Below are 130,002 nucleotides of genomic sequence, written 5' to 3' on the forward strand. Positions count from 1 at the left end.
TTGGAGTTCCAGGTTAGAACAGAGTTTGTGGGTTAACAATTTTAATGGTTGTGTGTCAACAGTTAAGGTATATACCTGATGCCACCAACTATGTGCTCCTTAAAAAGGACAATAGAATTTTACAATACTTACAGTTTACATTTACAAATATTATTAATAGGAAAAATGGGGTTTACCAACGACAGCATGTTATTGTATGTTATCTGTTTGTTTAGTCCTATGCTATTTAACAGTGAGCTCTTGAATGGTGTAACAGCCATTTTGCTGTGAAGTGGAATAAGCACAATGTTTAAAAGATTTAGTTCCAGTTTTTACTCCTATCATCTCTGTTGATAAACTCGCTGGTGATCAACAGAGATGAAGCTATTCTAGAATTTGCACTGCCTCAGCACGTGGAATCAGCAGATTCTTCAGTCTCTAAAGGGAACTGAAATAAAGCTCTTTAGTCTTTATTATTGAAATTAGTTAAGTCTATTTTGCAAGTACCTGTTTCAGGCAATCAACAAATATTTACTAACTGCTTAGGATATTCCTAAAGTCCTGTGGGAGAAAAAAAGAACTGTGAGATATGGTTGGAGAGATAACATATTCACATAACAACATTGAATGATAATACAAAACTTCTGTCTCGAAAGTGTGCATGATTAATTGCCACATGACAGCTATAGACAACAAATGTTTCAGGATTCATTGTGGGTTGATGAGATGTGGAAAGGCTTCATGGAGGAGGTGTTATCAAATTAGACCACGAAGTTTGGAGAGAAGCTATAAAGCTAGTTTAGCTGGAAGGAACAGTATAAGACTAGTGTAAGGATAGGAAAGTCCATTATATGTTTAGTGATGACTCAGTATTTTCATAAGGTTTCTAGAGTGGGATTTTATGGATATAGGTCAGTTAGGTTCAGTTGGGACACAGTGGTTTTTGAACGTTATGCAACCCAGTGCCATTTTCTTTCTTTCTTTTTTTTTTTGGCCAAGCTCTGGGGCTTGTGGGAGCTTAGTTCCCCAACCAGGGATTGAACCCAAGGCCTTGGCAGTGAAAGCCAAGACTGCTAACCACTGGACTGCTAGGGAATTCCCCATTGCCATTTTCTAATAACAAATATTTTGTTTGTTCTCTTTACTGCACATTATTTTCTTTAAATTGATGTAATGTTCTGACTATAAAGGATAAACAAAAGGTGAATAATTTTTAATAAAATACATGTACTTGATTCCACTTAGATAAGGTATCCAAAGTAGTAGAAAGAAAGTAGAATGGTGGTTCCCAGGAGCTGGGAGAGCAGGAAAAGAGGAGTTGTTCAGTGGGTATAGAATTTCAGTTTAGCAGGATGCAAAAGTTCTAGAAATCTGTTGCACAACAATGCGCATGTAATTAACACTACTATACACTTAAAAATGGTTAAAATGGTTATATAACAAATTATATGTTGTATATTTTTAATACAATAAAAATGTGAACTTGAATATGTAAGTATGTCTAAGAGTGGATTTCTTTTCATTTGGTTTGCTCAGGATTCACTGTATCTGAGGATTCATGCCTTACATTAGTTCTGGGAAAAAATGCCTCTCACGTTCTATGTATTCTCTTTTTACTGAATTCTTTTTTTTTTTTTTTTTTGCCTGAGTCAGGTCTTAGTTATGGCATGCGGTCTCTCTCGTTGAGGCATTCAGACTCAGTAGTTGTGGTGCATGGGCTTAGTTGCTCCGTGGAATGTGGGATCTTAGTTCCCCGACTAGGGATCAAATCCGCGTCCCCTGCATTGGAAGGCGGGTTCTTTACCACCGGACCACCAGGGAAGTCCCTGAATTCATATTAAATAGAATTAGACCTGCTCATTCTGTCCACCATGACTCTTAACCACATTTTCATATTTTCCATATCTTTGTCTCTTTGTACTGTGTGCTTTTTATTGAAGTAAAATACACATACAAAGTAATACATACACAACTATATGAATATTGCAAAGTGAGCACATCATGGAACCATCAGGAAACAGAATAGTACCAGCACTCCAGAGCTACCCCTCATGGCCACTTCCAATCCTAGCACTCTCAAGGATTGTCATTATCGTCGTTCCCTTAGTTTTGAAGTTGATGGTCTCCATGGGATGTGGTTTTGTTAGGGGGGTCTGTTTTTTCTTATAACACTTTTATTGAGGTATAATTCACATACCATATAATTCACCAATTTGCAGTGTACAATACAATGATTTTTTAGTATGTTCACTAAGTTGTGCAACCATCAACACAATCAATTTTAGAACATTTTCATCACCCCATAAAGAAACCCCACATCATTAGCAGTCACTCTGCATTTCCCCTAGCCCCAGGCAACCACTATTCTACTTTCTGTTTCTATAGGTTTGCCCACTCTGGCTATTTCTATAAATGGAATCACACAACATGTGGTCTTTTGTGACTGGCTTCTTTCACTTAGCATTTGAGATAATTTTTGTATGTTGTATGAGGTAGGGGTCCACCTTCATTCTTTCGCATGTGGATATCCAGTTGTCCTGGAACTACTGGTTAAATTTGCTCCTTGGATTCTCTTGGTGCCCTTGTCAAAATTCAATTGGTCATAAGTGTGAGGAGTTACTTCTGGATCTCACTTCTATTCCATTGATCTATATATATATATTCTTATGCCAGTATCACACTGTCTTGACTACTGAGGTTTTGTAGTAATCTTTGAAATCAAGAACTATGAGTCCTTTAACTTTGTTTTTTTAAAGATTGTTTTATCTATAACGGGTCGCTTGAATTTCCATATGAATTTTAAGATCAGCTTATTAATTTCTACAGATAAACCAACTGGAATTTTGATGGGGTTTTGTGCTGAATTTGTAGATCAAATTGGGGAATATTGCCATTTTAACAATATTAAGTCTTCTGATCCATGAGCATGGGGTATCTCTCCATTTATTTTGGTCTTCTTCAGTGTCCTTCAATAATGTTATGTAGTGTTCAGAGTATAAATTTTCACTTATTTTGCTAAATTTATTCCTAAATATTTTGTTCTTTTTGGTGCTATTTTTAATTAATTAATTAATTTGGCCACAGCTGTGGGGCTTGCAGACTCTCAGTTCCCTGACCTGGGATTGAACCTGGGCCAGAGTAGTGAAAGTGCTGAATCCTAACCACTAGACCATCAGGGAACTCCCCTTTTTGGTGCTATTTTAAATGAAATTGTTTCATTAATTTCTTCTTCACATTGTTCATTGCAAGTGTATTGAAATACAGTTGACTTTTTGATCTTGTGTCTTGCAAACTTTCTGAACTCATCTATTAGTTCTAATAGTATTTCTTTAGTGTATTCATTAAGATTTTCTGTATTCAAAATCCTGTCATCTGTAACAGAGATAGTTTTACTTTTTTTGCAGTCTGGATGCCTTTAAAGTTTTTTTCTTGCCTTATTTTCCCGGATAGAGCCTCCAATACAATGTTGAATAGAAGTGGCAAGAATGGCCATCCTTGTCTTGTTCCTGATCTTAGGGAGAAAAGCATTGTCTCTCATCATTAAGCATAATGTTAACTGCAGGTGACTTTTATTGTGTTGAGTAAGTTCCCTTCTTTTTTTCTAATTTCTTTTATGTTTTTTTTAAATTTATTTATTCATTTATTTTTGGCTGCGTTGGGTCTTCGTTGCTGCGCGCGGGCTTTCTCTAGTTGCGGCAAGAGGGTGCTGCTCTTTATCGTGGTGCGCGGGCTTCTCATTGCGGTGGCTTCCCTTGTTGCGGAGCACAGGCTCTAGGCGTGAGGGCTTCAGTAGTTGTGGCGCGAGGGCTCAGTAGTTGTGGCACTCAGGCTCCGTAGTTGTGGCTCGTGGGCTCTAGAGCGCAGGCTCAGTAGTTGTGGTGCACGGGCTTACTTGCTCCGCGGCATGTGGGATCTTCCCGGACCAGGGCTTTAACCCGCGTCCCCTGCATTGGCAGGCGGATTCTTAACCACTGCGCCACCAGGGAAGTCCCTGTTTTTTTGGCTGTGCCTTGCAACATGTAGGTGGGATCTTAGTTCCCTGATGAGGGATTGAACCCCGTGCCCCCTGCAGTGATAGCGCAGAGTCTTAACCACTGTACCGCCAGGGAAGTTCCTCTTTTTATGTTTTTGTTATGGAAGGGTGTTTAACTTTGTCAAATGCCTTATCTTTTTCTACTTGAGATGGTGATGTGATTTTTGTCCTTTACTCTATTGATATGGTGTATTGCATTAATTGATTTTTGGATGTTAAACTAACCTTATTTCTTGGGATAAATCACTTGTGGTCAGGGTGTATACTCCTTTTTTATGTTGCTGGATTCCATTTGCTAGTGTTTTGTTGAGGATTTTTGCATCTATATCCATAAGAGATATTGATATTCTTTTTTCCTAAGGGAAATTTAGGAAGTTTCAAAAAGTGTGCAGCCACTTCTGCCGTCTTTTGAGAATTGTCCATGTGTGCTGTCAAAAAATTCATTATTAAAAAAGATTTTTGAGGAGAAGAAACCCACAAGTTATTGTTTAATCCAAGCTCCCTTCTTTGTTTATTCAAGAAACATTTTTTTGAGCACTTAACAGTCAATTTTCAAAAAGCAAATTAATGACTATGACCCTTTGGCCTCAAAGATCTCAATTAACAATACAACTAGTTAAATCTTTTTGTGTGAATAGAAGGCCTAACACAGTCTCATATATAGCAGCTTGTTGTTTATCAATGTAAGACCTGGTAATTTCATTTTTATTCAGTATTAGTTTGTTTTGTGGAACAGAATAATGCAGCTTTGGAAAAATCAATACTTCTGGTAAGATCTACAGCACTTTTGCTACGAATGTCAACTTCTATTTGCATGGTTCTTTACTGTGCTGGTTGTTCCTGCTTGTTAAGCAAATTTTGTCAAAGAAAATAAGTTAAGCAATAACTAGGAAGTAATAAGGCCTGAATTGAATTTGTTCACCTCTTAAAAGAGTCCAGGGAAATCTCAGGTATATAACAACCATTTATTTCAAGCAAATTCTATTGGGCAAAAAGTTTCTTTGTAAGGACTGTTTAGCCTTGAAATAGGTTTTCTAAATATTGTCAAGGAAAAATAAATTTTTAGTTTATTTGTGTTTTATGTGGAGACAATATATCCAGTATTTTCTTGGATAATACAGTTTGATAAGCAATTTTACATTGGGCATACAAATAAAAAGGAGTGAAGGCTTCCTGGTGCATGGGGTATTTCTAAAAATCTGTATGTTTCTATATGTGCGGACACTTGTACCTCTAGTTCCTGACAAAGTCTCTCAGTATGTTTTTGTGCATGTTTACTACTGTCTGCCCGAAGCCTAACTAGGTCATTTTTCCTCCCTAGAGACTAGGAATAGGGGCTGTGCTCGAAGCTCTACTTCTGGAAGGATTTATTTTATGGAAATTTCAAAGCAATTGGATTGACTTCTCCTAAAGAAAAAACTGCACTGATTATAGTTCCTGCCCCCTCAGCCTTCCTTCTTTTAAAATAACATTTCTTGTTGTTAGCTTTTTTGTGTCGTTTGCAAAAGTAGTACAGACTCGATGAAGAAAATTGGGAAAATTCAGTAAAGCACAAACAACATTTTGCTCCCACCGCTTAGAGCTAGCTATGGACATTTTTTCTTTAAATGCTAATGGATTGTTGTGAACTGTTCTGTCAGCTGCTTTTTTCCCCACTTCTACCATTTTCTACTTTTTTTACAACAACTACTGTCCGCTCTTGCTCTACGGGCGGTAGCAGCCCTGGGGGACCTATTCCTCCCTCCGCTGTCCTGGGCAGCAGAGTGCCGCCCCGCCCACCGCGAGGCTACGAGGCCTGCGAAGGCGCGGCCTCTTTAAGAGGCAGGCACCGGGGGCGGTCCCTGCGCGGATTGGCTGAGCTCGCAGTCACGTGGCTGTCGTAGCAGCCGCGGTGGAGGTGGACGGGCTCGCGCGGCGGCCGTGGGGCTTCTGCGGGGTCCCCGGGAAGGGGCGCAAATTAACAGATGTGCATGAGGAGGTGCCTGGTCGGCCTCACGTTTTGTACCTGCTACCTGGCTTCTTACCTCACGAACAAGGTGAGGAGGGCGGGCTTCTTACCTCACGAACAAGGTGAGGAAGGCGGGCGCGGGGTGCTGATGATTGCCCGTGGGCGATCTTAGTCCCCAAATCGTGTGTAGAACAAATGCTGCCTCCAGCTTTTTATCTGATTTGTTCCTGATGACGATGGAGAAGAAGACGACTCTGTGTTCCATGCTCTTTTAGAAATAAGATTTGTTGGACGGTACTGTCCCCATTTCTCGTCCTGTAATGCATTCTTTACATCTCCTGGGAAACTGGATTTTTTTGACTGGTGAATTCCCAGGAACTTAATTTTTGGATATGTGGACCACTTTTTAGGGAAAGAAAAAGCAATTGGCTCCTGTTCCCTCGAGGAGGAAGAGTAGGCGAAGAAATCATTCACATCCTGCTTTCTCTTCTAAACATAACCCCTGCCCCAGAACCCCACAAGGTTCCAGAAACCTTTAAATAGAAGATATCAATCCATCTCCATCTCTGCCTCACACCACTGATTCTCAAACCTATTTTTTCTATGTCTCCATCCCAGGCACTTCCAGTATATTCAAGATTTTTTCATGGAATTATTTTAAAAAATAAGATGTAAACTTAATTTTGTTTAATGTCGTAGAACTCTTTTGACGAAGAGGCAGAAAAGCAGTGGTACCATGTTTTTGTTTTGTTAGGAGGGAGAAGCTGGCCTTGGATTTGGTACCATGCAGGGAAATGTTGGATCCCTGTGGGCTAGGGTGGGGCATCACCCCCTGTCCTGGACTCCAGGGTGGACACCAAGCCAAAGTGGCAATAGGGAGCTCAGGACCTCCTTCCCCCACTGTAGGGTCTTGACTGCTCTCTCCTCACTCCCTCTTGAGAATAAAACCCTCTTGCTCTCTGGAAAAGAACTATTAGCAAATAGCGATAAATGAGCATTTGTTATCGTCATGAACATTGTTGAGGATGATGTAGGTCATGGCCCACATGCTCAATCCTTTCTCTGTCTCAGTTTTACAAAGAAAATATCATGGAAAAGTGGAGGGGAACAAACTGAATTGTGTGAGTAAATAGACTTTAGAGAAGAATGAAGGTCCATTTCTAGGAAACACAGACCAGAGCACAGGTAGTTAACCATAATTGTGGCATTTAGGAGCTCATACAAGGGGAATTACATGTTGATTAATCCATGGGGAAAAAAAGTATAAATGTAAACTTGCCCAACACCAGTCTATTGCACTTTTCAGATCATGTGAAGTATCAGTAGAACCCTTGCTTAAAGCCATTTAATGGTTTTTAGGCTTTTAAAAAATTCTTAAAGTGTTCAGTCATAGAAAACAATAGAAAAAGATACCCAGAAAGATAAAATACAGTTCTTCCATTCATAATGTGCTGTAAATTTGGTTAAAAGACATAATAGAAATACAAGTTGACCTTAGCTGAGTTAGCTTTAAACAAATCCTTAAAAAACACACCTAAAAATGTAATATACCTAAGAAGAATTAGTTAGGAAAAAAATCCTAAGAATGCAAAAACCAAACAAAACCCTAAAAATGGAAGGAAAACAAAGGAAAGAATGAACAGGATGCAGTTCTTACTTGAAGAGAAACACAGAAGGCGGTGGATTTTTAGGTAAACTGGGCAGTAGTTAAAGTGGATACCTCGAGAAAACAAACAGTGTCCAGGGGTTTGTCTGGTTTTCTCTGGTGTTACCGCAGTTATAACATGGCACTTCCGGGGTCTGGGACGATGCTGAGGGGTCAGATGTCCACAATATCTGGCCCAGCTGCTGTGTGTTCCACTTTGTTGCGTCCCCAACTGAGAGATTGTCAGGTTTCTGGTGACCCTGGGGAAAGCAAGTCCCCCCTCTCTTTTTTTTTTTTAATTGTATTGGAGTATAGTTAATTTACAATGTTGTGTTAGTTCAAGTGTACGGCAAAGTGACTCAGTTATACATATACATATATTCATTCTTTTTCAGATTTTTTTCTTGTATAGGTTATCACAGAATATTGAGTAGAGTTCCCTGTGCTATACAGTAGGTCCTTGCTGGTTATCTATCTTATGTATAGTAGGGTATGTATGTTAATACGAAGCCCCTGATTTATCCCTCCCCCCAACATTCCCTTTTGGTAACCATAAGTTTGTTTTCGATGTCTGTAAGTCTGTTTCTGTTTTGTAAGTAAGTTCATTTGTATCACTTAAAAAAAAAACTTAGATTCCACATGTGAGTGAGAGCATATGATATTTGTCTTTCTCTGACTTACTTCACTTAGTCCCTCTCTTTAGTATGAATTGGAAGGTCATTTTTTTTCCCAGTGTGTGATTTTTTGGGGAGGAATAAAAAAAGCCTTTTTGAAACTTGAGTATACTTATGTTTCTTTAGTAGGGATTTCTTTGATTATATGATCTATCAATTCTCTATAATTTGAAAATGTCCATTAATTTGGTATTTGTTTTTCAGTATGTCCTGTCTGTCTTGAAATTTACCTACCCTACATTATTCCAAGGGTGAGTATCTTTTATGCACTTTATATACATTTGTAGGAAATGTCCAACCAGCATCATTAAATGTTGTTCAAAATATATTTAATGACTGCATAGATTTTTTCATTAGATAGACATCCTGTAATTTATTTAGTCATTCTATTAATGGCATTTGAATGGTGTCCCATTTTGGGGGTATAAACACAACAATGTTCTCAGACATTTTTTGCATTCAAATCTGCTAAATTTCTAACTATTTCTTTGGAATAGATTCCTATATAAGAAATTTAGATTAAAGAACATGAACTTCTTTAGTAGTCTGCTTGAATATTAAAAAATTCTTTTCCAGTATCTTTTTACCAATTTACATTGTAACCCAGCCTGTGTATGAAAGTTTCTATGTATTATGCTCAAACCATGACTGTTACTTTTTCCCTCTCTGCTGATTTCATGGGCAAAAAATGGTATCATATTATTTTGTCTTATCATTTCTTAGATTATTCATGAAATTGGACAGTTTTCTTATGTTATCCACTTGTATCTCTTTTTTTAGTGTCTATTTGTGCCTTTTACCCTTTTATTTTATTTTTTTCTTTTTTTAACCCTTTTATTTTTACTAGGGTTTTAGTATTTTTTTATTATTTAATGAATTCTTCATATTTAAAGGATGCCAACCACTTTTCTATCATATTTATTGGAATTTCTTTTTTTTTCAATTTTTTCTTTGCCATTTCATTTTGTTTATAATTACCTTGATTATTTAGTTTTTTTAAGTGACATCATAGAGAATTCATCGTTTGAATGTAGGAATGAAGCAGCAGAGAGAAACATAGATGAATCCAGTGTGTGATCTTGTGACTGAGAGATGCTATTATTAGGAAGAAGATAGAAAATGGTGTAGAGTCGGGTCAACAGTCTAGAGAAATGGTAGAGGCAGCATGGAGTGCTCTGGTGTTCACATTTCCCCTTCTCACCTCAAACTTCCAGCCCTGCCCCCATCTTTTAAAAAAATATATTTTAGTTTTAAATTGATCGTTTCTTTTGTGATAGCTACCGTTGCTTTTATGTTTATTCTTCTCTATCACAAGATCATATAGATATTCACCTATAAGTCATTAAAGCTTTTTTCAATTCTTAATTATGATCCGTTTATTTTAGTGTATGGTGCAATGTGAAGAAATCATTCCTCCCCTAATGGTTTTTTATTTATACTAGCCCCATTTATTATATTTTATTGTATGATCCTTCCTTTTGCCTTTGGGTCATTAGTATCATATGTAAAGTCATTTTTCTAGGGTCTGTTTTTGAGCACTTATTTGTCAGTTTTTATGGAAAGGGGCTAGTGGTAAATTGTTTTCATTATTATAGCATTTAAATACGTGGCACAGCACGCCATCCCTCTTCTCTTTTTCCTTTTTTTTTTTTTTAAGTGTCACACAATTGCACACAGAAAAGCAGGGATAGAGATCTTAATATCAATCAAGATTGAATTCAGGACAAAAACATTAAGCAAATGAAGAAAGCTGTGTTAACAATGTTAAAGCAATGCAGTTCAAAATGAAAAGACACATTATAATGCCGGAGCATGCAGTTCAAAGTGAAAATAAAATAGTGATGAATATCTATCAACCAAACAACAGGGCATCGTCATTTGTCAAATAAAAACAGCAGGAATACCAGGGCTAAATAGGAACATACTAGTGATAGGAGACAAATTTACTACTATTTTTCCATGACAGATCAATTGGACCAACAAAACACTAGAACATATGTATATATTTGATAAATAATACAATTAATAGATAAATATCAAACTCTGTATCTTGAAAATAGAGATTATGCCCCCCTTTCGAATGCCCATGGAATATTCACCATGAATAAAACATCAGTTATTTTTAAAAAATATAAAGCAATTATACAATCCCAGTGCACTAAAACCAGATCTTTATATCAAAAACAAAAATCCCTACCTACAAAGGGCTCTTGAACATATAAAAAGATATTCTTCATTCATAAGAAAATATAATTTTAAACTGTATTGAGGTATATTTTTACCAACAAGATTTGCAAAATGAAACTTCAAAATTTGATAGCGTAGCATTGATGAGAATGAAAGAAAGCAGGTGCCCTCATATATTGATCATGGGTGGCAAACTGGTACAATATCTATGATTGGCACTTTGGCAGAATATAGCAATGGTTTGAATCCTTCAATCCAGCAATTCCACTTCCAGTAATTTACTTGAGAGGTTTACTTGCCTTTATGTAAATGAAATATGTACAAAGATATACATGTGAAACATTGCAGCTGTTTGTGACAGCATTTTTATTTTTTGAATTTTATTTTATTTATTTTTTATACAGCAGGTTCTTATTAGGTATCCATTTTATACATATCAGTGTATACATGTCAATCCCAATCTCCCAATTCATCCCCCCCTCCCCTGCCGCTTTCCTCCCTTGGTGGCCATACGTTTGTTCTCTACATCTGTGTCTCTATTTCTGCCTTACAAACTGGTTCATCTGTACCATTTTTCTAGATTCCACATATATGCATTAATATATGATATTTGTTTATCTCTTTCTGACTTACTTCATTCTGTATGACAGTCTCTAGGTCCATCCACGAGACAGCATTTTTTTTAATAATGACTTTTTTTTTTTAATATTTATTTATTTGGCTGTGTCAGGTCTTAGCTGCGGGTCTTAGTTCCCCCTCGGCATGTGGGATCTTAGTTCCCCAACCAGGGATTGAGCCCTTGTCCCCTGCATTGGAAGGCGGATTCTTAACCACTGACCACCAGGGACGTCCCAGAGAGCATTTTTAAACAACCTAATTTTCATCTATACAGAACCAATTAAATAAATCATATTGTATTCCTAATGGAATACTATTCAAATGTTAAAAAATAAGGAAACTCTTGTGTATTGACAAGGAAAGGTCTTCAAGATTCATTTAATGGAGAACAAAACCAAGTCCATAACAGTATAGTACATTACCATCAAGTAGAAATGTGTGTATGTTTTCCTTATTTAAAAAAAAGATGACACTAGTAAGAGTGGTTACATTAGGGAACTACTAAGGTGGTGGACAGGGAAGTGCAGATAGTGGACAGGGAAGAGAAGACTTTTCACCACTTTTTTATGCTTTTGAATTTTTGTTCTGTATATTATCACCGATATGTTATTTCAGATGAACTTTAGAATTACTTCGTCGTTTCTCCATAATATTTCACAGCAAAACTTAAAAAAAATATCATCTATGATTGTGTATATTTCAGTCAATAAAGCTGAGATATTGTTTTCTCATTTTCTTTTCTTTTAATTTAATTTTATTATTTTTGGCTGCACTGGGTCTTCATTGCTGCACGCGGGCTTTCTCTAGTTGCCGTGAGCGGGGGCTACTCTTCGTTGTGGTGTGCGGGCTTCTCATGGCAGTGACTTCTCTTGTTGCGGAGCTTGGACTCTAGGCATGTAGGCTTCAGTAGTTGTGGTATGTGGGCTTCAGTAGTTGTGGCTCGCAGGCTCTAGAGTGCAGGCTCAGTAGTTGTAGCGCATGGGCTTAGTTGCTTCGCGACACGTGGGATCTTCCCAGACCAGGGCTTGAACCTGTGTCCCCTGCATTAGCAGGCGGATTCTTAACCACTGCGCCACCAGGGAAGCCCCTGTTTTCCCATTTTCTGATCCTGATTGTCCTTTCACTTCTCTCCGGGTAGAGGGACTTAGGGAAGTTAGTGGGAAAAGGTGATGTTTTCACCTGAATTGCCTTTTCCCCTCCTTCTCTGTAGATGTCAGACTGAATGCACCTCCCCCGATAGAATGTAAGGTCTACAAATGCAAGAATTAAGCAACAAAACCAATCCATTTTGTCACTGACGTATCCCTGATGCCTAGAACCGTGCCAGGTACACAGGAGGCACGTAGTAGGGCAGAATAACTCATTCTAAGAAAATTGATCGCATGCATATGCCAGTCACTGTTTTAGACACTTGGACTACTTCAGTGAAGGAAGGAAAAATCCCTGCCCTCCTAGAGCCTGCTCATTTCTTCTGCAGTTTACCTGTGGTGAATGGTACCTTGTATCCAGTCGCCCTACTCAGAAACCTGTGTTATTCTTGATTTCTTTGTCCCCTTCACCCCAACGTCTAATCAACAGCTAGGACCTCTAAACATCTTTAGAACCCGTCCACCTTCTTCATCGCCTCTTCCTGGGCCACTGTCATCTCTCAAATCACCCTAACAACTCCTAACTTGCTTCCTGGCCCCTGGTCTTGCTTTTCTCAGCAAACATTCTCTCCCTTGTAAAGAGACAGAGCTTTCCCCAAGGTAAACGTGGCAGTGTCGCTCCCGTGCTGCAGACCCTTCAGTGGGTCCCCAGTTTGAAGCCCCAGCTCGTTGACGATTGATATGGCCCTTCGTGACCAGCCCCCGCCTCGCGTACTCACATGCTGAGGTCAGGCCAATTGAACCTCTGTAAGAAGCTTTGCTGGAGCCATTGTCTCTCTTACCTGTGGGCCCTGGTCCATTCTGGGTCTCCTGCTTTGAACAGGCTTCAGGCTTTTGCTTGAATTTACTTCCTCTAGGAAGAGTCACCCAACCCCCTAGACTGGATTAACTGCCTCTGCTAGGGTGTTTTGTGCTACCTGGTACCCTCCCATTAGGACTGCATCACACTTCATTGTAATTATTGGTTAATTAGCTTACTTCCCTCTAGACCAGAGTTTCTCGGCCTCAGCACCATTGGTATTTTGCACTAGATAACTCCGTTGTGGAGGGCTGTCCGGCACGTTGTAAGGTGTGGGGCAGCATCCTGGCTTCTACTCATCAGGTGCCAGTAGCAACCCTTCCCCCATCCCCAATTGTGACAACCAAAAATGTCTCCAAATGTCCCCTGGGGGGGAAGATCCACATGATTGAGATCCACTGCTCTAGACCGAGCTGTTGGAAGACACGGCCCATATCTGTCCACTCCGCCTGGCGGTGTCATTGAAGTCTTCACAAGGGAGACGTAACACCTGGATCTTACAGGATGAGCAGGTGTCCACCAACACGGAGGAGAAGGGAAGACGTTATGGGTCACGAGGGCCGCACGTGCAAACTCTAAAAAGTATGAAATGGCCTGGCACATTACCGAGGCTATGGCCTGTTCGGTGTGGCTGGAATGTGGCTGCCACTGACAGATGGACAGGAACTGACCTTGGAGAGGGGCAGCTGCAAGTCCTGGAAGGCTTCTATGTCACATGCAAGTGACTTTGTTCTGTAGACCAGGGGTTCTCCAGTGTCGTGTCCCAACACACGGGTGTGCTGTAATAACCTCCGAGGTAGGTGTCTCAAGTCATAACTAAAAATAAGGTTTTGAAATTTATGAATGACTCACCAAAAATAGAGTAAAAGCAATTAATGTGGAATAGGATACAGTTATGCCTGTAGTACTGGTCACTCATTTGGCATTTTGCTGTGCTTTCTGCAGTGGGAGAGGGAGGGGTGTTTATCTTGTCACCTGTGCTCCCCCTAAACTCTGCACGTGCGGAAATGTGTCTCACGTGAGCTTCATGACCCCAAGTGTGTTGCAGCAGAAAAGAGGCTGAGGGCTGCTGCCTACAGCACCAGAAGAATCAGCCATTTTTAAAACAAGTGAGGGGCACAATTAGGTTTGCATTTTAGAACAAACCCTCTGGCTGCAGGATGGAGAATGGATGGTGCAGGGCAGCCCTGGAGAGAAGGGGACCGGTTAGGGAACTGATGCTATGGTCCAGGTGTGGGATGATGAGAGTCTGAATTAAGCAGATGGATGGAGGGGAAGGCTTCGGGTTTCAGAGAGGTTATGGGGATAAAGTCAATAGGAATTTGTAAGTTGTTGAGGGAGGTGATGACAGAGGAGGGCTGGGATGACATCTAGTTTCTGGTTTGGCTGATTAGGGATAGTAGGAGAATGACCAGGATGGGGAGAGGGAAGTTCAAGGTAATGTTTTAGGCATGTTATCATCGGGAGCTTGTGGGGTATCAGGGTGGCCATATCCTCGTGAGAAGGGGGATATGGGAACCATTAGTGCAGAGGTCATAGAGAAGTGGTGGCTGTGGGTGAGATTGTTCGGGAAAAGTCTAGAATAAGAAGAGGAGAACATCAGTGTCAGCACTGAATAGTACAGCTGGACTCAGGGAATAGTAGAGATTGAGAAGGATGGGTCTGAGAATTGGGATGATAATTTGGAGAAAGTGGGAGAAAGGAGTTGTAAGAAGGATCACATGTGTATATTTGTGTCACTCGACAGATCTGCTGGAGGTGGATGGCATTTGAGACCATGGCACTCTGTTAAATTCACATTGGCCCTTATCCTTTTCAGGTGGCAGACATTAATTGGTGGACTTTTGCTTCATGTGTCATGGAAACTGGGCTGGGCGGAGATCAACAGCAATTCAAGGTAGGACCGCCTCTTCTGTGATTGATTCATGACTCATACCAGCTTCCTTGTGTATTATTTAACTTCTTGTGGTGTTACATTGGGAAACACGGGTGTTTATTTGAGTTGTATGATCTCTTAATTCCCTTCTAATCTTAAGATTAAATGATGTTGTAATCAAATAGAGCTCAAGTAGTGTTTTCCTGGTTAATAATGCCACTCTTATAATATTAAAATAAATTGAGATATACAATTTATAATACCATATTAATTTGGCTTTGTTGTAGATCATAGGACTGCTATGAATAAGTTATTAAATCAGCTTTAAATTTTTTGGGTAAATTTTTAATTTTGAAATTATTTCCTGCTTACAGAAAAGTTAGAAATAGTACAAAGAAGTCCCATATCCCTTACTCAGATTCCCCAATTATTATTTCACCTTGCTTCTCTTATCCATTTCACTTGATATATACATACATATTTGTATACATGTAATTTTTTTCTGAATTATTTGAAGGTAAGTTGCATATTTTTTTAAATTTCTGAATTGTTGAGCATGTATCTCCTAAGAGCAAGGATGTTCTCCTACAGGACTACAGCAGTTATCAAAGTGAGGAAGTTAACATTGATGCAATACTATTATCTCACGTATAGACTGATTCATGTTTTGCCAGTTTTCTCAGTAACATTCTTTCTGGCCCTCTCCACAAAAATTTGATCCAGGGTCTGATTCAGATCACACATGGTTGTTATGATCCTATTAAGACCGCTTTTCAAATAGATTTGAAAGAAATGTCAAAGACAATGACATTTTTCAACCAAAATTGTAATCCGAATCGGCTATTCAGTCCTGCCTCACCCAAATAAATTCTCATGATTCTTTGAGAACATCATGCCTTGCCTGAAATGATGCACAAAATGAAAAGAAAATGAAGTCAAGGTTTACATGAATAAGGTAAACAACCCAACCGAATGATCAGGCCAAATCATTTGCCTCGTGGTCCAAGTTATCTGCCCAACTTCTCCATGAATTAGATTAACTGCTTCGTTGCTAAGTCATCCCTTGGCCTGGCGCTCTGGAGAAGCTTTGAGAATGAGTCCAGTATAAATATTAATAATTTTGGCTTCTTCTGAAAATATTTAACTGGAGAGCAAAACACTGGTATGAAGAAGTTTGACAAGGGAGAGGCCCTGGGAACTGAGGTGTGGATTAATTTCCCTGACCCTATTACATCACAATGCATATTCTGAAAGACTGTCACACACAAGATGCTTAACTAATCCAAAGGAGTAGTTCATTAAGCCGTAATTTTACATTTCCATGGTAGAACATCCTCCACTTGATTAAACCCCAAAATATAAAATTTGGGGATTTTATATGTGTTACTAAGCACAGGTCTTACTTTATACTCCATTGTTATGGTGGATAGTTCAAAGAGAATGGGTCTTCATTTAAACGAATAGGAGCCCTGAATTCACAAGGACTGTGGTAGTTCTAAGATTTAGTTCTAAGATTTAGTTAAATGATGAAGCATTTTGACTCCGAATAGTTGAATGTATTCCTCCACAGAAGCAAGAGATTGGACTCGAATCAGGGAATTGGCCGTCAGATTTTGCACTGGGGTCCACCGGTGCTGATCAACTTGGATCTTCCTCTTTTTTTTTTTTTTTTTTTTGTGGTACGCGGGCCTCTCACTGTTGTGGCCTCTCCCGTTGCGGAGCACAGGCTCCGGACGCCCAGGCTCAGCGGCCATGGCTCAAGGGCCCAGCCGTTCTGCGGCATGTGGGATCTTCCCAGACCGGGGCACGAACCCGTGTCCCCTGCATCGGCAGGCAGACTCTCAACCACTGCGCCACCAGGGAAGCCCCGGATCTTCCTCTTTTACAGTGTTCCTGACTATGATTATCTTATAATTTCTGATGTGAATTATTTACTTGTTCATAATGGTCATTTAAACATCACCTTAGAGAATTCCCTGGTGGTGCAGTGGTTGGGACTCCGTGCTTTCCCTGCCCAGGGCTTGGGTTTGATCCCTGCTCGGGGAACTAGGATCCCACAGGCTGTGCGGTGCGGCCAAAAAAAAAAAAAAAAAAAAATTAAAATTAAATAAACATTACCTTAGTCATATTTCCTTAAAAGTGATGCCATTGTTCATACTCAAACATTTTTTTGTATGTAAAATATACATAACATAAATTTTACCATTTTTAAACATTTTTTAAGTGTACGATTCAGTGGCATTAGGTACATTCACAATGTTATGCAACCATTACCACCATCCATTTCCAGACCTTTTCACCATTCTAAACAGAAACTCTGTACCCATTAAACAATAGCTCCCCCTTTCTCCTTCCACCCCCCACCCAGGCCCCTGGTAAAGCTCTGTTCCACGTTGTCTCTATGAATTTACCTATTCTAGGTACCTCCTTTAAATGGAATCATACAGTATTTGTCCTTTTGTGACTGGTTTATTTCACTTGGCATAATGTCTGCAAGCTTCATCTATGTTGAAGCATGCGTGAGGATTTCCTTCCTTTTTAAGGCTGAATAATATTGCATTGTGTGTATAGAGCACATTTTGTTTATATACTGCATTTTGTTTATCCATTCATCCCTTGATGGAATTCTTCATATTTTTATTGCTTTTTTTGGAGGTGGGTAGAGGGGATGACTAGTAGAACTGGGTGAAGTCAAAGATTCTCAAGATGCTTTTCCTGGAAGAAGTGGTCCTTGACAGAGAAGGATCCGCTAGACACTGTTGTCCCTTTAACTTGCATGACGCTAGGCGCCACCCATCTCAGAAGAGCCATAATCATATCCCTTTTTGGTCCCCTTGCTAAATCTTCCGGAGACTTTTTCACCTCTGTCCCCTGGACTTCCTTAGGTGGTTTCACAGCCACGCACACGTGATGTCAGCTCAGTTAAGCTTCTCGTCAAAGATTCTAGTGTCTTAGTTTGTAGTGGGTCTTGTGGTTAATAACTGCTGTCACAGCTCAGGATTTCCAGTTACGATGGGCCCTGGGCAAAGAGGTGTTAGCAGGTAGCAAGCAGCAAGGACCCAACTCCAGTGCTCCTGTGTGTGCCCGGGCTGGGTTTGTGTTCGCTGTGGCTGCTGTTTCCTACTGGGCTTGGTTTTCCAGTGATGTCATCAGAGAACCAAAGCCCAGCTTTGCTGTGTGACCGTGTACTTGTGCAGAGATAGCAGAGGTTGGGCTCTACTAAAAATGGAAACAACAGCTGGAAGACAGTTTGGAGTCCCTGATGGCATGATAGAATGTCATCATGGAGTTATAGTGATGGGGCTGGAGGGTGGGCTCCAAACTGGTCCTTAATAGCATATGCCATAGAGAGCTCATTTAGACTGTCCTTGCAGCCTGGAGCACAGCAGCAGAATCCCAGATTCCCTTGCAAACAAGTCGCAGACCCTGGCACCATGTTTCTTACATTGCAAAGAGGCCATACCTGCTGTGTTTGTCAGCCTCTGGCCACATCATGTATTGATTGACTCCACCCAGTGATCTGATGGAGTCATTCTTCTCCCAGGATGTTTGCCTGGCAGCCAGTTGTTATCAGTGGGTGTTGGACGATGCCCTGGAAGCCTCTGTCTTGGAAAGGATAGCACTGGTTTTCAGTCACAAGCTTGTCATTATGTGGTGGCAACTGTTGTAGCCAAGACTTTGCAGAGCGTTGAAGTGATTTTTCTAGCAGATGTTGGAAGTCCTGTGCTGAAAGCTTTTTGCATTTCTAAAACATGATCCTAAACGAACACTGTGACCTGTTTCAGCTGACTGGAAGCCTGGTAGCACAGTGAGACCGTGTCACTCTGTTAGATTCTAGAACCATCTCTGAGGACCGACTCAGGCATGATTTCACTGGAGACTGTAGATGCCATCTCCTGGCTCCTATATTACCAGGCTGCATGTTTAAATAAAAACATTTGAAAGTAATCTTTAACCTACATGCCACTTTTTGTCCACTCTGCATGTGAGAGTAAAATTTTGATTCTCAAGGTTTTCAAGTATGAGAAATTCTAAGTTAAAAAACCTATGCCATGATACCTTTGTGACCAGAGATTTCTAATAGATGAAGACGCCCTCACACCATAATTTTACATTAAGAGTCTTTGCTGGGGAAGCATAACGAATATCTTTGTTAAAACCTCCAAATTAACTCAGCCTTCTCCCTAAAGAAATGAATAGTGAGACAATCAGGGTCGAGATTGTACTTCTTTTTAATTATTGATTATTTATTGTTTTTTAAGTGAGCTAGCCCACCTTTATGAAAGCTACTGGTGGTTGGAATTTCCCAAATCATGTTGTAATGTATTGATATTTCATTTTGAGTGACTCTTATACCTTTCTAAAAAGTCATCTCTGCTCACAGAGGAAAGTTAGCACTTAAATTCATGTATTTTTGATATTCTTCCCAGTTGTTTTCTCTCCAGAGGAATGCTTTACATATATACATATGTTGAAATTACTTTTTGGGGATAATACAGTGAACTTTCAAAACTTCCTCAGGAAACAAGTTTAGAGCCACGAAAAGGATAAAATATCAAATAAAAGTTGATTGGTGTTGGTGTGGTGATTGGGCTGGTACCTGGAGGGAGTCCAGGAGGCCAGCGATGGCAAAAGGACAGGAGTTTCTGAAGTATCAGCTTTATTGAAGTGTCATTTGCAAATAAAATTTTAAGATGTTTAAAGTGTACAATGTGGTGATTTACTATACGTATACATTGTGAAAGATTCTCACCATCTAGTTAATGAACACATCCAGCACCTCACATATTTATCTTTTTTTTTTTTTTTGCGGTACGTGGGCCTCTCACTGTTGTGGCCTCTCCCGTTGCGGAGCACAGGCTCCAGATGCGCAGGCTTAGCAGCCATGACTCATGGGCCCAGCAGCTCCGCGGCATGTGGGATCTTCCCGGACCGGGACACGAACCCGTGTCCCCTGCATCGGCAGGCAGACTCTCAACCACTGCGCCACCAGGGAAGCCCTTTTTTTTTTTTTTTCTTTTTTTTGGTGAGAACATTTAAGTTCTATTCTCTTAGCAAATTTCAGTTATACAGTACAATGTGATCAACTGTAGTCAACGTGTTATACATTAGATCCTCATAGGATATGTTATTCATCATTCGTGAGTAATCAATATACATTATTCATCTTGCAGCGGAAAGTTTGTGCACTTTTACCAAACTCTCCCTGTTCCCCTCACCCCCCAGTCCCTGACAATCACTTTTCTACTCTCTATTTCTCTAAGTTTGACTTTTTAAAAAAAGATTCCATGTAATAAGTGATGCCATGCAGTGTTTGTCTTTCTCGGGATGGGATATTTTGACCTTTGACACCTGCAGGTCATGCCCACGCCGCTCAGTGCATAGGAATCTGCTGAACTCACGATTTGTCATAGATACACCACGTGTGGAAGTCACTCTGAGTCCATATAACCCTTTCTGGCCTCTTAAGTCCATGGTGTGAAACGTAAACCTCCCCAGACTGAGATCAAAGGAGTTATGTCTTGCACATTAGCTTGGATTTGCAGTCCCTCGTGGACTGTGCACGGGCAAGGTGCTTGTACTGGGTTTTCTTTCTTCCTCACATCTATTAGAGATGAGATATGTGCCTCTTCTATCCTGCCTCACTTATTATTCGGGGACCTGGGTGGCCTATATTTCTTTTTCTTTTTTGGACTATATTTCTTAGTACTGACTTCTCTGTTCTGTGCCATGCCTGCCATCTGTCTGCTAAGGCTCACTTAACTGCACATCCAGCCTTGGTCCTCCCAGGGGAGGGGTGAGGCGCCCAAGGGTACCACCACTCGAAAGTTCCAGACGTTGGGACCCAAGCTGCCTTATTCTAAATCAGGGGTCAGCAAACAAGAGCCAGAAAGTAAATGTTTTAGGCTTTGTGGGCCATGCAGTCTCTGTCACAACTACTCAAAATCTGCTGTTGTAGCGGGAAAGCAGCCATGACAACGTAAACGGATGGGTGTGTCTGTGTGCCAATAAAATGCTATTTTCAGCAACAGGCAGCAGGCGGGATTTGGCCCGTGGGCCCTTGTTTGCTGCCTCCCGGCTCTAAGCTATCCTCTTTGAGAAACAGTGTCATCACAGGGTTCTTGGGTCCAAGTAATATTAGGGCTGGACAAGGGAGTGTGGCCCTCTGTGAGTCAGGGAGAGAGTAAGGAATGAAGGAGAAAGGTCTGAGAATAGGAGGAAGCAGCGAGAAAAGGGAGTAAGCCACTTTGAGGACCATATTCACCAGGAATGGACCAAAAAGATGAAATTAGGTGTCTTCTATAAGTAGGACGTTAATGTATGCAGAAATCCTTTTGAATTGTAAAGCAAATACTGATTTTACAGTTATAAGGTGTGTTACTGTTTTAGGCAGTGTCAATCAATAGTCAACACATCAACTCTGGTATCTTGGTCAGGTGTTATTTTCATGTTTGGAAACTGCTTTGAGGTCACTAGGTGTCAGTATAATGCAGAGAACTTTTAAGACTCAAGGATCGCTCCAGGCTCCCATGAACAGATAAACTAAGTGTTTTCAGGGAGCAGATGTTCCCTCAATAATGCATGCTCTATTTGAAAAACAAATGATTTAATTTAATTAGCCTTCATCTCAATAACAACAGTTTTATGATTCATGCCAACAGACTATTGTTAGCTTCTTGTAAAATGCTTTATTCGTCAGGGTTCTTAGGGACAGTAGAGCGTGCACAAGCAGAAAAGAAAAAGTACACGATGCAAACAAGATGCAGCATTTGTGCTTATAACTCACGTAGGAATAATTGCGTATCACCACTATTTTCAAAGCAGACCCTGTAGCAAATAGTCCTTCAATAGAGTACAGCCTGCAGTCTTTCCCCCAAGGAGTTCCTGTGAGATCCCTCCTACACACACACACACACACACACACACACACACACACACACACACACACACACACACACACACACACACACACCCCTGGCTCAGCTCTCACACCACAGAGACTCGAGATTCTGTCAGGACCTCCTCAGGATTTAATCCCATCTTGCCTCCTTTGATGGCACGTAGAACAATGTAAGAATAAACCAGCACAGAAGGCCCAGATGGTGCCACCTTATGAATTAAAGGTGGAGAGGAGGTGCCTTAATAGATGTGCCTCGTTTGTTCCTAATGTGCAGGCTGTTGGGTGTCTCAGAATCATGCAGTGTTAGAGCTGCCAAAGAGCGTCTCAGTCAGCTCAGGCTGCTGTCACAAAAGACCACGGACTGGGTAGCTTAAACAGCAGACATTTATTTCTCACAGTTCTGGAGGCTGGGAAGTCCAAGATCAGGGTGTCAGTGTGGTTGGTTTCTGTTGAGGGTTTCTTGTGGGTTTACAGATGTCTGCTTTGTTCCTGTATCTTTACATGGTGGTAGTGTGTGTGTGTGGGAGAGAGAGAGGGGGAGAGAGAGAGAGAGAGAGAGAGATGGAGAAAGGAGGCATGCTCTCTGTGTCTCTTCTTACAAGGGCACTAATCCCATCATGAGGGCTCCATCCTCATGACCTGATTACCTCCCAAGGGCCCCACCTCCAAATACCGTCATACTAGGGATTAGGGTTTCAACATATGAATCTTGGGAGTACATAAACATGCAGATCATAGCAGAGAATGAGTCAGTATAACGTCTCTGGAAGGCAATTTTGTAACCAGTTACAAACTTTAACGTGTGTATCTTTGAACAGCAATTCCACTTCAGGAAATGTGTTCTGAATATTGTGAAAACATCATAAATATGAGCAGAGAATATATTCAAGGATAATCATTACTGTGTTAGAATAGTAAAAACCTAGGATAAGCTTAAATGTCAAGCAGTAGCCTGGTATTCAAGTATTAATAAATTGGGGATGACTTTTTTGACATGGAAAGATGTTAAGCAGGTTATAAAACACCCTGTGCAATTGGATCCCATTTTTGTTAAAATGTTCATATACATGCATATGGATGCTGTTTGGAAGGAGATGTAACAAGGTATTAACTGTGGTTATCTTTGGGTAGTAGGATTGTAATTATAATGTTTTTCTTGATAATCTGTGTTTTCAAAATTTTCTAACAGGGAAGGTACCACTTTTTAATAAGAAAAAGAGATAAATTATTATAGGAAACAAAATAACTGCCTCCATTTCAAGTTTCTAAATTCACGTCTATTGAAGAAAAACATGTTTGTTTTTTAATGCAGTTGGTTTTTTGTTGTCACAGTTATAGGCTACAACATGATCATTACAAATGTTTATTGAATTTGAAATTCTTAGGATTCTCACATTGGGGCCATTTCAGACAGGCAGATGGCAGGATGTGGAACCTTTTGCTTGCATCCCTACCTTTGACAACTGAGTAGCTGTAAGCGCCAGCAATTCTGTTCAGGGCAGAGTCTCTGAAGCACTTGAGAAAAGCAGAGGAAGAAATGTGAATTAGAGTCATGACTGCAGTTTCCTGTTGTATCTTGCTGCTTTGTACCAAACTAGCAAGAGAAGGGAAAACTCTTTTTTTTAAGTTACAAAAATAATACATGGTGATTCATTCAGCAAGTATTTGAGTGCCTACTGTATATGCCAGGTATTGTGTTAGGTGTAAGGGGTGCATAATGAACAAAACAGACAAAAATCCTTGCCCTCATAGAGCTACATTCTAATTGATGCAGACAGACAAGAAACAACTAAAAATGAAAGTGGATGATGTAATAGGTGTAGAGAAAAATAGAGCTGGGTAAGTGGATAATGTGTATGTGTGTGTGCCTGAGTATGGGCCAGTGGATGGGGGGGGGTTGTTATTTTATATAGGGTGGATAAGAAGGACTCATGGATAAGAAGCTGTGACAAAGCGAGAGAGAGGCATGGACATATATACACTACCAAACGTAAGGTAGATAGCTAGTGGGAAGCAGCCGCATAGCACAGGGAGATCAGCTTGGTGCTTTGTGACCGCCTGGAGGGGTGGGATAGGGAGGGTGGGAGGGAGCCGCAAGAGGGAGGAGATATGGGAACCTATGTATATGTATAACTGATTCACTTTGTTATAAAGCAGGAACTAACACACCATTGTAAAGCAATTATACTCCAATAAAGATGTAAAAAAAAAAAAAGATGACTTTTGAGCAGAGATTTGAATACGTGAAGGAGTGAACCATGCAGGTATCCAGAGGGGGAGGGCTCCAGGCTGAAGAATGTTTGATGATCAACAATGAGGTCAAAAGCAGTTTTTTCCACTTGTAAATGGAAACATCACTGTAGATATCTTTAAATACCTCAACAACAATAATAATAAATAATAAAGTATAGTCAAGTAGTACATATGTAGCCTCCGAAAGATACCAATTTATATCCCACAGCAGTATATGAAGGCATTAATTTTATGACCCCCTGTATAAGATACCATCTTTTAAAAATTGCTAGTTTCTTGGGCAAAACTTGATATATCATTGTTTTATTTTAAAGTTCTTTTTAGTATTAGGGCGGTTGAATAACTTTTCACATGTTTATTGGCCATTTGTGTTTCTTGTGTGTGTGTGTATGTGTATGAGAGAGAGACGCACACGTACACATACACAGACAGACAGGAAAAGGAGAGAGAAAATTACCTATTTCTGTCCTTTGAATGTTTTTCTTTTTTCTTTCGGGGAGTTGGTTTTTTTCTTATTGATTTGTAAACACTCATTATACATCAAGGATATTAAACTCCAACCTGTTTTATATGTTGCCAGTGTTTTTCCTGGTTTGCTAATCATCTTTTCATTTTCTTTATGGTGTTTTGGCCATCTTATGGCCATCTTAGGTGGATCTGTCAGTCTTTCCTAGTGGCATCTGAACTTGGAGTTATGTGTGGAAAAGCCAGAAGGAGAACATTTATTGAGCGTTGTTTTCAATGTGCCACGTGCTACCTCAAGTGCTGCGTATTCATTCTTTTAGCTAATTGTCTCAATAGCCTTCTGAGCATTATTGTCGCCATTTTATAAATGTAAAACGGAGCTCTCACTGCAAACTAGCTTTAGAGTTGGGATATAAATCAACTAGCTTTAGAGTTGGATACAAATCTTCTAAATAGGAAGGTTTGCCTGACCACATTCTTTCTACTACACAGAGCCTCCTGCTCTATACTTGTGCATCCTTCCTACTCCCGCCTCTAGATAACCTAGATGACCCCTAGATGATCCCAGCCCTAGATGCCCTGACCTAGAAGAAAGGGCACAGCCCAGGGACATGTGTGAAGTGTGTCCATCCCTTAGAGCTGTTGGTTAAAGTTTTCAGTAACTGCTGGAACATTCCTTGGGAGTGAAGAGAGCTAATTATAATTTCCGAAGATTTGAGCAACCATGTGAATAAGATTATACTCTCCAGTGCCCAGAACCAGGTACAGTTTCCATCACTTATTGCTGTATCTCCTGAGGAAAGAATCCTCAGTTTTAGCAGACCTACCTAGGATGTAAAAGTTAGTTTCCTTTCTTTCTGAAGAAAGGATTTTAAAGAAATCCTTCAAGAGATGGCAAAAACACAAAGAAGCACCGCCCTTGTAGCTGGTACTCACCTGTTTCCACACTGCCTGGAAGAGTATGGAAAATTCAGTCATCATGAATTTTATCTGCCCCGGTAGCTGTTGAAAGGTCTGACCCTTCCATGTTGTAAGATCACACCTACAGTCGTGGAAACCCTGGAAGCCAGAGGTCCAAATTCTAATTCCTGGAGCAGCCTGTGTATATTTTTTCTGGTTGAAGTTCTTCCTTTTTTTTTTTTTTTTTTTTTAACAACAAAAAGAAACTTATGCTTTATGGAGAGAAAAATTCTAGTCTAGTAGTAAGATATAGAGGAAAATTTAGTCAGACCTTGTGCTATGCTCTGTACTTACAGTACTTACAGAGATGGAATTTTTTGTTTTTTGGCTTAAAATAGCACAGGTTTGTTATCTTACAGTTCTGGAATTCAGAAGTCCAAAATGGTTTCACTGGGATAAAAAGTCTTTGGCTGTAAAGAATTTGTTACCATTAGGAAATTTTTCCCGCATTTTTTATGTTACAAAACTTTGCAGTACATCTTAAGTTTTCAAAGGTCCCAATTCCTTTTCAGAAATTTTTCCCCAGAAAATTTATATTTATACATATCTTCTAATTTTGCCTAAACTTTCGTTTTGAAGTTATTTCTTTGTATTTTAGGGCGGAGGGGTTAAAATACAAGAGGTTCCCTAGCGCTGTTTTATTTCCCTCACGTCCAGATACCCTGACGTCTCCTGAAGTATGTATGAGAGTAGGCGGGAGTTTTCTTTGTTTAGGAGTGGGTGGGGCACGCATGTCTGGGGCCTCACTGGCCTTCCATTCTGAAGTGTCGGGCTTGCCGCAGCTGGGCCAGCCGCTATTCCCCCCCCCCGCGCACACGCCTTCCTTCCTTCGTCATCATGCTCCCCACAGTACATGCTCTGGGCTTCCTTCTAGGGCACAGCATGTCATGGGACTTGGCCCTTAATGTCTAATGGGAAAGCCTTTTCCTAGAAAAGTAGCAATTGGTCGGTATTAGCTTGGCCCTTTAGGATGGAGGCTGGCATTTCCATTCTTTGTTCACCTTTTGGTTGGAAGTACAGATGTCTGTGATGGCAGCAGGACTAGTAATAGCAGAATATTTCTCAGATAACTAGCTGCTTGAGCTGCTGCCAGGGCAAAATCATGTTGTGTTTGCAACTTATTTATTTATATATCATTGTCTCACATTAGATTATTATGAGATCCTTGAGGGTGAAGTATGAGAGGCGGTTAAAAGCAAGGTTTTAAGTCAGACAGGCCTGAATTCAAATTGTGGCTTTGCCATTACCAGCTTTTCTGACCATAGACAAATTACTTAAACTCTTTGTGCCTCGGTTTCCTCATCTGCACAGTGGGGGTAATAATGATAATAATAATGATACTTTCCTCATGAGATTGTTGTGCAGATTTTATTATTTTTTTTATTTATCTATTTTTAGATAAATATTTTTTGGCCACGCTGCACAGCTTGCAGAATCTCAGTTCCCCCACCAGGGATTGAACCCAGGCCACAGCAGTGAAAGCCTGGAATCCTAACCACTAGGCAACCGGGGAACTCCCACAGATTTTAAAAAGATTACAGTGTAGAAAACATTTAGCACAGTGCCTGGTTTGCAGCAAGGGCTCAAAAAATGTCATTGGTGATGCTGCTGTTTTTTTTTTGTGGTTTGTTTGTTTTTTAAATTTATTTTTGGCTGCTTTGGGTCTTTGTTGCTGCGAGCGGGCTTTCTCTAGTTGCGGAGAGCGGGGGCTACTCTTCGTTGTGGTGCGAGGGCTTCTCGTGATGCGTGGGCTTCTCATTGTGGTGGCTTCTCTTGTTGTGGAGCACCGGCTCTAGGTGTGCGGGCTTCAGTAGTTGTGGCACGTGGGCTTCAGTAGTTGTGGCTCGTGGGCTCTAGCGCGCAGGCTCAGTAGTTGTGGTGCACAGGTTTAGTTGCTCTGTGGCATGTGGGATCTTCCCGGACCAGGGCTTGAACTCGTGTCCCCTGCATTGGCAGGTGGATTCTTAACCACTGTGCCACCAGGGAAGTCCCTGATGCTGCTGTTAATATTAACTCTGGCGCTGTGAGCACCTTGCAAGTTGCTGTGAGTTTGGCTGAATGACTATATACAGGAAGTAGGGTTCGAAGGCCTTATCTGAGACTAGAAACGTTTTCATGCCCTGTTCCCTGGGAAGTTGTACAAAAGCAGGTCTGATGATAGAGTGCCTGCCCATGTTAATAAAATTAACAAAGAACACTTCTTGAACAGGCTCCATCCCAGGAGAGCAGTTCATTGAGTTACTTGGGATTATTATGTTGTATCCTGCTGGAATGTCTCCATTAATTTATATTTATTTTAGAATAACTCTGGGAACTTGAATTAGTGAACCGAATGCATTTGTAACTGATGAGGGAAGCAAATTGCACCCTCAGTGATGTGTACTCTATGGAAAGACTGGGATTTTGCTTTGTAAAACTTTATTTCAACATAACTATACTTACAGAAATACACTCATATTGGTTATTAGAATGCAATTTAACTTATCCTACACAATTTGGACCAAAAAACTTGGTACATGGTTTGCTTTAAAAAAGAAAGAAAAAGTATTTGCAATCTGGTTTATTTTTCATCTATTACAAATGTGTATAAAAGATCCACCATCAAATGCTGCTACAGCAAACAGCATGAACCTTGAGAAATTAAACTTTGGTTTGTCTCTGAAAAATAACATGTATTGCACTGTAAAAGTTTATAAAATTGGTGCAACGAAACATTGTTGTAACGTTTCAATGCCAGTTCACAAAGTTCAATAACTAATGGATGTTGATGATGAGGGTGGGGAGAGCCTATGTGTACGTATGAAAATATAAAAGCTCTCCGATCTAGTTAATATTGCATGCAGATCACAAGTTTACTCAAACCAAGATTCAGATCATTTCTTAAATGTGAATTAACACTACCGGTCCAGTTCATCTGCTGTCAACAAGGAAACTGCACAGTAGCTGTTTTTCTGATTTGTGCAAAAAAGAAAATGAAGTGTTTTCCCCCAGGTTTTCAGTGTAGAACTGAAACTACAGGAATGGTATTCTGAGGAGAGCAAGATTCTAAACTGTGTTGAAAAAGCAGTTCTTGGGACTGGCGGTCCAGTGGTTAGGACTCCATGCTTTCACTGCCAGGGGCCCGAGTTTGGTCCCTGGTCAGGGAACTAAGATCCTGCAAGCCATGCAGTGTGGCCAAAAAAAAGAAGAAAAAGAAAAAGCAGTTCTTGGTGTGGCCACAAGGGAATCAAAGAAATGTGCCCTTGAGAAGTCCTTGGAGATTCCCTGAACTGGCATCCCAGGTAAACGGTTGAGGCTCAGCAATTGGCCACCCAGCTCAAGTTCAGGCACTCTTTTCAATTCCATCCTTTCACACTGTGGTTCCTTTTGTTGTGGTTCCCTGGAGCTGTTTGGTACCTTGCCTAGGTAAATAGCCTTTAAAATTTTTAAAAAATAATTTGGCATGTATTCAAAGCCTCCGGCTACTTAAATTCCAAAGAATAACATTCACTGCTCCTTTTAAAAAAAATCAGATCTGTTCTTTCTCCCAACCTGCAGGAAACCTTTTCCATCTCCAGCTCGTCTGCGCCCGACTGTGGGATCAGTAACGCCACATCGTTGGCTGAGTGATGGACTGTAGGCAGGATGGCTTGGTCAGCTTCCGTCTCTCTCGATGATACAGAGCAAATCATGCTTCACAAGTCACCTGGGGATGTTTAGACAACCATGAGTGCTGTATTTGGTGTATGGGAGCGTCATACCTTCCAGCGAGGTCTTTTGGACATAAAGTGACAGAAATCTATGGCCTCTTTCCCTTTTACAGATCTGATGTTTTGACATGGCTTCCTGCTTCAGTGCTGTTTGTGGGTATCATCTATGCTGGTTCCAGAGCACTGTCCAGACTGGTAAGTGTTAGAGGCTTTGGGGGGGACAGTCCCTTTCCCTTCTTCCCCTTTACCTTTAACTTGTTGCGCCTTGGATCAATCGGGGGCAAAGCAACAGCTTTAATGATGGCACAGTAGATTGAAGAACAAGTCTTGGGGCTGAGGCCAATGTGGAGTGGTCCCACTCCCTGAATTGAAGGTAACCAGATAACAGGGAAGGACTGACTTGTTTTACAAGATGGAGAGCTGCAGATGGAGACGCAGGAAGCCGGAGTAGTGATATCTGTGGAGCCTGCTCTGCGTGGATACACCCCGTCCTTGGGAGCAGGGAGGGTGGGCTCAGTCTGCTCCTTGCTTCCGGGGACCGTGACCCTGCCCATCAATAACACGGCCTGGGCGGGCTGGGCTTAGTCGTGGGTTCGCATGCTTGGCACGGAATTGATGCCCAGTACACAGGGACACTAGTGAAACAAGTGTTCATTCTGTCCTCCCACCCAGACCCCGGGACTGAGCTCCTCAAAGGAGGGTACTGTGAGGAACAGACTTCTTCCAGCTATGTTATATATGATATGGAGCTCCAAAAATCTAGTTATTTTGCCACCAAAGGAGAAGCCGTAAATATCAGCATTGACCAGAGTCTCAGAACGTGGCTTAAAACTCAGGAACTTTTTGTTTTCATATAGTTAAGGTTTTGTTTTGTTTTTTTAATTGGGGTATAGTTGCTTTACAATGTTGTATTACTTTCTGCGGTACAACGAAGTGAATCAGCTATATGTATACATATATCCTCTCCCTCTTAGACCTCCCTCCCACGCCACCCCCCATCCCACCCACCTAGGTCACCACAGAGCACCAAACTGAGCTCCCTGTGCTCTACAGCAGATTCCCACTAGCTAGCTATTTTACACACGGTAGTGTGTATATGTCAATCCCAATCTCCCTATTCATCCCACTTCCCCCTCCCCCACCGAGTCCACATGTCCATTCTCTACATCTGCATCTCTATTCCTGCCCTGCAGATAGGTTCATCTGTACCATTTTTCTAGATTCCACATATACGCGTTAATACACGATGTTTGTTTTTCCCTTTCTGATTTACTTCAATCCGTATGCCAGACTCTAGGTCCAGCCAAGTCTCTGCAAATGACCCAATTTCGTTCCTTTTTATGGCTGAGTAATATTCCATTGTATATATGTGCCACATCTTCTTTATCCATTTGTCTGTTGATGGAACTTTAGGTTGCTTCCATGTCCTGGCTATTGTAAATAGTGCTGCAATGAACATTGGGGTGCATGTCTCTTTTTGAATTATGGTTTTCTCAGGGTATATGCCCAGTAGTGGGATTGCTGGGTCATATGGTAGTTCTATTTTTAGTTTTTTAAGGAACCTCCATACTGTTCTCCATAGTGGCTGTATCAATTTACATTCCCATCAATAGTGCAAGAGGGTTCCCTTTTCTCCACACCCTCTCCAGCATTTACTGTTTGTAGATTTTTTGATGATGGCCATTCTGACTGGTATGAGGTGATACCTCATTGTAGTTTTGATTTGCATTTCTCTAATGATTAGTGATGTTGAGCATCTTTTCATGTGTTTGTTGGCCATCTGTGTGTCTTTTTTGGAGAAACGTCTATTTAGGTCTTCAGGAATGGTTTTATACTCTAATTGCTGTTTTTAATCTATCAGAAAATGATTGTATTCTAATGTTTGAAAACATGAGAAATTTTCAAACAATTCAGTCTTTTAATGTAAAGTTTGTTGTTATGTTGGCCCCTTAGGCCTCAGATATGAAAACAGTAAAAACAAAATGTGCCTCTCTGGATAATAATAGTATTGTTAGGACAACTCCAAAGCTGCAAAGTAGTGGCTGAGAATTAACTGCGATAATTTCTAAATTAAATCGATAATTTCTAAATTAAATCATCATTTTCCTTTCATGATTCATAAGCTTGAGTAGATGGGATGAGGTGTGTGATGGGGGAGAAAATAACCTAGGTGACCTAAGAAGTGAGACACAGGGCACGTTGGTGCTGAGCCCAGAACAGGGGGCCAGGCTGGCTCTCAGCTGCCGCTCCTGATGCTGTCAGGCTCCTCCAAGTCCATGACCTCTCTTTACGGCCTCTGGCCTGCAGGGGGAGGTTCCTCTTCTATAGCAGAGTATAGGATTTGACTGGAAAACAAAAAACAATCTTTCGTTGTACAAAAGTTTTTGAAATTTTTTGTAGGCTCTGGATAGTTATGGATGCCAGAGTTTTGAAGTTTGAATAACTAAGGTGTTGTGCTAATAATGATAATAATTTTTTGTTTGTATAGTGCTTTTCTTTGTTTGTTTGTTTTTTTGGTTTTTGCGGTACGCGGGCCTCTCCCGTTGCGGAGCACAGGCTCCGGATGCGCAGGCTCAGCGGCCATGGCTCACGGGCCCAGCCGCTCCGCGGCATGTGGGATCTTCCCGGACCGGGGCACGAACCCGTGTCCCCTGCATCAGCAGGCGGACTCTCAACCACTGTGCCACCAGGGAAGCCCTGTATAGTGCTTTTTCATGTGTTCTCCGGAGTGATTTCCTTTGTATCTTTTCATGTGAGTCTCACAGTCACCTGATATGTGAGGCAGATGTTAATAACCTGGCAGAGGAAAACACGTAGGTGTGGGAAGTCTCGGTAAGCTGACTCTAGTCCCAGGTAGTGGCAGCTCTTCTGACGCCCCACCTTTTGCCTTTTCAGATTTGTCTCTTTAGGATCAAGGTATGTGGATTTTAGAATGAGCCCAGGGTACAGTAGACATGCATAAACTTGAGACTCTTGGTTGCAAGTGTTAGAAAGCTCACCAACTGGTCTAAGTAAAGGGAAATCTCCTGGTTCACATTAATGAAAAGTCATAGTGTAGAAACTGCTTCAGGCATGGCTTGACCCAGAGGTTCCAATGACCTACTCAGAATCCAGCTTCTGTCTCTCGTTCAGTTCTGCTCTCTGTCTTTGCTTCATTTCACAGCCAGGCTCTCGCCTCATGGCTGTTGTTGACTTCAGGCTGACATCCTCACAATTTTAAGTCTAATGGAAAGACTGTCTTCCTTGTAGCTTCTGTTTGAGTCTCACAATTCACTCTGATTGCATCAGTCAGGACCACTGCCCATCCCAGGTCTAAAAGCCGGATGGATTTACATTGATTGACCAGTCCTGGATCATGACTTTTGTGAACCATTCACTGTGACTGGAGAGACTCAGAGCACTGTTTGGTCATACAGGATCCCCAGCTGGACCCACAGACTGAGAAAGGGTGAGGCAGATGCTTTATATTGGAGTGCTTTACCAAGGACGGGATAAGGAGGCTAGGTGGCAAAAAAACCCTCAAAAGTCCATTGTAAATGTCAGTCTAGTACGTCTCAGGCAGATGGAGATTTCTGTAACCTGGAACAATGCTTCTCAGAGTGTGGTCCACAGAAGGTGATCGCCTGTGAGCTCTTTGTTACCTGTCTGTAAGGAGATTGTGCCAGAATGAGCATCACGCTTGGCACTAAACACCCTGATTAGTTTGAGCTGACATTTTTTTTTCATAGCAGGACTTTTTGAGGAAGGAAGCAGTGCACTGACTTATATTCTGTGCGAGGTCCTTATCTTTTGGAGGGACCGCATTGGAGTGCCCCTGGCCTAGAGCACAGACTTCTCTCATTGGCAGGAGGAAGCTGCTGCGATTCAAACTCTGAGCAAAGGGAAACAACCCCAAACCAAATATATCCAGTTAGAGTGGGAGGAGGACAGAAAGGAGACACTTATTATTGTTTTTTTTAGTGAAATAACTCAACCCAGCATCTGTTCTTTGTTTTCTGAGTTTTTTGTTTTTACATAGTTGCCTAAAAATTTAGAGTGGATGAAACACGAGGCACTCGTACAGCTTGTGTTAGATGGAAAACCCGTGTCAGTGTACTGGAGCCAGGCTGGCAGTTTCATGAATCCACGAGGACCTGGGGGAAACATGCTCAGTTAACATCCGTGGGTGTGGTGTTATGCAAAACACTTAGGAAGTTGCTGTGCTCCATAAAGGCCTCCTTCATCTGACAAGACTTTGAAGCTATCCTTCTGATGTGCAACTCCTGAGAGTAAGCTGATGTAACTCTTCAAAGGCGAGGTGGGGACAGTTCTTTATTGATTTTTCTACCTGGAACTCACAACCGAATGATAGAATTAAGGGAAGGAGATTATTCTTGCGGCTGTCGATTCAGCAAATATTTATTGGGGAATCTACTTCTGGGGGCTTAATGAGGAAGAAGACCTGCTTCCTGACCTTGAAGAACTTCCAGGGGAATCCGTGAGAGACACACAACTCACCATGGGAACAGGCATCGTGAATAGTCAGTGTTATATATGTGTGCCGGGCCCTTCGTATTGTTAACCCTCATGACATATGAAGTTGGACTTAATTACTCCCATTTACAGTTCAGGAAACTGAGATGCAAATTATTTGACCAAGGTCACCAACTAGTAAATGTTAAAGCGGAGATGCAAACTCAAGCGTGTCCGACGATAGTGGTTCATCTGCAACGCTTACCCTCTTTCCTCCCTAAATCACAATAAGCAAAGGAGATGAGCCCATCAGGATGGAGCTGGGAGGAGGGGAGAGGAGCCTCCTTTCTACAGGGGCTAATTTAGCTCTGCTTCGCCAGCGTTCCTGCCCTGAATAAGGTCACAGTGATGAGGGCTGATGGCATGAATGTCAGTCTTTGGAGGGACAGGACAACGTCAACCAGTCGTTATTACTCTTATTATAATTTCCCTGCCGCAGCCCTTCTCAGCTGGACAGGATTGCCTCAAAGCCTGTGCTGGTGAGTGTTTAGAACAGATGTGCAGATTCTCACACTCAGGAGCTTCAGGGAGAAGCCATCCCAGTGCTGGTGATCTGGGTGCTCAAACCATGCTCTTTTCTTGCTTAGGGTCAGCAGTTGGAAGACTCTGCAAATCTAAACTGAGGCATCTTGACAGGACTGGCCTTGGTTTCCTACCCAGCACTTTGATCTTGAGCCTTCCCTAACTGCTTGTCAGGGTTTCTGTCTTCACTCAACACAATGGAATAGAGATTGGCTGGGGGTGTCGGTGAGGAAACACACATGGATAATCAGACTCGCGTGGAGTGAAATCACTCAGTTAAGCAAACTGGAGCCTGTGGGTTCCCTCCCGCTTGGTTTGGCTCCAGTATCACGTAAGGGATCTTGGATCCACAGGGAAAAGGACGTAAATGTTGATCTGTCAGTAGAATGGAGACCCTTCCCCTAAGGTTCCCTGTAACTGTGGTTAGAGGCAGTTCTCTTTCACATGGTTTTCTCATCAGAGGTGATCAGAGTCCGATTGCAAGAATTACTTAAGATGTGGGCACAGTGACAAAATAATAACCCTCTCCTCTGCATTTTAGTTATGTTCCTGCCCCATCTAAAGATGTTTTCCATAACCCTTATAAAATGGCTTATTAAAACTGGGCTCCAAGCGGAAAACTTCATGACACTGGACTTAGCAGTGATTTATTGGCTGTAACAGCAAGACACATGCAACAAAAGAAAAAAATAGGCAAATTGGACTTCATCAAAATGAAAAACTTCGGTGTGTCAAAGCACGCTGTCAACAGAGTAAAATGGCAATTCACAGAATGGGAGAAAATATTTGAAAATCATCTATCTGATAAGGGATTAATATCCAGAACACATAGAAAACTCCTAAAATTCAACAACAAAAACCAAACAACCTGATTGAAAACTGGGCAAAGGACTTGAATAGACATTTCTCCAAAGAAGATATGCAAATGGCCACTGAGCCCATGATGAGGTACTCAACATCATTACGCATTAGGGAAATACAAATCAAAATCATGAGATACCACTTCGTGCCCATTAGGATGACTATTATCAAAAAAATAGAAAATAACAAGTGTTGGTGAGGGTGTGGAGAAATTGGAACTCTTGTGCGCTGCTTTTGGGAATGCAAAAATGGTACAGCTGCAATGAAAAACAGTATGGTGATTCCTCAAAAAATTGAAAATAGAGTTACCCTATGAGCCAACAAAAAAATTGAAAGCAGGGACTTGAGCAGGTATTTTGTATACCTGTGTTCACAGCAGCATTACTCACAGTAGCCAAAAGTTGGAAACAATCCAAGTATCTGTTGACAGATGAATGGATAAACAAAATAGTATATCAGTACAATGGAATATTATTCAGGCTTAAAAAGGAAGAAAATTCTGACACATGCTACAACATGGATGAACCTTGAAGACATTATGTTAAATGAAATAAGTCAGTCACAAAAGGACAAGTCCTGTATGATTCTACTAATATGAGTTACTTAGAAGAGTCACATTTATAGAGACAGAAAGTATTGGTGCTTACCAGGAGCTGTGGGCTGGGGAGAATGGGGAATTATTGTTTAATGGGGACAGAATTTCAGATGAAAAGAGTTCTGTGAAAGGATGGTGGTGATGGTCGCACAACAATGTGAATGTACTTAATGCCACTGAACTATACACGTAAAAATGGTTAAAATGGTAAATTTTATATGTCGATTTTACCACAATTAAAAAGATATGTTTATAACTCCCCTCCCCAGGCTACAACAGAGATTTTCTTGAGGATTATATGGGGGAGGGGGATATGTTCTCACTCACCTCACTCAGAGCCCTTTCCGGTGCTGTAGGAGGTGCATATTTAATTTAACTGAATTCATTCCTACGCACTCGTGTAAAAAAAGGGTGAGAAAAATAGCAGTTCACTGAGAGCAGGCCAACCTGCCCTCTGTAGTAGCATGTGCATTTATGGCCCCAAGTGAGGTTCTTATTCCCATGCATCTTACAAGCTGGCGTTCTAAGCTGCCTATTTTTCAAACAAAAAGGCCCCTAAACACAGGTCAGCTACTTTATGTGATGAACAGATGAAGGAGGGAGGTGGCCTCCAAGCTGGTGCTGGAGATACTCTGGCAAAGAGGGAGTCTGGCCCTCTGCCCTCAAGGAGTTGACCCGGGAGTTCCCTGGAGGTCCAGTGGTTAGGACTCCACGCTTTCATTGCCAAGGGCCCGGGTTCGATCCCTGGTCGGGGAACTAAGATCCCAAAAGCCGCTTGGTGCGGCCAAAAAAAAAAAAAAAAAAAAAAAAGGTGTTGGCCAGTTAATGACAGAATGATAAAACTAATGTAAATAAACACTCAAATTTATCTCATGCCAATCAATTTGTGAATATATTCATTTATATGTACACATAAACATATTCAAACACCTCAACTGTCTTCCCAAAAGGATGTGTTGTGGCTTAAAAGAATAATGATGATGAAAATAAGATAAGCATTTCTTATGAATAGAATTTAAGAGAAATCTAGGTCAAGGGTAATTGAAGAAGAACTAGATGAGACCACAGAGAGACTTAATACATATCTTATGAAATAAATACAGTTGGGCCTTGGAAAGATGAGAAAGCTCTCATCTTTTTGCAGCCGAATAAAGAAGTTACGAGACTCTCAGTGCTGTAAGAGAAAAGCGGGTTGTTGCCGCAGACATGCTTCTTCCTTGCTGTCAGGTCCTGAGTCCTCATAAAGGGTAAACTGGGCTACTTAGGGTCTTCAATCGCATCCTTAAAACAAACACAATGGTAACCTGATTTCTGGGATTCTTAGTGCATTTTGGAGGCCTAATGACAGCACAGTTCAGTAGGAGCGATTCTCTGGGGCTAAAATCTCTGCTCTCCAATTATCCGGCTCCCTTCCTGTAGGAACAGTTATTTCTGGCATGCATGATTTTAATGAAAACTAGGCAGCCAACAGTTCAAAGGTACATTCTATGGCAAGGGCCTGGCGAGCAATTATTGTATATTGCAGATTAAGGCCGTGTCCACATATTTAAAAATCACCCAAATTGAAGGTAGGATTGATGTTTTTCTATAAAAACTTAGAAGTCGACCCAGGACTTGGCTAAGGGAGTCATCCCCACTCCTACAGCATGACCCGAGGCCATGCCTGTGGGCAGGGCCAGGATTTTCCATAGAACACTGTTTTAAGTCAGTTCCAACACCTGAACAAATAACAATCAAGGCTTGAAAATTCCACTCTGGGAAGCATGGGAATAATGAAAAATCTTAAGTAATAGTTACCAATTTCTCTTTACATCCAGAGAAAAATTTCCAATGGTACATGGATGCAATGTAAAATTATAAGTGAATGTTAAAATTTTAAGAATAAATTAGTTGCAAACTGTGCCCCTAAGTAATGAAATGAACTGGACTGTAGGGTAGTTGAATTCGGTCAATTACATTTTGTGTCAAAATTGATAACTTGGGCTTCATGGTAGTTGATCTTGAGCCATTTTTCCTGATGAAATATGGTGGGGACCTTTTGTTATTGAGCCCATTCCTAGAGTCTATGTGAAAGAACAGACTTGTTTTTCTGTTCTCTTTAGCAGCAAGCTAGTGTCTAGATCGTCTAAAGTGATTTCAAATTATTAAGAGGCAGGTTAAAAAGGAGAACCAAAATACATCCTTTCTTTTTTCTCATCCGTATAACTGGAATGTTAATAGTATCTCCCTCATAGATTTATTATGATGATTCAATATGTAAAAGCAATTAAAACAGAGTCTGGGGGCTTCCCTGGTGGCACAGTGGTTAAGAATCTGCCTGCCAGTGCAGGAGACATGGGTTTGAGCCCTGCTCTGGGAAGATCCCACATGCCGCAGAGCAACTAAGCCCGTGTGCCATAACTACTGAGCCTATGCTCTAGAGCCTGCAAGCCACAACTACTGAGCCCGTGCGCTGCAACAACTGAAGCCCGTGCACCCTAGAGCCCACAACAAGAGAAGCCACCACAATAAGAAACCCATGCACTGCAACAGAGAGTAGCCCCGGCTCCCCGCAACTAGAGAAAGCCCACGTGCAGCAAGGAAGACCCAACACAGCCAAAAATAAATAAATAAATAAATTTATTAAAAAAAAAAAAAAGTACAGTGACAGCAGTAACATTTAAAAAAAACAACAGAGGCTGGTACATAGTAAGTATTCAATATATCTTAGCTATTATTGTTATCATATCTCAGAACTTTTTATTTTGTTTTTTTGCCTGCACCGTGTGGCTTGTGGGATCTTATTTCCCCAACCAGGGATCGAACCTGTGCCCCCTGCAGTGGAAGCACAGAGTCTTAACCACTGGATTGCCAGGGAAGTCCTCATTTCTCAGAACTTCTGTCTGATTTCACAAAAATAAGTCCTGCTGAACCTCACTCCATAAAGATAAAAGGCAGGTTTTCTGAAATAATCAGTCACTGGAGTCTCTTGAACTAATAACGTAGTTCAGACTGGGGCTTCGTGCACAGAGGTAGAGGCCAAGGGAAAATCAGTAATCATAAATTGTAGACTGCCTTAATACTGTTTTTGATAGATCTCTATGGAGGCTGATAAAATCAGTCGTAGAATTACTGTTTCTAAAGCCTGTTAGCTCCTCAGTCGAAAAAATGGCTTGAGAAATTCAGATTAAAAAATTTTTAAATGGAAATGGAAGATATCCCTTTAAAAAATGGCATAGAGTTTACTCCGAGGTCATCTGTTTTAGATCATACCAGTTATATTGCTGGAGGAAGCAGACTGGCAGGATTTGGAACACAATGGTATTGGACATTGCACAGTTGTAGGTCCAGGAAGTTTATACTGGGGGCTTGCTGTAACTTGGCTCCATAACATCGAGACTGGGAGCGTGGGCGTTGCCGTTACTGGGTTGGAGTCATGGAGTCATACCCAGAACTAGTTGTGAGCTCGCCAGCAAGCTGCCCCATCACTCTAAGCTTCAGTTTCCTTGTCTGTAAATCAGGGCAACAGGCATCCGTGGATACAGTTGTTGAGATATGGTTTAAATAAGAGAATGCAATTAAAATAATTAGCACTGTGCTGAACACATAGTATCTATTATTAGAGAACTTTAATATCAGTTCTGGGGACTTCCCTGGTGGTCCAGTGGTTAAGACTCCGCGCTCCCAATGCAGGGAGCCTGGGTTCCATCCGTGGTTGGGGAAATAGATCCTGCATGCATGACTCAACTAAGAGTTCGCATGCCACAACTAAGGAACCCACATGCTGCAACTAAAGATCTTGTATGCTGCAACTAAGACCTGGTGCAGCCAAAAATAAATAATTAATAAATAAATATTAAAAAAAAATTTTAATTTAAAAAATTAAAAGCAACTTTCTTTTAAAAAATTAAAAATAAAATAGAATAAAAAATAAAGTAAAATCAGTTCTGTATGTGTAGATAGATCCTTTTCCAGAATCTGATCAGAATCTCCTAGGCAGATGGAGAAACCTGTCCACAGTTTATAAAATTGAGAAAATTAAGCCTCCTTGAAGTCTAGAGTTAGCGTCTAGAGTCACCCTAAATCTCGTTTCCTTACTGATTTTATAGTCAAGGAGGCAAAAGCATTTTAAATCAGGGCTTAATTTTAAATAAATAAGATCCAGATTGCCCTTTCGTTTTCATGTCATGTACCACAGGGTTAACCTCTCTAAGATTTTCTGTGCTATCTTCTTAGGCTCAGACCTAGAAGGCCAGGGCCCACGTTTTCCAAACATGAGCCCAATGGATAAAGCCAATTAAAAAAAAAATCTCTTTAATAATCTTAAAATGCATAAAGAATAATTGAAAATATAAAAGTTTAAGAGGGATAAAAAGAAACACAAAAGATGAAAAACATAGAAAATAATTAAAATAAAGGATGATTTTAAAAGGAAAAAAGTTTCAGCTGCACTTTTAAAGGAGTAGAGAACGTTAAAAAGGCAAGAAAAATGTAAGGTGAGAGCTCAGAATGAAATGAAACAGTGCGAGTTAGAACAAAATACCAAAATAGGGCAGAGCTATACAGTTATAAAAGTCTTAAAGACAAGGTAAAAATATATACTCCCAGGGACTTCCCTGGTGGCACAGTGGTTAAGAATCCACCTGCCAATGCAGGGGACCCGGGTTCAAGCCCTCATCCGGGAAGATCCCACATGCCGCGGAGCAACTAAGCCCGTGCGCCACAACTACTGAGCCTGCGCTCTAGAGCCCGCGAGCCACAACTACTGAGCCCACGTGCCACAACTACTGAAGCCCGCGCCTAGAGCCTGTGGTCCACAACAAGAGAAGCCACCACAATGAGAAGCCCGTGCACCGCAACGAAGAGTAGCCCCCGCTCATCGCAACTAGAGAAAAGCCTGCACGCAGTAATAAAGACCCAACGCAGCCAAAAGATAAAGAATAAATCCATCTGGAAGTGGTTGGGCAGCAACATCTGCTTAAAGACCCACTTAAGAGTCCTCGAAGCTGGAATAATTTCCCAGCTCAGGGTCCTCCATCGAGGCCACCAAGCGTGGGCTTGGTACCTCTTAATACTGACAGCCTTCATGCAGTGCTCCTGCATTACTTCCATCATTCCTCCCTATAGCTCCAGGTCGTAGATATTGTTATCCGCATACTACAGAGGAGCAAACTGTTTGGATACGTGCCCTGCTCCACTAGCAGATGGTGGAGCTGGAGCCTGAAGCCCAGCTGATGCCAAAACCCATGCATTATTCTTGATCTTTTTCTGCTTTCCAGGAGACATTATCATCAGCAGCAGCAACAAAGACAATAGCACAATCCCTCACCCCTTAATCCCTCCCCTTTACCTTGTCAAAATTATCTATCAAATTAGGAAAGACTGCTGTTCTTAGCAAACAGCCCAGCGATAGTCAATGTGCAGTGGGTACTCTGTGTATCTTGATAACCCACTGGAGTGTTACTTTTTTTATATCTTCTCCCTCCCCCCCCTTTTTGGGGTACAAAGTTGATCCCAGTTATCCCATCATTTACTGCAGTTCAGTCTCCTAAATATTTCCCTCATGTGGCCACTTTTCTCCATCTTCGCTGCCACTACCAAGTTCAGGCCACCGTCTTGTCATTCCTTGTATTAGTTTCCTGTAGCTGCTGTAACAACTTACCACCTACCTAGGTGGCTTAAAACAACAGAAATTTATTCTCTCCCAGTTCTGGAGGCCAGGGGTCTGAAGTGAGTACCAAGGTGTGTCAGCAGAGCTGCGCTCCCTCCAGAGGCTCTAGGGGAGAATCTGCTCCTTGCGTCTCTCTTCCAGTTTCTGGTGGCTGCTGGCACTCCTTGGCTGGTGGCTGCATCATTCCAGTCTCTGCCTCTGGGGTCACATCGCCTCCTCCTCTGTGTGTGTCAAGTCTCTCCTGTCTCTTAGGAGGAGATCTGTGTTTGCATTTGGGACCCACCCAGATAATCCAGAGTAATCTCCCCACCTCCAGATTCTCACCTTAATCCCATTTGCAAAGGCGCTTTTTTCACCCTATGAGGTGGCATTCATGGGCTCCAGGGACTAGGATGCAGCTATAGTTTGGAGGGCCATTTTTCCGTCTACCGTACCACTGAACTTTCGCAACCATCTCTGCCTCCTTTGCCCCACCCAGCAGTCCAAGGTCCCCTAAACACGCAGATCAAATCATGCACGGTGGGCTTTAAACTCTTCAGTATCTTGTGGTCCTTGGGACGGTCCTGATTCCCTGATAGGGCCCGTGATTACCTCTCCACCTTCCTCTCCCCCACTTTTCCCTTCCACACTATATTCCACCCCACTCAACTCCCCCTGGTTCCCCGAGGAGGTGGGCTTCCTCGCTCCTCTGGGCCCTTGTGTGTGCCTCCAGCCCTCTCCCGCCTTGTCTCTTTTTGCTGGGCTCATTCTTTTTTTTTTCATTTTCCCTTTGGCCGTGCCATGCGTCATGCAGGATCTCAGTTCCCCAACCAGATATCGAACCCATGTCCCCTGCGTTGGGAGTGCGGAGTATTAACCAGTGGACCACCAGGGAAGTCCCTGGGCTCATTCTAGTCCATCATTCTGTTCCCGTTTAGACTTTGGACTTCACTTCCTCCGAGAAGGCGTGCTCTGCCCACACTGGGTTGGTCATGCCTTTCTGTGCATTTGGTCAGAGCTCTTACCTCAATAGGGACAGCCTCTCTAACATGTGTCCACCTGTTCACAGGATGTGTCCCCTGCACCTGGCATGGCACCTGACACACAGTAGGTGCTTAATAAATGATGAGAATACCCATAAGAGGGGAACCTGTACATCCACCCTACTGAGCATAGTGCTGTAAGCAAGAACACTGATCCACGCGGAAGAGTTTTTGCTGGAGAGCAGTATCAATGTGAATGCCAACAGTGCCCACAGATCTTTATTTTTAAGCGTAAATCAAGAATTATGTAATTATGAGATCCAAGAAAATATTTTCATGCTTATTCCTTTGTTTTCTTTCAGGCCATTCCTGTGTTTCTCACTTTGCATAATGTAGCCGAAGTTATAATCTGTGGGCACCAGAAGTGTTTTCAGAAAGAGGTAAATGATTACGCAAAAGGCTAGTTTCACTTCCCTTGCTTGAAATTCAAAGACGTGCTTTTTATGTATGGTCCAGATTAGTGTCTGCCTTTTCCTGCCATCTGTTTCCAGTCAAGCCTGCCTGACGGTGGTCACTAATTTCAAGGATCACGGTTTTGACATCCCTTCAGTTCACCAAACATACGTGGGGATGCTTGTGGGTCTGAATGGACCTCAACCCCAGGCCAGCGCTGAGCCAGGGCCTGGGGGGCCGAGGTAGAGATGACTGTGGGCCTGGATGGTGGGGGGGGGCATTCCCCCCCTCCCCCCACCACATCCCATCACCATGAGGAAATATTTGGCGAGCTTCCCACAGGGTGCTGGGAGCTTTAGCCCACCCTGTGGACATTCTCTTTTCCTCCCGACCCCAGCTCTGCCTTCCACCAGTTGGAACATGTTTCCTCACCTTCCGGGCCTCCATCCATGAAAAGGGGAGAGAAATGTCACCCACTCAAAGTAGTCGTTGGGAGGACACCATGCAGCACAGGTGCTAGTAGGTGCTCCCAGCACTTTCCGGCACATAGTAGGTGCTTTGTACCTACTATGTAGTTTAGCTATGATTTTTTTGTTTTTGCTGTACGCGGGCCTCTCACTGTTGTGGCCTCTCCCGTTGCGGAGCACAGGCTCCGGACGCGCAGGCTCAGCGGCCATGGCTCACGGGCCCAGCCACTCCGCGGCATGTGGGATCTTCCCGGACCGGGGCACGAACCCGTGTCCCCTGCATCGGCAGGCGGACTGTCAACCACTGTGCCACCAGGGAAGCCCTTAGCTATGATTTTTAACGTGATTGGTGGTTTTAGTTTGGTACCTGTTTTGAGAGTTCCTTTTTTCTAACATCTGCCTGTTTCAAATGACTTCACATCAAAATTTTGGAACTTTTAAGCTCGAGAGAGGCTAGTGGGCCATGCAGGCAGCACACTTCTTACAGGTGTGCCAGGGACAGAGAGACACCTTTCCTGTGGCCAAGGCCACTCCACGCACCAACACTCCCGAGGGACCTTTCTGATACATGGATCTGATCATGTCCCCCTACATACAGCCCTTCAGGACCACCCGGAAGCTACCTGGAGGCCTGCAAAGCCCTTCACCACCTGGGCCCCATCCACCTCTCTGGCTTCAGAAATTCCAGCCACAACCAAACTTCTCATTTTCCCCAGACCATGTCGTAGTGTTTCTCTCCTCTGATCTGTCAGCAAACCTCTTCGTGCACCCCTGTCCCGTTCACTCTATGGATATTTCTACATCCCTGTGTACGTGGCCACCCCGCCAGGCCTGGGTCTACAGTCGTAAGCAAGAGGCATGACTGCTGCTCTTCACAGAGCATCAGCCCAGAAGGGGAGACAGACATTAAACTAAGAATTAGACCCACCTGCTCGATTGTGTGGCCAGAGCAGGCCACTCTGGGGAAGTGACATTAAACACAGACAAAGGATGAACAGGAGTTAGACATGGTGGGGAGGGGAGGGCTCCCTGGAAGAGGAAGCAGCAGATGCAAAGGACCAGACGTAGGAAGGGACTTGGTAGAAGTCATTCTGGGCTGTGTGGCTGGGACTTGATGAGAAAGAGAGGGGGCGCTCAGGACGAGGCTGGAGACGGGCCTGTGGGGCTGAGCTAGGAATTTGGGATTTATGCTGAGTGCACTGGGAGGAACCGGTTGGGTTATAAGGCCCACAGACACTGTGCAGCTTCCCAGTGTTGAAAGCTCCCCCAGTTTCTGCGGAGGAGAATGGATTACGGGAGGCGAGGGAAGCCTGTAGTGACTCCAGCGAGGCTCCGTACCTTAGGCTAATCTGCCTGCCGTGGGAACCTTCCCTGACACCTCAGGCAGCTTGGGCACCTTCAGCTGACATTTTACTTATCACACCAGCTTGCAATTTCCATATTTCATCAATTCTAACATGGGCTTCTTTTTCTCACATCTAACATTTTCACTATCGGGACTTCCCTGGCGGTCCAGTGGTTAAGTGCTTCCACTGCAGGGGGCACAGGTTCGATCCCTGGTCAGGGAACTAAGATCCCACATGCTGCGTAGTGTGGTCAAAATAATAAATAAGTAAAAATAAAATAATTCTTTAAAAAATAAAAAATAAGTTTTCACGATCTAAAATCAGGGTGGTTTTATAGTCAATGGTATGTCCTGGTCTAATGTTTGTTGGTTTTTTTTTTCTTAGTAGTATAAAAAATACTAATTTTACAATCAGTGGCATCTTAAATTCAGTGAAATACAGTATGATTTTCCCTGTGTCTCTGCCTGCTTCCAGCCCTCTCCTTGCAGTGACCCTGGGGTTGGGTGTTTTTTGGAGCCCCAGGTCTCAGCCCAAGGACTGGAGCTGAGCTGAAATATTCACTAACCGGTCACTTAGGTTCCAGGAGCTGCTCAGGTTCTGGGAGACTAGTCAGACCCTGACTCAATTCCACTCAAATTCCAAAGAAGACTTCTTATTCACAAAATGGATACCTTTTGTGTGAATTAAAAATGAAGATTTACCTGGTCTAGGGATGAGATCCAGCCATCTTCATGGGATACTGCTTCTTTCTTTTTTGGGGGGGCCACACCATGTGGCATGTGGGTTCTTAATGCCCTGACCAGGGATAGAACCTGCACCCCCTGCATTGGAAGTGCACTGTCTTAACCACTGGACCGCCAGGGAAGTCCCTCCATGGGGTATTGCTTCTTGATGGACAAGTCAGATCAGGTAGGTGAAGGTGAGGGTGGGACATGGGGCTGGAGGGTCCTCAGTGTATTTCCACCAAGCAGAGCGCAAGGGTCAGACTCCCAGGCCAAGAGGACCTTTCCTCGGAAGCAATTGGGTGAATACCAAAATACTGTGAATCTTCAACTCATTTCATTACTGACACAAAACAACATCATTAGGAAACAATTGAGTGGGTTACATACCTATTTAGTTATTTTTTAAAAAATCCCTTTCTTTCCTTTACGAATATCATAAGATGTAATAAGTCGTAGAAAATGCAGAGAAAAAAATGTCAGAAATCAACTGTGATCTTACTTCCTAGAGGAAACGACTTCATTCATTCAGTTCAGACATATGTAGAATATTTACAGAAATGATAAAATACGTCCTGTTTTTCCATTGATCGATTTGTCGGAATCCCTAAATGCCTCATTTCTCTCCACATGGAATGCAGTGTGTTGGCCGGTCCCTGTTTGTAGATTTGTAGGTGGTTTCTAGTAGTTTGGCATTAAAATCTGCTCTGTGATGAAGATGACCGTGATATGTTCTTCATATGATTTACATTCCTGATCATTCAGCCTGGAGCCATGACCAAGCGACCGGGTGTCATGAGGAACATGGTTGGACGCCACCTCTCAGACTTGACCTGTGACTCCGGACGTAGGCTCTTTGGTCCATTACGTGTCAGGTTTCCCTAGAATGGCCTTGGGAGAGTAGAGTTGACCTCTTCATGACCTCGCTCCCAGATGAGGAGAATAAGCTCTATCTGGGCTGTGGTTCATTGTCACCAGCCATAACTAGTTCTTTGTGTATGTGCACACACACGCACACAGTTTGACTCTAAGTTAGCGTGTGGCTTGTGGAATTAGTCTCGATAACTTGGCAGATATATTTGCCACGGTTTAACCTTAGAATACTGCTATTCATCCATTGGTTCGCTCAACATTTATGAAGTATATGCTACATGTCAAACATCTGGCTAGCTCTACAGCTACAGATGTGGAGAGACACATTTATCACCCTCACAGAACTCAGGCTGAATGGGGAGCTGACATGTAAACAGGTGCTGGGATGCCCAGAGAATGTCCTATGGGCTGAAACAGGCGTGTGGGTGCACTGGGGGGCAACCGCGGGTAAGTCTGCTTGCCAGGGCCAGATATGAGCCCAGTCACACAAATGGGTAGGAATTTTCTGGGCACTCCAGGCAGAGAGGAAGCAGCCAATGAAGGCCAGTGGCCTGAAAGGGCCGGTGGGTGTCACTGCAGGACTGGCTGTGACAGAATGGAGTCCAAAAGGGTCAGACTCTGGAGCTCGATCGCCTGGGCGCACACCCTGTGATCCCAAGCAACTTACCTGATTTCTCTGTGCCTCAGAATCCTCATCTGTAGCACGTAACCCAGGACTGTACATTAACCCGTAGTGACACGAGTCAACATGTGTTGAGCACCTAGGACAGCACCAGCAGTCCTCAGAGCGCGTTAGCTTACCCAGAGCGGCGTCAGCTACTTACTGTGACTTTGGCAACGTGACTCTGGAGGAGTTGTAGTGACCCACGCAGAGCTGAGATGTCGTTGGGACTTATCACTGGGTGATTTGGGGACCGAGGGGCTTGCGGAGGGGAATCCCGGACACAGACTCCTCGGTTGCTCTCTGAGCCTCGGGGGCTGGAGCTCCGTAATGAATTTCTTGCTGGTGTTCACTCTCCATGTCTCAGGTTCTGGGCTCCTGTAGTCAGAGGCGGTCAAAATAAAAAGGACTCTCCTCTGTGGGATGGGCAAACTCCTTCAGGCACTAGAGTTGATTTGCTGCCCTGTAACAGAAGCCCCCGAGCACCTGCTGGTGAACATGTCACTCATGGAAGAGTTGAGCATCCTATTTGTTTCCATCCTCTCCATTCCTTCTCTTCCTCCGAACTCTGGAGATGTCGGCTTTATTTAGCTCAGAATCTTTTAGTGACACGTTTTCCCATGTTGGGGGCAGTTATCCAGGTGGGAGCCAGGTCACCTCTGCGTGTGTCATCCTTTCTGTACTGAAGGGATAAGTGTCCCCACTGGGGGGCAGTGGAGTCAAGGTTGGCTTTGCCTTTGGTCTCTGCTGAGGCCGGTTCCACAAAGATGAAAGATAACGTATAAGAGATAACAAAGGATCTAAAGATGGGAGCCACTGCTTTGTACACACACATCGTGTGTTTATTAAAACAATGCAATGTGGATTATTTAGTCACACATGAAAGCTTAAGATAGCCTTCATAGCAAACCACATGTTTCTCTTGCCAGTGCTTTACTTTTTTAAAAAATTGAGATATAATTGACAGATAAAATTATATTTGTTTCAGGTGTTCAATATAATGATTCAATGTTTGTATATATTTCGAAATGATCGCCACAATAAGTCTAGTTAACATCCATCACCATGCATTTGTTTTTCTTGTGATGAGAAGTTTTAAGATCTACTCTCTTAGCAACTTTCGAATATATTCAATACAATACGCTGCTGTTAACTATAGTCACCGCGCTGTATGTTACGTCCCCAGGCTTTGCTTATTTTATAATAACTGAAATTTTGTACCTTTTGAGTGCTTCATTTTTAAACAATATGTTCATAGTTCACACTTTATCTGAGCTGGAGTAAAAGAAAATTGCAGTTTGTCCTCAACTAGCAAAATAATCCTTCTGAAATGTCCAGAATTAATCTATTATCTTGCCTGACCATTTCCCCTGTCAAATATGAAAAAAATCTATGCTTCTTCCTGCTAGAGCTTTCTTCCCAAGTGCCAAGGACTAATTCCCTTAAACTGACCAATAAAAAGGAGGTAACAAAGGTAGAGTATGCATTAGAATTTCTTCATTTCAGGGAGCTCTAAACGGCAACTTTAGATTTCCCCAATCTGCCCTTTTTTCCTTCTCTCTAGGGATGGAGTCAAATGTCCCTTCTCCTTTTTTCTGTTTCCTAATTTACACATCATACCAGAGAATTTATAGCACTGCTCAGGGTCAGAGCTGGATTAATGAAAGGAAAATTTAAAGAGACAGACCGGAAGAGAAGTTGAACAAGAGCTTAATTTCTTTTCCTACACAGGGTACATTGATTTCTCTCTCCTTTTCATGGTGTGTAAGATATTCGAAGGCTTGGGCGTGGCGTCATTTTGCTTTTTTGTGGGTAAACATAGTTCTAATGGTGAGAGCGGTAAAACTACTCATCCAGAGTGCTTTGCCGAAGTGACTCAACTCTGGACCTCTGAGTCATCTTTCGTTTGGTCCAAGCACAAAAAGCCTCAATAAATACTGAAGTGCAGCAAGTTGTTAAGCCCCCAATAAACTTACTCATAATTTATGTGCCTCTTGATCTAAATATTTACTTTTAAGGGGAACAAAAAAGAGTTTTCAAAGACTAATTGTACGTCTCTATATTTTCATACAGAAAACATCTCCTGCGAAGATCTGTAGGTAAGTTTAAAAAAAACAAAAAACAACTTCACAAACATCTAAAATAGAAGATTTAACCTGATATTAACTTCAATGAGAAACCGTCTGTTGACAATTCATACTTGAGAGGTGACAGAGGAATTTATTACAGACACTCACATATCCCTATTTTGTGTCTTATTCTCAAATTTGCTCTTTTTTTTTTCTGAAATATTTTATCCCTAAGGGGAAAACAACTCATGCTAGATTTCAGCCATTGATGCCCAGAATTTCACTAAGAGTTGTGCAGTACTGATGAAGAATGAAAATGGAAAAATGGAAGTGACTTAAAGTTTTAAAAATAATGTTTGATCCTCATTGGGTTTTTAAGAATTCCCATGGTGGAAAAGTACTGGCCTGCGAATCCACGGATCTGAGTCGTGGTCTTGGGCCACACAGCGCCGTGACCGTGGGCAGGTTTTATACCTCTCTGTGCCTCAGTTTCCCCAGCTGAAACGTGAGTTGGGCTGGACGTTCTGGCAGGTCCCTGTGCTCCTGTTGTGCTAATTCTGACCTGGATGCCTTGTCCTCTGGTGGCTTCCTGCTTCCTCGGCAGTAGCTGCGAAGCTCGGTCCTGAAGATAGAAAACCAGCAGAATGTTTTGATACGTGGATTTAGGACTTCTTGTTTCATATATTTCTGGGCTTTCATCCAATCTCCTTTTTTTGCCTTTATTACAGGCTGCTACTTGAAGAAAAAAAAATCCCACTGTCAGGAAGCATCCTCTTGTTTAAAAGATTAGCGGGTGTTAAAGAGAGGCATTAAAACCCATTTATGCCTGATGTAATCAGGTGTTGCTCAAGGCCAAGTTCGGTGGGAAACCAGGGGCTGCCTCACACCTGGCACTTCTCCCCTCAGCCCTGAGGGCTTGTCTGCTTGAGGGGATCTAACGCTCATTGCCTGTGGATGGGGAAGCATCCTGCATCCTCTAAAGCCTCTGTCCACTGCAGGCAGACACCAAAGCCATGAGGGTTCTCCTCTCCCCACAGCCTACAGCCTGCCTATTCCTGTGCAGTCCCAGAAACCCTCCTGGACAACCTCCCTCCTCTCACCCCACCCTGACCTCCGAATCCCTCAGCAGTCGGGTGCCAGGGAATTGTCTCAAGGCTGTTTGAGTGTGTGCCTTTAAAGTTGGCGAGGCTATAGGAGTGGGTGGACTGGAGTGGTTAGAACCTGTCCCGTGTTGTCCTGCCCTTCCTGAGGCCCTGAGGCCCCAGCTCTGAGGATTCCTCTGTACCCATCCTCCTGCCTCAGGCCCAGCAGCCATGCTAGTCTTTCAAGGGTTACACACTATGTGTGATGACAACAGTGAGGACTGTGTGTGGTGGGGGGTGTGGACAGAATTGATTAGCGTCACTATTGCCAGTGTACTTAGGTTATGAGTATCAGGCTGTTGTGTATTCCGTATATATATGTAAGTAATACAGAATTTGATATGTATGTAGACCATATACTGGTGTGAGATGTCATATGATAAAGTTCCCTAACAGTGAAAATGCTGTATTCACTGCCCCCATTTATGTCTTTGATCCTTTGCTGTTCGCCGCGTAATGCAATGGTCAGAAGGGACCCAACCCTGAATATGTTGTTGCATCACAAAATGGAAAGAGGGGGAAAGAGCATGTGGTCCTTTGGGTTTTGTGTTTTCTGGTGCCTTTCTTTAGGAGGAGAGAATGATTGGCAAATGCTATAGGCCAAGATATTTTGGTATATGAAGCCCATATACCATCTAAAAACCACTGATTTCTAAGCCAAAAAGGATCTCCAAATCGACTTTCTAATGAATGAGAAAATGTGAAAATATCGTGATCGGCAATGTTACTTTTTTGTGCAAGAATTATAAAAAGAACCTTTTATTATGGAAATTTCTAAACAGATATAAAAGTAGACAGAACAGTATAATGAAGCTCTGTAGACTCATCCCCCAGATTCAACAGTTTTCAACTTAAGCCTCTACCCAGCACCTCATTTCAGCAAATCCCAGGCACTGTAGCGTTTCAGCCATAAATATTTTGGTATGTATAAGAGATTTTTTTCTAATGAAACTTTTTTTTGTTTGTTTTATTTTATTATTATTTTTTTTGGCCACGCTTCGTGGCTTGCAGGATCTTCGTTCCCCAACCAGGGACTGAACCCCTGCCCTTGGCAGTGAAAGCGCCGAGTCCTAACTACTGGACCGCCAGGGAATTCCCTTATTTGGGAAAAAGTTAAAACCGATAGAAAAGCTCCAAGAATATTACAATGAACTCCCATATACCTTTTATCTAGATTCACCCACTGATAACGTTTTTTGTACTTGCTTTCTCTCTCCATATATACATATGTGCATATATATCACATAAAATATGTAAGAATATATACATAATTATTCTTACTCTTATTTTTTTCTGAACCATTTGAGAATAAGTTGCAGGGGTTATGACTCTACCCCTAAATACTGCAAAGCGTATCTCCTAAAAATAAGAAGCTCTTTTATAACCACAGTGCAATGTTTAAGTTTAGAAAATTAACATCGGATACAATGCTGTTATGTAATATGGAGTTGATGTTCAAATTTGGCCAATGATCCCGATATTGTCTTTTATAGTAATTTCTTCCCCCAAAGATGTCACGTCTCTTTCATATCCTTTAATCTGGAACAGTTTCTCGACTTTTTATTGCCTTTCATTGGCTTTGACTAGTGTAAGCCCATTGTTTTGTGGACTATCCCTGAATTTGGGTTTGTCTCAGTGTTTCCTTGTGATTCAGTCCAGGTTATACATATTTGGCAGGAATACCACATGAGTGACGTTGTGCCCTTCTCAGTACATCGTATCAGGAGGCACATGGTGTAGCACTGTCCCACTATTGGAGATGTTAAGTTTGATCATTTGGGTAAGACGATAAGTTTGTAATGTGCTTTCCGTGGTGTTTTCTTATTGGTAAGCGGAATAACTGTAGTCTGCTTGCCCACTTTTCCACTAGTGTATTTTTGGGGATCGGTAGTTTAAAGAAGCCTCCTTTTACATATACTGTTTTTCTCAAGTGAGCCAGCTGTGGTTTTGCACATGTCTTGCAAATGCCTGTCTCTGGGAAGATGGCTAGCCGAGCCCCAGAGAAGAAACTGGTGTCAGCAAAGCACGTAATTGAAAACTACATGGGTAGTGAGGTTCTCAGAGGATGAACGGGGGAATTGGGTGTGGTCTCACGAGATCTTTGCCTCATCCGAGCTCCAGTCCGTGTATTTCAACCTCCACACTCTCCGGGACTCACCCTTGATGTTGACAAGTGAAGCTGCGTGTTTACCCCCTCTCCACAGTGCCCTCTTCCTCCTGGCTGCCGCAGGGTGCCTGCCCTTCAATGACTCCCAGGTGAGTTCAGGCAGACTCACTTTGCCTTCCAGGTATCTCTGAAGCCTGCGTGGATGAGCAGAATTTCCGAATCCTTCCCTTGAGAAGCAGGATAACCTTGGCCTATACAAAGGCATGTAAAAGCAAACTTTCGGGGCCCTAGGGCACTTTTTGGCCAGGCCAACACCTCTCCTCAGGTCTCTGCCTTCTCCCAGGCTGCAGCAGGGGAGCCCGCAGACCTCGGGCCTCTGGGTGCCGCGATGGGGGCGGTCCACCCTCTGCACGTGCTGGGAGGATCTGCACATCCAAATGACTCCAGCCCCACACACTGAGGTGAAGTTGATTTTCTTTTCCTCTCATCCCAAGGGCCTCGTCTGCACAGTGATTTTCACTTTGTCAGACTGAGTTTTTCTTTCTTAGGCACTGAGAACCCACCCCCACCTCCAGGAGTCATCCCATTTCGGGCTCTTTTTTTTCTTTCTTTTCTTCCCCAGCATTTATTCAGTTCCCATCAAGTGTTAGGCACCGAGCCAGGCTCTGGGGGCACAAGGAGGAATTGCCATCCTCCAGGCAGAAGTCGGAGTCCAGTCAGAGCAAAGGGGAAGGGGCAGACGATGAACCGATAATTATAACACAGGGAGGCCAGGGCTCAGTCCGGGGAGGTGTGGGATCCTTCGAGGCTCAGAGCAGGAATAGGGAGCAATTATAGGGAGCTTACTGTGTGCCAGGCTCTGTGCCAGTGCTTTAGGGCCTCACTCTATTTAATCTCACAGCAATTCCGCAAGGGTATTATTATCTCCATTTCATATTATCTCCATTTCATATTATCTCCATTTCATAGCTGAAGAATAGCGAGGCCCAAAAGGCCACCAGCTAACACATAAGTGGGTATTTTAGAATTTAACCCAGATCTTTCTATTTTCTTTCTTTCTTTCTTTTTAAGTCACTGATCCTTTATTTTGTTCCAGTTAATATATCAAGTTTTAGTAACATGAAAGCCATCATATATTGAACACTTGTGTGCCAGGCGCTGTGCTGAGATCTCTATACTCGGTTTCATTTAATTCTCACAACAAACCTTGAATGGTTAGGATTACTATTTTACAGAAGAAGAAACAGACTTAGAGTAAAATAAGTTTTTCAGCTGCTTGGTATAGTGAGTGTATAGATGGTGGCACAACCAGTCTTCAAACCTAGACTTGTCTGCCTCCAAAAGACATGTTTTTTTTTTTTTGCGGTACGTGGTCCTCTCACCGCTGTGGCCTCTCCCGTTGCGGAGCACAGGCTCCGGACGCGCAGGCTCAGCGGCCATGGCTCACGGGCCCAGCCGCTCCGCGGCATGTGGGATCCTCCCGGACCGGGGCACGAACCCGTGTCCCCTGCCTCGGCAGGCGGACTCTCAACCACTGCGCCACCAGGGAAGCCCCAAAAGACATGTTTTTAGTTACCATGCTAGTTTATAGCAGTTGGGCATTAGTCTTTTGGATGTGGGGAAGGGAAGGGGGCAAGAGAATTGACCCGGATCTTTCTGATGCTGGAGCCAGGCTCTGCTTACTGTACCTAAATCTTGAAGGGTGAGGAGGAGCAACCCAGGAGAAGAAGGCAGGTACGGACAGAGCCCTAGAGGCGTCCTGAGTGGCCTGTGATTCAGCTTTATTGAGCACCTACTATGTGTGCGTCCCTGGGCAAATTCCTGCCCTCTTGGAATTAATCATCTAGTGCGGGGTGGAGACAGAGACAGGTCACAAGTAAAACAGAGTGTGTCAGGTGAGATAAATGGAAAACGGAAGGGAAGAAGAGGCGGGAGTGCCCCTCAGCTGAGTTGGCCAGGGACGTGCAAGTTCTCTTTCTCTGGAGGGGGATGGGCAGTGGATGGGACTGGTTGGGTTGATAGGAGCTTGTCATAGGATTCTTGGGTGTCCTGAGTTTGCATTTCATCCTGAAGTCACTGGGGGATGGCTGGATGATTTTAAGCAATAGGCGGCACCATCAGGTCTACTTTTTAGAGATGCAGTGCTGGGGAGTTGGGGGGATGGGGAAAGAGATGCTGGAGGCAGGGAGCCCTGTTAGGAAATGTTGTAGGCAACTGGGTGAGAAATAAGGAGGGACTGGCCCAAGGCCCCAGAGTCCTGTCTGGCACCATGCCTGGCACTGTGCATTGACTTTTAGTGTTTCTGATCATCATGCTGGATCCCGTTTGTCTGTACTTACAGCCAATTTTTTTTTTTTAATCTTGTGTTACAGTTTGATCCAGATGGTTATTTCTGGGCTATAATTCACTTATTCTGCATAGGTAAGGGTTTTTAAATAAATTTATTTATTCATTTTTGGCTGTGTTGGGTCTTTGTTGCTGTGTGGGTTTTCCTCTAGTTCCGGCGCGTGGGGGCTACTCTTCGTGCGGTGCATGGGCTTCTCACTGCGGTGGCTTCTCTTATTGCGGAGCATGGGCTCTAGGTGTGTGGGCTTCAGTAGCTGTGGCTCGTGGGCTCTAGAGCGCAGGCTCAGTAGTGTGGCACACGGGCTTAGTTGCTCCGCGACATGTGGGATTGTCCTGGACCAGGGCTTGAACCCGTGTCCCCTGCATCGACAGGTGGATTCTCAACCACTGTGCCACCAGGGAAGCCCCGTCGGTAAGTTTTTAAAGAAGTCTTACTGAAACAATTGAGACTTATTATTCCTTATCATGTATCCACTTTTTAGTGATCCTGGACAATAGGAAGATGAAATCCAAGGTGTCAAGGTTAAAATTAAATGGGCATTTTTCTGGTTTGAATTTTCTGTTTTGGAGTTTTCCTGAAATGTTTGCAGTTTCCATAGAGTCTCGCCTTTCTCATGACAAACATTAATTAACTCGCCAGGGCCCAGGCTTTGCGTGCTCAAATCCACTTGTGCAGTGCTGGTTGGTCTTCTCTAAAAATGGTGAGAAGAGATCCAGATCCAGAGGTTTGTGTCAGAAACACTCTCTTTCAGCAGTATACAAAAAAAAAAAAAAAAAAAAAAAAAAAAAAAAATTAAGTGAGTGAAATAAAAGGACCATCTACTTTATTTCAAACCAGTGTTTCCTATCTGTAGTCTTAGAGGGAAAAACAGTGCCCTGACTTTGTGACACATGGGTCAGAAGTCCTGCGGTGTTTCTCATGTGCACCATCAAAGGAAATCCAGGCTTAACAATCCTGTTAATTGTGTCCTTCTGGGGACCACGAGCCTTTCCAGCCCAGCACTCTCTCTATGAACTGCATCATCTGGGGGATTATCGAATGTGCATCCTTGAAATTCTCCGAAGTGCTCTTGGTCGCCCCCTATTGGCTGTGGGTGACCCTTGCAGGGAAGAGGGGCCCTTCTCCCTGCGGGTTTCATGCTTCCCAGGAAGCACCAGCCGGCCCCCTCCACAGAATGCCGCGTGCCAGTGACTTGTGTTGCTTCCTTTCCAGGGGCTTATAAGATACTACAGAAATCCCAGAAGTCCAACGCATTAAGGTAAACTTTTAAAGTTTGGTGAGTCGTCCTTTGGTTAAAGGAAAGGGGTGAGACCCATGGGGTCGTGAGCTTCTTCCATCAGCCAGAGACTCCATGAGTCCAGGATGGGGAGAGGGCAGCAGGCCGGGTCCATCAGTACCTGAACCATTGCCAGCGATGTGCAAAGAGCCTGGAAGTCTCTCTCCTCTTCCTTCAGGGTGGCCCTTTAGATGACATTTTGACAAAAATTGCGTGACCGGCTGCCTTGGGCCCCAGTTCACTTCCTCCAGCTCAGAGGCACAAGTCTTTTTTCTTGTTTCTCCAACCCCTTCCTAACTTTAGACCCAGAAGCCTCCCCCGTCACCAGCTCTGTTCTGGGGTAAAATGAGGCCTTTGTTGAGGGCAGTCAGTGGAACAGAGTTGCTGAATGTAAATGAAAAAGATGAGAATTCAGGCCTTGGTTGGGCTGGAGCCGCCGGGTCAGAGCCCGCCACTGACCAGCTGGCCACTGGGTTTCGGGGCCGTCTGAGGCCCACAAAGAAAGGTCTGAAGGGACTGACTCCTGGGAGAAGGTTATACATGCTGAGGGTATGTGATGGGTCCTTAGAGCACCACTTTTTCTTTGAAAGTGTTTTTTCAGCAAGAAGCCAGCAGAGTTGTTAGATAAAATACAGGATACCCAGGTAAATTTGAATTTCAGAGAAGCAAAGAATAATTTTTTTAGTTTAAGTATGTTTCATGCAATATTTGGATCATACTTATACTAAAACATTATTCTTTATGTGAATTTCAGATTTATTTGGGTGTCCTGTATTTTTATTTGTCAAGTATGGTAGCCCTAGAAACCAGTCCAGTGACCTGAGAGAGCTGACACTCCTTTTAAAATGGCAAATGTACACATAATCGGCCACAAGTGAAAATGCATGTGATAGTACTAAATTGAAAACGTTTTTAAAAAATGAGCCAGGAAATGGTTTTGAATATAAAGTACTTTTCTTAGTGTTTATTAATGATTTATAAATCTAGGAACTTATACATAGATCTAATTTATTAATGGAAGAAAATGACTATTTTGTGTATGTTAAACACATGTTATTTTACCTTTTATGTTTTGTTTTGTTTTCTCATTTCTTAGTGACATTGACCAGCAGTACTTAAACTATCTATTCAGGTAAAATATAATTTAAATTTTCAAAGAATAACTCATATTCTTCTAGAGCTAATGGATTTTTATTTTCCAATAATGTATATATTTTCTATTAATTTTTTTATTGGAGTATAGTTTATTTACGACGTTGTGTTAGTTTCTGCTGTACAGCAAAGTGAGTCAGTTATATCCAGTAATATTTTGATAAGGGAGATCTGAGCCAGTGTGCCTGCCTACCAGGAAGGCAAGCTAAATAATTGGTGAGATGGTCAGAACTGCAGAAACTAAATAGTGGTCCTGTCGTTAGGCCAGGCAAGAAGGGCTTCCATCCAGCCCCACACTTCAGAGAGCCATGCCTCTCCCCAAGGCATATGGAGTCTGTAAGGCTAAGAGCCCACACCCTTCCTTCTAGACTGGGCCTTGGAATTTCCGACCCAAGTGGATTCCAAGGCCTCCCTGGGTCTGTCTTCTTAACTCATTCCGAGACCCAGTGGATGTCCAAAGAGAGGCTGTTAGTATGAGGGATGTGCATGGAGGGTGGGCTTGCAGACTGAGGTGTCCACACACACATGTTTGAGGTCTTTGGGTGCAGGACGGAGTCTGGTGTCGGGAGACAAGAGGGTGCACTGGGAGCTGGGAGCCAGAGGCAGGATGTCCCCACACTAACACCTTCTGAGAAGAAGCTCCAAGGACTCCAAGAATTCTGAATTTTAATCTGGACTTTCAGGTTGCTTTGAAGGTGCATTTGTTAAGGTAGGATGAAGTTTGAGGCTTGATTTATAATACGTAAGTGTAGTATGTGGATTTCCATTTGTACCGTTGCCCCAAGCCAAGTAAAGAATAGGGGTTGGCTGCTAAGTAGAATAGCTGGGAAGTATTCCTGCATTCTGAGAGTCCCACACGGTGCACTGAGGGACCTAATTGAGAAAGTGAGGTTTTGCTGCCTAGAACTCAAGTTTGCCTAATGCAACAACATTCAGTCCAGAGGACCAAGGTCAGAGAGGTTCCTCTCAGCCTTTGGCCACATGGATTTCTGCAGGAAGTTGGCTTAAAACGTTCAAGATCTGTGTTCTCTACCTACAGGTAAAGTTCCTAAATATCTTAGTATTTATGAAAATGCCTTTTTGAAGACAGGATTCAACCCAAACATAGCTGGGGCCTCTTTTGTACTCAGTGGAACAGTCATTAGTTCCACTCTGCCCAGACCCACCAGCTGCCTTTTCAAGAGATGTTTCTGAAAATGCAGAAGTCTCTTGGTGTTTGAAATGTTTCCATGACATCGGACTACGTTAGACAGTTCTTTTTCCCCACAGAGCTTATAGCCAAGGCGAGCAGCAGAGGGTTTTGGGGGTGGAAAAAAACAGCCGCTGTGACCCCCAGCTAGTTCTCCTGCCCTCCCCCCTCTCCGCCCTCCCCCGTGTGAGGGTTTCACTACCTGGGAGCCAGGTGCTCAAGGCTTCCTGCCTCAGCCCGCTGCACACCCCGCCAACGCCACACTGCTGTTTCCACGTCTTCTTTCAGTACAAGTGATGAAGATGAGCCAGGACTGAGATTCGATTTCCCACAGGCCCTGGGTATCAGCCTCCAGAGATCTGCATTCACTCAGCTCTGTAGGGTAGCTGCGCCTGTAGGTGCCAGCCCGGAGCTCTGCCTGCTGGTTTGATCTCTCTCTGCTGGTTTGAAAACATAGGGAGAACCTGCTATGTATCTGGCCCTGCTAAACACTTGAGCTCCAAAGTTAAATAAAATATGGTTCTTGCTCCCCAGGTCATCACAGTGTAGGAATTAGAAGGGCGTAACTCTATATTTACAAAATTCAGACATGGACTAGAGAGCCAACTCTTTTATTTAATTATCTCTTATTTTTAACTCCCTAGTGTTTTCTTTTAGAGTCACCCTTTGGGGTGATTCCGATGGTGGCATTTGGGATACCGTGTCAGGCCCTGGGACATGTTTTGGGATGGAAAGGGGCCCCTCACATCCAGCATTAGGAGCAATAACGTCTGCTGCTGAAGTTGAAGCCGAGAGGGGATCCAGCGAGATAGAATAATGGAGAATGTCCAGGGTATGTGTTTTCCGGAGAGAGATAGAGTAATGGAGTATGTCCAGGGTATGTGTTTTCCGGAGAAAGAAGAGACAGCAAGCAGACGCCTGTGAGAAGGACAGGGAATCTCCAGTCTTGTCTGTAGTGTGTGTATTTTTTTACAGCTAGCTACCTGTAAACCCTTGTCTCACAAACCTACAACTTCCGAATGACCAGAACGTGACTATTCTTATGGCCGTTGTCACAACCCTCCTCTCCTCCTGCCTCTTTCTGTGATGCTGCTCCTCTGAAAACCATCAGAAAAACAGAAATGATGCTGGGAGATAACCCAAGAGCAGGGCTGAGGAGCTAACATTGGTTTCCCCGGCTGTCATGTCACCAACTGGAGATTCGTGGCAGTGGTTCCTGATCGTGGTACTTTGTAGCTTCCGGGAGCCATAACAAATAAAAACAATGGATGCCCGGACCGTAACTTAGAGATTCTAGCCAGGATGTTACACTATTTGGATGTATATCCAGGGTTGAGAACCAGAGCAGGCCATCCAGCGCTTTAAGAAAACTTTCCTTCTTATATTTGAATTAAAAGTTTCATTCCTAACCTCCAACTGAATCAGCTGCCTGCGTGGCATGAGTTTTGATGGAAGAGGGTACGGAAGGTGGGCTTAGGACCGCACAAAGGCACTTGTAGACAGGCGCCGGGAGATGGGACAGGCTTCCAGAGATAAAGATGGGAGACAGCCAAGCACAGGTATGGCCTGCATCATCCCATACAGCATCAACTGCAAACTGGTCCGGGTAGTTTTCAGACACAGGGTGGATGGCATGGGTCATGTTGTGGGCTAGCTTCCTGGAAATTTACCTATTCTTCTGTGTAGTTAATTTTGTGATTTAGCTCACATTCAACAGCTGACTTTTAGGCTGTGGCCTGTTTGTAATTTAGACTCTGTTTAGCTGACAAATACTCTCTGTGGATTAGGTGAATATGATAATCATTAGTGGCAGGGCTGACCCTCCAAGAGGGGCACGGACCCTCAGAGTCCATCCCAGGGGAGATCCAGCCCTCTTGCCCAAACCTGAGGCATTTCAGGAGATTCTCACTCTCTCCCTGACAAGCTGGATTTAGGCAGAACGAGACCATTCAGTGCAGATAGTTTGCTTTTAGGCAAATCTCACTGTTTCCAAGTAGAATGGGCGAAAATGGATGTTGTTTTCTCAGTGCTGGGGAAGCTAGCTTCACGAGTCTGCTGTTTCTTTTTCAGCGTGGTGCTCCTGGCGTTTGCATCTCACCCCACAGGTAAACGTGATTTTGTTTGTTTGTTTGTGTATCTTACACTGCCCATTCAACCCAGTGCTCTGACTCCGGTTATATCTCTGAGGGAAATTTTGTAAGAGAATGTGGCTGCCTTCCAGGGTGTCAAACTTAAGGGTTAGGAATGGCCCACATACTTGAAACTGTTCTTAGTATCCCGTTGTGGATTTATGGCCCATGAATTGAACCTTTTTCCATGTTTTATTGTTGATGTTTTCATCTGGTGCAATCTCAGATGTACAGACGGGTTTATAATCTGCCAGATAAACTAGTGCTTGCTTTGTCCTTTTCTAAAATTCTCCCTTCAAGTACCCAGAATTGCTCTTCAATCCTAGGGCTAAAGATTTGCTGGAGAAGTTCAAATTGCACCTATTTCTCAGTGACATCCTTTTATACATTTTTATCATATATTGTCATCCAGTTTTCATAATTCCAGATTAAAGAAGTCATTTTAAAACTTACCTTCACCCATATATACACTGATATGTATAAAATAGATAACTTATAAGAACCTGCTGTATAAAAAATAAATAAATAGAATTAAATTTAAAACAAAGAAAACTTACCTTTACCCTGTTGCTGCCTCAGTTACCCTAGAGTTGTTTTCCAAATTCAGGAATTTTCCGTAGTACTCTATTTCATTGTGTTTTTTTACTTTGAAAGGTTTTGAAGTTGATGCAAAGATAAAGCAAAAGTATCTGTGTGCAGCGTGGCTGGAAATACACATTTTTTTGGTCACACTCCTTAAACTAATGTTTATTGACCTCTGCTATGCATGAGGCATTACCCAAGCCCTCAGAGTCTCAGTCTTTTATCCGGAAATTAAGAAAGGTGGACTGGATTATTTCTGAAGCCCCTTCTAACTCCCTACTGTGCCCCAAACAGCAACCCCTTTCTGTTTGTGTTTTTAGCTGCTTCAGACTGTTTGAACTAATATCCTCAGGGAACTGCTGATGGTGACTCGGGTCATGTTTCTAGATTGGACATGACCTATCCCAACTGCTGTCTCATTAGCATAATTTGAATTATGTTTTCTCCATGAGTGCTTCTATGCTTGCCCATACTGAAGCACATCCACTGTTTTCTGCCCACTCCCATAGCCTGAAAACCTATCCTTTGTAAAATTGCAAGTCATATGAAACCCTGGTGTTGACCCTAAACACCTACCTGTACCGCTGAATGTCCGCCTCCAAATCCTGCCTCTCAGCATTCCTTCGTGCAGCCAGAGGGTTGCCACCCAACGGATATTTCAGAGCCCACTAAGTGTCTTCTGCCTTTCAAATAGGTTTTTAATCAAAGACCTTGGGAGAGTTATGCTTGCTGGTTCTTCTTGGTTTACATGTTCATTTTCCCCCTGAGTGATTTCTAGTGGATTTGGGTGAATGATATTCACTTAAAGAAGCCACTCTGCCTTTCACTAAGAGGTTATGCTAGTTCATTTGTTACACTCACGCTTAGCAGAACTGGAAGGGACCTTAGTGATTATCCAAGGTGCCACCACATTTTACAAATGAGGAAATTGAAACCCAGAGGAGTTAAGTGATGTGACCAAGATGAGGAAGTGAGTAGCAGAGGGAGACTGGAGTTTAGCTAAAGCTTCCCTGCGAGGGGATGCCCCACAGCCGTAGGGGTCAGGAGTCCTGTGGGCCTCAGTAGCCATCGTAGCAGGGCTCAGGCAAAGGCCCCAGGGAAGGTAGGTGTGCGGCTACCTACGAACTGGCGGCAGCCTTCCAGAAGAAGCCGGAGATGTTCATCTATACCAATACCAAGTTGGGTATCTAATCCGTGAACATCGCAGGGAAACACTGCGGAACCACACCTACTTTTACGTGAATGAAGTAACAAATACAGTTGTGGTCTTTATAAACAGTGCAGTTTGTTTATACTGAAGTTGTGTAATGCGCAACCATGTGCAGCTCTAAGCAGTGGCCCATTGTTTCAAAAAGCACACAGGTTTGCTCAAGTAGGTAATTAAGGCAGGTGGATACGAAGGTAGGGATTTGGTGTGTGAGATTATGGAAGCTGAGAATCTAGAAGACCCCGTGGGGATCCGTTTTTCCCAGCTTTATAAAGCCAGGTCAGTTGCCCTAAACCCTTTGATGGGTCCTGGTGATGTCTTCTCATAGGAGCATAAGGTTGATTACAAAACTTAAGCAAATAAAACCGCTGAGGAGAATCTCTTTCCTCCGGAAGTATTCGAGGACTGCTCTGATTGGGCGGCTGCAATTCCTGCCAATTCGTTAGCTTCCTCATTGGACCCGTGGGTGGTCCAGCCCATTTTTAAGGTGGAACAGCACTTCGTTCTTTCCCACTTGCTAATTATACTTTCCGTCTGGAGTGTCCACTTCAAGGCCTGGGTGTGGGTCAGGGAGTGCAGCTTCCTGATTCTCCCACATCGGCACCAATTAAGACACAGTAAGAGCCAGGACCCACGGGTGCAGCCTTTTTTTTTTTTTTTTTTTTAAGGCTCTGTTAATTTCTGATGTTTTAAAACAGGCCTTTATTCTTTTTGGTTTCTTCTTACCTCTTCTTTTTTGACTTGTATCTTCATTATTTAGTAGTACTCTCAAAACATTTTAAAATTGAGATATGATTTACACATAGGAAATGCACCTATCTTAAATGTGCAGCTTGATCAATTGTGACAAGTGTATATGCCCATGTAAGTCACACCTCTGTCAAGATATAGAAAACTTCTGTCACTCCAGAGAGTTTCCTCACGTCCCTTCTCAGTCGCTCCCTCTCACCGACCACCAGAAGCCCCTGTTGATCTGATTTCTGTCACCATACATAAGTTCTGTCTATTCTAGAGCCTCATATAAATGGAAACACACAGGAAGTATTCTTTTGTGCCTAGCTCTTTCATTCAGCATAGCATTTGGAGATTCATCCAGGTTGTTGGGTGTCTCACTAGTCCGTTCTCTTTTATTGCTGACTAGTGTGCCAGTGTGCGAACCCTTTGTTTATCCATTCACCTGTTGGTGCTCACCTGGGATGTCTCCAGTTTGGGGCTGTTATGAATAAAGCTGCTATCAAGATTCTCATACAGTGCTTTTGGTGGACTTATGTTTTAATGTCTCTTGGATAGATATCTAGGAGTAGAATTTCTGGGTCTTACAGTAGACATATGTTTAACTTTGAAAGTGCCAGTTTTCTAAAGCATTTGTACCATTTTACCCTCCCACCCAACAATGCGTTAGAGTTCCGGTTTCTCCATGTCTTCACCAACATTTGGTGTTGTCTGTCTTACGTTAGCTATACTACTAGGTGGGTGATGGTCTCTCAGTAGTGCTTTTGACTGAGCCGCCCTTCTCACTCACTCCCGAGTGACTAGAAAGATAAGCTTTCTTGCAATGCAGATGATGTGGCTTTGGGTCACCACCTTTGGGGTGCATTGGGATGTAGTGGTAGGTAGGGACCAGGTAGATAGTTCTCCATGTCCTAGGTGCAGACCCTGACACTTTTCCTATTTCAGGCACTGGGTTTGCTTCTTGATGGGTGGGATCTAGTTCTCCTTCTAATCTTTCAAGGTCACAGTTCATGCAGAAGCTCCAAGAATCTGAGAAACTTGCACCCCCAGGACTGCTTTAAGTAATAGCAGAGAAAAGAAATTCTTCCTCTGTTTGAAAGTTTGCGTTTCATCTTTGTATGGGGTCCCTCTGCTGTGGCATTTTCAAGAGAGAAAATTTCAAGGAACCGGAAGGGCAGGAAGACTTTCGGGAATCTGACCAGAAATGACCTTGTTCTGTGGTGTGTCTACTGCTCGTATTGAGATAAAGCAATCAGTACGAACTGCATCCTGGAACTGACCTTCCACTTTTCCACTCATTCTGAGGACTAAAATGTGGTGAGAGGAAACTTCCTTGATGTCCAAGTCTCCATTATTCTTGATGTGGTAAAATTGTGCCACACTTTTCACCGTGGCGATTTCATGCTCCATTATCTTCGGAGAGATGGAACTCACTCCCTCACTCAGAGAGTCAGCAGAATTTTAACTGTGGAGCACAGGCATGAAGGCTTAACTCCGACTTCTGTGCATAAGCTCCATGTTGATGCCACAAAGCATGTGTACAGAGCTTGAACCACTTACTTGGTGCTTAAAGTGTGCGTTCTGCACTAGGTGGTGCAGAAGTGTTGTCTTTTGAGCACCTTTACACAGTTTTTAGTTCCTGGGTCTAGTTCTCATGTGGTTGGGGCCAGCTAGCCACATACTGCAGCATTTTCGGGGCTATTTTTGTAGCACAGTCATTAACCTTTGCTGTGTAGAGGTTAGCGTGCACCCTCTCTGTTGAAGTAAAAGATGAGGCCGGCTGAAGGCATCAAGGGGGACGTACTGGGCGCCAGTTGGAGATTGAGGACCAGCAGAGCCAAGTGGAAAGTGTTCGGAACATTCTCTCCAGGGAAAGCAAGAGGGGTTGAAGTCTTCCAGATACTCTTGGCGCAGGGGTGCTTGTTATTTGTCAGAGATGGTCCTCACACCGTGGATACCAGTGTTGAGTATAATAGAATCCTTGCTCCCGAGGACTCGATGGCTCTAGAAGGAGAGACAGTCATGGACTCAACTACGTGAGAAATGTGTGGAGGATTTAGACATGGCTCAAAGACAAGAGCGAGCTCTTCTCTCTCTTGCTCTCAATAATCGACAGGATCAATTTTTAGGATTTGAGGGAGGATTATTATGCAGCTGGTCAGTTCCCTAGGATGGTGATTTTTTTTCTTTATCTTCCTTCCTCCCAGTCTACCTCTGCCCACTCCACTGCCCTTCAGACCCCTCCGTAGCCTGGGCCGCACCGGGAGTCCAGGTCACCTCCCCTGAATCCTGAGGTCCTGCGTTTAATTTATTCTTCTCTGCTCAGTCCTCCTGATCACACTGACTGCGCTGCAGTTTCTCTCACGCTGAGAGGGCGGTTGGGAAACAGCCAAGAACCAGGAGCTGCCAGAGACAGAGCAAATCCTCCACGAACCTGCCTTCGCCCACCTTACAGGGGGCTGGGGCCGCCTGCCAGCATCGGGGTGCTCAGGGTTTCCTCGGCTGTCACTTCTGTGCGAAAAGGGGCTACAGAAGCAGTGGAGCTCCTCATGCACTGGATGTCTGGGCCTGATGTCAGTTACAAAGTCCCTCCACCAGTATAGGTCCCTGGTAAATGACAAGGGTGTCCAGTGGAGCCGTAGCAGAAAGAGAACAAAAACTCTTAGCCTTTGGTTGGGCTGCACGAAACCAGATCCTAGGGGACCTCTCCTTTTAGTTAAATACACATACATATGTACAAACCAAATCAAACAAAATAACAATAGTCATGGTAGAAAAAAGCAACCGTCCAGAGAAGTAGAATTCAGACCTTTCCTTCCCAGTCGATGGTTGAATCATTTGAGATCATTTAGGTACAAGGAAGTGTAGCGATGCGTTGTGTCTTTTGTTCTGAAACTCTTGATTAGTAAGTGTAGTGATGAAGGATGTTCCACCGCCCCTAACGGGCTCCAGTCCATCCAGAACTGAGAGACAGACCGAGGCCCAGGGGTCTGGAAGGTCTGGCGCCTCCAGAATCTCAGAAATTCCAGATTTGGAAGGATTAGGCTATCTGCTGTGGAAACGCTTAATTCCTTTTCTCTGGACATTTTTGGAAGGCTTTCTGCTTTTTTAATCTCCTGACTTCTTGTTTGTGACCAAGTTCAAATTCCAGAGAGGGAAGCGGCCAATATGTGTGATTATTTCCTCTTGCACCAAGTGGAACTAAAAGAATGAACTTACTTCACTAGAAATAAATGTACCCTTTGGACCTTGAACTAAAATGAGTATGCACGGGCGCTTGGCCCCTTCTCTGTTTGTGCGGTAATTAAACACAAAGATGAGAGGAGATGTCAGAGGCATGCGTTCACGATCCTTTTTTAGATATAAGGCAGAAAAGAATAGAAGAATCTTAAAAAAAGATTCTTTTTGTCCTACGCTCTGGGCCAGGGTTGGCTGCCTGGCGAAGAGGAAAGATCTTAGGACTTGAAGTCACCGGGGTCCACATTCTGGCTCAACAGTTAGCGAGCTGTGCAAACGTAAGCAAATCACTTCTCTGAGCTGCAGTTAAAATGGGGATAACAGAGCTTCACAGAGTTGTTACAAGGATTGAAAGAGACAATGTTCGGGAAGCTTTTCACACAGGGCCCCGCACAGGGCAGGCTTTCACTAAATGGGTGTCATTATCATCACACTATTATTATAATAAGACAATGCCAATGACACAGAAACCCTCGAATGCCGGAGTGAACTCACTGCTGGGCAGCTCAACGCTCAGAGGGCTGATGTAATTAAGATCCTTGCCTTGTGTTTCCGGGCAGCCGGGGGCAGGGGGCTTTCGGGCTGTGTGTCTCACCCTTGCTGTTTCCCTCAGGTGATCTCCTCAGCGTCCTGGACTTTCCGTTCCTGTATTTCTACAGATTCCATGGCAGCTGCTGTGCCAGGTAATCTTAACTCGGAAAACCCCTCGCACTGTGGATTTGTATGTTTCTGTACTACCAGCTGTGTCTTCGTGAAGCCCCGGGTCACTGTCTGTTATCTGAATGAGCGTCAGAAGAAAGTGGTGTCTGGTGCAGGTGAGGAAGTTGCCCCGTCGGCCATCAGAGGGTTGTTATGAACGTTCTCAGGTGCTCAGGGCTGGCCTGGGACCTGCGAGGACCCCTGTCCTGAAGAATTTTCTCGGTCAGGGCAGTGGTTTTCGGACTTGCAGAAGAGAGAGAATTCTCCCCCTTTTTTATTTTTTTCCCCCACAAGCAGTTCTTAAACAGAACTTCAGCATATGAAAATGAAGACACTGACTCAGTTCAAGGGAAGATTTGGGTACAGAATCACACCCTGTCAGCATCTACCTTGATTTCTCTCTTGTTCCTAAAGGGCAGCCTCCAAAAAATTTTGACTGAACCCTAAGACTCTGAGAGACAGATTTTGAAACCCATGACTAGGAATTGTCTAGACCACAAGGTGATCGTTAATATTTGGCCTTGGGAAGTATCAGAGATGTGGACCAATTAGATGGATACATTTAGATACAAAGAGGTTCATCCCCATCCTACCCCCACCCCTCTCCTGCCATGACCCCTACTTCACTTGACTGTATTGTGCTGAGGAATGGAAAGGCTTCTGTGGACGGTCTCAAAGCATGGATTCTGATGTGGTCGAAAGACCACACTTGGGTTGAATTTCAGCCTTGCTGTTTGCTAATTTGTGTCTTTGGGCAAGTTATCCTACTTCTCCCAAACCTTAGTTTAGTTTTCTCCTCTGTAAAATGGAAACATAATACTAATACAGGGTGACTGTGTGTATTAAATAAGGTCCACGAAGCTCAAAGCATCTTGCCCGGCTCAGCAAATGATGGACATTATTATTATCTGTAGATAAAATGTCAACAGACCAGAAGCAATTGCTACATAAAAGCCAGACCACCTATTTCCACCCAAAAGAGAGTGTATCTTGTGAAGCAGTGGTCCTTCACAGAGAGTTAAAGAGCTGATATGCAGCTAGGTGCTGTTTCTGATGGGGGTGTGTTAGGGCAGAAAAAATCAGTATCATGGAGTTTGCTCCTGCATTGGAGCCTCAGATTGATTTTTTTTTTTCTTATCATTCTCAGAAAAGTTTCAGGAAAACACTGACAGAATTTGTCTTCTCAGTTCCTATCCATTTGGTCAGGCCTTGTCACTTGCCCATTAGCTAGGATTGTGTGGCAGGAGTGTCAGTGCCACCCTGGTGCCTGCGGACTTGCTTCCCTTTGGGCCTGCTTCTTTGGCCGCGTGGGTGGCCAGGGTGCCAAGGGGGCCGCCAGGTTTGGTTATTTGGAGCAGAGCATCACAGTTCATAGCCCGTCGGTGATGGCTTTGTGGGGTGACCTATTTTTTTTTTCTTGGCCACGCTGCGCGGCACGCAGGATCTTAGTTCCCCGACCAGGGATCGAACTTGTGCCTCCTGCAGTGGAAGTGCAGAGTCTTAACCACTGGACCGGCAGGGAAGTCCCTGTAGGGTGACCTTCTGCCTCCATTTCTGCCCCTTTTAATCTGCAAGTTTTTCTAATCCAACATGAAAACTCAGGTTTTTTTTTTTAATTTGAAAGATTTGGAAATCTTTATCTGAATTGGTTTAACTCTCTATTACATTCTACCTCTGGCTTACCCTCTTTTAAGAACGTGGCGCTTTTCCCCACATCATCTCGTGACTCCCCCATAACCGTATCTCAGACTAAGAGCTGTCACCTTCAGAGGTCCTGGGGGAGCTCAGGAGGGGTTGTGGAGGCCTGAGGGGTCAGTGGTAGCCGTGGCCTGGAGACCCCACGAATAGGGAGCCCCAGGCTCCTTCACTCCTGGGGTCTGCCCAGTGCTCTTAAGACCTGCCTCCACAGCAAGGGGTAGACAAGCTGGAAGTGGAAGACACAGATGAGGGAGTTGAGGGAGGGACCCATGAGTCATTTAGAAATGATTCACCGACATGCAAGTCAGGTGATGGGAAAGAGTCATGGACGCTTTCAGGAGCGTGTTGGTCACAAGCCAGGGTCGCTCAGTCCTAGCAGAGTCTGTGCTGAGGGCAAGGGTCAGCGTGGAACTGTGCCCTCCTCTGGCCAGGGATGGAGAGGACAGGAGAAGCGCAAAGGGGACCGAGGTATGGGGGATGGGACAGGCACCTTTTGGGGATGCAGGGGGTGGACACCACCAAGAGGAGCCCTGGAGGGCCGGCTGCCTCACTGTCCTCTACCAGCCTCGCGACCTTGGGCACCCGGAGCATCTCACTCCATCTCTCTGGCCGAGAGCACATTTCCACGCTGAGGTCTGCAGGGCCGTGGAGAGCTTCGGAAGAAGCTGGAAACCTTCGGAAACCTGGGCTCTAATTACGCCTGTGACCCAGTTTGCTTGTTAATAAAGTGAGACTTGGGGCTGGGGAACCTTTCTGTTCTGAAAATCTCTGATTTCCATAAAATAGGATGAAGAGCGCTGTGCTTATTCCTGCTTTAAGGCCACAGAACCGAACCTGGGGCAAGAAAAAAAGGGAAAAAAATGGGGATTTGGTCAAGGTTACGAGGGTCGGTGAGCACAGCCAGGAACAGAATCCCGGGTCACTTGATCTCCAGCTTCCTGGTTCCCCACAGGGGCTCCTTGTGAGGGTGACTCAACGCCTTAATCAGCGGCCAAGGCTCCCATGACTGCAAGTGCAGACCTGTGCAAACTTTGTGGGTAGTTAGGCCAAACAGGCTGAAATATAGAGAGAGGAAACCTAATCCCTGTCCCTGGTCCTGCCCCAAGAATGTGGCTGTGACCTAATCGAATCTAATGAAATGAAGGCGCACATTTCTGTGAAATTTGGCCTTAGGTGCGTTTAAGTCAATTCAACCTGCTTCCAAGTACACCTGCCAAACATTTATGTAATACATGCTATGATCAGGGCACCTTATTTGGCTCTGTTGGGGAATATGGAGAAGCCCAAGATTGGGCCCTTCCCTCTCAGGGCTCATGATCTGGGTGGGAGCCATGCCCCAGCACCTATAATAGAGGTCAGATGGCAGTCTGGCATCCAACACCCTGGAGCTACAAAGGAGGAGGTATGTAGAGCTCCAAACCTCCGGATGGCGCCCCGACATGCTGTCCAGCCTCAGGCTCCCTTGGGAGGTGAGGGCTCTTTCAGACATCATTCCCAAAGTATAGTGTCTGTGTAGGTCACCCTGCTTTGGGGGACTTCTGTTATGCAGCCCTCCCCTTTAGGTTCTTCCCTTGAACCAAGGGGCCAGTCCAGACCCTCTGACTTCATACAGTGAGTGTTTCTTTGGAAGTCATTTCCTAACAGTTTGTTCTGCTTGAAAAAAAAGATGAAGCTCTACCTTGGCAAGCACCCAGCTCCAGAAGTAATACAGGAGGAAGCAGGAGATACTGTCCTCCAGATTTTTTTTCTTTCTTTCATGATTTAGCCAGAGATCTCCCAAATTTCTATACCCACTCCCTGCCTCCAGGGCAATGATCTCTTCATAGCTCCTTAGTATAGTAGAGCTTCATGGGTTTTTAAATTTTGGGTATTTTTATCCAGAGATCACTAGAAAACAGAGATGAGATAGGGGTGGTGTAATAACTAAATATCGACTAATTTTTGTAACGGTAAATACAAAATGTAACAGGAAATAGTTAGCTACTGGCTATAGGAAGGCAAGTCTCACTAACAAAAGTGTATTTTCTCCTTCCAGTGGCTTTTTAGGATTCTTCCTCATGGTCAGCACAGTGAAGCTAAAAAGCCTTGTGACCCCAGGGCAGTGTGCAGCCTGGATTTTCTTTGCTAAGGTAAGAGACAGGGGAGGGGTGGGAAGAATCCATCTCAGGAGCCCTTGTGTCCAGTGTTCTCAGAGTCAGGTTGGTCTTCACGGAGTCATCTCTAGTCCCTGGCCCTGAGCCTGATCCTTCGCTTGTTCAGGTAACAATTTCTGAGGGTTTCTGCGTATTTTATCAGCATGACATACTGATCTCTATCACATTCCTGGAAGGTGACCTGAGTACGCCCCTTAATTTCCCAGAGCCTTAATTTTCCCATCTGAAAAAGAGAGGTTTTGCCAAAACAAAACAAAACACCTCTAAGCCTTCTCTTGCTCGAAGAGACTGGACCCCCGGATGCATGGGGCAGTTCTTATCTTCCTTCCTGGGAGCTGTGAGGGTGTCCAGAGCTCCAGTGACTTGCCCAGAAGGTCTCAGCCCGTCAGAGGCAATTGAAAAGGGAAAACAGACAGATGGCCTGATAGGGGGACTCTGATGGACCATTCAAAAAAGGGACTAATAAAAATGCCCAGCGCGTATTGACCATGGTTGAAGCATAAGATAGAGAGGTGGGAAAATAAGAAGGAGCAGAAAAATCAGCTCTGGGATGCAGGATCTTAATGCTTTGGGGCTAGCTCTTTCTAGTGGAGCATTTCATTTCCCTAAAGTCTGTGAAGGAGTCAAGTTACAGTGCCCTAGGTGTGCTTCCACTGAGTGAGATTTCTTAATTAATTTAATCTAATACAATAATCATTTAAACTTGTGCCTTTAGCCATCTTTATGTTTGTTGGCTGAATTTTCTCCCCCAGAAAGCAAAAACAAACGTTTTTCTTTGAAAGTAAGATTTCACAGCGATGTTTCCACCTGCATTGTCTACTTTCTAATAGCATTAATAATTCACATTCCAGAAAAATGTAAAGATTGGCTGTGATACTGACTTAGAGCATGACAGAATGACGAGGTTGATAAATCCTCTCCCCCAGAAGCAACTAGAAAGCTGGAAGAAGACTGTCAAAGATATCCATTTCAGCTCTCTAAAAATTGACCAAAAGCACACAACAAACTGAGAGGCATTTGTTCATGAAAACTCCTAAACTTCGGGTAGGAACAGCATGAGTTAGTGGTGCTCTTGCTTTAGGTTGCTCTCATTCCCTTCTCCCCATCTCTATAAGTATTCTCTTTCAACCAGAGCAGGGCAGGCTGTGTAAACCAACAGGCTTGCTGCTGCTTCCAGAAGGGGCTCACTCTCTTTGGAGTATTGTCAGGTAAAGGGGCCGTCTAGGTGGTAAATGAACAGGAAGTTCCACTAGCTTGAGTTTACCTCTTTGGGGCAAGCAATGGACCAGTGGTCTAGCTGGGGACTTACCAGGTAGTTCTGGGAGGGGAGACAGCCATCAGGGGCTTGCTAGCTCTCCATAAATGCCAGATTTACCTTAGTCTATGTGCATGAGCAGCACAGAGATGGAGGATGCCCAAGACACGTGCACGTCCCTGGTCAACAGAACCCGTGTGCACACAGAGGAGACGTGAGAGACCAGCAGTAAGAAAAGCCGGGGCAGACATGAAAACAGCCTAAAGTTTGAATGTGCTCCCCAGCCCACATACAGAGTCAGAAGCAGAGAGAAAGCTTTCTGGCTTAAGGTGTTTGAGCAAAAGCTCTTGACTAGTCTTTGCCAGAACACTAAGCTACGCAGACTGGGGATGATCCCTAGGAAGACAGGCTTAAAAATAAAAGCAAGAAAAAAAATTGAGTGAAGACCGCAGCAATGATACCTTATACGGGAGACAGGTTTCACAGACGGCGTCCAGGCAAATTACTAAACAAGCAAAACAACAATGCCAATGAAAATGCTCTGGGAAAAAGTCAGAATCCAGAGTTGCTATACTATCTAAAATGTCCAGTACTCAGTGAAAATTAGGGCATTCAGAGAAACAAGAAAGCATAACCCATGCACAGGAAAAAGGCAGTCAATAGGAATTGTGTCTGAATGTCTATCCTCAGAGGCGGGACTTAGCAGAAAAAGACTGCAAAGCAGCTATTTAAATATGTTCAGACAGCTAAAGGAAACCATGTTTAAAGAATTAAAGGAAAGACTCAATGAATACAGAGTCTCAAAGAGGTAGAAATGATTTTTAAAAAAAGAACCAAATGGAAATTCTGGAGTTGAAAAGTACAGTAACTGAGCCGAAATGAAAAATTCTCTAGAGGTACCCAGCAACATATTTGAGGGAGCAGAAGAAAGAATAAGTGAACTGGAAGGTGGAACAAAAGAAATTATTCAATCTAAAGAACAAAGACTTTTTAAAAATTGAAGAAATATGAACAGAGGCTCAGAGACCTGTGGGACGACATCAAGAATATCAACAAATGTATAATAAGAATTCCAGAAGAAGAAGAAAGAAGGTTAGAAGAAAAAAAAAAAAGTGACAATCAGCAGATGACTTCTCATCAAATACAACAGAGGCCAGAAGGCGGTAGAAAGGAAAAAAGGTCTCAAATCAATAACCTAAGCTTGCACCTTAAGAAACAAGAAAAATAGGAACAAAATAAACCCAAAATGAGCAGTAGGAAGGATATGATAAAGTTCAAGGTGGAAAGTAATGAAATAGAAAACAGAAAAGCAATAGAGAAAATCAATGTTTGTTCTTTGAAAAATCAACAAACTTGACAAACCTCTAGCTAGACTGATGAAGAAAATAAGAAGATACAAATAATCAAAATTAGAAATGCAAGAAGGGACATCACCACTTATCCTATAGAAACTAAAAGTATTGTATAGTTTTATGCCAGCAAATAGATGATTTAGATGAAATGGACAAATTCCCCAAAGGCACAAAATAGGAAAATTGACTCAAGAATAAATGGAAAATCTGAATATGCTCATAACAGGTAAATAAATGTAAGTAGTAATTTAAAAATCTTTCTACAAAGAAAAGCCCAGGCCCAGTTGGCATTACTGATGAGTTCTATCACATATTTAGAGAAGAAATATTTTTTCTTTACAAATTATTTTAGAAAATAGAGGAAGAGAGAATAACTCCCAATTTATTCTGTAAGGTGAATTACCCTAATACTAAAGCCAGACAAAAAATTGTAAGAAAACTGCAGACCAGCATCCCTCATGAACATAGATCTTTAACAAAACATTAGCAAACCAAATTTGACAACCTACAGGAAGGACTATACACAATGATCAACTGAGATTTATCACAGGAATGCAAAGTTGGTTTAACATGTGAAAATTAATATGTTATATTAATAAAATAAAGAACAGAAATACATGATCATGTCAATAGGTACAGAAAAATCATTTGACAAAATCCAACATCCATCCATGATAAAAACTCTCGACAAACTAGTAACAGAAGAGAACCCCCTCAGTTTAATAAAAGGCATCTATGAAAAACCTATAGCTAGCATTATACTCAGTGGTGAAACTGAATACTTTCCCCCTAAGATTGGGAGCAACACAACAATTTCACTCTCACCACTTCTATTCAACGTTATCCTGGAGGTTTCGGGCAGTGCAATAAAGAAAAAAAAATTGTTTGTACTCACAGATGACATTATCCTATACATAGAAAATCCTAAGGAATCTATAAAAAGCCTAATTGAACTAATAAATGATTTCTCAAGGTCTCAGGGTGCAAGATCAATTGTAGTTTTATGTATTAATAATGAACAGTTATGTGCAAAAAAATGAAATTAAGGAAACAATTCCATTCACAATAGCATCAAAAAGAAAAAAATACTTAGGAACTTAACAAAGAGGTGTAAGATTTTTACACTGAAAACTACGAAACCTTTCTGAGAGAAATTAAAGAAGATCTCAATAAATGGGGAGACTCAATATTGTTAAGATGGAAATTCTTCCTAAATTGTACAAATTCACAAACTGATCCTAAAATTTATTTGGAAATGCAATAGCCAAAACAAAAGAAAAACAAAGTTGGAGGACTTGAGCTACATAATTTGGAACTCACTATAAAGCTAGAATAATCAAGACATCTTGGTATTGGCATAAGGGTAGACATTAAGGTCTATTGATTTTCTTTTTTTCTTTTTAAGGGTGTCAATGTATTTTTTTTAAGATTTTATTTTATTTTATTTATTTATTTGGTTGCACTGGGTCTTAGTTGCGGCTCACCGCCTCCTTAGTTGCGGCATGCAAACTCTTGGTTGCGACATGCATGTGGGATCTAGTTCCCTGACCAGCGACCAAACCCGGGCCCCTGCATTGGGAGCACGGAGTCTTAACCACTGCGCCACCAAGGAAGTCCCAAGGTCTATTGATTTTCGATAAAGGTGCCTAGGCAGTTCAGTGGAGAAGGGGTTTTCTCTTCAGCAAATGAGGCTGTAACAGTCCGTATGCTGGGGAAAAAAAGTACTTAGACCCTTGCCTTGCATTGTTAATTCAAGATGGATCATAGACCTAAATGTTAGAGCTAAAACCAGAATACTCTTAGAAGAAAACACAGGAAAAAATCTAATGACCTTGGTTTAAGCAAAGAGTTCTTAGATATGACACCAAAAGCATGAGCCATAAAATAATTGATAAATTAGACTGCATTTAAGTTAAAATATTTTGTAATTCAAAAGACACCATTAAGAAAATGAAAAGATAAGCCACAGTCTAGGAGAAAATATTTGCAAATCATAATGGACCACTTATACATCAAATGGTGCTGACATTTGGAATACAACATAATTGTCCTTAGCAATACAGCCTTTCCCCCATGTCGTTGCGACTCTACTGGGTGCCAGTATATTTAGAAAGTGACTCAAAAAGATGTTCCATTGGCCCAGAGGAGAATATGGATTCTGTGAAAAACTCACGGGCAGAGAGGTTAAACAGAAGGATGTGCAGGTGGGGAACCAGGGGGAAATAAATTTAGCTAGAGGAGGAGGAGAATGTAGAGGGGAAGGGAAGAACTGGGCATAGGAGAGTCAGATTATAGGTATCCCTAAAAGCCATGCCACAGAGACTACTGTGAACCTCAGAATGAGACTGACCAAGGGTAATGTTTTAAGCAGGTTAATATAGCGGCAGTGCTTAAGACAGATTGGAAATGACTTCCAACCATTCAGAAGGGAGGTGAATCACGGTAGTGATGGCAAGAAGAAAGGTGAAAGGTCAAACTTGACTTACAATTAGAAGGAAAATAAATTTTAAGTACACAACTTACCATATAATTGTTCTGTGATGTGATAAAAGAATTAGATAACAAAGACAAATCATTTTACAACTGATGGGGGGATAGTTTGGACATAGGAATGATGGGTATGGAAGGTCACAAATGGCTCCAAGGTTTGTAGCTAGAGACATGGGAAATCCATGGCATTACAGACAGAAATGGGGGTGATTGTGAAAGAACATCTTTGGGGAGGAAAGCTGGTGATATACATTTTAGACAAATGTGTATGGTGATAAAACATCTACATGGAGCTCTTTTTTGTTGGAAACATGGGGTCAAATGTAGGCAAGGGCTCGGAGCTCTGCATGTCCATTTGGGCTTCGCCTGTAGAAAGGTGGAGTTGAAATCAAGAACATGTGTAAATTGATGAGCTCACTGAGAGAGTGAAAGAATTTGGGGAGAACAGAGAAGAGGCTTACAACTTAGCTTGGGCGATACTTAGATGCCAGGGACCAATAGTGAGCAGGAGAGAGAAGTAATAGCCGGAAGGTAGAAGGGGGATCAGGAGAGTTCAGAGCGGGGAAGTCAAAGGTAGAATTTTAAGGAGTAAAGCAAAATGCCACCAAGAGGTCAAAGAGATCCGACTGAGAAAAGACTAGAGCAAGGACTTTGCTGACCTTTGAGGAAACAGTTTTAGGCAAAGGGCAGGGGTCGGAGTGGGGCAAAAGCTGGATCAGAAATACTCAAGAATACATAAAAAGTGGGTAGAAGATTGTGATTGGTGGTGGGTAGATCTAACGAAGACAACTTCTGTTCTAGGAAAAGAAGGACTTGGGCGTGCTTGAAACTGGAAGACACCTGTATACAGAGATTTCACGATGCTAGAGAATGAGGGGAAATTGGGAGAATAAGTTTCAAAGGGAAATGGAAAGAGTGTGGGGGGGTTAACTTTAGAGAAAATGAAAAGCCTTTATCCTGAGCCTTGGCAGAAGGGCGAAGATAGGAAGGAGGCTGTTCCTTGAGTCACGTGGCAGGGGAACTCGGATTTCAGGGGTTTCAGGGAAGGAAAGACTCTTCGGCTTTGATCACTATGTACCGAACCCCTCTAGTCCTCAGCTTTTTCATCCATAAAGCAAGGGGTCTGGACTAGAAGATCTAAAGATAGTTCAAAAACGTGATTCGATTGAGCTCTGACAGTGCTGACTGTATCTGATACTTGGGACTGAACGCTGGTGGCATTTACATTCAGTTGTAGGATTATATATACTGATGATCTATCTGCTGGGAACCATATCATTAACTGTCAGTGCCTACTTAATGAAACATGTGCCAGATTTAACAAGCCTTTAATAGAACCGATCAGAGTAAAGTAGGAAACCACTGAGCAATATGACCTTCTTCCATCGCTATTACCAAATCCCTTCTCTCATGGAAGATTAGGTATAAAGGCCGTATGTGGTTAATTGGAATGTTTGTCCCTGTTCTTATTTAGAGTTTGGACAGTCGCAGTTCATGCTTAGGGAATGGGGTTTCCCTTCCCGTTGCTGCTTAGGCTAGAGTTGCTCATGCAGTCCAGGTGGAAGATGGGGCAGCCTTTTTTTTTTTTGGTTGTATTTGAGAAATCTTTGCCAAATCTAAGGTCAGTAAGATTTTCCTTTATGATTTATTCTATATGTTTTATAGGTTTAGCTCTTTTTTAAATTAATTAATTAATTTCTTTATTTTTGGCCACGTGGGGTCTTCGTTGCTGTATGTGGGCTTTTCTCTAGTTGCGGCCAGCGGGGGCTACTCTTCATTGCCGTGTGTGGGCTTCACGTTGCGGTGGACTCTCTTGTTGCAGAGCACAGGCTCTAGGTGCGTAGGCTTCAGTAGTTGTGGCGTATGGGCTTCAATAGTTGTGGCTCGTGGGCTGTAGAGTGCAGGCTCAGTAGTTGTGGCGCACGGGCTTAGTTGCTCCGCGGCACGTGGGATCTTCCCGGACCAGGGCTCGAACCCGTGTCCCCTGCACTGGCAAGCGGATTCCTAACCACTGCGCCACCAGGGAAGCCCGGTGCAGCCTCCTGACATGGGGTCCCACGTGAGTCTTTGAACTTGGAGCGTGTGGTGGGTGTAGAAGTGGAGCAAGGAGGCAAGGAACAAGGGGTGAAATATTGCAAACTGAGAAAATTCTAGAACCTGACTCGTCAACGCTTCAAGAAAAAGGCAGAATGTATAAGAAGATAGACCACAAAGTGCTATGCAAACACAGAGCCCTATGTAAAGTTACTTAAATCCCGACCAAGACTTAATTTTGACCTAGCTCTGAGTCCCAGCTCGACCACACTTTCTAGGTGTGTGCTTCATTTTCTCATCTGTAAACAAGTATAATAATAATGTCTATCTTGCTAGAGGGTTGAATAATATTTAGACAGCCCTGGAATAGTGAGTGCCGGCAGCTGGCTGGCCCTCCTTGGCTCTGTCGACCACTAGTTTAATTCTTCCTCCAGATTAACCAGTGATTGCTGAGTCTGGATTTTCCATTTGTATTCGCTAGTTCTAGGTTATGAATTGAGTTGGGAACGGCCTATCTAGGCACTGCTCAGAATTCAGGGTGCAGGAGAACCAGCTCTCTCACCGTGTTTTTAATCAGGCATTCCCTAACAAAGGAAGCAATTGATGTACCATTCACAATGTTTTTAAACCTATATAAAGAGTCATTGATTCAGAACAGTTGCTGTGCCTGTGGAAATGTGTGTTTGTTGGTCTCCATGGAGACCACCTCTGGCTGTTCTGTGATCACTGGCCTTAATTATACCCAGGGTTGCCAGAGAGCCTGCAAAGCTGTCCCCATAACAACACATCCTTGTGTAGTAAAAGGACCAAAGTCCTGAACTGTGTTTCCCATTTAGGAGTTTCTCTTAAAAGAGTTGAGAAGACTATACTGGTAAGTTTTAGCCTCCTTTTGATTCATCCTTATGAAGAACTCTTGAATGGGTAGGAATTTCTCTTGAGTTTCGACCGCCTCTCTCTCAGGCTGTTTGGCCAGGTCTTGGGAGCATGGCCTGACATCTTTCTTTTTCCAGTGACATCTTGACATTTCTCTTGACCTATTGCCAAAATATTGAATTAAGAAGGAGGCTTGGCTATGTGAGTTTACTAGATAAAATTCAACCTGTTTTAAATATAGGATGTACTTGTAAAAGTGTCCTCAACAGATGCTGTCAGGGTTTGATGTTTGGAATTTTCAAATGTCTCCCAAGACCATGGGTGAAATGCTTGCTGTTTCTGGTGGAATTTAAAAAAAAGAAATAAAAGAAGCTTAGTGTCTTTTATATTGGAATCACACAGATTTTATGACTTCTAAATAACATAATATTTTTCTCCACTGAATTTTTATTAGATATATTTGTAGAGAGGTTCCAGAGCTTAACGTGAAGTCACACCTTGAATTTCTGAGGAGGTGACAAGTAAACAAATCTTCCAGGTTCTGGAATCTGACTTAGATTCAATTTCTGGTGCATGCAAACATGCATGCGTGCGCATACACACACACACACACACACACACACACACACACACACACACACACACACACACACACACACACTCAAGAACAGACTACAGACAAGTCCTGGAAGTATAGTTAACGATCCCCATCATGTTTCGCTTTCATTAGGTCTAGTCAATGCTGAACAGTGTTAGTTCTCCTCCGCCTTCTACTTCCTGCTCCGTTACTACTCTTCTCCTTTTTTAAATTTTTTTAATTTATTTTTTCTTTTTGGTACACGGACCTCTCATTGTTGTGGCCTCTCCCGCTGCGGAGCACAGGCTCTGGACGCGCAGGCTCAGCGGCCATGGCTCACGGGCCTAGCAGCTCCGCGGCATGTGGGATCTTCCCGGACTGGGGCACGAACCCGTGTCCCCTGCATCAGCAGGCGGACTCTCAACCACTGCGCCACCAGGGAAGCCCTCCTTTTTTAAAAAAAAACAGTTTTATAGAAATTTAATTGTCATATAACATTGTGTTAGTTTAAGGTACACAACATAATGATTTGATATTGGTATATATTACAAAATGATCACCACAATATATTTAGTTAACATCTCTCAGCTCCCATAGTTACAAAAAAATATGCAATGCTTCATGAATTTGCATGTCATCCTTCTCTGTATCATTCTGGTTTCAGTATATGTGCTGCTGAAACGAGCACAGTTACTTCTTTTTCTTTATCATCATCATCTTCATCATCTCCATCACCATCTGTTGGGTGTGCAGAGCCTATTGCTGTCTTTCCTCCCCTCCTGGATGGTAAAAGGCAATCACAAAAGAGAAGGCCACTTCTCTCAGTTTGCTATTTGCATTTCTTCCCATTTTCTCAGCTTCTTAAGACTCCACACTCCTTTCTGCGGAGCAGCTTCCTATTTTTTTTAATTTACTTCCTCGAGCTGTTCTTCAGCACCTTGATGTGTACTAGAATGGTCCGATGAAAATAAATGATCAAACCCAATGAAGCTGTGCTGTCATGTAATTTTTATGTTGAAAGAATGAGCTTACAAAATTATGACTGTTTTCCTAATTAAATCATTTTTCTTTTTCACAGTCTAAGCGGCTAGGGCAATGAAAATAATTTTCATTGGAAAATGAAAACCGAGAGGCAGCAGCATACTTTCCTTTACGGTCTCTAGCTGGGCAATAATAACATGTCTATGTCTTTCCATGACATCACCACTGAAGCGACAGGAACGTGAAATAGCAAGTTCAGGAGCTTCTCTGTGTTTGTTGAGCTGTATGGAAACAGTCAGCAAGAAGCTGGTTATCTGGGAATGATTCATTTATAAGCAAGGTTTTCCCAGAGGACACATGGGAGGGGAAATACAGTTTGGGATTAAAGGGAAAAAAAATTAAATTCCATTTCCTATTGTCAAAATAATTCCTAAGGAAGTGAGTGATGTTAATGGACATTTTGCTATTTTGGATAAGGTTGTTGTTTTTCTTGTTTCCGATTATGAACTCCTAATTTTTTCTGGGCTATTTTTAGTGCCATTGATCATCACAATGTTCTGTACTGCAAAAATATGATAACGATTCTGGATTTCTCAACTTTTGACCTGAATGAATTTGCTTTAAAGGAAATGCCCGGAATTTCTGTAAATGTTCTGACTGCAAGGTTTATAGGAGTGCTGTCAGTATCCAAGACAATTTATAACACCTAAATTAAAGTGATTTTTTGCAACACAAAGGCCAGTTAATTGGGAAAGTTTACAAAGCCTCCGTTGGGGGGATGAATCAATGTGTCCTTGGTTCACTGTAGGATAGCCTCAAATAAATGAGTGCCAAGTGAATGCTTAAACACACTGATCTTATTTTACACATCTTGGCAGGTTTGTGCACTCATGTCAGAAACAAAGGTGCAATCCCACATGTATCTCTTGAAGTTACCTTCCACTGCCCCCAAGGATGCTCCTGTAATGTACATATTCCTTCCCTTAATTGTGCCATTAATCCAGTTTGAGTTCACCTTTCCTTATGAAGATCTTCTATCCCAATCACTAGAACTAAGTCCCCCGAGGTATGGCCGGACATGGGGTAATGAGCCAGGAGCATTTCATGGCCTGTATGTGCCCAAACCAGAGGGCAAGCTTCAGGCAGCAGCAACTGCCCGTGTCATTAGAGAATGAGCAGGCGTTAATCAGAGCTCATAAAAGGAAGCAGTTTTGGGGAAATCTGAAGAAGCAGAGTTTCATTATGGGACAGCTAAGTTTTGACACATAATAGAAAGGAATGACATGTGGATCTGAAAGACTTAGTAGGTATTTACTTGGTGCCATTTTGTGAAAATAGCTCTTCTCTCCCGCTGTGCCTTAGAGACATCTTGGTGGCCTGGCCCCCCGGGGCCCCCAAGTACCCCATCGGATCCCGCCCCACGCTCGTTCTCCTGTTTTATCCCCCAGAGTGGAATTTGCTTATAGATAGTCATTTGCTCACTTTTTTCCTGTTTAAAATGTACTCCCTTACAAAAAGTCGTCCAAACTTGCTTTTCCCCTCCTGACTCTGCATCATCACTTTGAACTGACCCAGTGGTTCTTTAGGTTAAGATTTCTGATGCTTTTGCTTTTCTATAAGTAGACTGCATCTAGCTGGAAGGCCAGGCAGCTAAGTACAAGCAGGTGTGCTTGTTTATGTGCCTCCAGAATAGCCAGTCTGTTAGTCAAATATGTGGCAGGAAAGGTTTTTTTCAGTCAATAATGAATTGCCTGATACCATGTAAACTAGCGTTAGATTGTGTTTGTAATTTTATTTGATTGTTTCTGTGCGTATCTGGGTGGTTTTGGGGGGTAGATTATGAGGGGAACAGGCTCTCTCTGTCTACATTTCCACATCTGTCTTCTTGTCATGTGACTTCTGGGGGTGCCCTGGGGGATACAAAGAGACACCTCTCCTTCAGTTATTTGGAATGAACTCCTTTTCTAACTTCTCGAATGTTCTAGCTATCTGTGAAGGACGAAACATATAAAGTGTACTCCAGCAAAAGGGGAAATCGAGTAATTGCCAAAACCTTCTCTCCCAAAGTGTTGAGCTCCCAAATCCTAACTTTTAAAATTAATTAATTAAATCTTTTGGCTGCGTTGGGTCTTCGTTGCTGCGCGCGGGCTTTCTCTAGCTGCGGCGAGCGGGGTCTACTCTTTGTTGCAGTGCGTGGGCTTCTCATTGCGGTGGCTTCTCTTGCTGCGGAGCACGGGCTCTAGGCACGTGGGCTTCAGTAGTTGTGGCTCGTGGGCTCTAGAGCACAGGCTCCGTAGTTGTGGCACACAGGCTTAGTTGCTCCGCGGCATGTGGGATCTTCCCGGACCAGACATCAAACACGTGCCCCCTGCATTGGCAGGCGGATTCCTAACCACTGAGCCACCAGGGAAGCCCCCCAAATCCTAACGTTTTAAGGGTGCACAGAGAGAAGTAAAAAGCTCTGAATGGTGTGGTCAGATGGCAGCAAACACCCGGCAATTTGGAATAGCAGTGCTGGCACTGCTTACAGTAGGATTTCTAAGGTGGGAATGCAAGGCCTGAGGTTGTGAGGACATCTCTTACTCTCACTTGAAGGGAAAAACCAGCCCAGTTCTGAGCCCAGTGAACTGGTGCTTTTTCCACTGAAATATCCCCGCTCTGACATCTAGGTTGAGCTACGCTGTGTGAACCACTTGGATCCAATCAAGTCCTGCCGTTATCTTTTGTGAAGCCAGTCAGTTACTCTTATTTTCATGTTATCCTTGGGTGGTTGACTGTTCACTCTAAGAATTACACAATGCGTGACTCCGTTTCAGTACTCATGCTTCTTTTTTTTTGCGGTACGCGGGCCTCTCACTGCTGTGGCCTCTCCCGTTGCGGAGCACAGGCTCCAGACGCGCAGGCTCAGCGGCCATGCCTCACGGGCCCAGCCGCTCCACGGCATGTGGGATCTTCCTGGACCGGGGCACGAACCCGTATCCCCTGCATTGGCAGGCGGACTCTCAACCACTGCGCCACCAGGGAAGCCCCTTATGCTTCTTATGAGGGTTTTCTTTTCCCTGAAAAAAATTTTTTCAAGTTACTTTATAAGAAAATGTATATTCAGCAAGTTTATTCAGCAGAGATTTATAGAGTGACCTGTCATATTCCAGGCTAAGAAGCTGCAACAGCAGAGAGTAGTGACGAATAGCCCCACATTTTGGAGACAGAGAGAGCTGGATAAGAATCCCACTCTCCAGCAGTGTAACTTTAAAAAGATTCCTTTGCCTCTGTATGTATCCATTTTATCATATGTAAAATGGGAGTAACTGTATAACTTCACAGAAATATTGCAGGAATTCTATGAAGTAATGTATGTTGTGCAGTTAATGTTTGTTCATGTTAATTGAAAAGAATGAGCTTTTCCCTTGCAGATGGAGGAACGTTTGAAGCGCTCTTTGTATTTTGGATTTGGCTACAATTTGAGAACTTCTGACCTGTAGTTAGAGAACCTTTGCTTCTGCTTTGCTCCATTTTGTCATTCTAGTGTCAAGAGGAATTTAAAATTACTGGATTCAAGTGGCACCCTGGGTTTTAAAGTTCTTTTTTCAATTTTTCAAGTAATTCGGGGAACCTAATTTATCATTTGATGGAATATTTTGGAAGTCACAGGTGTTTATTTAAAAAAAAAAGAAAAAGGAAAAGAAGAAGGATCAATCCTAAAGATTGTTGGATGAGTCTTCAGTAGTGGAATGCAGCTTACAGTCTGTGCCAGGTTGGTTGTAAGAGAATGGGGATTTGAGACAGAAGTGGTTTTAAATCTGATGTGGAACCACACACACACCACCCGCCCCAACCCAGGCCAGCTAAAAGTAAAGAGGCTGACAATACCAAGTGTGGGTGAGGGTGTGGCATAACATTTCTGGTTTAGAAAGCACTAAAGCTAAATAAGGTTTGTTATGACTGAGCAACCCCACTTCTGGTGTACACTCAATTGAAAAATGAAGACGTATGCCCACAAGACATGTTCAGTGGTATGGAATTAGAGGCGATGGTTGCATGACTGTGACTATACTAAAGAAGCTATTGAATTGTACACTTTAACAGGGTGAATTTTATAGTATGTGCACTCTATTTCAGTAAGACTGTTATTTTTTTAAAATCCATGATAGGAATATCCACAGTAGTTTTACTCGTGACAGCCCCAAACTGAGGAAATAGACCGTACATCAAACAAGGAGAAATAAAGTTTGATCTCTCCATACAGTAGAATAGTAGACCGCAGTAAAAAAGAGCCTACAGCCACATAGGTGATTCAGATGTATTGATTGGGAAGGAACCTAGGTTCCTTCTCTGTCTGGTGGTGGTTACATGGGTGTTTCAAGGTGTAAACATTCAACAAGCCCTACACTTGAAATTCAAGCTCGTCGTGCATTTTACTGTATTTATGTTATAATTCAGTTTTTATTTTATTTGTTTATTTTTTTGCGGTACGCGGGCCTCTCACTGTCGTGGCCTCTCCCGTTGCGGAGCACAGGCTCCGGACGCGCAGGCTCGGCGGCCATGGCTCACGGGCCCAGCCGCTCCACGGCATGTGGGATCCTCCCGGACCGGGGCACGACCCCGCGTCCCCTGCATCGGCAGGCGGACTCTCAAGCACTGCGCCACCAGGGAAGCCCATAATTCAGTTTTAAAAATCCGATGTGGGTGCTGCCAGTGGTGCCATCCTCAGAAAGCACAGCTGAGCCTCCTCTCCTGCTGGTCCCTGGGAAGCCCAGGTGTTGGGTCCAGCAGACCCTCCCACCTCTGGCTTTGACCCTGTCTTTGCACTGCAGATGGTCTGGGCTTTCACTTACTGGGGAAAGAGAAGAGCCCACAGGGTGGTGCCTCAGTCTTCTGGGCGCCGGCCACCAGTTCTCTTGAATGTCATGGTTGGAGAGGGTTTCTAATCAATATTCAGCTCAGTGCCAATGTAAAGAAAGTGAGCTCAGGCTTCCTGGTAGCGTTGCAGAAGTATTTATTGGTCTGCTTCTGCTCCACAGGCTTCACCGTTTCTTCAGAGAAAAGCAGCCTCTGCTGAGCTGTCTCCTTGCTGGAGGCGGGCGGGGCTCCTGGCTGCACCGCCAGCTCCCTGCACTCAGACTTTCTGCTTCCTGTAATGGAACCCAGGCGAGGACCGTGGTGCAGATTTCTCTATTCTCAGCTTCCTAAATTGTACACGGGGTGTACCTTGTAAATGGCATGGGAACAAGACAAGACATTTTCTTCCCTCTGGGTCACTACACTGGGCCTCACTGTGGCAGTTGACAGGTTTCCTAAATTAACTGCTCTGTGCTTTTTTGAAACATATATTTGAATGTCTGTAACGATGTTTTCAGTTTAAACTTCGGAGACAGACTGACATTAAATGGCTTCTCCCAAGCAGTCCGTTTGCCTGCATCTTAGGGACACCCCTTGTGTGACTGACCATATGGACCTTCACGGCTCTGGCTACAGCCAAACTCCTGAGCTGCTTCCTCCCCTGCTACGTGTAGTCCCCTCCCCACTGCGTCAGTAGACATCTCTGGCGTGGACTTGGGGTCATAGCCTCATCTCTGCCTCCCTGTCTTTGTTTTCCCCCTATCTTCATCTCTCTTATCTACTTCCTACAGATGTTTTCAGTCTGTAAAGATTGTCTTTTTAAGCTTCTTGAAAATTCTCACTGGAACAAGGAATGAATAAAATTCCCCCATCCCTTTCAAAGAAAAGGTGTAAGTGAGAGAATAAAATTCAGTCCCTGAGAAATAACTTTATAGATGATTCCTTTGTCTTAGGGAGGGGGAAACTGAAATCTAGAGAGGGGAACGGCCAGCCTGAGGTTAGTCAGTGAGTTTGTGACACAGCAAGGGGACACTGGGGACTCTCAGAGTGCTGGCCCACTGCTCTCCCACGGACACGGCACAAGAACAGATTGGGATGAGCTCTTTTGAAGTCCAAGTCCAGACATGCTGCACGCCCAGTCGTCCTGGACCCAGCTGCCCATGGTCTTTAAGGGAATAGGATTCCCATGGGATTTTTTTCAATACCTTGCTAGGGAAAAGCAGTTTCCAGCTACTGGTTTTTTCTTTCTCTTCAGATTTCCTTCAGCTTTAATGGTGGCCTCCACCCAACTCATGCTTTGCATTTTCCGATAATACCCAGTGGCTTAGCATCTGTGAGTTTGTTCATGCTGTTCCTTCTACGTAGAAAGCCCTTTTCACCCTTCCTCACCTGGTAATTCTTATCTGTCCTTCAAGATTAGCTCAGGCATCATCTCGATGTGGGCTTGTTCCTGCAACACTGAGTATACCCATGTCTTAGCACTTATCATATGGTATTGAAATTATTTGCTTAGTAACCTCTGGAAGTAGCTAACCCAGAATGGGGTGCTGGGGGCAGGTTCTTGCCTTTCATTTTTGCCTCTCTAGTTCCTAGCGAGGGGCTCAGTGAAGGGAATTTGGCCTTAGTGTCCTTCCAGCAATAACTCAAAGCCCTTTTCCTTTTTCACTTCTAATTCAGTGAAAGCTTCTTCCTAAACAGTTTGTTGTTTTCTTAGCTTTCCTTTTGTAAACTCTCCAAAAGAGCAAGGAATTATGTCTTAGCTCGGGCTGCCATAACAAAATGTCATAGATTGGGTGGCTTAAACAACAGACGTTTATTTCTCACAGTTCTGGAGGCTGGGAAGTCCAAGATTAAGGTGCCAGCAGGGTTGGTGTCTGGAGGAAGCTCTCTTCTTGGGTAGCAGGTGGTTGTCTTCAGCTGTGTCTTTGCATGGCAGAGAGAGAGCACAAGCTCTCTGACCTCTTCCTGTAAGGTCACTAATCCCATCATGAGGACCCGACCCTTATGACTTCATCTAACCCTAATTACCTTCCAAAGGGCCCATCTCCAAATACCGTAATATTGGAGGTTAGGGCTTCAGTATATGGATTTAGGGTGGAGGAGGGGCATATAATTCAGTCCATAGCAAAAGAGTGCACAGGTGACCCACTGACGTTTTGCAGTGAGTGCCAAGAGTTGTGTAACAAGAGCTAGAAAGGGGCTTCCCTGGTGGCGCAGTGGTTGAGAGTCCACCTGCCGATGCAGGGGACACGGGTTCGTGCTCCGGTCCGGGAAGGTCCCACATGCCGCGGAGCAGCTGGGCCCGTAAGCCATGGCCGCTGAGCCTGTGCGTCCGGAGCCTGTGCTCCGCAACGGGAGAGGCCACAACAGTGAGAGGCCCGCGTACCGCAAAAAAAAAAAAAAAAAAAAAAAAAAAAAGAGTTAGAAAGTCTTCATAGTTTGTGTAAATCCCTCAAGTGGAACTGAGCTGGTAGAGTGAGTCTTGTGCAAGCTTTGTACATTTCTAAGGAGTTCTCACTCTCTGGTCATGTAAAACTGGGTGTGACTAGACCTGGAGCTGGGGTATAGCCCTCGACATCATAGGCTCACTTCTCCCAACTGATATTTCATCAGGAATTGTTGGGATTAAGGAAGAAGGCAGGTTAGAAGTAGCAAAAAGGGTTTTGCCAAATGAGCACCACATTTCCTGTCTTTAAGCAGGTCTTGTTGTATATCTTTTGGCAAATCTATTCCTTCACCTCCATTATTACTAAGTATAACAATAACGTGAATTGCAGTTGTTGTTAAATGGAGATTAAAAAATCCTCATGACCTTGAAGTAAGTATAATTATGGTGCTTTTATTTAAAGCTCCTTTGAGTTAAATTCACTTCATTTCTAAAAATAGACTGCAGCGATTAGATCTATTCTTTGAGAGGATCAAAATAACTTAGAATATAAGAACGCCTTAGCTGCATGCTCCTCCTTTCCAGAAGCACAGAGTACTGCTTAGCTGGGAGACTGATAGAACTTTTTAATCAACAAGGCAAAGTTTGAAAAATAACTTTGGCAGAAATCCATCATTCTAAAAGTAAGTCTGTCAGTAAGTGAGTACATTTACCGAATAAAATGAGACTGAAAAAGTTGAGAAAAAGTACTAGAATGAAGAATCTATTAATACTATACCAGGCTGTCACTGAATTGAATTTGAAGGAAAATTAGAGTAGTCTCAAATTCTCCATTTGTCTTTGACGATTGGATGTTCTGAGTATGTCTACATTATTTTGCTCTTTATAGTTCTTGGCAAAGGGGCAATACTTGGCAAATTATAGCCCCTTTATTCAAAGAAATTGTAGTATATTATAGAAAATAAAACAAACAAAAACAAAACAAAACAAAAAGCCCAACCAAATCAGGTATTTTAGGATGAGCTGAAGTGGAATGCCCAGAGAGATAGGTGAAAGGAAGAAGCCCCCTCAAAGGTACCAGGGAACACTGCTTCAGCAGACATGATTTAATATGGCCTCTTGAGAAATGTGAGTACTAAAGAGAAAAGTCTGACACTCAACCCTTTCTGAGGGAGAGCCAACACTTTCTGCATTGCTGATCCAGGAAGATTGCAAGTCCAAGATAAAAGGTCCAAAGGTCACAGATTTCTGAAGCTGGAACCAAGGGATCAGTGTCAGATGGCATAAAAGACACACGGGTCTTTTCAGCCTACAGCATGTGTTAAAGGGTTCAGAGTTCTGGTACTTGAACTCTTCTCCCCACTTCTCCCTTCTTGGTATATGGACTAAGAGAACATATGGACAAAGAATAGTAGGCAAGTGGGAAACAAAGTTGAGTTGAAAAACTCAACCTTAGTTTAGAGACTTAAGGCTTTCTGCTCCCTATAGGAGGCATGGCTTCCTCTCCATCCTCCACTCCCACCCCCCAACAGGTGAAGACAGGGTAAAGAAAATTTTATTGCATGGATTCAAGAGAAGAAATAAATCATGTGGAGTCTGGATTCTTGCCTTTAAAACACTGGAATCCCACTAACTAGTGTAATGAGCCTCATTAAGTGTACAATCAGATGAATAATTCTTCCCATTAGAGTGAACTTGGAAGAGACGGAAAGGATGGAAAGCAGAAGAGTTTCCTCCCCCCAGCAGAGAGAATTGTGAGGAAAGGAAACTGTATGTTCCTCTCACCTCCAGTCTGCCTTATTAATCATCATCAGTTGCATCATATCTGAATCTCTGTGTCTGAAGAGAAAGAGACTGTGTCCTTAAGAAAGTCCTGTTGCCCTCGGCTGATATATACAAGATCCTAGGCTATGATGAAAATACAAAGCTAATTTAAATTGTAATGATGAGTTAATAAGATTGTCACTGATCAGGAAGATATTCAGAACAAATCAAATAAAGTCTCCCCACCTTGCCTCACCATGATGACACCCAAGGTGGCTCTAGGGAAGTATTGGTCAGCCAAATCTGGTTTGAAAACCAGTGTCTTACCATCTCTCTCTGTCTTAGTTTTCTCATCTGTATAGTAAACGGAAATCCTCTGCTTCAGAGTAGACTGTTGTACATTGTGACAGGCCAACATTCAGTTGAAACAACTAGGGGAAAAACAAGTAAATTGCAAAAATCATATTTTTAAAGAAATCAGAGATCTGTGAAAGCAATGAGAACTAAATTAAATAAATTTCCAAAGAAGGAAGAACCTTCCTAGGTATACTGAGTGACACAGGCTATTTTCTTCATGGGGTTGGGGGGAGGTGAAGGATATTTGCTGATTCTGGGTGTGGCCTAAGGATCTGACTTTGTCCAAGAAAAGGAAATATTCTGTGGGAAAGAGAAACTAGCAGAGCTTTTGGCAGTCATGTGGAACTGGCTTGATGGATTGGAAACTAGAGGAGCCCCAAAGTCAAGTCCAGTATTCCCAGGAGACGTTTGCTGAACTCTGGAGCAGTTCTGGAGGCTGCTGGTTGGCCCAGAAAGGCAAAGCAAAAGCTCATAATCTTGGGGGTACTTAGGAGACAAAATCTTGCTAAAAAGAGGAGCCTGAAGCAAGTATACAATGACTCTTCCCCTGAAGACTGTTGCCAGATTTTGAATCTACATGGGATGGGAAGCTAAAAAGCTAAGGTCAAAATTTCTGAAAGGTAGAACTTATAGGAATGAGAAGTTAGAGATCTACCAGGCTCTTACACACAAGTCTGGAAGGGCCATACCTGAAGAACTAGATAAAGTAGAGGTGGACTAAGCCTTACTAGAGCTATAGCCCATCTCTGATTCACTCAATCCCTGATTATAGTTCTTTTACATGCAGTGTTCAACATAACGAAGTTGTAGACATGTTAAGAGGCAGGAAAACATGACTGATAATTAAGTGGAAAAAATAATGAGAGCATAACCACAAATGATCTGGGTGTTGGAGCTAGTGATAACTTAAAAGTGACTATGAATAATATGTTAAAGAAAATAGTGGAAAAAATGAATTAAATGATGGGAGAAATTCAATGCAAAATTGGAATCTGTAAAAAAAAATCAAAGAGTTATTATTGAATGGAAAAAAATATGTGTGAAATTAATAACTTAGTGGATGGGTCTAAGAGCAGACTGGACACAGTGTTACAGGATTAGTGAAGCACAGAGAGGAAAAAAGAATGGAAAGAATAGAACAAAGTATAAGAGACATGGGGGAGATTGTCAAAATGTCTAATATATATGTACTTGGAATTCTAGAAGGTAAGGAGAGAAGCAGTATATGAAGGAATAATGGCTGAGAATTTTCTAACACTGCTGAAAGACATCAACCCACAGCTTCAAGAATCTCACCAAACCCCAAACTAAATATACAAAGAAAAATAAGTATGCTTAGGCATATCCTAGTTAAAATGTTGAAAACCAAAGATAGAGAAAATCTTAAAAGTCAACCAGAGGAAAAAGACATTACCTTAAATTTTAAAAGTAACTGACATTTCAACTGAAACTATGAATACCAACAGACAATGGAATGACATCTTTAAAGTGCTGAAATTTAGGGGATAGATTAGATAATCTCAACACTCCATTCCTCTATTCCTACCTTAAAGAACTAGTCACCAGCCTCTTCAAAATTACTATGAATATGTTTGGAGAATTACTACTTGAGGTTTTCTAGACTTTTTCATTAAATATACATGCTTATTTCATCTCCTAATTCTCAGATTTCTGTTGTCTTGTATTCATATCACATAGCATGATATTGGCTTCTAAAATTCACATTGGAAACTCATAAATCAAGTAAAGTAGTACTTAATTTGGATAGACAGATCATGTTCTAAAGTAGAATATAAAAGTTTGAAGGTAGAATGAATGAATGGCTTTAAAAAAAGGAAACTGTGATATAATGGTATGATTCATGTATAGTGAATCATTAGTTAAGGTGTTGGTTGGAATAGTGATTTAGAATTCCTTGCTACTCAAAATGTGGCTTTGACACCAAAAGCACAAGCAACAAAAGAAAAAAATAGATAAATTGGACTTCATCAAAATTATAAACTTCTGAGCTGCAAAGGACACCATCAAGAAAATGAAAAGACAACTCACAGACAAATCATATATCTGATAAGGGAGTTGTATCTAGAACAAATAAAGAACTCTTAAAGCTCAATAAAAGATAACACAGTTTAAAAATGGGCAAAGAGTCTGAAGAGACAATACTACAAAATAGATAAATAAATGGCCAGTAGGCCCATGAAAAGATGTTCAGCAGCACTTGCCATTAGGGACATGCAAATCAAAACAACAGTGAGACACCACCTCACTCCCACGAGGATGGCTATCATAAAAAAGACAAATAAGAACAAGGATGTGAAGACATTGAAACCCTCATCCACTGTGGTGGTAATGTAAAATGGTGTAATAAATGATTCCTGTGGTGAAGATGCTGATGATGATGGTAATGATGATGTCTTATTTACCAGGGTCTGGCTTATTCATCAATGTTATAAAGTGGTAGATACTTTTACTGAAATTAAGAACACATCACTAGGGACTTCCCTGGTGGCGCAGTGGTTAAGAATCCGCCTGCCAATGCAGGGGACACGGGCTCGAGCCCTGGTCTGGGAAGATCCCACATGCCACAGAGCAACTAAGCCTGTGCGCCACTACTGAACCTGCGCTCTAGAGCCCATGAGCCACAACTACTGAAGCCCGCACACCTAGAGCCTGTGCTCCACAACGAGAGAAGCCACCGCAATGAGAAGCCCGCACACCACCATGAAGAGTAGCCCCGGCTCGCAGCAACTGGAGAAAGCCCGCATGCAGCAGTGAAGACCCAACACAGCCAAAAATAAATAAATAAATAAATTTTTTTTAAAAAAAGGGGGGCTTCCCTGGTGGCGCAGTGGTTGAGAGTCCGCCTGCCGATGCAGGGGACACGGGTTCGTGCCCCGGTCCGGGAGGATCCCACATGCCACGGAGCGGCTGGGCCTGTGAGCCATGGCCGCTGAGCCTGCGCGTCCGGAGCCTGTGTTCCACAATGGGAGAGACCACAACAGTGAGAGGCCCCATATGAGAATTCCTAGGGAATTTTTTTTAAATGCTGATACCTGGACCTTATTATAAGATATTCCAATTTCATTGATATGGGACAGGACTTTAGTTGTTTTTGTTTTTGTTTTTGTTTTCTAACTTCTCAGGAGATTCTGTTGTGCAGCTAGGGTTGAGAGCTACTGAGTCAAGTTGACATCTCCAGGGTTAAGCAGAGCTACCATTGAGGGTTAACTTGGAAGTGGAAAAGGAGGATTGACACAGGAACCAGGAGACCTGGGTTTGAGTCTGCACTCTTCCCTTTTTGTGACTGTGTGCCTTGAGCAAGATATTTGACCTCAAGGAACTTCAGTTTCTTCATCTGTAAAATGGGACAAAGCACCCTCCCCTCCTGTGGAGGGTTGTTGCGAGGAGTAGATGAATTCATACGTGTGACACTGCTGAGCCTGACACCCGGGACATTTTTTGCCCTATTTATTTATTTTTATTTATTTTTATTTTTTGCGGTACACGGGCCTCTCACTGTTGTGGCCTCTCCCATTGCGGAGCACAGGCTCCGGACACGCAGGCCCAGCGGCCATGGCTCACGGGCCCAGCCGCTCCGTGGCATGTGGGATCCTCCCGGACCGGGGCACGAACCCGTGTTCCCTGCATCGACAGGCAGACTCTCAACCACTGCGCCACCAGGGAAGCCCTGCCCTCTTTATTTTTTAAAAAAATTTTTGGTCATGCCGTGAGGCATGCAGGATCTTAGTTTCCCGGTCAGGGATTGAACCCGTGCCCCCTGCCTTGGGAGCATGGAGTCTTAACCACTGGACTGCCAGGGAAGTCCCTGACATCTTTAAATTTTGGTTACTTTCTTCCCTTACCTTCCATGAACTAGATATTTATGTCACTTTTTTTTTCTAATTTTGTTCTATTATTGCTTTTTCCGTAAAATGTAGGAGTTTGTTAAAAGTCATCCGAGGTTTCTCTAGGTTTAGAATTTATCCTTTCTTCACGTGACCTTGATCTCTTTACATTCCTCAGCTATATTCTCAGTCCCAGTGTACTTATGGTAAATGTCATTTTTTGATACCTGAAAAAGTAATGGCTCATTGTATATTTTAATGAGGTGATACCAAATGCTGTTAATAGCTCTGCCTGGAGTTTAGCATGATTTGTCTGTCATTAACTGATCCTGGAATAAATCATAGGATTGATATTGAATAAGTTAATTCCATATTTTAAAAACACCAAACAGGGGCTTCCCTGGTGGTGCAGTGGTTAAGAATCTGCCTGCCAATGCAGGGGACGCAGGTTTGAGCCTTGGTCCGGGAAGATCCCACATCCCATGGAGCAACTAAGCCCATGTGCCACAACTACTGAGCCTGCGTTCTAGAGCTCGTGAGCCACAACTACTGAGCCTGCATGGCACAACTACTGAAGCCCACGTGCCTAGAGCCCGTGCTCCGCAACAAGACAAGCCACCACAATGAGAAGCCTGCGCACCGCAATGAAGAGTAGCCCCCGCTTGCTGCAACTAGAGAAAGCCTGTGCACGGCAATGAAGATCCAACGCAGCCCCCCAAAATAAATAAATAAATAAAACACCAAACAGAGTTCTCAGCCTTAGCTGTGGTTTCTGTCTAGTGGATTTGGCATAGTTTCTTTGGTCCTAGGCGAGAAAGACAGCCTGTTCTGAGATTATACATTTTTATTAGATTTACTCTTTAACCTAAAAGAAAGGCTGCGTTGGTTACATTCATATGTGAATCTGAAACACAGATGGACTCCAGGACAGTCTGACATGTGCCTCTGCAGCCTGTGAGAAAGCTAGAGTTCACCTTTCCCTGGAGATGTGGCAGTACCATCTGGCCAGTGCTGGAGTTGGATGGCGTGGAGCAGAACACCTCACATTTTAGTGGACGTGCATATCACCAGGGGTCTGTTCCACTGGAGATGTTACTCAGTCGGTCTGGGGTGGGGCCTGAGATCCTGCATTTCCTGCAAGCTCCCAGATGGTTTCGATGGCAAGGGTATAGAAGACAGCTGTTCTTCTGTCTGCCCAGCATTTTCCCTACCTTCCTCCAGGGAAACCTTCCTTCCTCCATTCCAACCATGAAGTTCAAGGGTGAGCTTCCATGTTCTTACATTACTCTGTTTCCCAGGCCACAGTCAATTGGTTCAGGGACCAATCAGAATCTTCCCTGGCATTTTTGGACTTGGAACCAGAGAGCCAGTCTCAGCTCTTCTCTGTGGAGCCCCATGGAGGTAATTGGCCCAAGAAGCACAGACGAGGGACAGAGAGATTGCCCCCAGGGTTCTCAGGTCTGGGTTCCAATGTCCCTAATATATGAAAAGTGATTTAAAAATAAACAACACTGTGACCTTTGGGGTTATGTTACCAGCTCTGACGATACAGTGCATTTGTGTAAACTGTTTCAGGCACTTACTGTATGCAAGTCTCTGTTGCTGGGCCCCGAACATACAAAGATGAATAGCTCACCTCCAGTGTGGGGAGACCACCATTTCAGTAGAATTTGATGTGTGCAATGGTAAGGGGTTACGGAAGCCCCTAGAAGAAGCTTCTGATCCACTCAGGAAAAATTTTAGAAGTGGATTTTCAAAAGGTGAATAGGGATTGTTTGAGGAGACCTGTGAAATTATTCCAGGTAGAGAAAACTTGCTGAGCAAAGGCAAGATGATGGAATGAAACAGGGTTTGAAAACCTATAACCAGTTTACGTGGGAGGTGCATGGCTGAAACCGGGGCAGTTACGGTGAAGGGCCTTGTATACACGCTGCCATCGGCCACTTTTTCCTTATGTCCTATGTACTTCAACAACAACAACAGTAACATCAAAACAACAACAAACAGCAAAGCTAAATCTCTGCTTCTCTTCCAAATACACGACTCTCTGGCGGGTTCCCATCAACAACTGTTCCTCTTTATTTTCCCTTAAACAAACAGGAAATTTGTCTCAGGATCGAAATGAATGTTTAAAAAACAAACCTGATCTGCTTTAAATACTAAAATCTGTTTAAATAACACAGAGGTTGTGACATCCATTGACAAATCCAGGAAGTTCAAAGCCCCGCCGTTGACACAATGTATTGAGTTCTGCTGTTGTTGGCAGCCCGAGCTGTGGCAGGTCCTGGTGTTTGTCATTCAGGTCCTCATGTGCGCAAGGCAGACATTCCTCAGACCACAGGGCTCTTTCTTCTTTGGGGAAACACTTGTATTTCTTTTTTTTTTTTTTTTTAATATGCTTTTTGAAAGCAAGAACAACGATTGACAGTGACGGCTGCTACTTCCATCTCCTGAATGGCAAGCCCCAAGAGTAACTTGGAGTCTTTCTCGTGGGCAGATTTTAGCCGTTTTAAAGGTTAGAAAAAAAGTTTATGCTTTTACTGACATTCATCAACCTAAATTGAAAGTCTGTACCCAGTAAACACTAATTTCCCACCCCTCCCGGGCCCTGGTAACACCCATTCTACCTTCTATCTCTGTGAGCTTGGCTGTTCTAAGTGCTTCACATAAGTGGAATCATACAGTATTTGTCCATCTGCGTCCGGCTTATTTCACTGAGCATAATGTCGTCCAGCTTCACCCGTGTTATAGCATATGTCAGAATTTCTTTCCTCTTTAAGGTTGAATAATATTCCATTGTGTGTGTGTATATATATATATATATATATATATATATCACGTTTTGCTTACTCGTTCATCCATTGATGGGAACTTGGGTTGCTTCCAAGTTTTAGCTCTTGTGAATAATGCTGCTCTGAACATGGGCTTGCAGATATCTGCGTCCCTGCTTTTAGTGGACTCTTATTTTCAAAAAAGCTGCATGGAGCTCATGTGGGGCCTTTCTGGCTGTGAGAGAAGGCTGACCTGGGAGTCAGGACCTTGACTCCACTGCTCCCTGCCGTGAAGTCGCCAGGGCCTGGAGCAAGTCACACACCATCTCTGGGTCACCGTTTCCCCACCTCTGAGCTTAGGGAGTCGGTTGCACCTCCCGAATTCTGCCCCCAGGTGCCCTTGCATGGGACATTCTGTACCCAGACTTGCACAGTCAGCGGTGAAGGTGAAAGATCTGTTCACCTGGCTTCCGTTTGTTCCTCGGTGGAGTTAGAAGTGGAGTGGACTCTTAGCACGAGCAGATTTGTCATTCACACACTTCCCAGTGTTTTTGAGCAGCCCTGATGGCCCATGGCATATGGAAATCTGTTGCTTTGCTGGGGCATGACCTTGAAGCTCATACAGGCTGAGATGGATGTGTGGGTGCAAGTCACTTAGTGGGTGAGTCAGGCTGGACACCTGCCCAGGGTCCACCCCTCAGTGGGGTGTTGTCAGCTGCTACTCATCCCTTCTTACATTGTGACTTTTGTGACGTGGTAGAACTTTGGTGACTGTGTGTGTGTGTGTGTGTGTGTGTGAGTGAGAGAGAGAGACACACACAAACACACACACGGGGTGGGGGGGAAGAGGGTGATGGGAAATGCTTCCAAAAGATCTGACTGCTGGGGCTGGTGATGGAGGTAAAAGAAAGCAGAGAAGCCTAAGGAACTGAGGATCCTTCTGGAAATTGATTAAAAAGTGACCCATCTGCCTCCCCAGTAGCTCTACAGAATAAACAAGTTCACTATAAATTCCCTACAGAAAGAAGACAAACCTTCTTGTGAAATTTCACTGAGTGTCTCAGCCAGCAGAAGATTTGCTCATTGAGAGAGAAAAGTTTAGAGAAGTTTGAAAGAGGGGCCCAGGAGAAAGGCAGGAGACCATGCAGACGTTTCCAGGAAGCAGCAGATGGAAAGGCACCAGTCTGGCTATAAACCAACCTTATTTTCAAGTAAGGGCTGGTTTGAAAATTCTCAGAGGTATTTTTCTTGGCAAAAGGTGCAGTTAATAGGAACAAGCAGGCCAGCTGTCTATCTCATGGAAGACGAGATTCCTCCTAAGCTGAAGAAACTCGTAGAGGAACAGAGCCACAAACCCTCAGCTGTGACTGTTGCAGGGCATGTGGGAGGGGATGGTTCCACAAAGGAGACTAAAGTCATATGAAAAAAGCCATCAGAGAAGACAATTAGAGGAGGCCATGTATGTATATGTATATCAAATCATCACGTTGTACAATTTAGATATATACACTTACATTTGTCAACTATTCCTCAGTAAAGTTGGAGAAAAAGAAAAAACGCTGGTAAAAAGGGCAAAGGAGATGAAGACAATGGTGAAGAGTTAAGAAAGGCTTCAGAAACGTTATGAGTTGTTCTGTTAACACCAAGCTGCCATCACTAACCTCCGTCAGCAGAATGGAGGCCTTTTCAGCAATTCCAAGAAATAAATCTCTGTTGGCACCATCCCAGGAAATGTCCAAGAAGTTGCAAAAGTAAAGAGGGATTAATGAGATTAACTTTGGTTAAGACTAAGGAAGGAAAGGAAAAAAAAAAGTAAGAGAAAATGACAATAAAATTAAGAACAAAAGGGAAGGTGATAGGGACTTCCCTCGTGGCGCAGTGGTTAAGAATCTGCCTGCCAATACGGGGGACATGGGTTCGAGCCCTGGTCTGGGAAGATCCCACATGCCCCAGAGCAACTAAGCCCGTGCGCCGCAACTACTGAGCCTGCACTCTAGAGCCTGCGAGCCACAACTACTGAGCTTGCGCACCACAACTACTGAAGCCCACACGCCTAGAGCCCGTGCTGCGCAACAAGAGAAGCCACCACAATGAGAAGCCCGCTCATCGCAATGAAGAATGGCCCCCGCTCGCCACAACTAGAGAAAGCCCACGTGCAGCAACGAAGACCCAATGCAGCCAAAAGTAAATAATAAATTTATTTTAAATAAAGGGAAGGTGATAAAAATGGGCACAAATGAGATAAAATAATATTTCTCCAAACTGCTAAATGTTAATGAGTGGAAAACATAGATGAAAAACATTTTTGGAAAAAATGAAAATGAGAAACTTGAATCCAGGAGAAAGAGAAGACTTGCTTATGATTAAAGCCCACCCCAGCTAGAAGCTCCAGGTCCAGAGGCAGTCAGGTCAGAGTAGAGACCACAGTAAAGACCATCTTTATCCTTTATAGGAAAAGAAGCAGGGAAGCTGATGAATTAATTCATGTGGTTTGTATAACCGTGTTTCCAAAACCAGACAATTGCATTGCAAAATAATAAAATTTTAGGCCCACTTCATTTATGACCATAGATACAAAAGTCCTAAATATAAAATGCCAAATAAGAAGAGGGCAGGATGGGGGAAGAAGAGCTGCTCTTTGAGATAAAAGCTCTTTAAGATAAAAGCCACCGCTCCGTTTTCACTTTGAGAAATCTGTTTCCTCTTGTCCTTTGCTTTCTACTTTGCAACTGTCTCTCTGACCTTGCTGCCGCTTCTTTTTTGTTCCTGAAGACACCATAGGTCTTTTTTGTTATCAAGGTTTTTGCTGCAAATTAAGCAAGGAAAGCAAACAGAAAGTGACCTGAAATGAATAAACTACCACAAAGGTTCTAAGAGCTCACGGAGTTTCTGTACTGAATGTTCCTGGTTTATGTTTCCAGACTTCTTTTTGAGATGGTAAATGAATGAAGATGAGACGCATTAAACACACTCCCTCCTTCTGACCATCTGCTTGTTGCCTTGTTCCCGGCTTCGGACCTGAAGAGGCCTCCAAGACCGGACATGACGTCCCCTTGAGTGACATGGCAGTTGACATCTCCGACGGCATCCAGCCTGCATGACCCATCCCGATACGGCTTCTTACTTCTTCTCATTGCAAGGAAGCAAGTCCTTAGGGTGACCTTCCTCATGGAAGCCGTTTTGTATTCCAGAATGCAGAATTCTGGGAAAAAAACATCTTTCCTGAGCAGACATTCCAAAGTTGGGTCTTTGATTCTCAAAACTTTTTGTGCCGATGTTTAGAGGCACCGCTGGAGGCTGAGTCCTGTTACTGCCATTCCTAAGAGACTTTTATGTAATTTCTAGCTCTGAGAGATGTGGACTAACCTCTTCCCTCTCCTGTGGCTTCTAGATGTTTGCAAGTAATTAATTAATGATTTCATTGCTCCCTCCCTTAGGAGGTACCTGGTTTCTTACAATGTGTGTCACGGGCCAGAAAGACAGGGGCATTAGGGCAGGGCGAGAGACGGTGTGTTAGCAAAGGCAGGCTGACAGCTAGGTTTTTAGCTGGAGGATCTGGGAACAGGTGAATGAGTACTTCTGACCCTGAGGATTCTTTTTGCACAGCTGAGACAAGATGGAAACAGGGATTCTTGCTATGCCCCTGCCCAGGGGAGAGACGAGTTTGGATGTTGGCTTCCAAACTCCTCCTTTGAAGAGTTTGGAAGTTAAATGTTTCTTTGAAGATTCTCACCTCAGAATAGGCTAGAACTTAGCGTTTTCCGCTAAATACAGGGGTATTTGGGAAAGGTAATTAGGGGGACTAGGAAGTATTTGGGGCAAAAAGTCATGAAGTGGGAAGGCATGGCTGACGTCTGGGATCTGAACTAGTACAAACTAAGCTTGTGAAGAATGGCTTTGGAGAAGGTTGCCGAGGGCCTGCTGCTCTGATGACCTTTTGTTGAAATGATTTCTGCAGGTGATCACGGCTGGTTTATCGATATTGCTGTTTGATATGATCCTGACCAGGGCCACCGTGGGATGGTAAGTCTTTTGCATAGAGAGAGGAGAAGAAAATTCATTGTTTGTGTTTCCTTGGGATACTAATATTTGCTCTCAAATGTTGAAGAAAGGGTGTGTGTTTGGGTATATTTTATTGACATATAAATATACATTCAGAAGAGTGCATCTATCATGAATATTTTCACAAACTGAATATACCACACCTGCTATAGCCAGCATCCTGGGCAGGAACCAGAGCGTCAGCGGTACACCTTTCAGCCACTCATCCACACGAGAGTAACCACTCTAGGTGAGCCACTAATTATGCGTGCATATAACTTTAACTATGTTTGTGTTTTTGCCTTTGACCCTTCCATTCATTTTTTCCTAGTCAAGTTCCAGATCATCTTTGTTTAGAATGCACCCATCCATTTGCTTAAAGACAGCACTGCCTCTCCCTCCCGTATTTGAGCAGAGACCTGAAGGAAGTGGGGGAGCGAGCCCTGGGGACCCTGGGGGAAGCAGCAAGTGCAAAGGCCCTGAGTGTGCTTGGTCTGCTCAAGGAGCAGTGTGGCCGGAACAGGTTGATGGGGGAGAGTGGTAGGAGATGAGGCTGGTTGGTGGCTGACCATGTGGGGTCTTAAAGGCCATTGTAAGAGTGAGGGGGGAAGCGATCAGAGGATTCTGAGCAGAGGAGCCACTTGCTCCTAGGTTAAAAACACATTCCTCAGTCTGCCGTGTGGAAGATGGGCTGTAGGGTCCTACCTCCGAACGCTCTACACAGACTGCCGATCGGACAGCTGACGGAGTTAGGACTTTGATCCACTCCAGCTTGCTAGCATTCAAACCAGCTGATGTGATCATTACCAAGGGCTGTCGCTGTCATCTTCAGGGAAGATGAGGCGAGATGGGGAGTGATGGTGAGTTTAAACTGTTAAGACTTCTGTTGCTCCTCTCATTCGTGGGCGTGCTTTATTTGGGGGGTATATACTTACGTATTTTAAAGCTACATAGTAGCGGGTGCTATTTGTGAGACGTTTAAGACAATGCAGAAATGCATCGAGTAAAAAGTAAAGGCCTGTCATCCTCTGCTTCCACCGTCTCCACGTGCCAGAAGTCACACCAGTTTGATTCAACAGTGAGAACGATGCACTGTTTGGTCAGGATGTCCGCACTGAGGGAGGTGGGCTCTATCGTCTGCCAAGTGAAACCACACCGACGGGTGCCTGTCGAGCAAGACGAGCCTCTCAGTCACCCGGGAATGGGTCAGTCCTTGCCAAGTCTTCGCCCAGCCTGCCGGCTGCTGGCCGAATGACCCACAGCTTTCCTCCCCTATGACCACGGCTGCCTGCTGTCCGGCCTGAATCACTAATGTGGCACATTATGGAGAATAAGTCATATTTGTTGTTGCTACTTACTGGTCTCTTAACCTCTGTTTTAAAAAGGAAAAGAAGCTTAGGGCCACTTGAAGATAAAGCTTATTTCCGTTCCACTTTGGATGTATTGTTTGGCAATCCCCCCTCACCCCCGCCCCAAGAATGGCACTCCAAAATGGAATGGCAGACAAGTTTTGGAATAGGTTTTTCCATTTCTTTACCAGCACGATGGAAAGAAAAAGCATATTGTTGCTTAGCTTTGCTCAAATAAGGCGTAGTTCTAGAAAATCCATATTTCTTCCCATTCTGGGGCTGAGAGTAATTCTAAGGGTTGGTTCCTCCCACCCCCTCCCTCCACTTTTTTGCATTCATGTGCACATTGGACCTGCAGAATTGTCACCTGTTTGCTCAAAAGCCACAGTGCTGGTTGGTGGGGCCGGTACTCGTGCTCAGTGTGTCTAGGGCAGCCTCCCCTCTCCCAGGACGTCTTGCAAATAATCCCCTGCCTTGTGCCGTCATAGCCACACACACAAAAATGGTGTCATTTTTAAACATCAATATGAGGTTCTTGCAAGATAAATGTGAGGGTCAGGACCAGGCTCTGGGAATACCATGATGAGGAAGTCCAGGAGGTGACTTTGCATCTCATTTGGCTTTGGGCTGGGAGGGGTTGGTTCAATAAACAGATATTTCCTGGGGTTCTGTGTGCCAGGAACAGCTCTCGGATAAAAGTGTAAAGTCGCTGCCCCTGGGATGTCTGTTATTGCTCATCTCCCTGCCTGAGGGCAGGTCTGCACCTAAACCATCCAGACTGACAGAAATGAATCTTTTTGCTCACGGCATTCGGTGAAAGCGATTTTCAACCCCTCTCAGGAGCCCCTAATGGGGCATTTCCTGCCCCAAGAAGAAAAACGGAAGGAAAAGAAAAATTAGGAAATACTCCCACACCCTCCTCTTCTTCCTCCTCCTTCTAGTCTCACCTCTTCCTTTGACTAATAATAACCATTTATTGAGCAACTACTATATTTCAGACATTTTTATATTAATATTATCTCATTAACTTTCACAACAACCCTCCAAGTTAGCCCCGTTTTAAAGATGAAGAAGCTGAGGTTCAGAGACATTTAACTGATTGTCCCAAGATTTTAGAGCTACTAGGTGATTGGACCAGGATTCAAACCCAGGTCTGTGTGTGTCCAACATCCCATAAACTTCACATACCTCCCTAGAAATGACGTGGGAAACGCCAAGGACTTAGCAGCAGCGTAGATAGTGTCTAGGTGGAAGCAGGTCATGGAGAGGTGGAAGAGACATTGGCCTAAATGTTTCTCTTCCCAGCAGTCTGATCGTTTATAAAGAGCATCTAGATGATATGGCAGGAGTACAGAAGGAGCGTTACCCAGGACAAAATGGCTCTATTTCTTGTTCAGGGGCTGACACGGTGAACTAAGAATATCCAGTGGAACATTTTTAGGAAAAGGATTTCATTGCCTTAGATTTCTTTTTTAAATTTATTTATTTTATTTTTATTTTTTATTTTTTGGCTGCGTTCGGTCTTCGTTGCTGCGTGGGCTTTCTCTAGTTGCGGCGAGTGGGGGCTACTCTTTGTTGCGGTGCACGGGCTTCTCACTGCAGTGGCATCTCTTGTTGTGGAGCACGGGCTCCAGGCTCATTGGCTCTAGAGCGCAGGCTCAGTAGCTGTGGCGCATGGGCTTAGTTGCTCTGCGGCATGTGGGATCTTCCCGGACCAGGGCTCGAACCCGTGCCCCTGCATCGGCAGGCGGACTCTTAACCACCGTGCCACCAGGGAAGTCCAGCCTTAGATTTTTAACACTAGAGGCTATAATTCTATTAATCAACTAACAATATTTATTGAGTGACTGCTGTATGCAAAGCACGTGGAAGTCATTAAGGAACATAAGACATCATCCAGCCCTCAAGGAGTTTTCGGGAGAAGAAGTCATAAAGATAATTTCTGCAGTAGGATAGTAACCGTTTGAATGCACAATGAATGTGAAGACTGGAGGAGAGAGAGAGGGTGGCGTGAGCTGGAGGGCCTTGGAACTGGCTTGAAACTGGACCCTGATGCAGAAGGGAGAGGCTTAGTCAGACTTGGGGTGGAAGAGTATTTGGTCCCTCCAGCCCTGGGAGGACAGGGAAGGATGGAGGGGCAAGAGGTGCCAACGGTGAGATTTCACGATTTGGAACCAGAGCTGGTGCTGGGGGGCAGGGAGCTGATCCTACACTCCCTCCTTCTTACTCTGCACCTGTCCTTCTGGGAAGGCAGGACACAAACGGGCAGGTTGACGTCCAAAAACCTAACTGCCAAGATATCCTGGTGCATCCTCGAGACTCTTCCCCCCAATTTCTGTATCTTACCCTTCATAGTGATCGTCTCAACTCTTGACAGTAATTTTACTTCTTACAAATAAGCCTCATTGATTGTATTTTGTATACAATTTCAGAATGAATTAAAAAACAGCAGAAAAACAAAAAACACCCAGGTGTTGAACTGAGTGTGAGAAATGAGCCTGAGATGCTCTCCAGTGGGGAGGCCACACTTAGTCTGAAGGTTCCAGCAGCCGTCTGTGCGTAGGCCATATCTCCAGGCTGTTCCACATCCTGTGGACTTCGTGGTACGCCCTGAACAAGATGGACAGAAGGGCTGTGTATACCCAAATCAAGGAAACAGCACGTGTGATTATTGCAAAAGGAACCTTGACTTTGGAATTTCCTGATTTTTGAGAACTCTCGAATTTAAGGATCGTGTGTTTTCAGCCTCAAAGAATTTTCCAACCACAAAGTGAACCGCCAGAAGAGGAATGTCAGACTGTGTTTCAGATTTCCTGTCTTTTGCACAGAGCTGATCTGCATTGTCCATAGACTGGGTGTGTTCAAGCTGTGACTGGGTGACCAGCTCGGATCCTGGGCAGGGATCCGAGGCCAGTCTCTGTCCTGTGGGAGCTTAGACTGATCGGAAGTGAGAAGGCAGGGCTGCAGGCCTGTTTTGTTTGGACCTACTGTGTTTGCCTGTATAGTCATTGTTTCTTCTTTTTTGATTTTCAAATTTCAAATTACTCAGCATTTAGAAATCAGGTGATTTCCCTGTACAAGTCCAGATCTCCAGATTCTTTTGAAAATATGGAACAGCTGTTAAGTTGGGCCTGCACGTCCACACAGCAGCAGTCGCTGGAGTGGGGCGAGGCTGCCCGCTCAGTGGACACGGGCTCCGTGAGTGAGCGTAGCTGCCACCGCTGCAGTCTGGCTGAGGGCGGGGACCCTGGATCAGCCGATATCCTCGCCTGCATTTGCTTGTATGTTCATTCATTCTATAAGAAGAGCTTGCTGGGCTCTGAGGCTCCAGACACAGTCCAAGACCCCAGAGAGGTCACCCTCCAGGAGACGAGGGCCCATGTAATTAATTGTCCACCTTCGTGGATGGGCAACAGCTTAGAGGCACAAAATAGCTCATTGTCTCAAGTAGGGTTTTTCGCCCGCAGCACTGTTGACGTTTTTGGGCCAGATAATTCTTTGCTGTGAGGGGCTGTCCTGTGTCCTGTAGGATTTTTAGCAGCAAACCTGAGCCTCACCTCACTAGATGCCAGTAGCACCCCCTCAACTGTAACAATGTAAAATGTCTCAGGACATTGCTAAAGGTCCCCTTAGGGGCAGAATCGCCCCGGTTGGGAATCACGGATCTGAAGTTGTGAGGTGGTTAGTGGAGACATGCCATTTGAAATTTCAGCAAGATCTTAAGGAACTTGTTTATCTCCTAATTAGAGATTTGGATCAGCTCCAGGGTCAGGTCCTGGGCAGCCCTTGCTGCCCGCTCTGTGTTCCACGATCAGCGTGAACCACACGGCGTGACAGGTGTGCACTCCTTGCCCACCTGCTGGCTGAAGCTCCTCCAGGAAAGGAGCCACGTTTTGCTCACTTTTGCATCTCTCCTTCCGGCACCGTTTGCTGAATCAACAGGTACTAGGCTTCTCAATCCTGTACCCAAGAAAAATGATAAGCCTAAGCCCCCAACATTGGTCAACTTTTAAAGCCTTTAATTAAAAGCAGCTGCTCTTGGGGACATCCCTGGTGGCACAGTGGTTAAGAATCCACCTGCCAGTGCAGGGGACATGGGTTTGAGCCCTGGTCCGGGAGGATCCCCCATGCCTTGGAGCAACTAAGCCCGTGCGCCACAACTACTGAGCCTGCGTGCCACAACTACTGAAGCCCGCATGCCTAGAGCCCGTGCTCTGCAACAAGAGAAGCCACCGCAATGAGAAGCCCACACACCGCAACAAAGAGCAGCTCCTGCTCGCCGCAACTAAAGAAAGCCCGTGCGCAGCAACGAAAACCCAACACAGCCAAAAATAAATAAATGAATAAATAAATAAATTTATATATGTAAAAAAGCAACTGCTCTTGTCCAGCTAATTACCTTGTTTTTAACTATAAAAGCCCAGTATTTTAATATCTATGACAAGCCCGGTAATTTAAATTTCCAGATTAATATGTATTCATTTTTTAATTAACAACATTTTACAGTGCAGATCGATAATGAATTCTCTCTATTCTAAAATTTCGGCAAAGGGGATTCAACACATACAAAAGAAAAAAATTCCGAACTGTGAGTGATGTTCCTGTCGAGTAGAATTAGTTGTGTGTGCCTCCTCTTCGAATCCTCCTTAGACAAAGAGAGTCACTCTTCTCTGTGGAATAGTTTAGGGACAAGGAGAGAAAGGAATAACCAAAGCACAACCTGTTTGTTTGTAGGATTTCGTGATCAGCTGCTCACCTCTGCCCATCATTCACCGGGCCTGCCATTGATCCTGGGCTGCAAACACGAGGATCGCTTCAACTTGATTCCAGTTCCAACCTCATTAGCACCAAGAGTCTTTAGAAAATGGTCTTCTGTCCTCTCTGAGTAGAGATGTCTGTGCCTTTAATTTTAGGGGAATGCTTGGAGACTGCCCAAGTCTCTTTGTAGGAAGAGTGAATTTAGGGGTGAAGAAAGAACTTCCACACACCCCAAAGTGCATCTAGGACCACAGTGTCTGAAGTTTTTCATTTGAATTAAAAATTTGAAACCTCTTCTTTAAAATGCTGAGAAAGGCCTTCATAACTATGCTCGTTACCTTTCGACACAGAGTAGTTTATCAGATTGTGAACTGTCACTCAGCAAGTCCCCAAGGGGGTGGTGAATTAGTTTTGGTGAGGAAAAGAGAGAAAAACAAAAATAGTTTGGAATCCAGATGGGAAAAGGGGGAGCAGTTATAAGAATTCCATCACTCACTGAGTAAATATTTATTGGGTGTTGTGTTAAGTGCTAGGCCTACAGCTGGAGAAAGGATACAGTCTCTGTCCTCTGTCTGGAGGGTTCCATAGGAATTCATTGAATCACCACAGTAATAAATGTATAATTGAGATGGGGCCTTTGGCTCCCGATGGGAGAAAAGAGGAGTGGAGAGACGCTGAAAATAACCCCCTGGAAGAGAAGCGAGTGATGACTATTTCTGGCTGCCTCTGCTCTGCAATCTGATGTTTATGCCTTGTTACATGAAGTTTGTTCATTTCAGGAATGATGGGGATTATAAGATTTGCAAACAGTCCAGTAAAGCTCTGACTTGACCAGCTGTAATGCGATTAAGATTCCTGCCCCCCTCCTTGTGTCAGCATCTCCCGCTGTTTAGAAGACAGCATCAAAGCTCACCTCCCTGGCTCTCTTAACAGTAAACGGAACCAGGTTTGTTTGCATGTCAGCGTTCCCTAAGCTGCTAGGTGTTTCATTAACTCGCTAAGCCGAGGGGATGAAATGCAAGTTCATTACGCTGCATCATTGTTCTAAAGCTGCAGGTGTGAGGGTGGCGGAGAGCCAGCCGATATCCTGTTCTCCCTGGTGATTAAGGAAGATTAGTGGAAATGACTGTGACCCCCTCCTGTTACATTTGCAGAAATAAAACTCTTCCAAAGCCAGAGTTCTGTACAGATCTTGCATCAGGTCACGGTGACTCTGCGCTTTCCCAGGGGTTTAAGAAGCTGGTATGTGCGTTCTTTAAGGGATGTTGAAGGAAACAGCAGATTGGCTAAGAAGGGAAAGCCAGATCTTTAGAGGTGAGCCTGTGTACAAAATGAATGGCTTCCCCTTCCCAGGCCCTTCTTCATCCAAAGAGAAGAGGCAGTAGAACCCGCCAGCATCTGGGTCTGTCCCTGAGCTAGACCAGGGACAAGCACAAATGGGTCATGTTTCTCAATACAGTCTTTTGGAACTTGGACCCTAGTTTCTCCCAGAAACAATCCTATAAATGATGAGTATAGATCTAGGAAAGTCCTCAGAAATTTATTCGGTTCGTAATATAGACACAGACTTCAGCTACGTTATTATGAGCTTAGTACGCGTTAAAGAGAATTCATCGACTTATTGTCACTATTATAATACTTCTGTAGGAAAGAGGAAAGTACGTTCCAACTTGGAGCTTAAGCTGTCAGGCAGACATCTCCCTCGGGCCCCTCTCCTCTCTTTCCCCCTTGTTAGCGGGCTCGGGGGTCATCCTCCCAGCCCACTCCCCAGTGCAGTCACTTGACTAGCGCCTCTCTGCCCTCACCCAGAGAGAGAGAGGCCTGGCATCACCAGGGAGGGGACATGGCAGGGGTTCAGGGGATTTTTCCACTCTGTAGGGTTGGCAGATGGGTGATGGGGGCGTAGAATTGTTTTCTGTTGCTCTAGAAAGCAGAACTTAGACTCACAGGTGAGGTTGTCAGGTCAGTATGAGGCAGGACTTCCTCCAGGAGGGAAGAACCTCGTGCCCCGGGACCTGCCACAAGATGCCCGTAGGTGCCCATAGATGCTTTCCTGAATCCCATGGCTAGAGCTGGCTTTGCAGAGCAGGATGGGTCCTTCACAAGGACTTTTCAAGCAGAGGTGGGGAAGCCAGCCAGTGGTGGGGGCTGCTGAGAAAGCGATCCCTACTCTGGGAGAGCAGTCGAGAAAAGAATAATATTTCATTGCTTGCCCATTGTAGGCCACACACGGGGGTCAGCTGCTTCAAGTACGTCCTTCTAAGCCTCACACAGATGGTTAGATGTGATTGTCTCCTGTGGTGCAGCTGAGGAAACAGCAGACTAACACTTGCGGGATTACGTAGCTAAAAACACCTGAGCACAGTTTGAATTCAGCTTATTGTTTTTCTATTCTCACACTTATTCAGTTCACTGCTATACTGGAAATGGTCCATGGTACAAGTTATCTTTATGTCGCAGTCACCCACATAGGTGACATTTTTCACTGGGAACAGGATATGCACAGCCTAAGTGTGTTTCATACATCCGGTGCCTTAGATATATGTTAGGAATATGGAGATGCAATAGCCCAAATGTGAGAGTGTGGTGTGTGGGTGTATAGGAGGAGTGGGTGTATAGGAGGAGTGGGTGTATAGGAGGAGTGGGATACTGGGCAGGTAAATGGGAGAAAAAAGGAAGAAGAAGGTGGGATTGTGGGGTTGTTGGCACCTCTGGACAAGAGCATTTCATCCTCAGGGACCCCCATCAAAATCCTTCACTCGTGGCCCATCCCAGGCCTTAGAAGTGCTTTTGGGGAAGAATGACAGGGGATTCAGACCAACACCAGGTTGTCTACTGAGAAGTTTAAAATAGGAAATTTGCAGACCTTTCATTGTATTACATTTTAGGCATGTTAAAGTATCCAGCTCTTCTCTTTCTCACACTCTTCTGTTCTCCTGCTATTTTTTCATTTTCAAATCACTGACCATATACATATTTCTGCTCTGGTGGGAAATTCACGATTCCCCATTTGTATTTTCTTCATTATTCTTTTTTTAAAAAATATTTGTTTATTTAGGTTGCGCTGCGTCTTCGTTGTCGCAGTCGGGCTCCTTAGTTGTGGCATGTGAACTCTTAGTTGCAGCATGCGTGTGGGATCTAGTTCCCTGACCAGGGATTGAACACCGGCCCCCTGCATTGGGAGCGTGGAGTCCTAACCACTGCGCCACTAGGGAGGTCCCCTCCCCATTTGTATTTTGTTTTTAAATGTTCTGTTAGTCTAAATGAAATTAAAGGATTCAGAGATTGTCAGCTTAATAACGATAAGATTATGGATATCTGCATGATTTTATATTCATCAACCCTCTATGGCAAAAAGTACCAGGCAGCTCTGTGGGAAGCCCTCCTCCAATATTTCTGCCAGAGAGCATTAACGAAGGGCAGTCACTGTCACCTGGTCAGGATGGGACACATCACCTTCTTCCCTAAGGGGAGGTATCACAATCCACCTTGCAGCCCACTCCCCTCCCCCCGCACAGCTGAGGCTTACCGTGGACGACTGGGCAGTCCCTGGGCCTGACCTCAAAGCGGGGCAGTGCAGGCGGGGGACAAGATGCTCAGCTGCGGGATGAGGGGGCATCCCTCGCCCTGCGGTATGTGGGCACCAGGCAACTCCTTGTGTCCACAGCCCCCAGGCTCCGGGGAGGGGAAAGATGACCTCTTGCTGTTTCTTGCAGCCTCCTGCTCGGCGGCCTTGGAGAGGCCTTGCTGGTTTTCTCAGAGCGGAAGGGCTCCTAAACACAGAGAAAGTGGACTCCCAGGCTGCAGGTGGAGAACACCGCCCTGGGCTTTGGAGCTCCCTGTCCCGGAGATAGAAAGAAGAAAGCAAGAACGATGAGACACTGCTGCTCGCTGCGTCGAGGAGAACTTTTTCTGGAGTCTCTGGGCCGCTGCAGAGAGTGGACTGTGTCGAGAGGCTCCCCCAAGTCCTGCTGACTGTGCTGTGAGCCCAGCTGTGCAGAAACAGATGCAGGATTTCACCTGTATGGGGATGGCTCCGCCCACCTTGAGTGCCACGCAAGCCTCCTTACTAAACACCCTTCCCAGATAAGCGTTCACTGCCTGCTAGTGGGCCCAAGGTATTGCGTTGCCTTTTTGGTTTTGTTTTGTAATTTTACATCCCTGGAGACTCCTCCGGGGACCCCCTTTCCTTGCTGTCAGGCTGGCTTGCCTAGAACGCACACTCCCCCGCCTAGGGGCACAGAGAGAATTCCTCAAGCGGGGCTTCCACTGGGGGCGGGGGTGGAGGAGGTAAATGGGGGTTCTGGGCCAAGTAAGACACCAGCAAGGACACTACTTCTCCAGAGTGTGTGCTGAAGCCTTTTTATGGTTGTGTGTTGTGTTGAATTCCACACACCCTTTTTTGCCTACCATTAGGTTAACTTGGTACTAATGATTACCAGAGGGCATAGGATTAATAAGCACTGGTGGAGGAAACACCAAACAAACATGGCTATGTAGGGGCTTCCCTGGTGGCGCAGTGGTTGAGAGTCCGCCTGCCGATGCAGGGGAGGAGCTGGGCCTGTGAGCCATGGCCGCTGAGCCTGGGCGTCCGGAGCCTGTGCTCCGCAATGGGAGAGGCCACAACAGTGAGAGGCCCGCGTACCGCAAAGAAAACAAAACAAAACAAAACATAGATATGTAAACGCACACACAGTTATATTCATAATCCATTTAATTCCCTGATATCTCAGAGGAGGTTTCAGATCACTGAACACTGAAATATATTTTTCAGGCCAGATTAAAAATAGGATGGAAACTCTAAACCTTGCCTTTATGGGAGTCAAAAGAAATGAATTTGCATGAAATGGTCATTTGATTCTGAACCCCAATGAAGGTTTAAGAAAATAATGTCTAACTCCAAATATTCCTGCTCATAATAGGTTTTCTGAATGCATTATACTCTGCCAGGTGTCAGTTTTGGTCATTTTGAGACATAGAAGGTAATGAAGTCCAGGGAGTCCTGTCCGGGAAGGATCCAGGCCCTGCAGGGTCGGACACCCCGTTAGTGATGAAGGACCACCTCCAGCATCTGGGAAACAAGCCTTGTCCATTCTTGGCCTTGTGAAGACTAAGGTCAGCTCAGTCAGGCCATTCTTCCTGCATTTTTTTCTCCAAGTTGTTGAAAAAAGAAACAAGATGAAACAAATAGGAATGGATTAGTATATTTGGACCTTGAGTCCCTTAAATTCATTTCCTTGTCTTTTCCTGGTCTCTGCTTGTCATTTAAGGTAAACATGTTCAGAGTGACCTTTATACATATATAGTTTCACTTTGTTTTTTGTTCCTAATCTGAGATGTCAAACCTTCTACCGAGGATCAAATAGAAAATCTGGGTTTACAATTTTCTTTGTTCTTTTGCTCCCACAAAACCGTGTCTGTACACCTGAGTCCAGTTCTCTCTTTGCAGAAAGTGGCATCTGTCCAAATGTCATCTTATGTCTGTCTTTCCACGTCTCATTTGAGCAAATGGAGATTCCTAAGGCTAGAAAGAGCCATGTACAGTTAGCAAACCCCGTCCCCTGTTCCAGCAGGACTGACCTCAAAAACTTCTGCAGCAGACAGAGAAAGACAAATACTGTACGACATCACTTATATGTGGAATCTAAAAAATAATACAGATGAATGTATTTGCAAAACAGAAACAGATACGGAAAACCAACTAGTGGTTACCAAAAAGGAGAGGGAAGGGAAGAGGCAAAGTAGGGGTATGGGATTAAGAGATACAAACTACTGTATATAAAAAAGATGAGCAACAAGGATATACTGTACAGCACAGGGAATTATAGCCATTATCTTGTAGTAACTTTTAATGGAATATAGTCTATAAAAATATTGAATCACTATGCTGTACACCTGAAAGTTAATACAATATTGTAAATCAACTATACTTCAATAAAAGAAATAAATGCACCTCAAAAAACAAAATTTCTGCTGCAGAGTTTTAGACCTTTTTTTTTTCTTTTTAAAGAATCTCTAACAAGGATTTTTTTGGTTTTTGTTTGTGTGATTTTTTTAACTTCATTCCAGAGTCCCATTGTTTTTAAAATCTCAGGTCTTTTCTTACTTTGACACTAGCAAGAGGCAAAGGATAAGATGTTTCTTCAATAGACCATCCTGCTTCCTTCAGCTTCCGTTTCTTCTTGGGATTTTTTCTTCAAGCTTTTACCACCATCTTTTATGCCCAAGTTCACGTGCTCAGCTCTGAACTCAGGGTGAGCCTAGAGGGCTGTAAGTCAAGGGACTGGCCTGGATTACTGCTCTCATTCTCTGTGGCTCTCTGGCCCCCTGGCCCCCCTGGTGGGGAATCCTCAGGTTACCCCAGCACTCCCTTTTACCCGAAATGATCCATTTGGTCATGTCCTATCTTGGTCATGTCCTTGCTGGCCCCATGTCAAAGCCAGGGTGTTTTGTCTTTGTATTTGTCCAAATAAAGAATACGCTTTCTGTCAGGAGAAGCAAAGTTCTGTGTGATTGTGTATTATTACTAATCTGCTGTGGATATAAGGAAAAATAAACCACTTATTTTCTCGGTAATTGGCCTTTCTCTTCTCTTCAGCCTGGACAGGAGAGTATTGCAGAAAAGGTTGTTATCCTTGGGGAGTGAGTTCTTGCATCTTAAACACAGGCCCAGACTTCTACCAGCATCCAGGCCACTTAGCTCTGCAGAGGGAGGTCCACCCAACTCCTCCCTCTAGCCCTGCCCTGTCCCGTGTAACCACCAGCCGTGTGTGGCCGTTGAGTACTGAGAGGGTGCCCCACCCCTACCTACCCCAATGGTATTTACACCCCTTGCAGTTCCTGTCTCTTTCTCTTGAATCCGGTCTAGCTCTGACTTGCTTGCTGCCAGTAGGAGGTGATAGAAGCAATGATCCCAGACTTCCAAGGCCAGGTTGAAAGCCTTGCAGCGCCTGCTTTGATCTTCTGGAACGGCCTTTGGGAGTCCTGAGCTGCCTTGTAGAAGTCTGACTCCCCTGAGGCGGCTGTGCTGGAGAGACCAGGTACAGGAGCCCCGTAGACAGTCGCTGCTGCACCCAGCCTTCTCACCACCCCACCAGGCTACCAGACATGTGAGGGGAGCTGCCCTGGACCTTCTAGGACCAGCCCATCTGCCAGCTGAGTGCCGTCAAGTGATCTCAGTCAATGCCACGTGGTGCAGAAGCATCAGAGCCTGCATGAATGCCTGACCACAAAATCATGAGCTACAGCAAAATTGTTTGAAGCCACTAAGTTCTGGGAAAACTTGTTATACGACAGAGAGCCTCGAATTCCCTTCGTCTCAGGTGGATCCAATCTGAACACTCTGAGACCCTCCCCTCAATAGACTTGTTCCAGGAGAACCAGTCTGCTCCAGCTGCCTTCCGCCCTGGAGCTGCCTGGAGAAGGGGGCCCCCGCCGCGTGTCCAGGGCTTTCCCAGACCCCCATTACAGGGCAGGATCTGTGCCTTTGGGTCAAAGAACCTCATTCACTCATTCATTCATTCAAAAAATACCGAGAACCCACTATGTGCCAGGCTTTGTTTTGGGCTTGTGGATGTATCTGTAAATAAGATGAGTTGCCCTGAAGCTTACTTTCTAGGGGTGGAGACAGACGATAAACAAGTAAATAATGGAATTTCAGAGAGAGTTAAGTGCTTTTAATAAAATAAAGCCCAGATGGAGACACAGACTCTTCTGAAAATCTGATGAAAAGTAAGGAATTTCTCTTCCGAAATGTGCAGTCTCTCTCTCTCACACACACACACACACACACACACACACACACACACACACACACACACACACACACACACACACACACACACAGTTAAGCATGTAGTTGGGGGATTTATTCTCCCTGAAGTCCATCTGTTGGGCCTCTACTGGATTCCAGGTTAAGAACAACTGAGTGAGAACCTCTTTGGGGGACATGGGGTGAAGTCAAGGGTGCCCATAGTGGAACGTGCTGCCGCCCCCCACTGGTCTGAGTGGAGGCCAGGGCAGTGGGCCTTGTGCAGACAATGGCGGCCACAGAAGGCTCGGCCCTGTCTCCGGGGGGAATCTCAGGCTGGTGTGGGAGAGATGCGCAGACTTGAACGTGGGTCTCATGGTCCATTTCAAGGGCATGGTGCACCTGGTAGGAACCTGGAGAGATGCCGGGAGGGAGAAGTCCCAGCTGCGAAGCCCAGCACCGAGAATCACTGGGGGCCGTGCAGAGTGTTGCCCAAAGGGCTTCACTCCTGAGATGTCTCACCTAATCCTCACAAGGAGCCTTTGGCGGAGGAGTTGCCATTGGCCTCGTTTTGCAGAGGAGAAGGCAGACACGGAGAAGGTAAGTCACATCCCTGAGGCCCTCAGCTCGGTGGAGGGTGCGTGAGGATTTGAGGGACGTTTGTGACCTCCCAGCCCTGCCTGTCAGCTCCCACGGTGGCTGCCCTCCCCACGCGAGTGACAGGAGACCCGAGTGAGCAGAGCCGGAGCTGGGGGCTCCAGCCACGCTCAGGCAGTAACCGCCGGCGAGGCAGGGCCCAAGAGGCCAGGAGGTGGGTGGGGTCAGGCAAGGGGTGTTTCGAAAGCCTGGCTGGGAAATTATGTTCGTGAGCACCCGTGATGCTCTCGATGGGGTGCAGGTGCCTCCCCCATGCTGTGTCACCTGGTCTTCACAACCCTGCACTTACAGAGGACGCCTCCGAGAGCCTGACAGGACAGGAAACCTTGCCACGCTCACCACTCCTGAGCTAAGATTCCAAGATGGCTTTCACGACCCTTCTGCCCTGGCCCGTCCTGTGTTATGCGTTGTCTGTGGGCACTGCCACGTCACCCCCACCACGGACTGCTGGGTTCTGAACAAACCAGACGAGCCAAGCCCCCCACCGGTGGCCCTCGTACAAGGTCCAGGGCAGTGCTGTCCCCCGTGGGCGTCGGCCACTCGGACCCCACGCTGGCTGTCTGCCTGGCGGCTCCCGGGTCCTCTGGCCTGGGCAGTAAACCCCTGGGAAGGCTGAGCCCATCCTGGAGCTCCCACGGGGCTCCCCTCTGCTCTGGAGACGTCTCAGAGACTCAGGCATCCTGTGCTCCTCGTGGAACGGGGGATCCTTTGCTCCTGCTGTGAGCTGATTTTCGGTGGCCTGGCCAGCAGAGGCTTGCCTGTGCAAAAGCAAACCTTGGCACGCAGACCTTCGTCCAGCTCCATCCGGGCCCAGCCGGGGAGGGGCCTGAGGGGCCGCGCCCCGCTCCACCCCCCGGCTCCCCTCCCTTGGCCGCTGAGGGTGGAATCCCATTTAAACAACCTCCTGAGCCAAAAGGAGCATTTGAGTCATTTATTTCCTTCTCGCTGTGTGAAGAGGCCCACGGGCGGGCGAACACAAGGCCTCTGTGCCTGTTTGTCTTCACACCCATCACTCTGAGCGAGCCTCCGGGAGAGCAGTGGAGCCCTTGGAAACGTGGGGACTTAATCCAGGCACCATTCCCTGGCCGGTGGATTTGCATGACGCATTAAGAGGAGCTGTTTAGCGAAAAGAGCTCTAAGTGGGAGATAGAACCCTAGGTTCTGTCCAGGCTCTCTCACCACCCCGGCAAGTGATAGCCATCATTCCTCCGTTTATCTCCTCTTCCCTTCATTCATCACACACCTGCTCTCCAGCAGAGCTGGCCGCTGCTGGAGGGGAGGCCCGGCTCTTCACACAGGGGAGGCTGTGGGCAGGGTCTGCTTCGCACGGAGAAAGCTGCAAGTTGTCCCTTGTCCTGGCGGAGCAGCTCTGGCGACCCTCTATGTGACTGTCGAGTACAGCAAATGCACCCTCCCTATTCTCAGGGAGGCCCTGAGTCGACAAGAAGACCTGCAGACTGAGATTTTTAAAAAAATAACAGCTTTATTGAGATATAATTTACATACCCTAAAATGTACCATTTTGTTTAAGGTGTTGGGTTTCTTTCTTTTTTTTTTTTTTTTTAGGTCGTTATTGAATTTGTTACAATATTGCTTCTGTTTTACGTTTTGGTTTTTGGGTGTGAGGCATGTGGGATCTTAGCTCCTCCACCCGGGATCCAACCTGCAGCCCCTGCATTGGAAGGCGAAGTCTTAACCACTGGACTGCCAGGGACGTCCCTAAGATGCACCCGTTTAAAGTGTACTGTTCGGTGGGTTTTAGTATATTCACAGAATTCTGCAACCATCACCACTATCTAATTTGAGAACATTTCCGTCACCCGCAAAAGAAACCCTGTACCCGCTGTCACTCATTCCCCGCCCCCCGCCACTCCCACTGACCCAGGCGATCCATTTTCTATCTCTGCACACGTGCCTGTTCTAGAGATTTCCTATGAACAGGGATCGTGCAGTACGTGGCCTTTTGTGTTGGACAGTTCATGCCCTTCTACCAAAGGCTGCCTTCCCCGGCAGCCATGCCCCTGCCTGTGGGGGGGATGAGGGCTGAGGTGGGATCCTGAACATGGAGCATGGAAAAACTGGGGGTGGGAAGAAGGGACCCCCAGCACCTGGAGGTGCGTGAGGGAGCTCCAGAGAGCGGCAGCGGGAGGGGGTGGGCCATACTCTTCCAGAGCCCGGTGGCCACGGTTAAGGTTTATTTTTTAGCCAACGCCCTTTATGATCCTCAGGCCTTCAGTAAAGTCTGTTACACAGGACAGCCTGGTGTTGGCTGTCCTCTGGGGAATAAAGGGCCTGGGTCCCCCGTTGGTGGTGAAGCTGGACAGGGGAGAGGAGGCCCGGTCACCACAATCCCGCCGGTGGTACCACTTTAAAAAGCTCCCAGATCTGTCCTCGTCTCTCCAGGGGTCTTGAAGGTACAATGGAGTCAAACCTGTCATTCTATTTGTGTGTGTGTGTGTGTGTGTGTCGACTACTCATCACATGTTCTCTAAGTAAAGCACTCTTTCCCGGGAGAAAGGAGAGAACAGACGTGGCGGGTTTGCAGGTTCGCCCTCGACAGAACAGACTCACGCCCACAGGTGACAGAGGACATGGACCAGGGGGGGAACCGAGGGCACTGCCGTGAGAATTTTGAAACCATAGAAAACAATCAGAAACAATGTATATCAACAGCATGTGTAAAATAAGCTACAGTTCAAAGTTAAGCTGAATAACCAAACCATGAACATTACCTCCAACTAATATTTGCTATTATTTAGAACATTGCACATATTTTCAATAACTTAAAAGTGAATTCTTCACATCTCCTAATCCCCCCAGGAAGTACAAGTTTCTTTTCAGTAGATTTAAATAATACATCCAAATATTTACTCATAGTAGGAGATTCTGGCATTAACTATAGCTGAGTTTCACAGAAATATAGAAAATCATGAAGATATATGCAGCGTTTAAAAATGATCACTTGTAGCAATTCCTTAGAAGTCCTAGGGGAGGAAGGCAGTTCTCTACTTCCTAACAGCACCTAAGGTTTATGCGGCGTAATGTAATTCAGCAGGACAGCGTTCTGACCAATGATAAGCAACTTACAGAAAATTCTTTCTCCTCTTCAATGTTTCATTTTAAAGCTACAATTTTGACCGTCTCCAGCCCCAGCCCCAGCCTTGGCCTCACGGTGGAGGCAGTTCGTAACCTCACCTCTGCATGTGGGGAACGGATTCTATGACGGAGGGTCCGTGACTCCCCGCTCGGCTGCCCACCACCCACCCCTCCCAGCCATGTCCGTTTGTCCATCCTGCAGGCTACGGCTCAGCTTGGCCCCAGCTGCCCCAGGAGTGCTGGGGCTCCGAGCCCGTCTCCAGGACCCAGACGAGCTCAGGATCCAGATGGCTAATTGCTAACCCCTTATACATTTCCTCTTCCTCAGTGTATTTGTTTGCTAGGGTTCCGGTAACAAAGTACCACAGACTGAATGGCTTAAACGGCAGAAATGTCTTGTCTCACAGTTCTGGAGGCTGGAAGTCCAAGATCAAGGTGTCGGTGGGGTTGGTTCCTTCCGACGGCTGAGAGGTGTGGCTCTGTTCCTGGCCTCTCTCCCTGTATCTCTTCCCATGGTCTCCTCTCTATGCAAATTCCCCCTTTTTAGAAGGACATACTGGATGAGGACCCACCCTAATGACCTGATTTTAACTTGATTACCACTGCAAAGACCTTATCTCCACCTAAGGTCACTGAGGTACTGGGGATGAGGACTCCAACATATCTTTATGGGGTGGGAGGACACAATTCAACCCATAACACTTAGTAATAGAAGTTAGATTTATTTGAGCGACTGTGTATAAAGCTAACAGATACATTCCCAGCCTCTCTTGTAACCATGCAGCTTATCTGAGTAGGTTCCAACCAAGGAGATGTAGCAGAAGTTGGTGGGTGAGACTTTGGGGACAGTTGCTTAAAAGAGCTCAGATGGGTAAATTTTCTGCCTTCCTTCTGCTTCTTGCCTGGGTTGAGGACGTGATAGCTGGAGTTCTAGCATCTATCTTGGGACTTGAGACAACCTTGAAGTTGCAAGTTGTGGCCTTAAGATAGTGGAACAGAAGCTAGAAGGAGGCTGGGTCTCTGATGAGATAATGGGGCCACCATGCCACCTGAGGGCTGCCCACCTCCAACCATTTTAAGTGAGAGAAAATAAAAAATTCTCCTTTGTTATTTCTAGTCTCTGTTATGAGCCCCCAAGGAGCCGGGATGGTGCCGTGCGGAAGACATGTACTAATACTTTGGCACGAGACAGACCTGATTGGGTCTGGACCCTCCTCTGGACCATTTATACACACAGTTGTCTCACAGCATAGAAATGACCTTTCTGCTTGTCTGCCCTCCCCCTACGTGGTGAGCTCCTTAAAGGTAGGGTCCATGTCTGTTTGTCTTTGTTTTCCTGGTGCCTTGCACAGAGCTGCACATAAAAGTGCTCACTGAGTGTCGATCTGAACAGATTTTAAATCCTCTACACTTACCAGCTCTGTGGTCTTGGACTCTGAGTCTTAATTTCATTAATGATTAAAAGAAAAAAGGAGGTTATAATACCAGGGCTGTATTAAAGATGAAACACGAATAAATGTATAGCATTTAGCATTTGTTGGATGTCCAAGGAACGATAGCCCTTATTAGTATTAAGACCACATTTTCTACAAAATCCTAGTTCTAGGCCCGGTGTGATGCTCCATGTACTTCTGATGACCAGACTTTGGCTTTGTCCTAAGAGCAAGTCTCTGACATACACACATTGTAGTCACTGGGTTCCCGTCTTATGCTCTTTGACTCCTTTTGGTCTCGAGAACCTCATCGGTACACAAGTCCCTGGGTTGGCTGGGTTCCAATTCTGGCATCTCCTAGTCTGTCCATTTGAGTGCAGGTAAGCCTTCCATGCTCAGCTTGGTGATCATCTAAGTCAGGACACAGGGAGCATGGGGGGCTTTACATTCTATCTGATGGTCCTGGTCATAGAAGAGGGCCTTCCCATGAAGAGAGCAGCAGAGATGGCCCCAGTGTTCCACCCTTCCCAGTGCCCAGGCCATTTGCAATGCAATGGAGCCATTTCCCCACTGCTTGGATCTGAGCTCTGGCTGATAAATGCAGTGAAAGTGACACTGCCAATTTTGGGTTAAGGCCTTGAGAAGTCTCAGACACCTCCACTTGTGTTCTTAGACTTCTCTGAGCCCTCTTCTTGACCAGTTCAGCAAGAATCCTGCCAAGCCAGTTTAGCAAGAATGCCCCCTCCCTCCACTTGGTACCTAACCAAATTCCTCTTGGTATTTTTCCATCCACTGACTCTCGCACCCTGCCCATTGGCTATAAATCCCCAGCTGCTTCTGTTGTGTTCACAGTTGCATTCAATTTTTATCTCCTATTACAATCGTCTGGACCCCTATTGCAGGAGTCTTGAATAAAGTTTTCCTTGCCTGTTTAACTCTACCTGACGCACGTTTTCTTTGACTGCTTCCATCATGAGAACAAGCCCGGACTAGTCTACTGGAGGATGAGAGACCACGTGGAACAGAGCTAAGTCCTCCCAGCTGAGGCCGTCCTAGACCAGATGCCCTCAGCTGACAGCAGTCACATAAACAAGCCGGGTCAATATTGGATGCACTAGGCTCAGGCCAGCCGACCCCAAGGCTCATGAGAAATAATAAATATTCGTTAGTTTGCTCCACTATGATTTGGGGTGATTTGATTTGCAGCAATATTGTGTCAATAGCCTATTGGTACAGAGGAGAAGAAAAGGGAAGAAAAGCAGAGCAGGACCTTTTGAAAGACTCCCCCTGTCTTGAGCACCGTGGGTCCTGCACGGTGTTACGATTCCCATAGCGATAGTGAGGGACAGCCCTGTGTCTTTGGCTGCCACTCCCGGAAAGGAGGGACTAGAGCTGCAGCGGACTGTGTGGGTCCCACAGGCACCAGGCTGCAATAGAGAAGGGAGGGAGGATGGGGCACTGGGCAGGAAGGGACCGGCTAGTTATGGGGCTGCCCTCATGGGGTGCGCCGGCTAGGGAACAACCAAGTCCTGTATTCCAAATCCCTTCAAGTGAAAGCACTGGGGCTGAGCTATTCATAGCAGGGGAAGAACTCTGCAGTGTCAGCGGTGGAGCGCACCCTGAGTGAAAGTGCAGGAGTCAAAGTCGCCCCTCGAACGTCCTCCTCCTCAGTCCGGGGCTCCACCCTGCCCGGGCCTCCTGTCCTCCCCCACAGCTTCTCTTGCCCCCTCAGCCCTTTACTCTTTTTCTAACTTTTAAAATTGTGGTAAAAGATGCATAAGGTAAAATTTATCATTTTTAACCATTTTTAAGTGTACAATTCAGTAGCATTAAGTACATTAACAGTGTTGTACACCATCACCACTGTCCATTTCCAGAACTTTAAAAAATCTCAAATAGAAATTCAGCACCCATTAAATAATAACTCCCCATTCCCTCTACTCCCCGGCGTCCCAGCCCCCAGCCCCTGGTAACCTCTATTCTAGGTGCTGTGTTTATGGATTTGCCTGTTCTAGGTACATCATTTGAGTGGAATCATATATTTCATTGGCCAAAAAGTTTGTTTGGGTTTTCCTGTAACATCCGAATGAACTTTGGGGCCAACCAGTATTTGTCCTTTTGTGCCGCTCAGCCCTTTATTCTTTTTATTTTTTGGTTGTGCTGGGTGTTAGTTGCAGCACTTGGGCTCCTTAGTTGCGGCATGCGAACTCTTAGTTGCAGCATGCATGTGGGATCTAGTTCCCTGACCAGAGATGGACCCCGGGGCCCCTGCACGGGGAGCACGGAATCTTCACTGCTGCACCACTAGGGAAGTCCCTCAGGCCTTTATTCTTACCAAAAGTTTTGTTTCCAGACATCTGAAAAGCAGCCCACCAGGGATATGTGCTTTCTTTAATTCCCATCCCCCTTCCTTTGACCTGCAAGTGTCGGGTTACATGACCTTGGCCTTGGGGAGCCCCTGTCCCCATCAAATCCCCAAAGAAAACATACATATCAGGGGCTTCCCTGGTGGCGCAGTGGTTGAGAGTCCGCCTGCCGATGCAGGGGACACGGGTTCGTGCCCCGGTCTGGGAAGATCCCACATGCCGCGGAGCGGCTCCGCAACGGGAGAGGCCGCAACAGGGAGAGGCCACAGCAGTGAGAGGCCACAGCAGTGAGAGGCCCGCGTACCGCAAAAAACAACAACAACAAAAAACACACAAATCACTCTTCCTGACCACACTGAACAGGGGCTGTGAGGATGCCCCGCCCTGCATTTTCCTTTCCGCCTTTTGGGCCCAGCTGTTCTCACCACCCGTTCCGCACCCCTGGCTGCGCTCGCTCCAGTTGGACGGGGAGCATCGAGGTCACTGTGAGCCTCAGGTTTGTCTAACCGACCCCCAGAGGGCAGGGTCCACATTCCTTGAGCAGCCCCAAGGGGCCCGCCCAGTTTTAGGTCAAAAGCTCCACAAGTAAGCTGAACCTTAATAGCAGAGGCCCTGGCTTGAGGTGGGCTGGAATCAGGCCAGCCCAGTGGGGTCGGAACACCCAGTGGGGCCTGAGGTCTGTAGGCAGCTTGTCTGTGAGTCAATGAGGTAAAGGAGATGATGGGGAAAATGCAGAATATTTCCGTTTCCACCCTCTGCTGCTCCTCCCTGCAGCCTCCACAGCCTCACACACACACACTCACACACATGCTCTTTCACACACTCACACACTAGCTCACACCTGCCTCAGAGACTCATGTTTTCACGGCCTGAGGTGAGAGGGCTACTCCAGGCATAAATCAAAGAGGTGTTCTCCAGGACCCTGGGGGCCGTGAGCCGTGGGGTCAAAGGTGACCCTGAGGGGGAGAGAGAGGGTTCGCTCTCACTTCCTTGAGAGCGCAGTGCTGCTTTGGCCCTTTGGCACCCTGGGGACAGCACCTGGGGGCCCGTGGGCAGGGGCAGAAGCGGCCCTTGAGGTGAGGAGGCGGCCTCAAGAGGCTTGAGGGCCTGCAGAGACCCAAGGCGGCGGGGAAGAGGGAGGGGGGAAGGGAAAGGGCCAGCAGGGGCAAGGGCTGGCGGCTTGTTGTTCTGTGTCTCACCCCCGGGGACTCTCAGGTTGCGTTCCATCAACTTCGCCCCCAGCAGGAGCGCACCAGACAGTAAACTCCACCTTGTCCTCAGGCATGGAGTTTATTTTCATTCTTTACTTTCATTCTGAAGCTGATTCTTCATTATCGAGACTTCTCTGCTTGCCTTTCCGGCGTGGTCTTTCCCAGCCCCCTTGGTCAGGGGGGGTGCATGGCTGCCTCTGTTGGGCAGGGGGTTCTGGGCTGGAGTTGAGGAACCCCACGGAGCCCCAGTTCTTTACAGTGAGAAAGGTAATCTAGAACCTAAAACCTCGTAGGTTTGCAGACGTACACAGGAAAAAGTTCTATATGTCTATATGATATGTATGTGTAAACACACATTCACCACACATGTATGTACATATGTATATGTACGGGAACCACACACAGACCGTTGATGAATGTATGCTGCGTAGCCCGGCACCCAGCACATCATAAGCCGTAAGTGTTATCGTTGACCCTGATCATCATCTGGGACTCTCCCTAGCAGTTGGCTTTCTGCGGCAGGGGACTTGGGGTGTCCGAGCAAATGGAGTGTGACAACGAGGTAAAGTGACTTTAAGATCTCTTAGCACGTGGAACATGCTGTTACCCAGAAGCCCTCGTGCATTCATTCGTTCCTCCAGGAAGTCACAGAACAGCGCAGATTACGTTCTCTACACGTTCAAAAGCACCAACCTCAAACGGCTCCCTGCTCTATGGAAACGATCATTTCTCAGGCTGGTTCACTTTCCCCGTCTCTACAACTATTCCAGACGTTTTCGCTCTCTTCAAGCCCCATCCCCTCCTTGCCCTCCTCCTTCCCATTTGGGTGGGCCCCGCCACTTAAAGGGAAAATGGAAGCTGTCAGGAGAACAGTCACCTTCCCGATCTCATCTGGACAAACCTGCTCACCTGGGCACGTCTCTCCCCTGCTTTCCCCAATTGAGGAGTCCTTCCTCTCCAACTTCACATGACTCCCTCGCCTCTGCTCATTTTGATTCCAGCCCCTCCTGCCTCCTCAGGACCTGCCCTCCCTTGGTTATTTGAACTTATCCCTCTCAGCTGGCTTTAAATACCCTCAAGTCTTTCAACACAACAACAAGAAAACGAGGACGCAAAACGTCGACCTTGACGTCTTTCTTTAACCTCGCTGTCGTAAGCTGGCTCGCCGAGTATGACCAACACACCTCCCGATGAGACTAAGCCGAGGGCATTGCTGCCGCCCTGGCAGGGAGGGGAGGACAGCACCGCTTGGATTTCAAAGCCAGGAAGACAAGGTCAGCATTTTGGTTTGAAGTGAGTATTGTATCTCAGTGTGGGGAGTTAGGATCAGGTAACAACCACAACACCACGGTCCAGGATGGGTGGAGACGGCAAGGTGAGGGGTTCGAAGAATCTTCAGGCACACACTGCAGATGCTTTTCACGGAAGAGTCGTCTTGGGGGAAGCTTGCGTAGTAAACACTATTTGCTTGGGAGGACAGTCCCCCCAAGAGTAAAGAAATGCTACTGAAGATAGTAGAAGACTCTGGGTGGGCAGTAAGGTGTGGTTTCACTTCCCTCACCTAGGCTGAGTGTGGGTAGAACGTTTTGGTTCTCAGCCTCGAGCTTCTGCCCTCGCTCCTTCCTCCCGTTCACGACCACACTTCTCAGAAAAACCCTCCTCTGCTTGCTCAGGCCATTCCCTCCCCCCACTCATTCCTTAGCCCCGCAACCCGGCTGCAGGCTCCCTGGGAAGCAGGGCTCACTACGCCAAAGCCTGGATGCCACGGGGGCCTCATCACCTCCCCGTCGAGCTCCTGGCGGCAGCACTTGGGGGTAATTTGGAGCAGCAAGGCACCCAGAGCCCATCTGCCACGTCTCCCAGGTGCTGGGTCGCCAAGGGGCAGCCAGCACCAGTGTCTGCCCAGCCGTGGGGACACGAAAGGAGCCATGGCGACTCCCTTGGGCTGGGTGGCGGAGAGTAAATGAGTGAAATGCCATGGGAATCAGGAGACTTCCAGCTGGACCCAAAGAAACGGGCTGGGAGCAGGAAACGGAATCAGGGCACTTGGAGGATCGCTGCGGAAGGACACTTCCTTGTCATCTCTCCGAGGCTCCTGAGATCCGAACTCCTCAAGTCTAGGGTCCATCACAGGCCAGGGCAGGCGGTCTCAGCCCTTCCCAGCCTCTCACTCCAAGCTCTGCAGCCCAGGGCTGGTCTGGTCTGACTAGGGCCAAGTTGGTGGGTGGCCTGGAACTCTGGACGAAAGTGACCCAGAGGCCAAGTGCAACGTCGGCTTTGCTTTGGGGGTTCATTGAGCAGAAGGCCCTTCCTTGGAAACATCTGTGCCCCTGTCTGGCTTCAGGCCCCTGGTGTCCTTGTCTTTCCCCAAGTTTAGCCTGCAGGAAAGTGACCTTGTGAGGGAAGGGGGAGAGGTCCCAGGAGAGTATCTGGGAGTCAAGGTGAAAAAGGACTCCCAGGTGTTAATAGGTCTCGCCAAACAACTTATACTGACCCTCTTCCAAGAGGTGACCACCTGCCCAGCCTCCGCCAGGTAAAGATGGTTCGAGAGCTGGGTCCCTGCACCCTGTACCACTCCTCCATAACCACCATGCCCTGGCCTCTCCACCACCCTCTTCCCTTCCTGGCTGGGGCCCAGGCAGTTAGGTCCTTGCCTCTCTGCACGGCAGCCCTGACCACCGCTGCTTGCCCTGCACAGAGGCCATTCCATTTCCTCTGGGTCTCTAGGGAGCTCATTCACCCTCTGCACCCCTGACCATAAATAACATGGCCTACTGGTCCTCTGAGGGGTCACATCACCCAGCTGCACCACAAGGCTCCAGCAGCCATCTGCCCCATGGGACGGGGCTCATCTCATTGGGCTCGTAGTGGTCCCGGCATTCTCTCTACCCCTACCCTCTGTTCCCTGCCCTCCTACCACCCAGCTCCTCTGAAGGATCAGGTGCAGACCAACCTTTCTCCAGCTGCCTGGCAGAACGTCATCTTCTGAGCACAGCAGTCAGAAAGGTGTCCTTTCCTCCAGGCTTGTGCCATGGACACAACTTGGTGGGTGAAGCTACAGCTGAATTCCAGCCTGCCACCCAGCACCTCCTCACAGCTGCACAGCTGTGCACGCCATGGAGACCCCGGGTCACCTAGACCCTGAGTTACTGTACCTTCCGCATCTGGTCCTAGATGCCATAGCTGTGCTCCAATAGCCTCCTCTATAGAGCAGGAATTTTTATTTAAATTCTTTGCTAACTCAGTGAAGTTCAGTTATAAAACTAATTATGTCCATTTATGGAACACCTACAGGTGTCTACTGTAGCATCTCACTTGATCCTCCAGAACCCCTCTGATGGGAGGTATTAAGACCCCCTTAGGAGGCCAGCACCCTTCAGTGGCTGGCTTGAGGTCACCCGGTCTGCCGGCCCCAGAGCCCCCTCCTTCCTTTCTGTGCCCGCCTCTCCCAAGGTCACTGCCTCTGGGCTCCCCATGGGCTGCTACTGAAAATCATCCTTCTCGCTCTGGGCCCCCCTGCTTCTGGCTGAATGCTCTTCCCAGAAAAATCTCTTGCCCGCAGTCTTCCCTTGAAAACCGCTTCCTCCCCTCTCTCCAATACATAAGGAGAGGGGAAAGGAATCTATTCCACTTGTGTCTTGTTTATATTTTGCAAATAAAAATGAAAATTGGTTTCATGGGAGAAGGCAGGTGCCTTAGGAAAAAATTACACCTGGTTTAGAATCTCATAAAACAGTCTGTAGTTTTCCCCAGGGACTTCCAGATACGCCTCAAAGGGGATCTGCTTCCTTTTCCTTAAGCCAGTAAAAAAATATATAGAGTGAGTGGTTCCGGCAGAGATGCCATCAGCCTCCCCGCTGGACCCCCGAATTTTCTTTCTGGTCATCATTTACGATGAGCTCCTGTTCAGAAGCCCCTCATTAGAAAACCACCAAGAATCCGAGGTCCCCAGGGAAAGCCCAGTTGGCAGAGGGGGACTGGATACCACCAGTGCCCTGAGGAGGGCTGTTCCGGGTCAGGTTCACTGTAGCTAAAATGCCTTTTTTTTTTGTGGTATGCGGGCCTCTCACTGTTGTGGCCTCTCCCGTCGTGGAGCACAGGTTCCGGACGCGCAGGCTCAGCGGCCATGGCTCACGGGCCCAGCCGCTCCGCGGCATGTGGGATCTTCCCGGACCGGGGCACGAACCCGTGTCCCCTGCATTGGTAGGCGGACTCTCAACCACTGCGCCACCAGGGAAGCGCCCAAAATGCCTTTTTTAAAGGGATATGTGATCTTCTTGAGCTTTCCCATCCATGTCCTCCTGCTTTCCAGAATGCTTTGGAAGTATAGGCAGCCCTCGATAGGCCTTGATGGGACACCCTGTCCTCTACTCTGCCAGCTGGCTGTGTCAGGCGGGCTTGGCACCAGCAGTGCCAAGTGAAGTAAGTTCAGTGAGGAAACTATTTATGGAGGCGTGGACAGGTTAAGGGACCAGGAAGCGGTGGTGAGACCCGGGGACGAGCAGGGTCCTTTGGGTGAGGTGGGAACTGACTGTGGAACACCCCCCTGGACCTGGTTTTCCTCCTGCTGTCACTCTCCCTCAGTGTCTCTCCTTGTCAGAACCTCTTCGGCAGCCGGAGGGCAAGGGGACCTGGGTGGTGTGGTCTGCAGGGTGGAACCTGAGTGGGACCCGAGGAGAGAATTGAGAGCTGCGGAGAACTACCCGCCCAGTGTGGTGATTGTTTTGTGATGGTTTATTCAACCCAAGCAATATTTGGTAAATTCCGTGTGCTAGGCACTGTGCTGGGCGCTGAGGGATATGGCGATGGATACCGTTCCTGCCCTTCTGAACCCTGCGGTCTAGAGTAGCAGCTAATGACCATGAAAGTGCCTCTCTGCACCTCTGACAAATGCCCGAGTCCTGCATGTGGTGACTGGGGGCTGAGGCGCAAATAGTCTCAAACAGCCCACAGTCCCTAAGCCATTCTTTGGCTTCACTGTGTGATGTGAGTTTCCCTGCCAGTGGACGGCCTGCCAGAGGTATACTTGGCTTAGCTTTAGAGCAAAACAAATGTGCGTTTCCTAGCCACACACAGACAGGAGGAACGGCAGCTAAGGAACACGCAGAGCAGAGGGGCAAAGAGAATTTGCGTTCATTGCGACACACCGTGGAAAAGCCATACGTGCGCAATGAGAAACCGATGGGTCGAACGCTGGTGGACTCCCACCCTGGCCGTGTTACCCTCACTGGGATCTCCTGCTTACTTCGGAAAGCCTCTTAGCTCACCTGTTGCAGAAGCACATTTCCCCCAAAGCCCACATTCTACCGGGGCCCAGGACGGTGTCCCACATCAGCTATGAAGGCTGCTCATACCTGAGAGGATGGAGGTCTGGACTTTGCAGCTCTGGATCCCTTCTCCCCACTGCATGGAAGGGCTGGCGGCTACTGGGTGGGGTGGACAGAAGGCCCTACCTCATCGGAGAGGCCATGAGTGCAGCAGGTCCAGAGCGTCATCTGACATCAGCCTGGCTCTGGCCTCTCCACTTTCTTAGCTTCTCTGTTTTGACCCGAGCTCGAGGCAACACAGCTGGTTGGGCTTGGGGATCAGATAGACCTGGATATGAAATCCCCCGCCTTTGCCACTTCATGGCTGGGGCAAGTAAAGTCACCTTTCAGAGCCTCAGTTTCCTCATCTCTGAAATGGGAGCACAATACCTAATTTTACAGTTTGTTTGTTAAGGGTAAAATAAGAACATGGGCTTTAAGGGCCAAGCACAGGGCTGGCAGGTGCTATCTGCTTGGTGATTAAGGGCCCTTGTCAAACATTGTGTCCAAGGGATTATCTCTGTCTCTGACTTCTCACCAAGCTGTCCAGGTGCCCCAGTAAGGAGTCTCCTTGATTTCATCCTGTCTTCTTGATCTTCACTCACTGGACCAAACAATTGCTCTAACTTGCCCACCTTGTCACCTGTGTGCCAGGCTGATTCCTGAGTGGCGCTTTCCAACCCTGTTGCCTTGGGCTCATCCATTCCAGGTCCATCCGGGGAGCCTGTCCTGCCCCTGGAGCATCCCCACTGTTGGGGCTCCTTCTGGAGAACAGTATCACGGCACCTGGAGAGGGTGCCTTCCACTTCCAGTGGTCTCTCTCCAACCTCTTGAAGTATCTCAGGGGCAGACCCATGGAGTCCTTGCCGTCACCCACAGAACACAGGGTAAGACACATTTTATAAAATGCTACGTGGACCTCAATGAAGGTCAATCTGGAATCAAACTGGAGATCTGTTCATCATGATGTCCCAAGGTCATGACTGTACAGCTCCCCAGCTCTGGTAGAGGGGGCTCATGCTCCAGCACCCACCGCAGCTCTGACCCTCCACTGTCGCAACTCTCCACCTGGGCATGGACCCGAGAAGCTGAGATACAGGCCTCATCCAGGCAGTGACCTTAGTCAACACCGCATGAAGCGATCACTATAAGCCAGCTCTGTGCTGGGACCTCCTATCGGTTAACTGTACCTTTATCCAATTTAAATCTTTCTGGCCGTGTGCATCCACAAAAATGTTAGATGAGGCAGTTAGGTAAACAACTGTCAAAACTACCTTTCAGTGAGAGACCGGCACTGTTCTTTTTGGTATTAAAAACCATCTACAGGACTTCCCTGGTGTCACAGTGGTTAAGAATCCACCTGCCAATGCAGGGGACACAGGTTCGAGCCCTGCTCCGGGAAGATCCCACATGCCGCGGAGCAGCTAAGCCCGTGCGCCACAACTACTGAGCCTGCGAGCCATGACTACTGAAGCCCGCATGCCTAGGGCCCTTGCGCCGCGACGAGCAGCTGCCGCAGTGAGAAGCCCGTGCACTGCAATGAAGAGTAGCCGCCCACTCACTGCAACTAGAGAAAGCCCGCACGCAGCAACAGAGACCCAACGCAGCCAAAGATAAATAAATAAATAAAATTTAAAAAAAGAAGACATTACAGAGATTTGTAAAAAAAGTAAAACAATGCCACTCTTCCCACTAGATTAAAAAGAAAATCTACAGTTCCTCTGTTTTAGACAACTTGATACGAGTAGTATCTTTTTTCAGACAGAAATTTTATTTCCGATGCGTATATGGAGGAATAATACCTCTCAGATTTTAATGCATACAAATGTCCACAGAATCTTGTTGAGATGCAGATTCTGCATTTGTAACTAGACCCCAGGGGATGCCAACTCTGCTGGTCCTCAGACCACACTTTGAGTAGCAAGATGGTAGTGGGAGACGGTACACGGGTAGGTACCATCCTTGCCAGGTGTGTCTTCAGGGTTCAGCCAGC

General features: G+C 44.8%; 1 protein-coding gene across 1 annotated transcript; it reads left to right on the plus strand.

The window, feature by feature from the left end:
• Nucleotides 1-5,953: 5,953 nt before the first annotated feature.
• Nucleotides 5,954-110,298, plus strand: TMEM241 (transmembrane protein 241). Its single transcript, XM_082853436.1, has 15 exons — nucleotides 5,954-6,048; nucleotides 8,484-8,530; nucleotides 14,851-14,928; nucleotides 29,289-29,370; nucleotides 42,640-42,717; nucleotides 48,873-48,898; nucleotides 52,215-52,266; nucleotides 54,490-54,538; nucleotides 55,677-55,722; nucleotides 56,837-56,872; nucleotides 60,152-60,186; nucleotides 66,582-66,651; nucleotides 70,401-70,494; nucleotides 100,001-100,065; nucleotides 109,907-110,298. The coding sequence occupies exons 1-15, from the start codon at nucleotides 5,977-5,979 to the stop codon at nucleotides 109,965-109,967; spliced, it is 891 nt and encodes a 296-aa protein (XP_082709562.1). The 5' UTR covers nucleotides 5,954-5,976; the 3' UTR covers nucleotides 109,968-110,298.
• Nucleotides 110,299-130,002: the final 19,704 nt, after the last annotated feature.

Source organism: Leucopleurus acutus (assembly GCF_964270905.1).
Source record: "Leucopleurus acutus genome assembly, chromosome: 13".
Lineage (NCBI taxonomy): Eukaryota > Metazoa > Chordata > Mammalia > Artiodactyla > Delphinidae > Leucopleurus > Leucopleurus acutus.

Excerpts from the sequence above, each read along its gene's own strand:
- TMEM241 (XM_082853436.1), top strand. The coding sequence starts at position 5,977 with ATGTGCATGAGGAGGTGCCTGGTCGGCCTCACGTTTTGTACCTGCTAC. Across the intron at positions 48,899-52,214 it reads TCTCCTGCGAAGATCTGTAG|TGCCCTCTTCCTCCTGGCTG; the intron begins GTAAGTTTAAAA and ends CCCTCTCCACAG. Across the intron at positions 54,539-55,676 it reads AATTCACTTATTCTGCATAG|GGGCTTATAAGATACTACAG; the intron begins GTAAGGGTTTTT and ends CTTCCTTTCCAG.